Genomic DNA, 109,781 nt, shown 5'->3' with positions numbered 1-109,781 from the left:
GTTAAGAAGAAGGATGTGAGCTGATGCATCACTCTGAGGTCTGAGCTGTGTTGGCTTAGCTTTTATCCTGCCTCTCTTCCTGGGGCGAGAGCGATCTGGCAGGGCATTCAGTCTCAAGGTCCGCTGTGCTTAGTTCCTAGTCCCTGTGCCACATTTTCCCACGTTAGTACGTGTATTTCTGTCTTAATAGCTTTGTTTTCTCACTTCTTAACAATGTCTGAAGAAAATCTGAGCTCTTCTAAATCTGTTCATTCACTCACTCTCACACTGTGAGTGGAAAAAGTTCACATTAACCAATGAGAGCAGACCTGGGCAGACCCACAACATTTTTGTCATTTTATTTTGTTAACTGAATGTTGTGCAGAGTGACAGGCATCAATCACTGCTGCCCTCAGCGGTTCAGGACACACCCACTGAGCCAGGAGACAAACCAGACTGTTTTCACATCTAAAACAAACTGTGAATTAAGTGTTAATTTCCACCAAACCAGAGTTGATGATTGTACTACAGTTTTGGTGAATTTTCATTAGTTCCTGTCGGTCTAAAGAGTTTAAATGAAATGTGTTTTAGAGAGCTAATGAGCCAATTAAAGCTCATCTTAGTTCAGTAAAAGAGATAAACTTGAACTCAAAGGTGATTGTCTGTAGTTTTCTGTTTAATCGACGGGTTTCTGTGCAATGTGATCACAGAGATGCGCGCACAACTAAAGGACAGAAAGAAGCACTGTCCACATACTGCAGCACGACCACTGTTGCCAACAGATTTAGCAACTTTTCAGACCCTCTTAGCAAATTTAATTCTAAAAAGTGAGTAGCGAAGTCATCCTTTAAACCACATCGTGTCTGATTTCACTTTTCATCCCTTTAAACTCAAGAGCTGAAAGAAAATCCTTCATCAAAGGCCAATCAGACACTAAAAACACACCAAGACACATGAGTGCAGAAACAGTTTAATAAAACATTCACTCCCTGCTGAGTCATCCATATGAAACTGAATTATTTAAAAACAAAAAATAAAGCTGCAGAGGAAAGGGAGGAGGAAGCTGTTCAAGATACAGTAGAAGAAAAGTGTGTGTGTGTTTCCTGTCAGGATTATGATTAATGATACTCGTCCATCCTTCATCCTGCCAACACGCCCGACTGCAGCTCTGCAGAGGAACAGGAAGTTATGCAACAACCACTGAGTTTTCACTGGCACTACTTTCTCCAAAGAAACAAAGTAGTCGTCCATGAGTGAGGTGTTTAACTGGGGGTTATTTAACCAGTCCTTTAAAGTGATAGTTTGTATTATTTCAAGTAGGAACTGAAGCTGTTAAATTGCTCTCTCCAAAGCTACCAAAATCCATAGACAAAATCAGTAATTTTACCTCACACGACACAGGAACTGCTGGTCTCCCAGTGCCTCGCTCTGTTCATTTGTTTGTGTTATTGTGGGTCTTTGGTGAATCTGAATCAACCCTTTAAAACACAAAAGTTACACAATAAGACAACCTAACTGACAGATCATGGCAGCAGTAAACCTGTGTCCTGTGAGCTAAAATGACTGATTTTGCCAATGGAGTTTGGTTGGTTTGGAGAGAGTGATATTTAACTTATTTTACTTATTTTCATGCATCTAGAATATGTGTAGCTGGTGACCCTGACAGATTCAGGCTAGGTGTTTCCCCTTGCTTCCAGTTTTTATGCTAAACTAGGCTAACTACATCCTGACTCCAGCTGTGCTCTGAACACATAAACATGAGATTAACATCTATATGGAGATCTAAATATTATAAACAAAGAGAATGAGAGGATTTTCCAACATGTTTAAGACATGCCAGGGCTTTTGCAGGGCTTTTGCAAAGAACCCAACAATGCTGTCAAATTAGGTTTTCCCAAAATTCCTGATTCTTTCTGTCAACATCTGCACTGTTTAATACATTAAACTAAAGCAAACTGTTGTATTTTTACATTTTAATCTCAGTTTCAGTATTTTGCTCCTAAATCTCTTGAAACATAAACACAAACTAACTCTAACCACCAGAGGATGTTGAGTACAGGTATTGAATAAACTTTATTAGTCTCCACCTCTGTGAACAGGATGAGATCATCAGTTAAACATCATCAGAACAGAGTAACAGACTATTGACCAGTAACACATTCAAACAACAAGAATACAAAATACATCAAAATCACAAAAATAAAAACTTTTACATTCAGATAAATGAAGATTTAATTTGAGACTTTCATTGAATGTACATTCTGACTGAGAGAAGCATCTTTACACACACAAAACATTAAAAAGGCTCCTTAAACCACCAGACAGCTGATTTTACATCTTTATGCACTGAAATTCTTGTATTTTCTGGACCTTAAATCAAGAACAGAGAGGACTTTAATGACTTTACAGATGTTCCCTTATGAAAAGATGAAATGCAAAGGCAGTTTGACCAATTATGTTTTTGGTCAGCACAATAGAACTTGAGATTTTTTGTCTTTGTTTGCATGTTAAAGGCACTAAACAGAAGCTGCCCAGCTGCTGAATCCTCGAGGACGACAACAGTCCTGTCATAGAAACAGAGGGCATCAAAACACGTTGGACTGTTGAACTGAAAAGGCACCGCTGCTTTAAAAAAAAATCTCCTTTTTACCTTGAAAAGCTTTGAAATGAAGAGGCACTGATGGGTAAATGTGCAAATGTAGCTTTGAAATCTGAGTTGATTGAATTTGGAAGCATAATGTTAGTTTGTGAAGGTGTTTTTAGACTAAAAACCATCATCTAGAGATAATAAGTATAAGTGAAGAAACTGGAAAATAACATTTAGTCCTTAAACACACTGTTGGTGCATATATTGCTACGTTAGCTAGCTAATGGTGGGTCAAATAAGCAAAAGGTATGCCCAAAATTCAGTCTAAATACACCTTCAGAGTTCATGATGTTGTCTTGCAGCTAAGCTAACTTTAGCTAATATCTGTATGTGGTTGACGGCAGGCAGCTCCTTCACACAAAAAGGCAACTTTTCTACAAAATAAACTCCCTGTCGTACTTAAAGGCACAATCAGAACAAGATTCACTGCTGCTTTTGCTTTCATTGACTCATCGCATCGTAACTGTAACTAGGTGTGGCTCGTCTGTCAGTCTTTGGATTTCTCTTCACATTTAAAAACATACTGTGTTGTTACTTTTTTAACCTTTTTGACTACAACCAAAAAACAAGAGAAAATATGTAAGGAAGGGAATAAACACTGAGTTCATCTTCTCAAACGTTAGCTGGTAATGTTAGCATGTTCAGCTTACTAGCTTACTACTAGTTTAGGCTAACATTAGCAGTTGGTAAAAGCATAAGTAATGGATTTGACAATGTTTTTATCTGCTCAAACATTAGCTGGTAATGTTAGCATGTTATTATTAATCAATGTAGAAAGATAATCAGAAGAAACTGGAGGAAAATAACACACTGTCCTCAAACACACCACTGGTGCATATGTTGCTAGTGTAGCTGCTAACATCTGTACAGTTCAGGAACATCAGCTGTTTGGGTCAAATACATAAAGAGAAAAAAAAAACATCTCCGGCTGTTGATTTTACAAGAATAATGTAAGATGAAATTTTGCTTCAAATTCAGCCTAAATACACCTTGAGCGTTACGCATAACGTTGTTGACTATTAGCCAGCTAAGCTAAGCTAATAGCTGGATCTGTGGTTGACGCAGGAGACTCCTAAAAAAGGCAACTTTTCTACAAAATAATCTATCTGTCGTACTTAAAGGCACATTGACGGCAAGATTCACTGCTGCTTTTCTCACTTTCATTGACTCGTTTCATCATTTTCTGAGAGCAAATGGAGAATGTTTTTAGAATTAGAATGATTGTTTGCTAAACCCCTCCTTCTTACAGTGATTGTTCAATAATAGCTTAGCAAACCGTAACTCAGCTACGTAGCTAGTTACAGGTGGAGGAATCTGTCAAATGGCTAGAAATGAAAAGGTGCTTGTATACCTGTGTCTGGAATCCTTTGTTTAAAAAATGAATATGAATTTTGAAGATGAATCTGACACTTTCTTCACTGTAAACTGTCACCCTTAGCAACATTAGCTCAGGGTGGTGGAGTTTAGCTAGTTAGCCAGTTAGATGTTCATGGCTGCATTGTAGAATTGTGATATGGATATTTAGTTTTGGGTTAGTTTATACTGATTTATGTTTTAAAGATTTTTATGGTGTAACTTGATTACATTTTTAATACATCTTTAAAACATGGCAGTTTTAAAACCATGAACCTTTTTTTCATGATAACGTGCTCCACATTTGGTGAAGCTGCCATGAGAAAAGAAAACCCTACGCAAATTGATTTGATTTGCATTGAAAATGTCTGAGATGTTTTAAGAGAAAAGAGAATGTTTGTGGAACTAAATCCATTTTTCTGATGGAAAGACTAAAACCAGCATTAACACACATGATTTGTCCACATACTTTTGGCCATTTAGTTTATTTTTCAGCCTTTGTTTTTGACATATTGTGGCCAAGTTGGAAACAAGTGTTCCCCTCATTTTAACTTGTTATTCCTCTGAGTTGTGTTTTTTTCTCTTCACAATAAAACAAATGAAACAGTGTCCAGTTTCCACGAGGAGGAAAGTGTGAAGTCAGCAGGGGTCAGAGGTCACTGCCTCTCCTCCTCTCTGCTGATGTTTACAATGTGAGGAAACTGACACAAACTGCCGACTTTCAGGACGCCGTCCGTCCCGGAGGACGAGTTAACGGCGAGCTGCAGCAGCCATTTCCACTGCCATGTCCTCCCAACTGTGCGCTGTTCAAACAGGACAGACTTTGACCTTTGACCTCCGACCTCCCTGTAAAACCCTGTAAAACCCTGTAAAACCCTGTAAAACCCTGCGGCCTGGTCACGTGGAGCAGACGGTAAGTAACCGCTTCCTGCCCTAAAAAGACGACGTCTGTGACCTGAACCTCGCTGCCTGTTACATCATGTCATTTATGTCTGTACAGTTTTGAGCAATTTAAAATGTTAAAATCATAAAATATATTTACTGGGTACAACTGACTATTTTTGAAAAGTAAATAAAACCATGAGGAAAATATGATAAAATATTTAACAATTTTAAAAATATATATATACGTGTTAATGTGGACTGTTGACTTAATTTTTGACATTTTCTTGAGTAAAGGATTCAAATATTTTTCTTAAAAAGTAAAATTTTAGCTTGATGATGAAGCCTGACGTAGATTCTGTAAAAGAAAATAATCCCTCAATTTGCAGCAGAGTATTAAGGCCATTGTAGGTTAAAAAAAAAAAAAAAAAAGCAAAAACATGAAATTACAGAGCTGGGAGGGGACTAATATAGAAAAATAATTGCGATATCATGAAGTCTCATAAGTTCTTTGAGATTGAAGTCACAAATGTACAAGACTGAAAAATAGTGTTTTTGTGGAGGCAACATTAAACACACCACAAAAAACAAAAAAACAGCTAGAAAAACAAATCACTCCGTTTATCAACGATCATAAATGTATCTCAATACCATATTTATAAACTTTTAAACATATTTATACATTTGAGAGTGTGGTTTGACCCTTTTTCGTTGACTTTCTGGGATTCTGTGGTGTGTTTAACACCTAATTAGTATTTTTGTGTTTGGTTATGTATGTGTGGAGTGTGATTCGTTGCAGACTAACGGCCACTTCCTGTTTAAGATGGCTTCTCCTTGACACAAGCTGTTTGCCTGATGAAGGTCTAACACAGAAACATCACAAATAAATGTTACATATTTCAAGTCAGACAGTGTGTGGGAGTCCTTCTGCAACTTTTTTAAAAATCTTCCACAAATAATAAACAGCTTCAGCAGCCTTATGGGCACCTTAGTTTGGAAACTCAGGAACAACCAGGAGGAAGAGATGATTATGGGGATTTTCAGCTGGTGATTTTTTTCCCTTGTCCCTCTTGAACAAGTGAGTGTTGTGACACTTTTTTAAAAGTCTCTATGTTCAGCTCTCAGCACTTCTGTAGCTTCTAACTGAGTCTTTATCTTTTGAAATGTAGTTTCTCTCCTCGCGGTTAAGTTAGTGCTGATGATACTCCCAAATAAAAAACATTTCCTGGCTGTGCTGCTTCACAATAAAAGTGTTTAAATAACAAAACACCAGGGGACTTTTATTGTGAAGAATTTAAGGAAACAGCTTGTTACCTTTTGATAGCTGTAAGCTATGCTCGTCTTCACTATGGAAGCACATCGACAGCTGCAGGAGAGCAAAGGTGCTGCGCCAGCTGTGAACACAAATGACTGACTGTATGTGTTTAATCACAGGTGCGGGTTAGGTCATGGAGGTTATATTCACACTTGCAAGCAGGTGAGGATTTGACTTTGAGAAAATTGCGGGTAGTGGGTCGATTCCAGGGATGTAATCTGAAGGGAAATTAAGGCAGGAAATTGGTTAAATATCAAGATATATCTTTAAAACACTGTCCTCTTTCAAAATAAAAGTGTCCAAATTAAACAGAATTAGTAAAATATGAAGCTACATTATATCTTCTTCTTCTTTGGTGCCTTGAAAGCAGCTGAATAGCACAATATATAAAATCTTAACAAAATAAAAGTATAATATTCTTTCCTCAGTCCCTTTGTTTGTCTGCCAGCCAGTTATTTAAACATGTGATTAGCGGTGGAGTTAGCGATGGTTGAAGATCATCTTGGTGGTGAGCTACTCATGTGGAAATCCTAAACCTTGACCTTCTATAGCTGTCTGTGTGCTGACTGGTTGTCCTGTTAGTCTGAACGTCAGCAGCAGAAACTGGTTTCTTTGGCGGCTATCTCAGCGTCCTGCCTGCGCTCTAGTCCTCGCTGTGGTTATACAGGGCATCCGCGGTGGGGTTTTTGCGGTGGGACGGCGGCACCAGGTGGTCGGGCAGCTCGGTGGGCAGCTCGTAGCCCTCCAGCTTGATCTTGATGAGGTGCTGAGCGAGCGCAAACTCCTCGTCGTCCAGCATGCCATCGTGGTCGCAGTCTGCAAGCTTCCAGATCTTCCCCAGCACAGTGTTGGGCAGCCGCGAGTTCATCATCTCCCTCTTGGCGTTGACGCCGGTGATCTTGCCGTTGACGGGCATCAGCATATAGAAGATCTCGTCATAGCGATGTTTCTCACGGCTCACGATCCAGTCCTCGGTGTCAGCCCCCGCGCTGATGCCCTCACCGTAGCCCCGACCAAAGGGCCCATCCTGGGAGCCCTCGAAGGCGCCACCGGACACCATGGCTGGCGGCTGCTTGGACTCCTCCTCCCGGATCATTGCCATCAGAACGGCGATCTTAGAGGCCAACATCTTATCGACAGACTCGATCAGCTTCATCTTCAGAGACGGGAACTTACTGAAGTCGTAGTGCTGCAGCATGTCCTGCAGGGGGAGACACACAAACACACCAGACTAAGAGATTCATACATTTCTTGTTATTTTATCTTTTCAAAAGTGACATAGCACCAAAATTTAAATGCTGTTAAATGTGTTTATATATTTATCAATACGCACCCATTGTGTGTAGTAAACTGTAATAACTGCATATATTCACAGCAGGATAATAACCATCAGTGATCTGATTCAAATTTTAGATTTATCTTGAATTACTCAGAGCGAGAAACAGTGAAATGTATCTTATATCTATAGCGTATAGGAAAAGGCTGGAAATGAGTACAAAAATAAAACCAAAAAAAAGCTGGGCACATTGCTGTTTGTAATAAATAAGGGTTCTTTGTTTCAACATTAGAGAGTTATAAGTGCTGACACAAAAGTGCTACAACCCTCCCTGGTCTCCCCGACTTTATGCTTACTTATTAAGTCTAATTAATTAATTCCGGAAATTTGATATCGAGTTTTACTGACAGAGACAATGATAGTTGCTAAGCAACCAAGATGCATCAAAGTAACCGCCTGTGACTGAAACAGGAAAAAAACATTTTAGATGAAAATACTTTTTGCAGCTGTTGCATATATAAACTTAAAAAAATATCAAAATGACCTCCTTGGCTGTTCTAAGGTTCAGAAGAACAGTTTTTTTTTTTTTTTTTTCATCAATTCTTAAATGAAGAAAATACCACAGTATGTTGGACACAAACAGAAAAGTGCACATACTGTGAAAGAGTTTGTTACAGTGATGGTGGCTGCTGACAGAGGGCGCTAAAACCCAAAGACAAACCAACTCAACAAATAAAAAGAAAAACTGACCCTAAACATGAGTGAATAAAATGTTGCAGTGAAACACAAACTGCAGGTTACAATCCTGCAGGTCGTTCATCGTGGGGTCAGATCACAGCAGGATGACCTCACAGGCGAACAAAGCTGATTGGATGAAACGTTAAAGCTGTCACATGATGAGACTGAGCAGAGCTGAGAGTCAAACCTTGTGCTCTCTGCAGCTGGACACAAGAGTCCTCTGTGACCTCTGACCCCCGAACAAGAACACAGTCTGGAGGACGATCCAGATACACAACATGTGTAAGAGTGTGTGTGAGTGAGTGTGTGTCCTCAGAGTTCACCTCTCACCAGGGAACTGAAAAATGTGAAACATACTCTCCCCAATAAATACAAGCGTAGCTGGGGAACACACACACACACACACACACACACACACACACACACACACACACACACACACACACACACACCTGCAGCAGTGTAGCATCTCTACAGGCCTGACGGACCAGCTGCAGAGTGTGTGTGTGTGTGTGTGTGTTTGTGTGTGTGTGTGTGTGTGTGTGTGTGTGTGTGTGTGTGTGTGTGTGTGTGTGTGTGATAGTGATCAGTTACAAACTTCTCTGACATCAGTGAAACTAAAAAATGTGTTTACTGTCATCTGAAGATCACAGTTTGTTCTCACACAGATGGGACAAACGTGACGTAAATCTGCAGAATGAGTCACTTTAAAATTGTTAAATTAAAAATTCCAAAAAAGTTGGGATGTTAAATAAAAACAGAATGCAATGATTTGCAAAAAGTTTTCATCCTGTGATTCCAATGAATACAGAAGAGTTGAATTCAATTGATTATAGGTTGAAAAGTTTTTACAAATCTTTGCATTCTGTTTTTATTTACGTTTTTACACTGCAGCCCAACTTTCTGGAGCTGGTGTTGTACCTAAAGGTTGAGGTTTTGTGTACCTGCATCTTGGCGACGTTGGGGAAGTCTCCGGGGCTGATGTGGTGCTCCCTCTGCAGGATGGTGTAGATCTCTGGCAGCCTCATGATCAGCTCCTCCTTCTTCTTCTCGCGGCCAAACAGAGACGGCATCTCCTTCTTCAGATAGCTGATGATGTAGGCGTGCACCTGCAGGACGAGATGATGAACTTTAAATTAGACACTCACAAAAAGTCAGAATCAACATTTTTTTTAAAAAATCTACCAAAATCAGCTGCTGTGTAAAGGAACATTCCCACATTTTGAGAATGGAGACAATCAGTCCATGGACAGCAAAGTTCTTTTTTGTTGTTTTTATCTCAAGTCTAAGAAGAGAAACCTGACAGTTCCTCGAAGGACACACACACACACACACACACACACACACACACACACACACACACACACACACACACAGTCAGAGCCCCCCTGCAGCTAGACCTCAGCTGAGCTTCGTTCAACATCAACACTGTTTATCCAACAGTTTCCTCAACCACTGAGCTGAGAGGAAGACAGACGACTGACTTAACACACAGAGACAGAGGACAAAGACATTAAATCACTTTCTTTCATCAATCACCTTTAAGAATGTAAGCATGTTTTGTGATCCATGTCTCCAGAGGACACATGGTTTGGTTCAGTCTGCTTTGAGTCCATTAATGGCAGCAGCTGAGTCGTATTTGACTTGATTTTGTTTGGCGGAGTCATTTGTTGAATAAGAACAAACAGATAAATGCAGCTGTTTCACAGGAGAGCCTTCATGAATTAATATTTCACACAACTAATGTGATGCCAGAATTTCAGACTGCAACTAATGATTATTTTCATTATCAATTAATCTGTCGATTATTTTCAAAAACTGGTCACCATTCACTTCCACTGTTTGGGAGATTCTGCAGCGCTGTTTTCCTGTGAAACTCCAGCAGCGTTTTAATAAAATAAAGCCGACCCTAAATCAACGTGAGGATGAGTGGATAATGACTGAATTTTCATTTTCAACTATCCCTTTACTAAACATTACTGAAAATATGCCAGAATTAGCCAAAAGGCTAGTTTTCATCCATAGTCCCTGACCAGATGTGAAGTTGGCAATCTAAAATTAATATAAAAATTTATTAAACAACAATTCTAACAGCGTGCTAATTACAGTAAAAGCAGAACACAGACATTATTCAGCAGAGAACAGACATGGGCAGAGTAATAAAATCAGAGCAAATCAGAGTACAAAAAGACCAGAAGCAAACAACAACAACAACAACAACAACAACAACAAACAAACTTTCATTTAAAAATGCCAACACAGCCTCTGTGGTTATTGGCCGGTGAAAAGGAAGAAAAAAGGCACAAAGCTTCCAAAACAAGACTAATATTATCACATGACCGCTGTGTTTGGTGAAATATGGCCACTGATCTGCTGTGGAATTTTTACTTTACAAATTACCGGCAGGGAGGATTAAGATCACAGACACCCGTCACAAAATATTATAAATTACTAGAAGTCCTCAGGTAAGATTAGCGCCGTGTGAAAAGGGGTTTATAATGGATTTTGATTTTCATACTTCCTAACTTTTCTTTTCCTCACACAGAGAAAAGGTCACAGGGTCACGTCCTCCTCATCATTAATATCCTCCACAAGTTTCACTGAAATCTATCAAGCAGTCAATGAGATATCTCTGCAACAAACAGACTCCTCAGTGCTGAAGGACGTCAGAAGCAGAGCAAAGCTGCTCGAGGGCAAATAAAAAATGAACTTTAATTGTTTTCTCTTGTTGTCTTGACATCAGTGAAGGAGGAGAGACACAGGAGACTGACCGATGGCAGGTCAGAGGGTGAACCACCCCGCTGCAGGAGGAGGAGGAGGAGGAGGAGGAGGAGGAAGGAATGCAGTGCAGGGGGGCAGAGAGCCATCAATCCTTCATACTGGCCCAAAGCATTATGGGAGGTGGAAGGAAGGAAGGGAGGGGGTATAGAGGAGGGAGTGAGGTCATTGAATTTCTGAGAACATCAGGTCCATTAATCAATAGTTAATAGAGGGAGGAAGAACAAAAATACATTCAGACAGACGAGAGGAAGGTCAGAGAGTCGACACGTGAACACGCAGGAAAAAAAAATAAAGGTGTTGTGTCATTTTCAAGATGTTTGTTTATTTAAAGTTATTCAGCAGCAACAATTAATAAGAGTTTTTCTAGAACTCCTCCATTAGAGAACAGGTGGACTGGAGCCGCTGCACACTTCACAAAAATATCTGATTGATTACTTTGACTGATACTGGCATTGCGATATGATTTACAATATTAGAGGTAATGATCATTTTTACATTATTATTCATATTTTGATTAAAAAAACATGAATATGGTGTGTTTTTTTTTTTTTTTTTTTTTTTGCAGGAGTCTGATGTGAAGGACAGGACGTCTCTGTCTCACCACATTCATTCATTTAAAAGTTTCTTAACACATGTTGCACCTCCAGTATGTTGTGATTTTGGTAAAATTTTGATTAATTGTGCCGATTCTAGGCTGTCAGAGGTGAAACTTGAGAATCGTGACAATACTCTTCTCAAACTTAAACAGTGGCTGTGATCTTATTGTGACACTGACAGATGATTTTGGGAGCTTGATTTGATCAGGAAAGCCTCACCTCCCCTTAGTTTAGGGAGGATGGACACCAAGGTTCTCCACGCTGCCGCTGTGACACCAGAAGACCTTGATCTCTGTGCTGCGACTGATAATTAACTAAGTTTATTGATCCTCACTCACTTTTTAATGAAGAACTGATGACATAAACAACACACTGATTGAACTGTTAACCATGGTTACCATGATCATTTTTCAGCGGTTCTTTTGATCTTTTGAGTTCATATTGAAAAAAATCAAACCAGAGCTCAGATTTAGTTTCAGCACCTCGTCCACATACAGGCAGAGAACGCTGGAAACAAAAGCAGAACCAACGACAATGAAAACATCATGTTACGTAAAAGTTCCTGCGCCAGAAAAGAATAATTCTGTATGAAAAAACTGTAGGAAACCTGGACGCCTGATAAAACTCTGCCCATCAGCCTGAACGCAGAGCCGGTATCAGACTTCCCTCTGAGAACGTCAAGGTTCCACCAGAGAACATCCTCATCTGTCCGTGGACTGCAGCCAGAAAACAATAATGATAACGATAATATAACTTCTTGTTCAGATAATCAGCTGCTGTTGTTTTTATATTTGTTTGCTTTCACTTTTGTTTTTATGGCCTTGAAACTTATGAAACCTATGGAACTTGTTTTGCCAAACTTGGCCAAATAAATAAGTAAATAATAACAATAATAATAACAACTGAAATCTGCAGAATAAACAGGCTGTTTAAGTGTTTGACACGACTACGTCCGGTGTATTCACACAGGATAAATACACAACAGAATATTATCCAACTGAACCTCCTGAATCTGCAGACTAAATCCTCTCAGTGCGCTCATCAAGAGTTTCCAGCCAGCAGAGGAAGAGCAGGAAAACAAGAAATCCTTCAGAACAAAACACAACAAACAATCCTGAAGGACAAAAGCTGCAGATTCACACACGACAATTTTTATCAGACAATGCCTGCGCCGGAAGAAATGTAGTAAACTGATGTCAAAACACAGACAAAAACCGAGTTGTACTGACAGATTTATGGATTAAAGAACCACTAATAAGACAGATCACAGCAGAAAAGATCAACTGATGTAACATTTTGGGGGAAAAAAGCTAAAAGGGTTAATATCTTAAGAGGAAAAAGTCAAGATATATAGGGAATAAAATCACAGTATTTAGAGAAAAGTCTATGTTATGGTGAGATTGTGCAGATTCCATCCAAATGCAAATGACATTTAGGGCTGCATCTGTATTTCTATTTTCATTATCAATTAATCTGTTGATTATTTTCTCGATTGGTCAATTAGGTTTTTGGTCTGTAAAATGTCTAAAAACATGTCTTGTTTTGTCCAGAACTCAAAGATATTCAGTTTATTATCAGACAGGAGTAAAGAAACCAGAAAATATTCACGTATAACAAGCTGAATTTAAGAGATTTTTCTCTTTAAAAAATGACTCAAAACGATTAAACAATTATCAAAATAGTTGGCTATTACTTTAATAGATGATTATCAATCAATCAAATTAAATTAAATGTATTATTCTTCAAATCTCTGGTTTATTTTTGGCTCCACTTGTCAGTTCTTAAAATGAATCAGTCACATGTGAGAATCTCTGGAGTTCTTGTTAATCACAGGAGGAACCACAGCTTCACCATCAGTGTGAAAACAAAGTTTTAGTTCCTGAAAAGTCGATTAATTTTGGAGATTTGATCCGAAATGTTCAAACACTGAGGAACAAGTCCAAGTGTTTGTGACCGTCCAAACTTTCAGGATTATAGAGAGAAGTTGAGAGCAGCAGAGGTCACTCAGGGTCTTTTAGCTGCACTGGGAAGGCTGGGTAATTTCACATGGTCGTGTGTGTGTGTGTGTGTGTGTGTGTGTGTGTGTGTGTGTGTGTGTGTGTGTGTGTGTGTGTGTGAGCTGCCAGATTCCTGTTTGTCTGGTTGAATCGGGAAACACTTCAGTGGAGATAAGAGCACCTGAGAGAGAGAGAGAGAGAGAGAGAGATTGTGTGTGTGTGTGTGTGTGTGTGTGTGTGAGAGAGAACTGAAATGCTGCCAACGACCTCAAACTAATGAAGCCATTTAGTTTCATCTTCAACCTTCCTTCTTTTCCTTTTTTCAGAGATTTTCTAGAAATAATTTTGAGGATCTACAAACAAAAACATGATTTTTTCTTTCTGTTTGTTTTCCATCTACAGGCCCCAAAATCTCACCTCAGTGTCACACGTTTCTCTAAAACAGAAACTTAATATGGGTGAGAAGAAAAAGAGAAGTAACGTAAGTAGTAAAGGAAGTGAAATAAGTATTTTAGCAACCTAAAAATCTGTTTAAGTGTACGCTATATTTAGAATATTTTCACAGCTTTATCTTGCTTTATACAAGCCGAATATCACTCTCTGCAAACGCACCAAACTCCATTGGAAAAGTCAGTAATTTTAGCTCACAGAACACAGGAGTTGTTGTTCTACTGCTGCCTCCATCTGTTAGTTTGTTTGTGTGACTTTGGTGAATCCGAACTGACTGTTTCAAACCCTGAAGTCACACAATAACACTAACTAAGTAACAGATGGAGGCAGCAGTAGAACAACAGCTCCTGTGTTCTATGAGCTAAAATTACTGACTTTATCAGTGAAATCAGAAAATTGAAGAAAGTCTAATTGCAATTTCCATAAAATGTCAGTTAATTGTGCAGCCCACAACAGCACACTGCTTTCTTTCCTGCACGACACCGGATATGCACCTCATACAAGCCCACTTCAAAAAATCTGAACTATCCCTTTAAGGAGATGAAAGAAATGACGGAAGCAAATAAAGAAAAATGCATACAGGAGGAGGAGGAGATGAAGTAAGTGAAGGAAAATAAGGTGAGGGAGGGGAGGTCAGTGGTGGCGAGGTTGAGGAGGCTGAGACAAGTAAAGAAGGAAGTGATGTAAGCAGACGTTCAGAGTTGAAAACAACCATCACTCCTGAAGTTGGTGTGAACATGAAAGAAAGAGACGTTTTCCTGAAGGAAGTCTTCAGGAAACATTTAGCTCCGCCCCTCTCAACATCAAACACACCTCTGACACAGACTGATGGAGCGCCGACACACACTTCAAACTGACGTCTGATTTATGACGTGGAGCGTCACGGGAAGCTGCGGTCCAAACACAGCTCCACTGCGTCTTTAAATTTAGCCTCACTTCTGCTTTCTCATTCTCAGAAAACAGAAGCTTCCTCAGATTCCTCAGGTTTCCCTTCAAAATAAAAGTCTGAAGAGTTCATGTTTGCAAAGATCAGTTGATCTAGTGTTCGGTTACTTCAACAACTAACAGAAAAACAGCTTAACTACACACCTCTTTGTTGTGCTAACAGTTTCCACCTGCTTTCAGTCTTTGTGTTAAGCTACGCTAAACACACCTGAAACTGATCTCCATCTAAAAACTAAAACATCAAATTTCCTGACTTCTTCTGTCTTTGAAACACAACCAAACATCATCCAGGATTTTCCTAAAATTCCAGGATTAAATAAAACTTTGACACCCGGAGTTTAAACCAGGAGGTCTCCGTGTTAACTCCAAACACAACATGTCATTTCCTGTCTCACCTTGGCGAGCCTTGCTCTCTTGATGAGGTCATTGAGTTTACGGAGCGCCGCGTTCCTCGGAAGACTCTGGATGTCCCTGAAGAGGTCCTGAGACTCCGCCTCAAACAGACGCCTGAGAAGGAAGAGGAGGGAGTGAGGCAGCGAGTGAATGAGTGAGAGAATGAATGAATGAACCAACAGTATAGTTGTTCTCTCACCTGTTCTCTGTGTTCTGCAGGGGTTTGGCCCAAAACGAGCCCAGATAAACTCTCACCACCTCTGGAGTGTTGATCACCTTCCCCAGTGACCACATGAGGGCGCCGTACACCCTCATCAGCTGCTGCGTGTCCACCTGAGAGACACGTGAGGAAGAGGAAGTTATTATATTGTTCAACAATGATGAAGCTGCTCACACCGACTCGTCGTCGTCCCACCTGGTCGGCCTTGTTGAGGACGACTCGGATCTTGTCGTCTTGTCCTTTGAAGGCTTTGATGGCCTCCGAGAACTCATCACTGATGTCCAGCTTGTGAGCGTCGAACAGCAGAATGATCCGGTCCACCCGCTCGCCGAACCAACGCAGCACCTCCGCAAAGTCATAACCTGCAAACACACACACACAGGATCAATATTATTATTAATCATATCTATGACTGGCCCCTGAAAGTCAGAGATTCAGGTCACAGACCCCTCAGTCAACTGAAACTTTTCATGTTGTGCAGTCATTTTTTTTCTTTTATCAGTGTGCATTAAAATTACAGACTAAAACAGATAAAAGCTAAAAAAAAAATGCACAGGGAGAACATTTACACGAAGAATTAGTACAAGGCAATGTGTGAAAGCTTGTAGAGACAGAATCCTTTCACATCTAACATCTAACTGAAATAAGGGTTGTTGGAGCTGTGGAAACATGAACCAAGTTTTATTTTGTTTCTGTGTCGAGTTTGAATGAAGTGTGTCTTAGCATGTTTGAGTTTGTTTTGTTTTATTTTATTTAACATAGCAAACTCGCCTCTTGCACACATTTTGGAGATGAAATCTGGGACAGACAGACACACACACACACACACACATACACACACACGTTGAAAAAATGTGCTGTTGGAAATTTGAACATAACACCCAACCCTAGACATCATCCATAACATGACACAAACACACAGGAACAACAGAGGACACTCTTTTTCTCTGAGATCTTTTCATCAGCTGCCAAACAGAGAAACGTATCTGCACTGTCAGCTGACCACAGTGTGGCTTTGTGGGCGTGGACGTTTTTTTTTAATCTGGGTCGAGAGAATAAAAAAAGAAACATGGTTGATTCTGTTTCTGTTTTCACTCCATAGGAACCTCGACCAAATTAAAACAAACAAAAAAAATAGTGTCAGGTTCAATATTTCACCAACACATCACCTCCTCTGGGTTCAAACAAACCCTCCATCTGTGGACAAAATCAGACAATTCTGAACACTGACCAGTGAAAGCTGATAATAACCCTCCATCTACCCAAACCTCAAAACTGTACTGTGATCAGTAACTGTAATGTGATTACTGACTGTAATCCTCGTCCACTAATGATGCAGCTGTGCATGAATGTGATTATTTTCTGCATCTGGAGAACAGATTTCAGAGGAGAGTTTAATAACTGAGCTACAGAGGAACCTTCAGCTGAAGAATCAACCAACAACAGACAGTGTGTGTGTGTGTGTGTGTGTGTGTGTGTGTGTGTGTGTGTGTGTGTGTGTGTGTGTGTGTGTGTGTGTGTGTAACGTGATCTGTGGCAGTCTGGGTGTGGTTCCTCTAAACTGGGTGACACTGAGCTCTGAACTGGAAACCAAACAGAGACAACAGCAGTGTGTCTGTGCTGTGGGAGGTTAATGTCACTCCATCGGTCTGTTAGTCCACATCACACCACAGTCCAGGTCAATACTCCTCTCTGATTGGTCGGCAAGCGGGCGTTAAAACCGTTTAGTTCTGCTCAAGTTTAATCACTGCTCGAAATTCAAAATTTGCAACATGGCAACATTGAAGAGCTTAGCCATCAAAGCTCACAAAGCTTCCTATAACCGGAGGTGATGTGAAGCAGCGAACAAGTGAACAGCTGATTGGTTTTCTTAAATGAGGACGTCCTAACCTGCTCTGAGCGTCAGAACAACAGACTGAAAAATCTCTCAGACAAGTTTCACCTTGACCTCCAACCTGTTTTATCTGCTGCAAACGGACGTGACATCCTGGACGTTTGTGTTTGTCCTCATCAAAGCAGTCAAAGGGAGGACGAGAGACGAATTAATTAAGAAGCGACACCTTTTCTGTGCTCCACAACAGCCTCTTTATAAGAATATCCTCAAGAAGGACGAGGTTTGGAAGGAAAAAAAGGAAACTTTTGGGAGTTACAAGTGAAAAACTGTCAGAAACAAGGCTGATTTAATTATGTTCTGAAAAAATAACTGACTCAGCTACAGAGGGAGGAGTCTCAACATCGCTCGTACATGTGGACACCTGTTCACACCATCACCTCTAGTCAGGAAGCGATGTTACAATCAACTGCAGTGAGCAGTTGAGTTTGGTTGTGAAAGCAATCAGACAATAATCAATCACTAGACAAATAACTTTTTTTCAGATTCCAAGCCAACATTGATTAAAGCAGTGACTTCCCGGCATGATGTCGTCTGTTGTCATCAGTCAGAGTCAGAATCGGTTTTACTGCCAAATAGATTTTCACTTATAAGGAATTTACTGTGACATGTTGGTGCATAACAACAAACACAGTACTCAAAATATGAATAAAGATTAAGGAAAGTAGTGTTGGATAAGACAACATAACTAAAAAAGTAGAGAACAGACAATAACATGATAAAACTAACATATAAAAACAAAGGAAAAAGGCTCTTAATTTATTTCTGTATCTAACTGAAGTATTCAGGTAAAGTGATTTATTATGAAAGTAATGCAATAACATTTTCAAGTACTTTTCTAACCTTGAAAACACAACATTAAATTGCATTAAAATCCAAGTGTTTTCAAGGATTTGCAGCACCTGTACAAACCCTGAAGTCCTGATGTCCAATCAGCCTCAACTGTATTTTCTTTGGATGCACTTTTGTATTTGTCTTAAAAGGTCACCTTTAAAATCACAGTTTACATAACACACACACACGCACACCTGCATGAATGTACATACACCAGTATAGATCACAGTCAGTCAACCAGAACACACACACAGAAGCACCTTCAGGATCCAGGCTTTAGTCCAGTCTGTCAGTTTATTCACAAACAATCAGTTCAATCAATCAATCATCCTATCAATATCTGCTGCAGTGTGTGTGTGTGTGTGTGTGTGTGTGTGTGTGTGGTATAGGAGATAAGTTTGATGGAACCAGAGGAACACTTCACCTCCTGCATCAGATTTCAATTTCAACATTCAACATGGAGGCGCTGCTGTGCAAACACAACATCACTGTAGGGCAACACACACCTAAGTGTTTGTGGACACAACACACACACACACACACACACACACAGAAATTTTGCTGAGTGTCTCACGTCAGCAAGGTCGTACACTGATCTCAGCACAGGTCATACGTGCTACGCCCTCTAATGGGCTTTGCAATTGGTTAACATTGAAGCTCCGCCCCCACACCCTCAGACAGATCATTCACTGCAGTTAATCCAGGAGTCATAAAAGTTAACCCTCTGATTAACATCAGGTGATTGTAGGTGGGTGAAATAGGATGGAGCTGTGTGTTTTATTACACAAAGCAGCTGTGACTTCATTGGTGGTTTAAATCTGACATCGATCGATCGATCAGGATCTGATGTTCATATATTGATGTGACCAGGCAGCTGCTATGGACAATCAGCTGTGTTGTGTTTTTTTCCAGCCTGAAATAGTCTCTTCATGAATAAAAGATGTGTGATGGTGTCAGAACTGAGAGCAGGGAGAGTCTCCACAGCCTCAGGTTACACCTGCAGGTTCAGGTGTTTGGCTCGGGTGTGTCTCAGGAGACGTGATGCTGTGTGACTGACTGAGAGGTAAATACAGTCATCAGATGGGGAAACTTCCCGCACCTACGAGACTCATTACAGCTGAAAACACACCTGAGAGAGAGAGAGAGAGAGAGAGAGAGAGAGAGAGAGAGAGAGAGAGAGAGAGAGAGAGAGAGAGAGAGAGAGAGAGAGAGAGAGAGAGAGCTTCAGAGGCCCCCCTCCTGCTGGTTTTAATAAGAGGAATTCCTCTGATATGAGCTGGAACTGTTCGTTCTATTGCAGGACGACGGATTACTTCACATGTTCCACTTCCTGTTCAAAGGGAAACACCTTCAGTCTAACAATACTACTTCCTCTTTAGTGCTATTTACTGTATTTATGTCTTGGAAAAACGCGTACAGAGTTCAACAGAGGAAACGCGAGAATGAATGAATGGAGACAGACTGGTGAGGTGTTGGAGTTGCTCATTGTGAGGCTCACATGGCAGAAAATACCTATATAATAACACAGAAAAACAATTTTTAAAGGAAGAGTTGGGATTGTTTTCAAGTGGGGTTGTATGTAGTGACTTATATTCAGCTGAATACAGAAAAAGATCAGATATTTAATGTTCAAACTGATCAACTTTGCTATTTTTTGTAAATATACACTCTGAATCTGATACCTGGGTATTAAAGGGACGTCCTGGAAAGGCTCAGTGGTTCACCAGCATGGATGATGTGAGGTTCACCACTTTGTGAAAAACTGCAAACAGTCCAACAGTTTGTCAAAACAAAACTGCAGGAATTTATAGATTTCACCATCTACAATTCATAATATCATTAAAAGATTCAGAGAATCCAGAGAAACCTCTGAAAACCAACACTGAATGTCTGTGACCTTTGACCCCTCAGGCAGCACTGCATTAAAAACGGCATTAAAAACCCACATCATTGTATAAAGGATACTACATGGACTCAGGAACACTTTGGAAAACCGTTGTCAGTAAACACAGTTTGTCTCTGTCTTTGTCAAATGCAAGTTAAGACTCTACCATGCAAAGAGAAAGACATATATCAACAACATCAAGCAAGAATGAGAAAGAATTTCACTTTAAAACAATAACTAATGGAGTGTTAAAAGAAAACCTGATGTATCACAGTGGGAAACATGATCCTGAACCAACAGAATTAGGGTATATTTACAAAAAACAATAGAGTTTATCAGTTTGAACATTAAATCTGGCCTGCAGATCTTCTTCTCCAGATGAAACAAATCATGTTTGTTTGGTACAGACCCCAACAAACGTCATATCATCATGATTTTAATAGTTTTCTTCAATAAAAATGAAAACTGTAATTAAAAAATGATCATTCCCACTCATCACTCATCACATATCGCAATATTAGTTTCAGTCAAATAACTGCAATATGACGATTTTTTTTTTTACCACATTGTGTGGCTCCAGTCTCAACATTTTTGGAACTGAGGCTGTTTTTCCTGCAGCAGATGGAGGTCGGCGCTCCCAGTTTGGAGAAGCAGCAGGAGTTACTGGTGTAGGAAGCTAAACAATGAGCTGCTGTGGACAGGAGAAAAACTGCCAGTCTGTGACAGAGCACTGGTCTTTCTCCTGTAGAGCAGTGATGTAATGTTGGTCACTGAGTTCATTTACTGGATCAGGACTGCTGGTGATGAAGCAGTCCAGTGAAACCAGAACTGGTCTGGAGAAACTGGGACTGAGAAGGGCCGAGCCAGGGGGAGAAGGGAGGTATTATTGGCTGAGAGCCCAGGGAGCCATTTAAGATTCAAGAATTCAAGAACGGCTAAAATCCAGCAGTGATTCACTGAGAGAGGCGAGGAGAGACAAATTAACTGTCATCGCTAACTGACACTGTATGAAATAAATAAAGACACATAAAGTTTCCCTCCTCCTGACTGTGAAGCGTGACGCTGCAGCCAGACTCCACCCTCTGATGATGGAGGACTGGCAGCAGATCAGTCTGAAGTCCTCTGACCACAGCCAACCGGGCAAACAGCAGCTCCACCCTGCAGACAATCTGCTGCCAAACATGCAACTGTAATAAAACACACAACCTAACAGCATGTTTGAGAAAGACTTCATACGGCTCAGAGACTCTGAAACATGACGGAACAACAAAGTATCTGCCATTTAAGGTGACAAGAACCAAAGAGGCATGAAAGGTCACTCAACAAACTCTAGAAGAGTCAGTTTTATCTACAAAATACAGTAAAAAATAACTTACTTTAAATTCTTCTCCATCTGATTAATTCATCCTCTGATTACAATGATTAAATCCATATTTTCATTAATCATTTTTGCTATTTTTGCCATCTTTTCCAACTAAGCATCATTGTTAATAACAAACTTATGTGTGAGTATCACGCAAACTGTTGATCTAAGCAGCAACATTTTCTTCCAAGTTCAGATTTAATTCCTTAATCCTGCAGTCCGATGTTTTATCCAGGCCAGCGTTCCCAAATTCTTGACTAACAGCCATCACTCCGTCATTTCAGCCCGATATCGATGTCAGCAGTAGTCTGAGTACAGGACTGACTGCAGAACCGAATTACATCAAGTGCAAATCGACAACTCTCTGAAGGTTAGAGAGAATGTTGCAGAAGTTGCAAAAAGATTTTGTTGAGCATGCAGCACATGTTCATGAAGCATCCCAACCAGAAGAATGTTTTTCTGGATATATGTTTTAAAAAGAGTGGGCTGTTAGCCTTGTGTTTGATTGGGACAAGACAATTATGCTTCATTAACACCATCAGATATTCTTTTTTAATGGTAAGAATAGCTAACCATTGAATTATGGGTTGTTTGTTGATAGACTATCATGTTGGTTTGTCCAGTTGAACCTGCAAGATTCAGTTCATAATTCCTCCAGTCAGATCAGTTCTACTGATCTGTCCTGTTTTGTTCCTGGAAAGATCTGCAGCCCAACTTTAAACATGAGGCCCATGTGTCATTACAGCAACTACAAAAAGTATGAAAATGATGTGTCCTGCTCCCTGAACTTCTTTCACAGTTTGAATCCTGACATTGTCAACATGGAATATGTCCATATCATCAGGGAAGAAAAAAATCCATTGATGTAAAAACCTGATCATTCAGTATATTCAGGTAGTGAGCTGACCTCATAACGTTGCTGAACCTCGACCTGAACAACTGAAGCAACCCCAGATCATAACACCGCCTCCACAGGCTGGTACTGTAGGCACTAGGCATGATGGGAGCATCACTTCATCCAACTCTGGAACAGGGTAAATCTGTTCACATGTCTAACATAGATGTAGCTGTATAAAAACACTCTCTGCTCCTCAGTACAAACACCTTCACACTGCAGGTGGTGTTTGCTGTGAAACAGCTGCAGTTCTCACATGTTCCTCAACATGTTGACTTAGTCCAAACTGCTGAACCCTGATGAATGTGATAGAGGATCAGAGCAGTAGCTGTGATCTCACTGAACCTTCAGCGTCTGTATGAAGGAGTTTAAACTGTCAGTGATGACGTCAGCCAGCCTGCCTGCCGGCCTGTGTGTGTGTGTGTTGAGTCACAGTTGGCCTGTCCAACATCTTCAGGAGGAATTCAGCCTCAGCTGAGCAGCTCTAAACGCTTCCAGATGGAGGGAACGCCCCGCCGCCGCTTCCTGTGGCCCTCCGCCCCTCCCTCTAATCCTCCCTCCCTCCCTCCACCCGTCCAGCTGAGGCTTTTAATTGATGCTGTCATCATCCAGGCTGACTCAATACCCGAGCAACAGGGACAGAGTGCAGCAGGAGAACATATATAGATTCTATACAGTACCAGAGGAACGTACCAGAACTGAGGGCTGAAAAACCCTCCAACTCTGACAAGGCTTTAAGTAAAAGAAGATGAAAAATTCAATAACAGTGTCGTTACAACATGATTTATGGGATGGCGTATACATAGCACGTCAGTTTTAAAGGACATTTTGCTCATCATGTCATGTCTACACATTTTAAGATTTTTGCACATTATTTTACAACAGTTAATAGGGATTAGAGCTGCATGACAGGGTTAAAAAACAGTCATACTGAGATGATTTTGACTGAAACTGGTACTGTGATATGCGATATGATGCAGCTCTACAGTACGTCTTTATACAGCTGTTTATTTGATCAAAATATCTGCAGCATCTGAGATTTGAGTGTTTCATTTGTTTTTTGTAATTTCAGTAATCTTGACTAATTGTGCAGTGCTAGTTTGGTTTAAAATAAATACAATACTTATGACTTACAAAAGTTGCGTACTAAAGTTAAAATTATTCAACGCTGACTTTGCACAAATTGTGGTCTCCTGGGTCAAAGTCCTGTGTTTGCTTAGTCTCACGTAGCCAGGCCTCCCTCCACAACGCTAAGCACAGGAGAAACGTCTACACATTCTGCTACACAGCAAATAAACGCCCTGCTTTGTTTGCATTTCTTTAAACCAATCAGAAAGCATATTGGGCGGAGCTAATCCCAGGATGCAGTGTTGATGCTGCTGCAAAATAAGTGTAGAGGGGAAACTTGTTCTGGTGGAACATTTGCATGTCATGAGGCGAGTTCTGGTATTAAAATGACTACATCACTGCAGGAGAAAAGCTAACAGCTGTTAGCTTGTTTATGCTCATACTGTTAGCATCCCAGCTGCAAATTTGCTGTTTCAGCGTGCAGGTTACAGCTCAGAGGTTGACCGGATAGCCAGATGCAGCTTGAGGCAAGCGACCAGTGGCAGGACTTGTACCTGCAGTTTGCGTCCGGTGAGTCAGACGAGTGTTTGTTCCACCCATCGTCCACATAACAAGGAACATTTAGGACCTGACTGAAGGTTGTTTAATTTACAGATGTGTTCAGGGCTGGTTTCTCCTCTCAGACTGAAGTGCCTGTTTAAACTGCCTAACCTCAAACCGCCTTATTTGACTGACTTCCTGCCCGCCTGCTCAGATTCTGAAAAAATAATTATTTAATTGAAAAATGATATTTTTTGTCCTTTTGCCTTCTTTGGACACAACAGGTGAAGACAGAGAAAGGGTGCACAAAAAGAAAATGCATAAACAACTATTTATTTTATAATGCTTTTGAATTATTTCTTTTTATTTTATTCTTTTTCGTTAGAAACATCTGGTGGGCCAACTTTGGTCCGAGGGCCCTACTTTGGGCAGCCCTGATCTAAATAAAGACCAACATGCACTACAGAGGCCAGATGAGTCTGGCTTTTAGTTGTTTTTTCATCATCCTCATTGAAGTTTTTTGACAAATTCTTTTTGGTTCTGCCATTATTTTTGCCTCCAGATTCACTCCAGTCCTGGAGTTTTTCGTTCCATTCCAGGTTTTGTGCACCACTAGTTACTTACCTTACTCCAGGACTCCATAGTCTCTGAATAACTAAACCAAACATAAGACGCAGTATCACAGTTTAACTAGTCCAGATTAAGGCCTGCTGCTGGATTAATTTAAACCCTGTTTGTGAAACCAGCCCTTAATGTTACAGATACTGTGTAGGAACAAAAAATATTAAAATACATTGTAAAAACTGTCGATCAAAATTGCATTTTTCTGTTTCCACAGTTTGTCAGTGTGTCAGTAAAAACATGTATTTGAAGGTACAGCTGTCGTCTGTTTCTCTGCTGCCAAAGTTTGTAACAACTTCTCCTCTGCAGGAGACGGATCTTATTCTCCGTGTTCTCCAGGGGGACGTTCTTCAGTCTGAACTCTGACCAAAAGATTTTCTGTTTTCTCAACAGAACATCAGAACAGCCAGTGGTGGAATAAACCTGTATACATTTACTCAAGTACAAATCTGAGGTTCTTGTGCTTTTCTTAAGTCTCCTCCACTACCAGGTTTGGGGAGTAACAGATTACATGTAACGGGATTAAGTAATCTGGATGCAAAAAGAGTAACTGTATTCCATTACAGTTACACATAAAAAAAGACGTAATCAGATTAGAGAAAGATTCAGTAAAAATGGGGATTATTAGCAGGATTATAATGTTAAAATAAAGAACAATATCCTACCATGTAATATCCTTCAGCTTCTTCAATATGAATATTTCCTGGTATCTTTACTCCTCTCTGACAGTAAACTGAATGTTTTTTAAATTGTGGACAAACCGAGACATTTGAGGACGTCATCTTGCACTTTGATCAATATTTTATGGACCAAATAACTAATCAACTACTTGAGAAAATGATTGAGTGACTAATTAATGATGAAAATCATCATTAAATGCAGCCCTAAGGTAATCCAATCCTGAGGTAATCCAAAAGTAATGGAAAGTAAACAAGTTACATTACTTTAATAATGTGAAACTTGGACAGGTAATTAGTAACTGTATCTGGATACTTTTTAAAGTAACACCCCCCAACCCTGTTCACTACATCTCAGAGGGAAATATTGTACTCCACCACATTCATCAAAGTAAAGGATTTGAATATTTCCTTTTCAAAGTCAGAGTTCCTCAAAGGAACCCAGGAGGAACCTTTCATGATGGACTAGGAGGAGTTTCTCACAGAACTGCTCAGGACAGAGTTAACAGTAACAGAAAGCTCAGAATTCACTCTGGGATATTTAACTGTAACTGTTCGGCTCCAGTTGCTCACAGCTTCAGGAAAAAGTTCAACCTGAAAGAATCACAGAAAACAGAACAACAACCAGACAAACCGACAACGTGTTCAGTCAAACACTTTCCTACACAAACAATACAACAGGCAGCGGCCACAGAAACTGAGTGGAAAAGTGTTGAGGACAAAGTTAAACACTTCAAGATGCAGAAGTGAATAATGACCACGACTCTGCAGGATCAACTCCGCCTGCATCTTCAACACAAAGACACTTCTCCACTTGCACAATGCAGTGTGACGTATATCAGCTTTACACCAGGGTCTGGGTGAAAACTCTTCTCTGATTGGCCGGCAGGTGTGTTTAAATGCACACATAGTTTGGATCGAGTTTAATCAAGGTTTGAATTCATCTTGTAACCATGGCAACATTAAAGAGCCCAGCTGTCAAAGCTCACACCTCTTCCTAACTGGAGGCAATGTGAAGGAGCGAGCGAGCGAGCGAGCAAACAGCTGATTGGTTCAGTTTTCAACAGGCTGAAAAATCTCTCAGACAAGTTTCACCTTCAACTCCAACCTGTTTTATCTGCTTCAAACGGATGTGACGTCCTGGACGTTTGTGTTTCCCCTCATCAAAAGTGAGGACGAGAGACGAATTATTAACGAGGTGGAAAAAGGTCTGCAGGAGGTTTTATTCATCCTGTTACAGTTTGTTTGCAGCTTCAGCAGCTGTGTTTTCTGACAAAGAAAGTATTTTACAGTTTTACTGGATTAACTTTATCCAAACTAAATTTAAGCTTTTAATTACATCTCGTCTTCTTTTATACAGAGTTAAAATGTTTTTAAAAGGCACTGCTACATGTAAAGGTTTTTTCAGTTTGCACAGATCTGTAACCGTTATCATCTTTTAGAAAACCTCCCTGGCAGTTGGTTCCTGTGCAGATCAGTTTTTCTGGTTTCAGATCCACATTTCTAACCTCTGTGGTTACAGAAGAGCTGCAGCCGAGGTTCTTCAGAGGAAACAGACTGAGTGGTAAAACAGAAGTGAGAGAAAAGATGGATTAAGAAATTCACAACAACATTTTACTGGTTCTTAAATCCAGTCATGTTCATCCTGAGAGGAAAGGTCACGGGGTCAGCTGGGAAAGGTGCGCTCTCTGTCTGAGCAGACACACACGCACTGGTGATGATTCGACTTTAAAGTGCTTAAAAAACAGATTTCGATTTCCTCACTTGGAGAAAAAAAAGTGGTGCAGCATTGCTCCACTGTGTTCAATCAGGAAGTGATTCTGATTCTAAAATTTATTCCTGTAGTTTTCAGTCACATGGATGCAGGTTTCTATAGTTCATACAACATTATTAGTGTATAATGACCACATGATTACTGTAGTATCTGCAGTCAAAATTCATTAGCAGGTATATTTTAAAATAAATAAGTAATGTTCCTGTAATTTATTACAGTAAGTATTTAATATATTTAGAATTTAAAGGAATTTTGAGCAGGATTTTTCATTTTCTCTCGCAGAAACAATCATCTGTTTTTGCTTGTTTTGTCATCTAAAGAGTCCACCAGGAGAGAGACTCAGCATCTGTAGTCAGTCAGTCAGTTCATAAGATCATCAGTTTGCTGTCGAAGCAAACCGAGCCTTGTTTGAGCAAACACAGCTCTCATTCCCAACTTAAAGCCGTGAACTGAAGAGGCAAAAAACTTGGATAATCTCTGACACTGAAGTCAGAAATCAGAATCAGAAGAGCAAAGAACATGCATACTCTCTGGGATTAAATTCATAAATTTCCAATAAGAAAAACTTGGACATTCTCTGAGATTTAAGTCTTAAATTTATGCATTAAAAAAAAAAAAGCTTGGATAAAATGGCTCTTTTGACAGCGGAGGGTGCCGACGCCCACGCTGGGTGAGAAGTCAGAGGATCAACAAAAGGAATTAAAGAATCATCTTTTAGGTGTCAATCATTACAAAGGTTCACGACAATCCATCCAGCTGTTGTTGAGATGATTCAGTGAGGATCAAAGCGGAGGAACAGACCTGATCTGTGACCTCTGAGTTCAGTTCTACTGAAACTCTGACTGATGACTGAAGGATCCCAGCAGGTCGACGGCAGGAACACAATATGAGGAAGTGAAAGAATCTCAAGGACTATTACACAACACACACGCACACACACACACACACACACACAGTGAGCTCATACCTCTGCTGATTCGTTGTTTCTCTCCAGACAGGATACCAGGAGTGTCGATGATGCTGATGCTCTGAAGAACCTGATTGGGCATCTGAGAGCAGATGAACCTACACACACACACACACACACACACACACACACACACAGAGAGAGAGAGAGAGAGAGAGAAGAGTGAGGCAGGTTTCCATCATTTCCTTCTGATTCTTTTCTGGTTTTATTTGTCATGTTTCTTTATAGAACAAAGAGAACAAAATAACATTCCAGTTCTTCATTTATTATTTCGTGAACGCAAAATTTAGACAACAAATGGTCTCATTTATTTATTTATTCATTGTTTTGTTTTTTTTGCTGCAGGTGGTTGAAGAAGTACTCTGAGAGTACTGAGTAAAACTCCCATGTTACTGAAGTAAAAGTACAAAATCAGCATCAATATAAACTTAAACATAAAGTAAAAGTACTCTTTTCGCAGAATGGCCCATTTCAGAAATATTAATCAATATCATTTTGTTGAATTATTAATTACTGATGCATCAATATGTTTATCACTTTAATGTTGTAGCTGGTAAAGGCAGGGCTTGTTTCAAACCACACATCCTGCTGGGCAGCATTTCAGTTTCATCAGGGGATCAATGACTTTTATTATTGTTATCTTTAATAATCCATCATAATTTATTTGTTCATAATATTATATATCATTAATCTGCAAAGTATCTTGTAACTCAAGGTATCAATAAATGGAATGGACTCACTTACTGTTTAATATGTGGGAAATTTTCATGTCGGGGTCCAATAATGACTCAGACTCATATTTTTACCACCTCTCTGTACGTTAGCACTGATGTTTGCACTTCCTGATGATCAGCTTCCTCTAAAACACATTTTCCTTGAAAAGTGAATCATCAGTAACCTTATCATGTGATCAGAAATCATTTTATCATTAAAATTATGAGCTTTTTCTTTTCTTTCTTTTTAAAAAAGGCCTTCTTTTTACATATTTGCCATATTGAGTGATTTAATAAACTAAATATGAACTTGGTTTCCTCTAAATTTAGACCCAGGAGGTCAACGTTATCGATCATTATGTGATCCTGCAGAGTCTGAATCCTGTGGTTATTACATCATGTCGCCGTGGTGACAGATCAGACAAGCTCTGGCCGGTTTAACGGAGGTGAAGTTTACCTGCTTCTGTCAGACAGAGACGCTGTGGTGTAATGAACAGGGTGTGATCAGAGTGTGTCAACAGTGTGAGTTCATCTTAATCTACAGACTGTTACAGACCACAACATTCAGATACAACAGCATTTCAAAAGAAAAAACAAAAAAATTAAAAACAATTAAACGGAGGGATGTAACTTTCTGAGAAAAAGAGAACATTTCAAGATTAAAATTTTCCAAGAAAAAAAGACTAAAATATTCCCTGAGATTAAACTTTACAAACCAATTTACAAGGAAAAAAATACTTGTTTATTCTTTGAGATTAAAATCATAAATTTACAAGAAAAAAAACTGGGAGATTCTCTGAGATTAAACATGTAAATTTACAATATTCTCTGGGATTAAAGTCATAAATTTAATTGTGTAGTTGTTGAGGAATGTAATATTATCGTCCAAGATGACGTCTTCAAGTGTCTTGTTTTGTCTGAGCAATGAGGGAGGTTTTATTATCAAAACTGCTGGTGATTATTTTTTAGAATTGTTTAATCAACTAATTGTTTCAATAAAAACTAAAAACATCAGGACAACTGACACGACTATTTCTTTAAAGGACTTGATCAAGACTGCAACTAACAGTTATTTTCAGATTAATCAGTTACTAACTGATTAGCCCAAAAATGTCATCAGACGGTGAAAAATGTCGATCCTTAAATGTTTTGTCTACAAATCAAAGAAATACAGTTTACTGTCAGAGAGGAGTAAAGAAACCAGAAAATATTCACATTTAAGAAGCTGAAATCAGAGAATTTTTACCTTTTTTCCTAAAAATTACTCAACCCGCTCGATCAGTTGTTAACGATTAATCTATAATCTATAATTGATTAATAATCCATTAATTGTTGCAGCTGTAATCCAGATCTGCATCCAAAGAAGAAAATACTTGACTTCTTGACAGAGTTTTCAGACGTGTGTATGGGACCTCGCTGTCACTGTGTAATAAATATAAAGCTGAAAGTTAAATTTAGCTGACAGACTTCAGCAGCTCGAGGCGGGAAAAAACAAAACCGCCGCGCCGACACGTGGTGACGCACACACACTTCCCCTGGAAACAATAACTTATTTTAGCTCCTTAATCACATCAGGACGAGGTGGAATTCCTCGTTAAAGGAATTCCTCAGGTACACACACACACACACACACACACACACACACACACACACACGGTTGGAGGGTCCGTTTCCTCGCTGTCGCTCTTAGAAATATTTCTGGACGGAGGAAATACGTTTGGAGCACAGCGTTTTTATCTAATTTTAAACCCTCAGTACAAACTGTCAGCCTGACAGTCAGCAGTGTGTGTGTGTGTGTGTGTGTGTGTGTGTGTGTGTGTGTGCGTGCGTGCGTGCGTGCGTGCGTGTGTTTACATGTCAGTCCGGGTGAAGGGGTCACTTCCCAGGTTGAAAATGTTTTGAGGAAAGCAGTGACAGGAGTGTGAAGAGCCGCCAGGATGAGCGTGTGTGTGTGTGTGTGTGTGTGTGTGTGTGTGTGTGTGTGTGTGTGTGTGTGTGTGTGTGTGTGTGTGTGTGCAGAAATCAGTCCCAAAAAGATAGTGAGACCAGGTTTCAACTTCATTTCAACTTAATTGTTGTAATGCAAAATTTAAAGTAAAAACTTTGACATTCTCTGGGATTAAAGCCGTAAATTTATGTGAAAAAATCTCAGATCCTTTGTGACACTTAAATTGTACATTTACAAGAAAACTAACTTGGATATTCTCTGACATTTAAGTCGTGAAATTACTAGGAAAAAACCTGGATATTACACTGAAGTTGTAAATTTACGACAAAAAATGTGGATATTTCCTGGGATTAAAGTCGCACATTTACAAAGAAAAAAACTGGTTATTAACTGGGATTAAAGCTGTAAATCTGCATGAAAACTCTGGATTTCTCTGTCATTTTAGTCGATAATTTATGAGAAAAAAACTTGGATAATTTCTGGAATCCAAGTTCTAAATTTATGAGAAAAAGAGGGTGTGAAGGGGTCATTTCCCAGGTTGATGTTTTGTGGAAGAACTTAAAGAAAATTATTGTTTCCTCTCATTTTTCCCCTCTTGTCTGGCCCCGATGCTCTTCAGTTGGTTCCAGGCGACTGATTATCATAAATTGGATTTGGACCCAGCATGGAGCTTTGGTGCAGCTCTGTAATCAATCACTGTAACGGCAGAAACTAAGAAAACACAGCCGAGGTTCAAGCGAAGGGGGATTATTCTGTGAGGGTTAGATGTGGAGTCCAGGTCTTTGTGGGCTGGGTGGAGCCCTGAGGTCTTAAATGTCACATCAGTCTGCAGCTCCATATTTATCTTGAGTCTCCACTTTGTTCTGGATCGATAAATAAAACACAACCTGCAGCATTAAGAACCACCAGGATCAGAGCTGGAGGTTCAGTTCAGTTTATTTCACAACCAGCTCGACGACAGATGAGATGAGACTTATTGATCAGGGATGAAGTTGATTAATGATCCAGCAATGCTGCAACATTTTTTTGTTTGTTAAATTATTGTGGTGCTGCAGAGGCGTGCTGGCCTACGCAATCCGTCCGTCCGCTCCACCTGTTTTCACATGTTTGGACCTATTTTTCAAATAGTGATCGATCTGGCAATAATTTTTCCACTAATCAATTAGTTGTTTGGTCCATAAAATGTCAGAAAATGGTGAAAAATGTTTCCCAAAGTTCAAATGTTGTTGTTTCTTTTTTATATCTGTTTGTGATTGCGGGTCTGCACAGTCTTTTATTTTGAAAACTGGATTCTTTGTCTGACTTCCTGTTCTGCTCAATCTGCTCTGTGCAAATTGACACGGCTTCCAAAAATAAAAAAATAGACTCGGTGTGTATTCTCTGCAGCCTGAATATGCGTGAATTGTTGCAACTTCCTGGAGGGACTGATGTGTAAGATTGTAAAGAAGGAAACAGAAAATATGTTTAAACTGAGCTGATTTCAATGAAAAAAAAAAATTGGGGTGTGTGTGTTTACCTGTTGAGGAAGGAGTTTCCAAATGCGTTGAGCTTCCTGAAAGGTTTTTTGGGGTCGACCACCAGAGCGTTGCCAGGGACAACACCCTCGTTCTCGCCGTACATCACCGCAATGAAGCCGTCGGTGGTCGGCTCCGGACCGATCCGCATCCCCGGAAAATCCTGCTCCAGCAGGTACCTGAGACAACAGAGAGAGAGAGAGAGAGACAGAGATTCAGTTCCTCGGTTGAGTCACGGTGGGACGGAGTTTCTTTTCTGTCCCTCCGTCCTTTCATTTCAGCATCGACCTTGTTGACCTCTCATGCAGTTTTTGAAGAAAAGTGAGAAAGGAAGGAAGAGACGGAAGACGGCTGCAGAGAGTCTCTGTCCTCTCACTTCCTGACAGACGGGCATCAAAGAGAGGACGGACAGAGCTGGAAAACTACCACAGAGACGGTTTACTGAGACACACTGAGCGTCTGATGCAGAGGGACTGTCACTTGTTGTCATCAGTTGCGGTTTGATGAGCAGCTGGACGTCACTTCAAGGTTTCCTGTTGACCAGAAACTCTGGATGTTAATCATTAACCATTAATCGATTAGTCTCTGTTGTACCATGTCTCTGGAGTTCACAGGTTTTCTCACAGTTTGGTCTTTATTATTTTCATTTAAACTGTTTGTGCTTCATGAATTAATGTTCCACAAAACTATTGTGCTGCTAAAATCGGTCAACTGTGACTTTTGTCAATTTGCAACCGTCCCAAACAGGAAATGGCAGCTCTGACCTCGAGACAACAACAGCTCAAGTGTGAATCACCAACCAGGCAAAGTGCTGCAGGGGCCCGAGACCCTTCAGGGCTCCAGATCACCTTTGCACCAGTTACTCTGTGGCATGGACACCTGAGCAATGCAGCAAACACAGCAGCTGCATCCCAACTAGGAGATTTAAGAGAGAGCAAACCTGCCTTTACATCCCCACTTTTTGATCGCGCCGTTCATAAAAAACAGAGTTGAGTGTTGAGTCTCATTTCCGGGATGTCAAACATGAACATTTTAGGTTGGTAAAGCGTCCTGAAAACTTTAAAATTATAAGGAAAAAAAAGAAGATACAGGCAGAGGACAGGGTTTCTGCAGATGCAGGCACCACAACACACTTCAGTACCATGGGTGACGATTGAGAGGAATTATTTTATGCATTGTTTTTTTTTCTTCAGAAAATCCTGCACGGTTTGCTCTTAAACATTTCAGCTATGCCAAAAAAAAAACAGAAAACCACAAACCACAAATGTTTTACAATTAATCATCTGTAAGAGGTCATAAAATCCCAGCTGTTTTCTGTCAGTCTTTTTCAGTCTCATGTGGACGTTCTGATAAAATCAAACGTGTAACATCATCTGAAGGCTGTGATCTCTCCAACACCAAACCTGCTACATGTTTTGTTAATGGATCATTTAAAAAATCCTCAAATTCCATCATACACACAAGATAGTCAGTGAATTAACAGCAACATGAAGCTAATTATACTCAGTTTCTAACAGTAGTGTGCTGTAGATGGGTGCCTGTGACTCACTGCTGAAAGTACAGAACACAATAAAACATTTGTGCAACATAAAGTGAGCTGTGCAGTGAAAGAGCAGCTTTATTGGTCATGATTCAAGGCTCTATTTTGCAGGAATTTGCACTTTCAGAGGTTATTTAAATAAAAAATCTCCCGCCATACTAATCTTATATCTCTCTTAACTATATTGGGAACTTTATTGACAAAGATTACAGAACAAAACACATGAATAAAAGATCAAAATAAGCAAAAAGTTTAAGAATAAACAGTCACATTACAGATCCTGTTTCCAGTATAAACACGTGTCACGACTGTCTCTATGAGTGAACCAATCAGAGAGCACACTGTGACCTGTGTGTGGTCCACGGGCCGTTCGTTGGAGCACCGTTAACTCTGCTGGTTTCACTTCACCTCCGTCACAGAAGAAGAACGAAATATGTCGAGTCTGCAATTTACTGGCAACCTGTTCCCATGATTCATTGCATTCTTTGCAGTTCCCATGATTCATAGCAGCCCTCAGGGCAGGGTGGGGCCTCAGTAGTGGAACACACACACACACACACACACAAGCTGTAGCAGCAGCACCAACAATTACTCTGCAGCTCATGTTGGATGTAAACTGACTGCTGCCAAAACGTTTGACTGTTTGTATTCGATACACACACACACACACACACACACACACACACACACACACACACACACACACACAGCAGACATGAGATAAGCTCAGTGAACTGTAGCTGTGGTGACCTCAGCTCTCAGTCTATTGTTTTCCTTCCCTCCAGGCCACCGTAGAATTCACTGTTTTGTTTCTAACAGGTCGACTTGCAGAGACATGAAGCTTATTGGAAATCAATAATCTGGAGATCAATAAAGCATGCATTGTTTTACACATTTAAACTCCTAACTGTACAGTTTGCTTATTTAAAAATGTCGGTGCTGCCCTGTGTGCAGGTTAATGAGCAGAGATTTGATGTGGTTCTGACGCAGCTCGTCTTGAGCTCTGAGTTTTGAGTCAGACTGACAGAGTCTGTGCAGGTTGCAGCTCGTCTGTGCTGTCAGAGATCCAAGCGAAAACTCTTTAAACAAACATGAACTCTGACAGTTCAGACATGCAGCTCTCCCGAGTCCTAATGCACTGAACGCACCGTCTTGAGGACGACCTGTAGTTTTGGCGGTCTGTCCGACACGTGTCAGGAGTTATCAGCAGCTTCACATGGCCGAGCAAGCACGTCAAAACAAAGATATCTCCAGAAAAAGAAAAAAAAAAAACTGTGGCTTTCTAAACTACAAACCTGCTCCACTCATTTTCTGTCAGCCAAACTCACCTCAAACCTACATTCATTATTCCTCAACCACAGTCCAACAGCTGGACTGTTTGACATGTTTGCTTGTTAAAACACTTTTGTGATTATTAGAACATCAAGCCAAACTCCATTTAAAATTCAGCCTATTTAAGCTTCATTAGTGTTTCTTTGTAAAGTAGAGATAGATTCAGAACAATGACTGACTGTGTGAAGCTTCTGACCAGCTTGCTGTTGCTTCCAGAGGTGCAGCAAGCACTCAGGAACATTTAATAACCTGACGCTCTCCTTAACTACAGACCTGTTAGGTGATTTTTTTTGTCAGCCAAATTTACCAGAACACTGTATTCATTTGTTTGACATCTTATATTATGCTCTAACTCTTGTGTATGTTTGCTGCTGAGCCAGAGAGTCTTAAACAGGAAGATTTTGATATGAAGTCTGGCATTAGCTCTCTTGGAGGTGTTACCTCCCAAAACTCAAAGATATTCAGTTTATGATGAGATAAAACTCACATTAAATCTAGAAGCTGGAACCAAAGAACAGCTGCATGTTAACTCACCTCAACAATCAATCGATTATTGATTCTACTGCATATCACTTTTATTAGTTAACAAACTAATAGAACCAACAACAGGAGCGAGCACCAACAGTCAGGAGGAAACACCTCGGGCTTCCTCAGTCAGACCTCGGTCAGAGCGGCCTTCAGTCCGACTAAATCAACCTCAGCACCAAAACAGGATGTGATGTCACAGGTCTGATTAAGTAATCAGGAAATATTGAACTTTAACAGACGAGTGTAAACAGTCTGCGAGGCCGATGCAGTCTGGTCGTGAACAAAAGACGCTGAGAGACACACAATGTTACTGTTTCTATTGGAACAAACAGAAAAATCACTGGAGCTTCATGGGTAACATCGAATATTTTATCAGTTAATGGCTACAGATGACTGTTACAGTCGAGTAGGGATGATAATTAATCAATGATCAATTAATCGGTTGTTCAGAATTTAATCAGTCATGTAAAATTGTCTAAATGTCTAAACTATGAGGCAGAACCTTTCCAAACAATTTTAACTGAACAAAATAATAAAAGACAAGTTGGTCTCCTGGACGCTTCAGAAGGAAATATCATCACAGACTTCATGTCAGGATGGACACGCTGTCAACAAACAAAGGTCCTGTTAGCAACAGTTACAGTTCTGAGTTACAGCTCTGCTTTAATGCAAAGTTTTGATGAGAATCACGCTTTCATTCAGATGTCAGACTGCAGCAAAGAGACACTTATTTATTTATTCTCCTTAAACCAAAGGGAGGATACACTCACTGGATCAAACCCCCTGAACAGAGTGTGAAACGATCCACTGGTCTCTCTTTTGAGTGGACGGGAGGTCATGTTCTCTCCTCCAGCAGATCAATAAACATTAAGGCACCGATCGCTCTCTTCCTGCTCTTCCAGGACAGCCTTTGTGAAACAGAGCAGTCAGCCAGCGCCAGAGGAAAAAGAGATACGACAGCCAGAAAACAACCCGAAATAAGACACAGAGATGGTACAAAACAAATGACCAAACTAAGCACCTGATTTTAGGGCAATTAACTGTTAAATCCTGTTGTATGAGAATGATTTGTGTAACTGTCAAGTTGCATTTAAATTAAGTTTCATGCAAATATGCTACATGCAACTAGTTGCATTAAAATTTCACCATGTAAAGCTGGTGAAGTCTCCTGGAAATGAATGAAAGTCTACGTAATGTCTCCCAAAATGACAGTGTGTGTGTGTGTGTGTGTGTGTGTGTGTGTGTGTGTGTGTGTGTGTGTGTGTGTGTGTGTGTGTGTGTGTTCCCCCTGAGCAGCTTCCACAGTGACGGGGTGGGGGTGGGAGTGCAGTCAGTGCGTTGATCAGCTATTTAACTCGTGACCACGTGCAGCCTCCAGGATTTAAAACACTGAGGTCATGAGTCCTACAGGAGACTCTCATGGATTCATTCATTCATTCACTACTTGATCATTTTCAGACATTTCTGAAATAAGAGACTGAAGATTTTTCATTTAAATATGAGCAAAAACATGCATGTAGTACAGTAAAAAAAACACAGGCCCCTTTAAACAAAGTATTTTACAAGCTGTTAATCTTACTGTATTAGTTAAAGTAGAAGAGTGCAGCAGGTGTGTGTGTGGCTGAACAACCAGAGTCATATTAAAGATATTTTTCAATCAAAATCAGAATAATTATTATTTTAACACAGAGTCTCTCTGTTCTGCATCAGTCCTCTCATCTTCAGATCAGACTCAAAAATAACAACAACAAAAAAATGTGGGAAATATCACAGCTGCCTGTCGGAGCAACAGAATAAAGGGACAGGCCGTATAAATACACAGAACAATGGCAGATCAGTTACACAGAACTAACAATCCAACAAACACAAAAGAAAATCCCATGAAGCTGTCATCCCATACATCTGACAGGCTGCCATGTTTAAGGGAACTACAGTACCCATGAGCCTCAGCCAGTGTTAACAACATCAGAGCAGGAGATGCCAACTCCTGCATTCAGGCTGTACAAACTCTGAACACATCAGGACAAACAGCTGCCAGATCAAATACGATTGAGTCACTGCAGAGTGAAGCTGCAGGTCTGTGACCAGAGTGTTGAAACCTCTGAGGACCAGGGAATAAAAACCAGTAACTCCTCATGTCCCACTTCAGATCTGCACTGGATTTATTTGCGCACGTGTGTCAAAAGCACACAAACATTTACAGTTAATTCAGTAGTGGACACTGTAATCTGAAACTGGCTGTCACAATAAACTATAGCTCATATGTGTTGGTTTTGTCTATAAACAACAATAAACTGCATCACTGGCTTCCAAAATAAACACGAAACTCAATGTTTCTTTCAGCTTTCCAGGGTGAAATAATGTCAACACTCTGAAGCAAAGCCCGTGCCGAACTCCACTGAAAAAGCATCCTATTTAAGAACTTTTTGCTATTTTGCGATTCTTTGCATATCATCATGACAAACTCAAGACATTCTGTATTTACTAAAGGTACATTCTCCACTTTAGCATTAACCCAAACCACCGAACAGTTACTTTACATACATAATATGGATTTTATGTGAGCTGAATTTACCTTGAAACATGACACATTTATTTGACATCTTAAATGATGTGCTGCCACCTTGGTATCCTTACCTATAATGAAGAGAGCATTAAATAGGAAGATTTCCATATGAGGTCTGGCATTGAGAAAGTGCTGATTCAAATCTTCCAACAACCAGGGATGTGAAACCCAGTAACTCCCAATGTCCCAGTTTAGATTTGCAGAAAGCACACAGAGTTGGTGTGGATTTGTTTAAGCATGTGTGTAAACACACTTGAACATGTAGAGTTCAATCAGTAATGGCCACTGTTAACTGAAAAAGACCATTATACTACAGACTGTCTAGTCATGCCAAACTCCATTGAAAAAGTCTCAGATTTAAGCCCTTTTTGCTATTTGGCCACGCTTTGCACATTATAAAGAAAGATTCAAGACATTTTGTATTTACTAAAGGTATATTCTCAACTTCAGCATAAATTCGACCCACCAAACAGTTAATGTTTTAATGATATTTCAGGTTTTTTGTTTTGTCCCCATTGCCACTTCCGACTGGAAAGCACTGAGCAGATTCGTAACAGCCACATCACAAACTGATACTTAACATTCATATGATAAAGTACAGATCGATTCTGGCTGATTTGAAGTTAGCCGAATTTACCATAAAACACCACAGGTTTATTTGACATCTTTTATTATGCGCTGCTACTTCTGTATCCTTTTCCGTAATCTAGAGAGCCTTTAAAGGGACGATTTTCGTATGAATTCTGGTATTCAGACAGTTAAGTGGATCTTGAATGATTCACCACCTGATACTGAGAAAAACTAACGCCAAACTCCATTGAAGAAGAATCTAATTTAAGACATTTTAGGTATTTTGTCACATTGTGAATATTTCAAAGACAGACTAGAGACATTTTGTATTTACAAAGGGTACATTCTCGACTTCGGCATACCCCTGAGCCACCAAACAGCTTATGTTTTAATAATATTTCAAGTTTTTGTGTTGTTTCCATTGCTGCCTCCTACTAGAAAGCGCCGAGGAGAGTCGCAACAAGCAGCCCTGGCAGCCAAAGCACACACTGATAATTTGCATACATATCATAACATTCAATGGATTTTGTTTAGCCGAATTTACCATAAAGCACGACACATTTATTTGACATCTTCGATGACGCCATGCCACGTCTGTACCTTTATCTGTAACCTAGAGTCTTAAATAGGAGGATTTCCAGATGAGGTCTGGCATTCAGAAAGTTAAGTAGGCGTAAACTGATTTAACACCTGATAAAGGTGGCTTTGCCACATGCGTCAGTCCCCCCATCGCACTTTATAACTAATAATGATGATTATAGGAGCAGGTCCTCACTGGCCCCGCGGGTGGTGGTTGTTACCTGATGAAGGTGGTTTTCCCGGTGGAGTACTGGCCGACCAGCAGCACCATGGGTTTGCTCTGGAAGTCGGCGGCCTCCAGGGCCGGGGAGTGGAAGTCATGGAAGAGGTAAGTCTCCTCCAGCGGCAGCAGCTTCTTGGTGTAGAGGGTCTGCAGTCCCTCGGTTACCGTCTGGTACATCTCTCCCTCCTTGTTGCGTCCACCTTGCTCCTGTTTGACCCAGCTGAACATCCCGCTGCTGCTGCTGCTGCTGCTGATCCGCTGCAACTTCCCTGTTTCGATATTTCCAAATGTTCCGGCCGCTGTTTCAGCTCCTTCTCGCTCAGTTTCGTCCTTCAGGCTGACCGGAGGGCTGTGAGTGTGTGTGCCTCTCTGTGTGTGTGTGTGTGTGTCAGTGTGTGTGTGTGTGTGTGTGAGTTTGGCACCTGGGAGCTCAGCTCTGAACACACACTACCTCCTCTGTGTGAGTGTGTGCTGATGTGACCGCTGCTGGTGAGTCTACCTGCGGGCACCGCCCTTCCCTCTGTGACGCAACATGAAACACACACACACACACACACACACACACACACACACACACACACGCAGACACGCGCACACACACTCATTTGTTTATTATTAGAAGCAGATACAGTCGCTGAACTGAGTCTCACTTTCCGAATTTTGAATGAAGTTCTGTTAATCTATCAACCTACACTGTAAAAAATGTTTCAAGTTAATTAAACTTAATATTTCGAGTAGGCTATTTATTTTTCATAATACGTCAGAACTTATAAACATGAGTTCTTCTGAGTTTATTTGACTAGAAAGTTTATTTGCTTTGAGTAGACAAACAGACAGATAGATAGATAGATAGATAGATAGATAGATAGATAGATAGATAGATAGATAGATAGATAGATAGATGGATGGATGGATGGATGGATGGATGGATGGATAGATAGATAGATAGATAGATAGATAGATAGATAGATAGATAGATAGATAGTAGATTACTTCATTAATCCCTAGAGAGAAAGGACATTTTCATAGCAGCAAAAGTACATGCAATAAATACAAACTGTCATTATGAAATATGTATTTTGTCAAGTACATCTGAATTAATAACAAGTTTGTTTGACTAGAAAAAAGTTAATTTGTTTCAAATCATTCCAAAATTACCTTAACTTGTCTTTTCAAATTCAGCCAACTGAAATTTTTAAGTTAGCAAGGACTTTAACTGTTTGAAGTTAAAAGGAAGGAAGGAAGCAAAGAAACATGATGTCTTAAGTTTATTCAATATGTTTTCTGAAGCACAACTGATTAAATGTTAAGTTTATTTGACTAGAATACCTTATTTGATAAGAATCAACACAAAATTACCTCTACTTGTCTTTTCATATTCAGCAAACATTAACATTAATTAACATTTGTACGCAGCCTGGACACTAAGTGTTTTAAGTTAAAACAAAAGGTTGTGTTTTTGTTTGTTTGTTTGTTTGTTTGTTTGTTTTTCAGTGGATCTCTGAATATGTAACAGTTCTGAATGAGCATATAATATCTCTTAATCTTTAAATCATTTGTGATTTTTTTCTGAGGAAAATTAATCAGCATATTAGCAGCAGACCTCTCAGACTTGTATTATATCACGTGATGACACCTGATGCAGATCAACTGGCTGATGAAGACCATGAGATATGAGTGAAAGATTAGATTAGATTAGATTTTTTTTTTGTAATAAATAAATAAAAAATAAAAACTTGCTTTACTTTTTAAAATTTCGTTGCATATGCTTTTATTCTGATAACTTCATTCAGATGCAGTTAAAAGCTACACAGATAAAACTAGTAAGTGAACTTAAAGTTAAACTTAAGTCAAAAAAAATATCTGAATGTATATTAATTTATCTTGTCATGTGAGGACACCTGAGTCAGCTACATTTGCCGATGAAGACTGTGAGATGTGATGAACAAATCCCCAAAATCTTGTAAGGAGACCTTGAGTTGTGGAGATTTTATGACACAAATTATTTTAATGGCACTTTCTAATAAGTCACCCTTTATAAAATGTTAATAAAATTTAACTAAGAGTTACAACTGAAATCTCTGTTTCTCTTTAAGGTTCTTTGCTTTCTTGAATAAATACACCTGGTGTGTTTAGCTGCAGGTTATGCAGAGCTTCCTCTCTCTGTGTCCTGTAGCGCCCCCTGCTGGGTGAAGCCTGTCAACTCACCATGCACACCGGTTCAATACTGACTTCACTGCGGTGTTTATTTTACTGTAGGTTAAACTAATAAAGACCCTCAAGAGAACCTCATGTCAAACTCCACTGAAAAATTATTGTATTTAAGACATCCTTGTTTTTTCCCTAACCATTAACACTAACTATCAATACTTGTGGCTTTCCTAAAATTCAGACCTGCCTGTTTCATTTGATGTCAGCCGAATTCATTGTAAGGCTACATTAATTTGTTTGGTGTGTTTTATTGCGCTCTACCACTTGTGTACCCATGATGCTCCAGAAGAGGGTTAAAAAAAAAGGAGGATTTTCAAATGAAGTCTGGTGTGAGGTCTTCTCCAAAGAATCTGTTCAGGCAAGTGTTCTCAGACCTGATAGATGGTGATTTTCCCTGCATGTAGTGAAACTCACAGTCATCCCAGCCAATATTAAAGGTAATAAAAGTTGCAATGACAAAGATATAGATGATGTCATCGTGATGTCATCAGGGAGGCAAGAGGGATTGTGGGTATTGAAACTTGAGATGAAATTGGGATGAAACTCATCCCAATATGGAAGCCCCTCTGACAGAAAAAAAACAAACAACAAAAAAAAAGGTCAAAATTAATTTGACTTATCTTAAGTATTTTTTATTATTGTCATCCATATGGCATTTTATTCAATATAAAATGCCACAGGTTTTTAGCTAAAAGGGGGCGCTGTTACACCTGTAATTTTGGTCTGGATGGAACTGAAAAGTCCAGACCAAAGGAGGTAGATGTGAAAACAGCCTTAGTTTGGTCTGTGTGTAATCTGTTAACACTGGGAGGTGGCATTTATGACTTATACTGCAGCCTTCCTGAGATGCTTTGGCTTCACTTTCTGTCCACTGCTAGTGTATGTTCTTGATGACCACATGAACAAACATTATGTCAGTGGTTGTCAAACTTTTTCTGTCGTGCCCCCCTTGAACAATAATCATCATGATAAAAACGTATTCATGTTGAATTTTAGTTAATGAAAGGTCTCCTATATATTATATGTTTTACATATTTTATATAATAATAATAATACACTGCCTGGCCAAAAAAATGTCACCACCTTATCTAATCAAATAGGTAAGAGCCTTCCATTGGATTATTACTGCAGTGATCAATATGTTTCAGCTTAAACCACCATATCAGAAGACATATCCTGTGATCGTGGAAAAGATGTTCCTCTCTTTCAGAAGGATCAAATTATTGTCCTGCATCAATCAAAGAAAACAACTGAGGAGATTGATGAAACTACTAAAACTGGGTTTAGAACTGTCCAACACATTATTAAAACCTGGAAGGATCGTGGTGAAACATCATCTTCAAGGAAGAAATGTGGTCGGAAAAAAATCTTGAATGATCATGATCAGAGGTCAGTTAAACATTTGGTGAAATCAAATCATAAAAAATCAACAGTAGAGCTCACAGCTATGCTTAATAGTGAAAGTAAGAACATTTCCACACAGTGTGAAGAAAACTGAAGGGATTGGGACTAAATAGCTGTGTAGCCTTAAGAAAACCACTTATCAGTGAGGATAATCAGAAAGAAAGGTTTCAGTTTGTTAGTGAACATAAAGATTGGACTGTGGATCAATGGAAAAAGGTCATGTGGTCTGATGAGTCCAGATTTACCCTGTTCCAGAGTGATGGGGGCATCAGGGTAAGAAGAGAGGCAGATGAAGTGATGCTCCCATCATGCTTAGCGTCTCCAGTACCAGCCTGTGGTGGCAGTGTTATGATCTGGAGCTGCTTCAGTTGCTCAGGTCGAGGTTCAGCATCGTTATGATGTCAGCTCACTACCTGAATATACTGAATGATAAGGTTTTTACATCAATGGATTTTTTTCTTCCCTGATGACACGGACATATTCCAAGATGATAATGTCAGGATTCATCAGGCTCAAACTGTGAAACAGGTTCAGGGAGCAGGAGACACAATGGACTGTCCACCACAGAGTCCAGACCTGAACCCCACTGAGAATCTTTAGGATGAGCTGGAGGAGATTTTACACAGCGGTCCGACTCTCCATCATCAATACAAGATCTGAGTGAAAAATTAATGCAACTCTGTGAATATTTCTCCCCCTTGTTTGTGGTCAAAGTGTGTTTTACAAATAAGTAGCAACACACTGTTTGAAATATTTTCACCATTTGCACTGTTTTAAATAAAGAATGACAATTTTAATGACTTCAAAATGACACAGTCTGCCAGTGTTAAAGGGCCATTATGTAGAATTTATGTTGTTTGTGAAGATTCTCAGTCATCCAGGTCATGGTTTTCATAGAAAAGGTTGTCATGGGCAAATGACCATCCCTCAACAGGGGAGGAGATCTAAGACACAGTCCATCTGTCTCATACAGTACAGTCTTAACATCACTCCTCAGGCAGTTGAACATCCACTGGACCTTTAAGAACCTATATTTGTCCAGTTTTGCAAAAACAGTGATTTTCAGATGAGAAAGTCCCCAGACTCTCTTAATAAATCAAGGAGTATTGTGAGTTGTGGAGTTAGTTGGAACTCTACCAACTTTGTCAAAGACCATCTACAACAAATTCTTCATTATTTGTTCCCTCTTGTGAATTTGGGAAAATACCTAAATCCTGATTTCTACTGTCTACCTCTGTTTGCTTGATTTTTCTTTGGTCAGTGCCGGATGAACAGCCTTCATGTGTTCATGTCCGAGTGTGTTTTTGTAACCATCATATCGTCATTTAGCAGCACAATGTTGTTTAAACATTTCCTGCAGGACCTGTCAATCAAATCCATCCACTGATATGATCCACTGACATGCAGGCCTGAGGAGAGGAATGTGACCTGTCTGACCTTACTGAGCATCAAACTGCAGTTAACGTCTGTTACAGTGAACATGAAGGTGACAGCAGCTCTGACAGAAGCAGCAGTAATTAATTCAACCTGTAGTATCAGCAGCCAGTCTGTTAACAGAATATTTACTTTTGTATGATTACCATTAACATGTTCTAGGACTAATAGAACCATGTTTTGGAACATTTCAAGTGCTGCTGGGGCCCCCTGGTGGACACATTCTGTCCTCCTGTCTGTCTGCCAAAATCACCTCAAAAATCTACAAGAAAAACAACAGATACTGTAATTTTTTGACAATGTCTGGTACATTTTCTCAGTACTGTACTGAGGCAACATCCTGCTGCACACGGTCAGTTTCTAACAATGAATCAGAACCTTGGAATGAAACACACCCCTGTGTTACATGTGAACCAACAGCATTCAACAAAGTAAAAAAGTTCCACCCTTCACCTGATTCACCTGTGATAAACCAGGATACAGTTTGTTTTTTGTCACTTCATGAAAAACAGATGATCAGATTCACCTTCAGACCAAACCAACAACTTCCTCTGAGTGAGTTCAGCTGCAGGAGAGAAAAGAGGAAAACTACAACCTGCTGACACTCCACACACTGAAGGTGAGTTTGACTAAAAACTGAACTCAAAGTCAAAGTAAATTTGATTGAAGTCAGTGGAGGAGGGAGGGGAGACATGACTGACTGTACTGTCTGTCTGCTGTGTTTTCAGCTTCACTCTGAGACAAAATGTCTTCCAGATCAGAGGAGGATCTCTGCTGTCCGGTCTGTCATGACGTCTTCAGAGATCCTGTTGTTCTGTCATGTAGCCACAGCTTCTGTAAAGACTGTCTGCAGATCTGGTGGAAAGAGAAACCAACACATGAGTGTCCAGTTTGTAAGAGAAGATCTTCAAGGGAACATCCACCTGTTAGTCTGGTGATAAAGAAGCTGTGTGAGACCTTCTTACAGCAGAGAGATCAGAGATCTTCAGAGTCTCTCTGCAGTCTGCACTCTGAGAAACTCAAACTCTTCTGTCTGGACCATCAGCAGCCAGTGTGTGTCGTCTGCAGAGATTCAGAAAAACACACCAACCACAGATTCAAACCCATCAATGAAGCTGCACGACAACACAAGAAGGAACTTCAGGAAACTCTGGAGACCTTAAAGGAGAAGTTAAAGGATTTTAAAGAAGTTAAAGATGAGTTTGATCAAACAGCAGAACACATGAAGGTCCAGGCCCGACACACAGAGAGGAAGATTAAGGAGCAGTTTAAGAAGCTTCACCAGTTTCTAGAAGAGGAAGAGGAGGCCAGGCTGGCTGCACTGAGGGAGGAAGAGGAGCAGAAGAGTCAGATGATGAAGGAGAAGATGGAGGCTCTGAGCAGAGAGATAGCAGCTCTTTCACACACAGTCAGAGACACAGAGGAGCAGCTGAGAGCTGAAGACGTCTCATTCCTGCACAACTACAAGGCTGCAGTGGAAAGAGTCCAGCAGCGCCCCCTGCTGGAGGATCCACAGCTGCTCTCAGGAGCTCTGATAGACCAGGCCAAACACCTGGGCAACCTGACCTTCAACATCTGGAACAAGATGAAGGACATGGTCTCCTACACTCCTGTCATTCTGGACACAAACACTGCTTGTCCAGAACTCGTCCTGTCTGAAGATCTGACCAGTGTGAGACGAGGAGAGAAACAGCAGCTTCCTGATAATCCAGAGAGGTTTGATAAATACTGGTCTGTCCTTGGCTCTGAGGGCTTTAACTCAGGGACTCACAGCTGGGATGTTGAGGTTGGAGACAGTCCAGACTGGGATCTGGGTGTGTGTTCAGAGTCTGTCCAGAGGAAGGGACTCATACAGTCTGGATTATGGAGAATAGGGTTCTCTGGAGGTAAATACTCAGCATGGTCTCTACCAGATCCATCCACTGTTCTCAGAGTGCAGAAGAAGCTCCAGAGGATCAGAGTGAATCTGGACTTGAACAGAGGAAAGCTGTGGTTCTCTGATCCTGATACTAACACACACATACACACCTTCACACACACTTTCACTGACAGGATGTTTCCATACATTAACACTGGTGATAAAGTGAAGATATTACCACTGAAGGTCTGTGTGACAGTGGAACAGAGCAGTTAGAGATAAACAGGATGATTATATTCATGATGTACCTTTAGTTTCATTTCATTTATTGTTTTTATTTTAGTTTTATTTAGTTTGACTTTTAGCTTCTTGTTTCATGTGTAAAATGATTTCACTTAGTTTCTGATCTTCATGTTTAGTGTTAATGGCTCATAGCTAAGGATCTAGAGCAGGTGTCCCTAACAGGCGGACCACAGTCCGAGTCCGGACCCACACGCCGTCCTATACATTAAACCGTAATAAATTATTAAGAAATTTTAAATTTTGACGGGACGCTGGTTTATCTGATCAGGAAACACACAGACCAACTGCAGAGAAGCTGCGTGTGGAGGAGACTGTTGTTAATGACGGAGTTTATTACAACAGAAACTAATGTGATGGTTCATGACATCGACACCAACCAGATGCACTGTCTGTCTGTTTTTATAACTGTCTGCAGACCATATTCATCTTGTGTAATTAAAATAAATATCATGTTCCTCTGTACCCCGTTCCAGATCAGCTGTTCGATCCTGTTTGTCACCATCATTTGTTCCCTCCCATCATTAAATATCTGCTTCATTAAAAATCATTCTCTAAAATGCTGTGAAATGTAGGAAGCAAAATACATGGACTGGATCATTGGTTCCCAACCTGGGGTCTGGGCCCCCCTTAGAGGGGCGCCAGAAGTCACAGGGGGTCCCCAAGACTTTGTCTGCTCTGACGTCCTCAAAATCAGATTTGGACATGTCGACTAAAATCACAGTTTCAGGGTTCATGCACCTTTTCCAGAGTCAAATTCAAGCACTTTTCAAGCACTTCATGCAGAACATTTTTCAACATTTTGCAGTAATGTTACTTGAAATTTGCTGCAGAGAACTAATCCATCACAGTAAACATGTAGTCACCTCATGTACTTTATTGTTAATCAATAATTATCATCATGTGATTATCTGATACAGCTGAGAGCAGAGACAGGGTTGAGCTCCCGATGGTGGATTCAAGGACCCTCAGATTCTTGAGTTTCCAGTTTTAGTTGAGTGGCTGAAGCACCAATCAGGTGTAAGAAAGCATATACACCAAAGAAAATACTTTTTCATGTGATCATTACCAAATGTTTCATGATTAAAATAAAGTTTGTAGGACTGAAAACGAAGCTCAGACTTCAGGTTTGTTTTCAGGACAGACCGCAGAAACTCTCGCTGAGTTCCCACACCTTCTTGGCCGTGGCATCGTCTCTCGCCTTTGACTCGATGCTCATCAGAGGCGTGCACTCAGTGAAAAATCGTCCACTCAGGTGCTCGATGCCTTCCTGCAGGGCACAGTGGAGGGTGGTCTGAGCTCCAGACTCAGCGTCCACGAAGAAGAGGAAGACGAAGGGCGTCACCAGGAGCTTCCACCAGAAGCCGCTGTAACGACCGATCTCTGTTTTTATGCCTCCTGGACAGAGAAGAGAAAAAATAACAGAGTTTAACTGACATTACATTTTATTTATAGGCGTGGAAAAATATTTCTGTCAGGCCTTCACTCTCAAAAGACACATTGTAATTGACCAAATATTAAAACATTGCTTTAAATTCAGTGTATAACCTACACATTTGTGGAAAGATTTAAGAGTCACTTTAGACTGGGGCCCTGGAACCTGCGGCTCCGGAGCCACATGTGGCTCTCAGACATTTTTTTTTTATATATATATTTTACCTTTCATTTATCATTGTTGTAAGTCTACACGGTAAAAACAGAAAAGCTGCGAAAACTCAAATTTAAAGGCAACATATTCATTAGATTCTTTAGTTTTTAACTTTTTAACTACAAATCTTTTGTTGAGATAATTAACTTTTCTTCTTTGGATAAACTTAAATCTTTAGTTTTAGAAACCTAAAAAAACTCAAACACAAAACTCAAAAATCTATTGCAGTACTTTGCCTTGAGATACTGGGTCAGCTATTTTTTTTACAGTGTAAATTGATTCTTGCCTTTTTTTTAACTGTAAAAATTTGTAGCCTATACACAAAAAATAAGGATGACTTCCTCAAATGTCTTGTTTTGTCCACAACTCAACAATATTCAGTTTACTATCAGAGAGGAGGAAAGAAAGCCGAAAATATTCACATTTAAGAAGCTGAAATCAGAGATTTGGACTTTGTTTCATTTCAAAAAATGATGCGAAATGATGAATCAGTTTAAAATGATTAATTTAACAGTTGATTAGTGATAGATTAATCGTTGCAGCTTTAAGTATTTTGTCCATCTGTTCAATTTATTGACTGATTGATTGATTGATTTAAAGAAAAAATTGGTACAGTTTCCAGCCAGTCAAGCATTTTTTCACTCGAGGTCATGATAATCATCTGGCAGCAGTGTGTGTGTGTGCTGTGTGGCAGGATGTCATTCTTTATTTTAAAACTATAATCCTAATAATAACCCACATTTTTACTATAGGTAATTACCTGTTTTTTGTAACCAGATTACATAATGTAACATGTAATCCATTACTCCTCAAGCTTCATGTTTTGTTTCAGAAGTCTAAGAAACATTTTTTTTCCTGGATTCTGTGAGTCCAGATTTTCCTTTCTTCGCTGCTCCCCTCGTCTTTTTTCATTCACCTGAAAATAAGAACCGTGTTTTCCCCCTCCTCCATGTTTCATGTTCATGTTCCTACAGTAGCCCAGAACAGACAAACTAAAACACTGGCTCTAGATTTGGCCTTTTGCATTTTGCACGAGTTTTGCAGCCAATGCAGGTTCTGGTGGAAGGGGAGGGTGAGACAAGGTGTTTGGAATCTCACCACTAGATGCCACTAAATCCTAAAAACCGATTCTTTAAAAACTGACAGTGAAGCAGGCTGCAGGCCACTGACCGGGGTGGAGGCTGTAGCAGGTGACATCGGTGCCCTGCAGCCTCTTGGCGAGCTCGTGGGTGAACAGGATGTTGCACAGTTTGCTGTGGCAGTACTTCTTGAAGTTCTGGTAGTCACTGCCGCCCAAACACAAATCTCTGTGAGTCGTCAGGCAGTTGAAGTCCACCTTCCCCATCGTGTACGCCTTCGAGGCCACGTTCACCACGCGGCTTGGCCCACTCGCCTTCAGCCGGTCCAACAGCAACACCGTCAACAGGAAGTGACCGAGGTGATTGACGCCAAAGATCATCCCGAAGCCGTCCTCCGTCTTTCCGCCGTTCATCAGACCTGCAGCCAGAAACAGCAGGAAGAACGTGCACTTTAAAACAATCAGAAACATGTGGCTTTGAAATGAGCTTTAAAGGAACACTCCCCTATTTTAACCAACCAACCGCAGCCTCAATCAACCCAAAGCATTTTCCAGCAATGGATCAACCACAGGCTGCACCCTTCTACAACTGTGCAAAACTTCTGGCTGCACCTATTTCCAAACATACCAACATGGCAGCTTGTTTGGAAAGTCTCTCTTATACCACAAAAATAGTTCACCGAAATGTGTTTCTGAAAAACTTTGAGGAAAGAATTTAGCTCTGCAGTCGCCAAATCTGTCTTTATCTTAGATCAACAACTGTTTGTTTGTTTTCTGGGAGGTTTTCCAGAGGCTGTGAGTTGCACCAAATACATCCGATTTGCCCAAAACAGCCTCGATCTCAACTTGATGGAAATGAGGAGCAACATTTCTACATCGTGGCACAACCAGAATGCATTGCACAGCTTCTTATAGACACAATGAATGAAAAGCATGGAAATCACATGTAACTTTAAGGAACCAAAGCGGCTGTCTGGACTGAGATTTTTTTTTTTAGTCTAATCAGAATCAATCATTTGATACAAATATTCAATGATTGCTTCCTGTTTTCAGTTCAGCTCCACCCTAAACTCCTCTATCAGCCTGTGTGAGTGTGTTTTACCAGCAAGACTCAGGTTTTAATGTCTTTCATCAAACGTCATGATTTGAATTTATTTTGTCCAAACCAGAGTCAGTGATTGTTGGAACAGTGAAAAGATAAACCAAGATGTTTTCGGTGAGTTTTGAAACTGGCGAGTATTGTCTCTCACTGCAGCGATCTTTTCCATAATGTTGTCAGACATGAACAATAAGTATCTCCATATAATTTTGCAGGCTGCAGACCTTCGGGCTAAGAGAACTAAAAGGAAAGAATCAGTTGATTGCAGTTTGCTAAAAGTACAACATCCTGCTTCTGTCATTCAAAGTAGAAGGCAAACTTTACCCACTTTTACATAATCAATCAAGACATTTAAAACATGCCAGTAGGCGAGGATCAGTAGAAGCACTGATCTGCTGTGAACAAGCTCATGAGGACGAGGTGCTGACCAGCGTTGTTGATGAGCAGATCCAGCCTGGACTCGGACCGGAGGAAGTTTTCGGCGAAGGAGCGAACGGACCGCAGACTGGCCAGGTCGAGCTGCATGAAGATCACCTGGCTGTTACCTGTCTCCTGATCACAAGGAAAAATAAACACAGGTTAGAAAACACAGTTTGCTGCATTCTGAGAATTTATTCACTCAGATTTTGCTGCTCTGTAAAAAGACACATGCTTTGATTCTTACTGCTGAATTCTAGGAAAGGATCCATTTATATGTTAAGTGAAGCCAGATGTTGATGGTTGTATAACAAGGTTTCACAATGAGGTTTTATAAAAGACTATGTGCTTAAGTTCCATCAGTGTATGAACCTTTCACATATGTAAACATGGACGACATGAAGCCATTTTTACAGATGTTTTACAGATGTTGCCTCCCTGTTCTTTCCTTCTTTTTCACACCCACATAATATAATTCCCACCCATTCCTCACCAAAGTTTGAACAATTAAATGCATCATGACATCCCGGTTCAGTTTACAGAAGAATCTGAAATGGGAGGAGAAAACAAAACTCAAAGAAAGGGGGGGGGGGGCTTTCTGTCTTCACCTGGATGATTTCCTGGACGGCGGTCTCAGCTCTCCGTTGGTCCCTGCAGGCCAGGATCACCCTCGCCCCCCTCCTGGCCAGGTCCAGTGCTGTGGTCTTACCGATGCCGGTGTTCGCTCCTGGAGAGGAAGGACAGAACCATGGAGAGCACAGTGTCATCAGCCATGTCAGTCGCTCGCATCGATTTACAGATGGAAAGTTTGGTCCTTCACTTGGTTTATCACTTTGGTTCAGACTGAAATATTTAAACAATGACTGTGTGGACCGCCGTGACGTTTTCTATGGATGTTCGCGGTGCACAGACGATGAATCCTAGATCCTGTGACGTTCCATCTAGCACCACCAGCAAGTCCAAGTTGCTTCATATTTCCTCTCAGATATTTTGGACAGACATTCATTCGTTTCCAGAGAATGAGGTCACAGTAAGTTCAGATAAACTGCACACCAGCATGTTTTCCTTTATGCAGTTAAGTATTATATTAATTTATTTTGTTGAAGTAATTTTGATTTATATATATATGTGTGGAGGTTTTCTGCTTCTTTCTCACAGAGTGGCACAGAGAAGTTAAATTTCAGGTTCTTTAGAGAACAGGTCTGAGCGTGTGTGCTTCACATGTTTGGACCTATTTTTCAAGTCTTAATTATCAATTCACCATTTTCTCCAGTGACTGATCAGTTGTTTGGTCCATAAAATGTCAGAAAATGTTGATCAAAGTCCAAGATGACGTCCTGAAATGTCTTGTTTTGTCCACAACTCAAACATATTCAGTTTACTGTCAGAGAGGAGTAAAGAAACCAGAAAATATTCACATTAAAGAAGCTGAAATCAGAGAATTTAGACTTTCTTTTTTAATTAAAAAATGACTCAAATGATTAATCTATCTGTTTGTGTTGGCCTTTGAGTTGAGGTTCTTTTTCACACAGTAACTATAATGTTAAGAGCTGCAGTTGTTGGAACTTTTCCATCTGAAATGATCTTACTGTGTCTAATCCAGTTAGTGACATCACACAGTGACTCCTTTGAGCTGCAGGAACAGACTCAGGAGTCTTCAGAACCACAAGAAACATTTTCTACACGTGAAATACTCCCTGGCTGGAATTTTATACACGCCTCCACATGTTTCCTGTGTCGGACTGAGCAGCATCAGGTTTCACTTGTTTTCAGTTTTGCACATTTGCAGTAGTTTCTCGGTGTCAGCACACTTGTTTAAAACTCTTAAATAATCATGTGCAGCAGTTTAGGCCTGCAGACTGTCGACTCACCGGTGACGACGACCGTCTTCCCATGTAACTTTGCAGCACTTTTGCATCTGGGCAACTTGAGAAAAGTCAGATGAAGAAGGAAATAAGCTCCAAGCAGCAGGACCCCGAGCAGCAGCAGCTCCAACATCCTCCCGACTGCAAACACACCAAACTGCAGACACAGAATGAACAAGACGTGCAGCTGCTTACATGTGAGCAGCTGCCTCAGTGAGTGAGTGTGTGTGTGTGTGAGCGTGGACTCTGTCTTTATGTAACAGCTTATCGACTGTATCAGCAGCTCCACACCCTTTTCCCCCACTCGCTGCCAAACTTTCCCCTGACTGTTAATCCAACTCTGAGTTACAGCTGCTGCTGGTTCCTCTCACTTCCTGCACCTAAACTCAGTTTTAAAGATCTGATTCAGAGTTTACAGGCTGATATCCCATCATGAACTCAAACCAGACACACAGAGTCAGAATATGACAGGAGGAAGGTGATTTTACCTTCATATGGAAATGTTTAAAAAAAACAGTAGTTAAACGGTAGTTAAAAAAATCACACATCATTCTGGTTTCAGGTGTTTTTGTCAAATATTTTGGTGACGTTCTGCCAAATATTGAAAGAAATTTCAGATATATTACTGGGTAATTACCATCTATTTACCAAAAACTTATGGGAGCAGAGTAACTAATACTCTGAGTAGTTTCTGAAATATGCACTTTGTACATTTACTTAAGCAGTATACCATTACCTTCACTTGTAACTGAGTAATATTTTAGTAATGTAACTTTTTCAGGACTCTTTCCACCACTGCCTGTATGTCTCAATGAACAGCTCAATATTTTTATTTACTATTTTGTTGTATTTTTATTTATTTTTTTTATTTTGTCTGAAGAGGTTTATCATTGTTACTAACATTCAACAGCACTCTGTGAGCTTTTATGTTTTTTTTTTTTTTAATTTTTGTTTTGAAGTCAAGTTACCAAGCTGTTGATTTTTAATGAATAACACGAAGAGTAAAAGAATTTTAAAAATGCTACCTTTTACAATTTCAAAAAAAACATAAAAACATGACAACATGCATCACAATTTTTTTTTAGAAAAGCTGCAGGGATTTTAGGACGCAACAATCCCCCTGAAACAGCGTGTAATATCCTGGAGGGACTGATTATAGCAGTGGCCTTTTTTATATTGTACATACCTGAAACAGGTCATGAATTCTTTAACCACTGTGGTATAAACACATTAAAATCACATATATTTATGTTGAGTATCCAGGTATATTTTGCACATGTACATCGTATAAATACATGTATGACGAGTGTATAAAGTTTCAACATTTTGCAATAAATTTACTCAAATCAACATGAAATTCTCTGCAGAGAACTAATCCATCACAGTAAACATGTAGTCACCTCATGTACTTTATTATACATCAATAATTATCATGTGATTATCTGATACAGCTGAGAGCAGAGACAGATTTGAGCTCTTGATGGTAGATTCAAGGACCCTCAGATTCTTGAGATTCAAATTCTTAATGAGTGAATTCTTAAAAAATTGCAACATGTTCCTGAAATTTCTTTGCAAAAATCGCAACATGCATCGCAGTTGTTTTTAGAAAAGCTGTCGTGAAATCATCATCATCATCGTCATCATCCCCTCCATGAAATCCTGATTATTGCTCTGCATGCTTATAAGTAAATGATGAAGAACTTTGGACTTTTAATCTTATATTCTGTTTTTTAGGCATGTCTTTGAAACATCTGTCCACAAACTACAGATGAAAAATAGCCTCTCGACCAACTCTGACACATTTACAGTGGTGTTTATTGATGGACAATGTCCCTCTTAAATTAAACCAATCAATAAATCTATCAAAATGTCTCCTATCAGACGAGGTGTTCTGTGCAGACAGTGAAGGTGACAGATGAAGGACACTGTGAGCTGGATGAAAACATTTTATTAGGACCTTCAGGCACTCTGTGGAAACTGTCCTCTGCAGCTTCACTCTTTGGTCAGTCTTTGCTCTAATGTCCTCCTGTCCTCCTGTCTTCCTGTCTCTGCTCCGGTCAGTTCTTCCAGAAGGTGGGGTTCTGTGCCATCCTCCTCTGGAAGTTTTCGTACCACTTGAGGATGCAGCTGGACGGGACGAAGGTCTCTGTGGGGTTTGGTGTCATCTGCGCCTGCGTCACGGCGAAGGAGGAGGCGAAGTTGTACAGGCTGTCCAGCATCTTCTGGGTGAACTGCAGGAACGAGTCCACGGTGGACACGGCGGCGCTGGACACTGGGATCTGCTGGGCCAGCTGGTCCAGAGCCTCCACCGACACGCCCACCTGAGCCACAGAGGGCGACGACGCCATCGCGCCGAAGGGGTGCGCCCCGCCCACCCCAGCCTTCAGCCCAGAGATCTTGAAGATGGCGCTGGGCTTGTCATTGGTGATGAAGCCGAGCAGCTGCCACACCGCGCCGCCGCTCGCCGGGTCTGGGAACGAGAAGTAGACGGCGCCACCCATCCCGGCAGGAAACGGCACTGTGCCCAGCATGAACACCACCACGTGGTTCACGTTCTCGTAGTCCGGAAGGTTGAAGACAAACTTATCTGACGAGACCTGGACCGCGTCCGTCTGCACCAACCGGCCCGCCACCAGACAGCCAAACATCCTGCAGAGACAGATGGACAGAGAGACGGAGAGACAAAGAGACAGAGAGATGGAGAGAGACGTAGAGAGAGAGAGAGGAGAGACAGAGAGACGAAGAGACAGAAACAAAGAGACAGAGAGATGGAGACAGAGAGAGATGGACAGAGAGACAAAGAGACAGAGAGATGGACAGAGACGGAGAGACAGAGAGAGAGTTGGACAGAGAGACGAAGAGATAGAGAGAGAGATGGACAGAGAGACAGAGAGAGAGATGGACAGAGAGACAAAGAGACAGAGAGAGAGATGGACAGAGAGACAGAGACAGACAGAGAGAAGGACACACGGACAGAGAGATGGGCAGAGAAATGGCCAGAGACAGACAGATGGACAGAGAGAGAAATGGACAGAGAGTCAGACGGAAGGACAGAGAGAGAGACCGAGACAGATGGTGAGACAGAAAGACAGTGATATGGACAGAGAGAGACGAAGAGAGGGACAGACAGACGGAAAGACAGAATGAGAGACAGAGACAGACAGAGAGACTTTACTGTATCTGGAATGACAGGGACATTTTGTAGAAATAAACATCAGAGAACATGCTGTAGTTTTTGATGCAGCTCCCACAGGTTCTCCGGTTCTCTACTGAGAGGAACATGATCAGTAGAACCTGAACAATGATATCAGCCTGTCACAGCTGTATCGTTTTATATTGGTATCAACACATTGTCTGATATGAACCTGTATGAAAATTTATCTTGCAGGTTTTTTACTGGCTGGTTTACAGACAGCATTTATGTTTAATTGATCCATAAATATATATATATATATATATTTTCTATTTGTTTTTAATTTAAAGTTAATTCAAACTATTGAAAACACGAGTGACAGTTGTGCCTCCTTTATATATCTTTGTTACACGTGTTTGACATGTGAGAGATCACTGTATAAAAATGTGTGTTATTATTATTGTTATCTGATATGAAACAGGATATTAGAGGATCAATTTTACATCATTATTCTTAATTTTACTGAAAAAGGATCCTGGTGTGATTTTTTGCAGTGATCTGAACCAAACAAAGATATTTTCTTCAGCCTGTAGAATATGAGGAGCAGGTCAGGACATACTGATAAATATTTCCCCTTTTAATAAATATCACATCTCTTATGATTTGAAACTTGTTCAGGGTCGTCATGTGATTTCAATAAATTTGTTCAGCCCCATTCTGTGTATTATATTGTGTGAAAAAAAAGTTCAATCTATTAATATTGGAGCTTTTTCGTTCCCTAATATCGGTATTAGAGACTCCCGAACATCTGGTATTGATCGGTCCTAATTAATACTCTACGTGCTGTATTATTAATAATAATACAGTGAAAGGTCTTTGTAAAGACTGAATTTGTCCTGTTAGACTGAAGCTAAATTTAAACTGTACCTGTGTGTGTGTATGTGAAGTCCAGACAGAGGAACAGTTAGCCGTTAGCCTGCTATTAGTTCAGCCTGCCGCTGTAGACAGCTGTTTTCTCCAGCTGTTTTCAGGCCTCCGAGCCGCTCACAGTCCGGATCAGAACAGAACCCGGCAGAACCTGTCTGTCCGGTTAAACACGGAGGAGTGTGTTCAAGGGGAACTGAACCGGAGCGCTAGAAACTTCTAGTCCAGTCTGTCATGATGGTCCTGCCCTCTGAGGATCCGCTGCTCTGTTATCTACCTCACGGCCTGGAAATGTACTCAGGGATATTACGCCCTTTACTCGGTCTGACAGGCACATCGCCCTAAAACGCCAGTGGTGGAAACTAACTGAATACATTTACTCAAGTACTACACTTCAGAGTAATTTCAGTAGTATCTATGTTGAGGTATGTTGAAATTACTAATTAGAAATAAATATAAATTACAAATAAAAATACTATTAAAATACTACAGTTACAAGTACAAGTCCTGCATTGTTGCTTAAATAAATACAAATAAATGTACGTTATATTTCATTTACTTTTCATAGGTTTCGTGTGCGAAAGTCATAATAGTTAACAACAGTACCCGCCTGCAGGGAAGATGGCGGACAAGGGCGCCGCCATAGCTGTACTCTATACCGGAAGTCCAAACCGGAAGTTGGTCTTTTTTAAATGTGCACCTCTGATTTTGGGGTGAACTGTCCCCTTAGGAACCTGCGATGGAATCTTACAGTCTTTAAGATTATTTTTCCAACAGAAAATCCCAAAAATCTAAGAGTTTTTATTGTATAATAATAAGTGATAATATATATATATATATATAAAAATTATACTTTTAAAATATATATCTTTATTTAACGTATATAAACTAAGACAAGGATTGTTCACACAACATAAAAATCAAGCGTCAGTTGCGGAAATATTACAGTCTTTATACAGTATGTAAAACTGAGATCTTAGCAAATAGAAGCCTAAAATAATTACTAGAACGCTAGAACTGAACAATAATCACCTTCACATTAGCATGGTTAATGTAATTGTTATTTATGTTGAGTGTTAAAAAGGAGGCCAGCACTGTAAATCATTAGTGGTAATACAGTGTAAAGACTATTGCCCAGATATTATGCAGGATCTTGTTTGCAGGAAGCTGGCATGCTCTCCCTGCCTTTCCTGTATATGGCCCAGCCTGCCCACCAGAAGATTCCTTTCAATCCTGCTGGTCGTTTCCTCACCCACTGCAACAGAACAGGGAGTTCCTGGGTCTGGGGATGTGTTCATTTCCAGGTTTAACTATTAAATGAATGCAATAATTAGATTTTCCTATTGTCAGATTGTCAGTATTCTATAAATTCTATTTTATTTCTGGAATACAGTTAAACACATTACATTATGCTGACAATATTAAGAATTTGACTTGGACTTCTTTTTTGTGATAAAAGTTTTATTGCGTTCCATCTCCAAATCTTCCAAAATAGAAAAACAAACATGCAAAGAAATAAAATCAAAAACAGGGGAAAAGTATGAACAACACTGGAGATGAGCAAATGAAACAGAACATGAAACAATGAAAAAACAAAACAAAACAATGAACAATAAAACAAAAGTTAAATCAGGCTCCCACTGGCCATCATGATTTCTGCCTGCAGTTGGGTCATGCCTTCTTCTTCCAGGATTTTGATCAGCTTCTGAAAAACAGTTTATCCAGTCATACCTTGCGGTGCTCTAGAGAGTGCACTGTTTTGTTTTTATGTTTTCCAAAGGAATAAAATATTGACCACAATAACCCCAAAATTTCCTTTCATTTCCCAAGCAAGCTAGATTGTCCATCTTGACCTCCTCAATGACCCGCAGTAGCTCAAAGATCTATTCAATCGATCTATCAATAAATTCATCTTTTATATGTTACATCTATGAGAAAACACACCCACACAACTGATGACATTTTCATTTACCCGCTGGTCACTAAAGTTCAGGGTCCTCAGTTTTAAGTGCTGTTTCAGATTAGATGGGTTCTGCCATAGGAACATCCTATTGGAACGGATCGTTCCATTCATCAGATCATCGTGTAAGCTCTGAAACCAAAGGGTAAAGTGTGAACATGTAATCACTGATAGAGAATGTAATTACCAACAACACAGTCTATTTGAAAGTTAACTTGATCTCCCCCTCCTCCCCTCCATTATCCTGCAAAGATGAAAAACAATGAGGACTGCCAGCAGCTACTGCAAAATCATTTATCAGTAAGTATCTCCAGATTATAGACAGGAAGTTACCTCCACCTGAAGTTCACCTGACATTTTGTGATAAAAATATGATTGTAATGCTTGTGGGTCAAAACTGTTATCTTCTTTACAAAACTTTAAATTCTTTTGGGAACATTATGTTGTCTTTACAGGACATAGTTTTAGAGAGCAGACTTTTTTTTAACACTGCCTGTGAAAACAGCTAATATTTGGGGTTAATAATTCTCCCCAAGCTGGCATTTTCTCATAGGGTTTAAATAAAGGTTCATTAAGCCTTTCTTTGAAAAGTGCAAGCTTAGTATGTCAGTGTTTATCTTTATTTTTGTGTGACACTACATACAGATATTTAAGTAGTAGTACCTTGGTCTGTCATTCATATCTGTGCATCCACAGTTGATTGAGATGTTTATGCACAATCTTTGTGCAGCCAGACCTTGCACATTTGGCACTGCACCCATTCCAGAGACGCAGCATCTGGGTATAACAGTCTAACCGCATAAAAGACGTTAACATTTTATGTTTGAAATTAAACACATACACTATCCAATTGTTATCCTTGTACACAGTGCATGTGAAAGCATTTTCACAAATACAAAAGATAGTCACTTTCTTAAAAACAGTGAATAGGCCTTGAAGTGTTCAGTTCTTAAATTAACATTTAAACCCACCTCTGTCCTGTGTTTTGTGATGTCTGGAAAACACAGAACTTCTTTGGATCAGCCATGCACAGTCGTTCGTTATCAGAGGCCGTCTCTGCCGTGGTTGCCTGAGCAAGTCAATTTGTAGAATTAGATCCATGCCTATCTGGCAAATATGTCATAAAAATTGTAATCCAGATAATCTAGCATCAAGGACTCTGCACTTTAAACTTTAAACTGCACTTTAAAGCAGTGCAACTCAATATAACACTGATTAAATTATGGAAAGCTTATACATGCAAAAACACATTATCATTCAACAAATAAAAATTATATGATCTCAGACAGATACTTATCATCATACCCTGGAAATGCACTGCATTTGCTGAGTGGTTTTCAAGGTTCCTCTGGATCACAGTCAGTTTTAGTAATGAATTTGGGACAGAGAGGACACCCAAACTCAGAGGACGACAAGACTGTGCGCTCCACACTGGATTCTTTGGTTGAATAGAGGGGTGCATCTGAAAAAGAAGTCAAACAACATTGATATCTACAAAACTTTACAGATCATAGAGGTTAACACCACATGTGCTTGTTTTCGCTCATAATGTCCTCTCCTTCAGCGCTCACACTCTCACTACACGCTGTCCTGCTATCAATAAATGCAGGTGGCGATGTTGCACACTTCCTTTAGCTAAGCTAACGTTAGCCCGGACCATCGAGTCGAGCAGAGAAACAGCCTTCCCAACTCATGTCACTCTAATTCTTCGATACATTACATTTGTAGATAGCATAGAATTGTATCTTAGATAACACGCTGTACTTTTTAGATAGAGGATAATTAACACTCTTTCGCTTACTGTAACTACACCGGTCCAAGGAATAATGGCCACGCATCATACAGATGTCTTTTAAAGGTTTTAATCTCCATCCTCCGCAAACACTGTGAAAACTATAAAATAAAATACATAAAACAGCATTGAAAAAACAAATCATTATAACTGAAAGTCTCTGAAAGTCTCAAAAATCACATTATAAACAGGTCCCCACAAGCTAGCACAACAACATAAAGGTTGTTCATTAAAGGTCACACACGTTAAAAAACATACAAAAACAAATAAATGTAACAATAAATACTGTGTGCGTCTCTTGGACCATGCAGAATGTAATTTTTTGGGCCGCGTGTACTCTCCCTCAGCCATGTGGCATTCCCCAACCCATAATGCCATGGCCGTGACCTCTCACCTCTGTTACGCGACCATTACTCTTAACAAAATAAACTTACATAATAATAATAATACATAAAGAACAATACATTTTAAATCCATTTTAACGACTATGAATAGAAATATTAATGAAATTGTGTTCTTAAAAAATGTAAAATAAACATCAACTCAATTTTTTTTTGGTAACATGTCTCTCAGACAGTTACACTTACCTTTCTGTCTCTTTGTATCTTCGTATCGACCGTCTGGACGCTCCGTGATGACGGACCGCCTTATAAGCGACAAGATACACGAAGAAGACCGACTTCCGGTTTGGACTTCCGGTATGGAGTAGAGCTATGGCAGCGCCCTTGTCCGCCATCTTCCTGCAGCCAGGTCCCTCTCGCTTTTTTCAACATTCAGTCATGTGCAGATCACCCCGCCTCTTGGTGCTTTACCTTACTGTGACAGATGGCTGGACACGCCCAAGTGCACGTGGATGTCGTTTCAATGGCAGTGGCCATTCTAGTTGTCATTACCGCGATTCTTGTGTTTGCTACACTGATTTGATGAATAAATAATTTCACGGTGCCTTGCTGTCTTGAAATTCAACGGCAGGTTTATGTGCTTGCTGGTTAGGGATGACTTATATGTCGTTATATCGCCGACAACATGTGGTCATACTGTTGTAACGTGGCTAAAAAGGATAAAAATGTACAACCTAGGATTTTGAATATTTTATGTCAATTCCTCACCTTTTGGCAAATCTCGCCATTCTAAGTTCGAAACAAGAAAAAAGGTTAGCAGCTACATTGGTGTGGATCTGATGGGTGGGCGGTTGGGGATGAAGGGTGTTCAGTTCACAGTATTATCTTATGTAGCTAGTTATGTGGCCAGCACTGTCAAGAGTACAGTGTGTTTATAGATACATAAAGTGTTGATATTAGTTTTACACACTCAAGTAAGAAAGTTAGTCTAACTATTGTGCACTCACAATAAACAAGTTAATCTAAGTGTTTTGGACTCAACATAAACAAGTTATTTTTACTTTCAAATCTCAGGTTTGCTTAACTTTTTGAGGCAATGCATTTGCATAATTTTTTGAGTACACCCAACTTACTAGATTTTACAGCGTGGTATCACATTCTGGGAGTTCTGTTGTTTGACTTGCCTCACAAGTAACTTGTTTGTGTTCTCTCCCTCTTCATAAAAGGTTGTCCTGAGCCTGAATAGGGCATATTCAGCTTTTTTATTGGAAATTTCCTGCAATTGAAACTTAAGTTTGCATATATCCTGATATAGTAGATATTTATATGATATATGATATAGTTTATTATCTGATGATTTAGTCATCTATTTAAGTACTATCAAAACTTCCATCTTATGTGTAATATAAGTTATGACAGATTTGTCGAATTGTTTATAAAATAAATAGAAAAAATCAGAAGTAATAGTAATGGACAAATATATTGCTAACATTTTAATGTGCAATGTAAATGCAATACTAAATAAAATACGGTCAAAGCATGAAATTCTATTTATTTATTTATTTTTTTAAGATTGATTGTTGGGCTCTTGTCTTTATTTTGACAGGGGCAGCTGAAGAGATGACAGGAAATGGGGTAGAGAGAGAGGGGATGACATGCAGCGAATGGGCCGCAGCCAGGAGTCGAGCCAGCGGCCGCTGCAGAGGACTGACAGGCTCAGTACATGGGGCACACGCTCTACCAACTGAGCTACAGGGGCGCCCCTATTTATTGATTATTGAAGAAATGAGGACATGATAAAATATTGGTATAGAGTATATGTATAGAGTTTACATTTAAACTGCTGCTGGTTCAACTACATTCTCTTTAGAACTGAATGTAGAACTGAGGAATTATTGCTTTGATCATGATGAGTTCTAGAAGTGATGTCACAGAGAACAGTTCTGGGTGATGTCACGAGTCTGTGAGCAGATGGACAGTGCATCCCTGAAATTAAAACATATCAAGAGAACAAGCACATGAAGTGGACGGACAACCAACCACCTCAGAAACGGATAAGTTACTCCTTCTCTCTGCTTTCATTTATAACCACAGTTGGAAAGAAGAGTTATATTCATTTTATTAAGATTGAATAATATTAAGATCTATTTAGAAGTTTACAGATACTTTTTTGTACTATTTCTTCTGTACTTAGCTTAGTGAGACAAGAGAACCAAACTAACATGTTTCCTAGTTTTATCTCCTGTCTTTTCAGGCCTCTGAGGAAAACAGCAAAGATGTGGACTACCCTCTCATGCTGCCACAAAAACCGTGTCCGGCGCCACAAAAACTATGTGTTCCAGAGTATTGTGGGACAGGGGACCTTTGGAGTCGTCTTCAGATGTTGGAATAAGAAAACCCATCGTATGGAGGCAATAAAGATTTCTAAAGCCTCAGAGAGCCAGCAGGAGGTAGGATACCTTTTTGATGTTCAAAGCTGTAAAAGAGATTGTATAGTCAGAAGTACATGAAGTGCCTACTGCTTAGTTACTTAGACTTTGTAATAACACATGCAAAAAGGTCATTCCCTTTAGTTAGTGCTGTTAAATAATACATGAATACAGTGCTTCCCAAACCTTTTCTTCTGGGGACCCACTTTTTAAAAATGAATAAACTATTGTGTCTTAATTCACAACAGGGAAATCTTGGGAGAGTTCATTTGTGCATAAATATATATTACATAATGTTATATTATCTTAATTATCTTAAATGCGTTCAGGCTGAGTTAACAACTTATCTCTGATTATATTTCCTCTCATCACGAAAACGAACCTTAAAAAAAGCTGAGACAAAATTTCAAGGCAACTCACTGTCATAGATTTTTGAGTTTTAGATCAAACTCAAACTCATAGGTTTTGAAAATAAATTAAAAACCATTTTGCCGATCTAGTTGGATAATTTGCTTTTCTTCTTAACGTAAAATTGAATCTTTGAAGTTTAGAAACTCAATAAAATGTATTTCAAAAATTATGGACAGTGAGCTGTGACCTGATTTGTTAGTTGGGTGATTAAAAATGAAATGGTTTTAATTGTAAATATTAGAATATTGTGAGTTTACACAGTTCAACAGGTTTACACAGTCATTTCTGAAATACAATTTTTTTGAGTTTCCAAAACTCAAAGATTCAAGTTTATTTGAAGAAGAAAAGTCAATTATCTCAACAAAACATTTTTAAAACTTAAGAGAGAGACTTAAAACTCAAAATTCTAATTAGTTATCTTGAATCTTTTTTTATTTATTTTACAGCATAGGACATTTTAGCCTACTTCATAAATGAGAGAAAATAAGTACATTTAGGTGAAATTAACTAGTCGCTTTTCCCTCTCATCAGTAAAACAATATACACATTTATACACATTATAGATGTACTGAAGATAGAAATCTTATTTTTTGCAGAATTTCTTCCCAGGTCTTTTTTTTATGTGGAAACCTGAATAAAGTCTTGTGTTTGGGGATGACTGCATTAATAGATACAGCTGCTGAAATGTTTACTATGTAAAGACATTGTGATTATTTGTGTAATTATGTGATTACCTGCAGGGAGTTTGAAGTCCAACATCAAAAATATTTCAAACATGTGAGCATATTAACTATCTGCAAACATTTAACTATTTTTCACTTGTCATGTGTCTCCAGCTCAAAATGTTGGAAGAGTGCAGGCGCCACAACTTACACGAGCACAACATAGTCAGGTTGTTGAATTCGTTCCCGACGACATGTGGACCTGCGCTTGTGATGGAGAACTTGGACATCACCTTAGCAGAATACTTTCATGACATGAAGGGTGATGAACTTATGACTCTAAGTGACATCAGATGCATCATCAAGCAGGTATGGATACAGTACAATCAGATAGAAAGCAAAGTAACGAAAACAGTCAGTTTTAAAGCCTCTGGAGCCCAAATCCACAACAGCCTTCAAACTATGTCCTTCACAGTCTTATGTACATATTAGTGAGCATCTGAAAACTGGATACAAGTTTCAAAATCAAAATCAAAATAGTATCATTTAACTTTTTGTACACTTTCCTGATATTGGGTTTGAATTGGACATGCTCACGCTCTGACAAATTCCCCATCGCTGTCGGATGAGTGACGTCCCATTTCTTGGCTGGATGTGAGGTCAAAGGTTGTGTTGTAGGCAAATTTAGTTACCTGTTGATGTATATTATTACCTCTGATGCTTAAATTAAAATTCTGATTCTTACTAATTTTGGAGAGTCAAAAATGCCATAGTTGAAGAAACCCCCATATATATATAATTTTTCAGGACTGTGCTTCAAACTGTGGTACATTCTCTGAACTGTATTACTGACCTTGTATTTGCAGATGGCTGTAGCTTTGGATGCAGTGAAGAACATCGGGGTGATTCATACCGATATAAAAACAGATAATATAATGATAGCGAATCGCCATGAACGACCCTTCAGAGTCAAGCTGATAGACTTTGGCTTGGCCATCCACAGAAATGAAACCAGACTAGGCATGCATTTGCAAAATCATTTGTATAGGTAAGGTCTATAGACACCCTGATTATTATTATACTGGAATATTTATTCACTTATTTATTCATTTATTTAGCCTTTATTTATTCAAGCAAGTCAGTAAGAGCAAACAATAATACACATACAACAAGCATTACAGAAAAGAGTGTAAGTTATTAGTTATGATGTTTCCTCAGTGTTGTCAATGCCATTCTTTGTCTTTCTGTCATGTACACATTCTGTAATATGCTTTTCTTTCACATCCAGGGCCCCGGAAACTATATTGGGCCTACCGATAACAGAGGCCATTGATATGTGGTCATTGGGCTGTGTGATGGCTTATATGATCACCCGCGTTCCAATTTTCCATGGAGAAGATGCACATGAAATAGTAAGTCATCTAAGAGATTGCTGCACTTACTTGAGACCAGCACATACAAATACTTCATCAAAATATCAGGCTGCGCTCCCTTTCTGAGATTAGTCAGAAGTGACTGTCTGACGTTGCTGTATGATCAGCACTATCACTGACTAGACACAAGGACTTTAGCTAGCAGCTTCAGTTAGAGCAGACATGCATGCTAATTTGTCAATTTCCTGCATTTTTTCACTCGCACTTTGGGTTTTTTGCTCTTATTGGTGCTCCCCAGATTAAAATCCTTTAAATTTACTTTTAGGATGACAGAAAGATTTCATGAGATGCTTAGCAGTGTAAAGAACTTTGCATGTTGGCATGATGGGAGTTATTAGCGTCAGCATCTTGATAGAAAGAGAAAAACATTTCTGTTACATATATTAAACATTTGGTGCTGTGTTTTATCTCCAGATGCAGTGCATTGTTCTCCACTGTGGTCAGCCGGAGGACCATCTCCTTGATGAAGGATTAAATACAGAAAGGCATTTCAGCAGGACTGAGTCCAACAGGTGGATGATCAAGGTACCACAATGAACCTGAAAGTTATTTCATCCTTGTCAGACTCTTCTCCGGTTAATAGGGATGTAACAGTACCAAAAACTTGTTTTGATTCAATATTTGATGCAATATTAAATGAACAACGAAAACTGAAAAACAACTTGAAAAAAACATTCCTATTAAATCAAGGTTTGCATGAAATTAGCTTATTCTTTCTTAGAGTGCTTCTGTTTTTCTTCTTTAATGAAGTAAAAGTAGTCAGCTATGACCTAAGCATGTGCAAAAAATGGGCATGAATTGTCTGGGAATGAACCTGACTGATACTGGGTTTTTTAGTACGATGCCAATACTGATATTAGGTCATTTTATTCTGATATCGATATATCAGCCAATGTTCTTTTTGTACATCCAAAATGACATCAGGGCACTGAACCAATGAACTAGATCAATATAGCTGTGCTAGGCCTATATCAGGGAAATAATATTGGCCAACTGATTTATCTGTCTGACTCTAGAATACTTGAAATATTTATGTACAACTGCAAAAACAAAAAGAATTCTGCAGGAAGTAGCATTTATTTTATCAAATCAAATCAAAATAATACAAAAAAATAATTAACTTTGTTACTATATGTATATATATGTGTGTGTGTGTGTGTGTGTGTGTGTGTACATATACATATATATATCACAGCATACCAGATTTATTCAAACAAATATAACGTGCTTCCTTTTTAGGGATGTTTGAGCCAAAACAATTTAAGCACTGGATATCCAGATGTTTTCACAAAAGTAAGTGAAGCAACGTTCACTAGGATTGATTGTCTTCTCATGAATCATGAAGATGACTTGGCTGATGGTGGATCTGACCGTTTGTTTCCTTTACTAGACACGTTTCGACAACAAGACCAAAGCTGAGACTTTGGAGGCTCAGCAATGTTTAGATCTCCTGATGGCCATGCTCACAGTAGATGCATCAGAGAGGATCACACCCGCTGAAGTCCTCATGCATCCATTTATGTGAGTGTTTTTGTTTTCAGTCAACTTTCTGCACAGTTGATTTTATTTCCTAATTTGACCAATCTCCTGTCCTGTTTCCTGGACATCAGGACTAGTGAGACTTTGTCTTCTGGTGGTGACGAAGCTTCAGTGTCTGCACCAGGTGATTGCACCAACATAGAAAGAGACCACCATAGCCCGTCAACCACAATCACACTACCACGGTTGATCCATGTTCGGCCTGCCAAAGCTGAGAAAACACAGCGGTCGGAAGATACAGAGAGTTCAGACAGGTGAGGTGACTTCCTCTGGTCATGACACATGGCCCTGGTTGGTTGTAGGTCATGTTTCGTTGCTCTGGTTGGTTGTAGGTCGATGTGTCCAGTGATATTTTAGCCTGCACATGTTGATAACGCTTCTTGGTAATTGAAAATGAACTGAGAGATTCCAGACTAATTAACATTTGTGCAGCAATGTCAGGCTTGCCATTAACAGGAATCAGTTTCTAACACTGTGTGTGTATGTGTGTTTAGTTTGCATATTCAAGCAGTAAAGACATCAAGACCGGTATCCAGCACTTCTTCAAGTGACTGTGAGGATCCTGCCACTCGTCCGAAGACCACCAACATCCAACCCGCCCACCATAGTCCATCAACCACAGTCACACTACCACGTGTGATCCATGTTCAGCCTGCCAAAGCTGAGAACACATGGCGGTTAGAAGATCATGACAGTTCAGACAGGTGAGGTGACTTCATCTGGTCATGACACATGGCCCTGGTTGGTTGTAGGTCATGTTTCGTTGCTCTGGTTGGTTGTAGGTCGATGTGTCCAGAGATATTTTAGCCTGCACATGTTGATAACGCTTCTTGGTAATTGAAAATGAACTGAGAGATTCCAGACTAATTAACATTTGTGCAGCAATGTCAGGCTTGCCATTAACAGGAATCAATTTCTAACACTGTGTGTGTGTGTGTGTGTGTGTGTGTGTTTAGTTTGCATATTCAAGCAGTAAAGACATCAAGACCGGTATCCAGCACTTCTTCAAGTGACTGTGAGGACCCTGCCACTCATCCGAAGACCACCGACATTCAACCCGCCCACCATAGTCCATCAACCACAATCACACTACCACGTGTGATCCATGTTCAGCCTGCCAGAGCTGAGAACACATGGCGGTTAGAAGATCATGGCAGTTCAGACAGGTGAGGTGACTTCATCTGGTCATGACACATGGCCCTGGTTGGTTGTAGGTCATGTTTCGTTGCTCTGGTTGGTTGTAGGTCGATGTGTCCAGAGATATTTTAGCCTGCACATGTTGATAACGCTTCTTGGTAATTGAAAATGAACTGAGAGATTCCAGACTAATTAACATTTGTGCAGCAATGTCAGGCTTGCCATTAACAGGAATCAATTTCTAACACTGTGTGTGTGTGTGTGTGTGTGTGTGTGTTTAGTTTGCATATTCAAGCAGTAAAGACATCAAGACCGGTATCCAGCACTTCTTCAAGTGACTGTGAGGATCCTGCCACTCATCCGAAGACCACCGACATTCAACCTGCCCACCATAGTCTATCAACCACAATCACACTACCACGTGTGATCCATGTTCAGCCTGCCAGAGCTGAGAACACGCTGCGGTTAGAAGATCATGACAGTTCAGACAGGTGAGGTGACTTCATCTGGTCATGACACTGATTTCCCAGACAGGAGATGAAATGGTTCAGTTCATGTGTGATGGAGCAGATTTGAGAATGTGTTTACCTCTGATTGAAGTTTACATGATTCTTTTAAGATGTCATGACATCAGGAAAAATAATCTAACTCTTTGTGTGTGTGTGTGTGTGTGTTCAGTTTGCAGGCAGGGTTGGTAACAACGACTGTAAATGGCTCGATACTCACTGAAGACACAAGCACTTCGACATCTGAAGACTTCCCCACTTGTGTGAAGAAACAGTTGCCACCTCCACCTGTGACTGAATTGTCATCCAAGAAGGAAAAGAAAAAGAAAAACTGCTTCCGGCGCTTCTTCTCCTGGATGAAGAAGACTTTCTGCCCCTGTATGACCTGCGTTGACGACGAGAAAGAGTGAATTGTATTAATATAATGGTTGTTTTTAGCATGAGACTCTCAGGCAAACATATTTTAGCTTCCAAAAAAATTCGTTTAAATGAGCAATATGTAGACATTGCGTGTGCAAAAATGAGTACAGCAGTCCAAACAGCGAATTGGAGCCATAGACTGAATATTAAATAGTTTGTAATCCTGTTTAATATGCAGTCTATGTTAAAAAAAAAAAAAACAACAACTCTGAAATAACTTTATATAAACCGTATATCTCTCTCCCTCACTCAACCACACTAACGTTCTCCCCATGTGTGCGGGGTTTTCCTCCGGGTGCTCCGGTTTCCCGTACACATTTCAAAAAAGTACATGTAGCTCAGGTTAATTGGACATTACAAATTGTTACAAAACCTGTTTGACCCTAAAGGGGTAGTTTGGATTTGGAGTTGGAGTTTGAAGTCAGGTTGTATGAGGGACAGTTTATTACTGAGAGTAGGCTTCACCGTGCATTTCAGACAGAAAACAACCATTATATAATCCACATTTCACTCCCCCCTCACCCCACCCCCCTCTCTCCCTCTTCCTCTCTCTCTCTCTCCCTCTCCTTCTCTCTCTCTGTCTCTCTCTCTCCTCTCCTTCTCTCTCTCTCTCTCTCTTTCCCTTGTCTGTCTGCGGTGGTTTCCTCCGGGTGCTCCGGTTTCCCCCACATTTCAAAAAAGTACATGTAGCTCAGGTTAATTGGACATTACTCTCTCCCTCTCTCTCTCTCTCTCTCTCTCTCTCTCTGTCTCTCTTCCTCTCTCCCTCTCTCCCTCTCTCTCTCTCTCTCTCTCTCTCTCACCAGACTCCTTGTGTAAAAGCAATGAGGATGGTGAAAAGTGAAGCACTGATAAGTTTTTTTCCAGCGTGAGCCTCTCAGGAGTCGTGTTGTAAAAACACTCATCGAGCTTCACTCGGGCGGCACGGTGGCTCAGTGGTTAGCACTGCGGCCGCACAGCAGGAGGTCTCCTCCTGTCTGTGTCGAGTTGACATGTCCTCCCGTGTCTGCGTGGGTTTTCTCCGGGTGCTCCGGTTTCCTCCCACACACTAGGCTAATTCGTCTGTTCTGAAATTAATTAATAAACATTGAAATTGAATTTTAGAAAAGTGTCTCATGACTTTTATTAAATAATACCACTATTATTCAGTGTTTTCCTCAGAGTTGGTCTCAGGTTCAGGACATAAAACTGGACTGATCACTAATATGTATTAATGATGGATCAAATGATGATGTAAATGTGTCACCCACAGAGTACTGGACTTTCATTCGTCAGGTCTCCAAATAAACACTAATGTTGCTCTGTGTCAGCTGGATCTGTCAGTAAACCACTGTTTGCTAACACTTCGACATATCAGCTTTATAAGGTGTGGACAGCTTGTTGCACTGCCCTCACTGGTCAAAAATATATCAGTTAATGCTGCTTTGAGTAACAGTACAGTAAATGAACTGCTGGACATAAGTAACTTTGAACACTGACATAATCAATGTATATATTAATCATTTTATTTCAATACCTGCATTTTTTAAAATATATTTATAGATTTTGCCCTCACAGCACATTATAAAAATGGACAAATAGACACAACAACACAACAAAATAAAATGCCAGTTCCAAAAAAATAGTGTGCACATTAGTCCTTACACTGACTGAAATGTCCACAAGTGGATTGTGGGTCAGAGAAGGAGTCCATTCTGCCAAGACAGATCAGATCTTAAGAAGCTTGGGGTGAGTGTTTGACAGAGGATACTGAATTTCCTCAAGATATAAACAAGAAGCCATTTTTAAAGCAAGGAGGAGAGACAGATTTCCACTCTCTCAGTATCACACTTTTGGCAATGACCGTACCAAACATGAGGGCTTGTTTGTAATGCAGGAGGGAGCGTGATGGAAAAATCAGAGCAACCCAGAATCACAAAAATGGATTGAACGCTGTAAATATTGCCAGGTGGCAAAGCCTGCTCTGAACAGAGAGCCGCTCATGCCAACCCCCTTGCCAGAGAGGCCCTGGGAGAGAGTGGCTGCTGATATCTGTGAAGTGGATAAAAGAAATTACCTGGTGGTAATAGATTACTTCTCCAGATACATTGAGCTTGCCTACCTCCCAGACATGACTGGCGCCACAGTGAGGTCTCGCCTCAGTACCTTCTTTGCAAGGTGGGGATGCCCTACTATCCTTGTAACTGATAATGGACCACAATTCTGCGGGCATCAGTTTCAGCTCTTCGCGAAGGCTTATGACTTCAAACATATCACAACAAGCCCACATTTCCCCCAGGCCAATGGTGCTGCTGAAAGAGCTGTAAGAACTGCTAAACATATTTTGAAACAGAAAGACCCTTCACTCGCCCTTCTCAGCTACAGAGCTACCCCCATCCAAGCGACAGGCTGTAGTCCAGCCCAGTTGATGCTAGGCCGTCAGATACGGACCCCCATCGCCACACTGGAAGAGAAGCTCATTCCCCAGTGGCCAGATATCACCTTGGTGAAAGCAGCTGATTCCAGAGCTAAGGCTGGCTATAAACGCAACTTTGACAGACGCCACTCCAGCCGCCCGCTGCCACTGCTCAACCCTGGTGATTCTGTTGCTGTCAAACTTGACAACCAAAAAGGATGGACTACAACTGCCACTGTCATGCAGAAACACAACACCCCTAGATCCTACCTCATACGCACCGAAGGTGGTGTTCTTCGCAGAAACAGACGACACCTACGTTTACTGACCCCACTGGTTCCTCAGCCCGGGTTTGAGGAGGGGCAGGACACAGACAGTGCTAAACAGCAAGAGCAAAGCGGACACACAACAACACAGACACCAGCTGATGAACCAGCTACTGTCACAACATCAAGTGGCAGAATGGTTAGAAAACCATCTCACCTGAAAGACTTTGTCACTTAAAGACTCAGTTAGTGCACAGGTCATCAGTTGCTAATGGCTGCAAGTTCAGGTTCAGGTTATTGTTCTGAGCGAAACAAGAGCTCATTCCCTTAGCAGCTAAACAATCTAAAATGTTTATGATAAGATCCAGTATGATTGCTCAGTCCTGTTCAATGGTTTGTTACGGAAGAGTTTATTAGTATAACACCTACTTTGCTTCCAGTTTCTAAATTTGATTTATCTGGCTAAATGCATCTTTAATTACTCAAAGGAGGGAAGGTGTAATGTTAGGGAGTTTAAAGGAACTAGTTAATGTTGCACAGGATCACACATCCCAGGCAGTGGGTGTGCAGGCAGCGGAGTGGGGCTCGGGCGCGTAGGGCGTTTTAAGGCAGCTGCGCAGCATGTATGGTCTCCTGTATGTCTCTCATTAAAGTTCAACTTCTGAGATACACCAACAGACTTATTATTGAACATTACAAATTTGACCCCATTCAATGTTTATCATTCAAAAAATAATAGTTGACTTTTGTTGTTTTGCTTCATATTTCATGACTTTTCCTGATTTGATGGGTACAATTGATTAAGCATAAAATTATCATGATGATATTTTTTCAATGTGCTGAACACATATTACACGCATCAGTGTTCCTCTGGGGTCAATTTGACCCCAAGCTGTTTTAGCTGTGTAAAACTTGTCTGTCTGTGTGTGACCCATGTGTGACCTAACATCCCCACACCTGCAGGTGCAGAGTTGATACTTTTGAGTTGATACATGACATGTGGGAGGGGGGACAATAAGACCAGCATGACCTGTTCGCTCTGCACGAAATATGTCTGCAAGGAGCATGAACACACTCTCTGCACATCCTGTGTAAAGAAGTGCAGACTAGAAGCTTGACTGTGGGCATAAAGAACTGTTCCATGTTCTGACTATCTGACTGATGTTCTTATTATGATTTTCTGTTTCATAAATGGGTGAATTTTCAAACATGTAAACACCCTCACACACCAAAAAAACAAAAAAAACAACCAAAAAAGACAAAAAAAAAAACAACAACAAAAAACAAACAAACAAACAAAAAAAATCATAAACAAAAACAAGGATAACAAAAGAGCAGGGGTGAGTGTGACTTTATAGTGACTAACCACAAATATGTTATGAAAAAAGGAGATAAAAATAAATAAATAAATATGTTTATGAGAGGATAGGGGTGTCACCAACATCAATAAATATGGTTCATTCTGTGAGAGTCATGAATGTGCACCCCAAATTAGAAAAGATTTGGATGAAAGATTTTCAAGATACACTAAGTCTAAAACTGAAAATTCGACCTAATGGTGGCGCCGCAGGAAACGTTACATCATCACCAAAATCAATAGGGTTCGTACTCTTGTGGTCATTAATGTTGTCAGTAAATTTAAGAAGATTTGGATGAAAACTTTTCAAGATAAATTAATTCTAATTAATTTCCTCTAATCCCTTTAGTGCCTGATGGTGGCGCTAGAGGACAGGTCAAGGTTTCATTATCAAGGGGTTATTTATGTATTCAACAAATAAACAAAGTGCCTGACACAAAAACTTGGTCAACAATTTTCTGTAAATCATTTTCTGGAGGCAAATATCCCTATTGACCCCAAGGGTAAAATGTGTTAGTGATATTTGAGGATAATAGGAGGGTTAAGTTGTTTTTGTCTTTTTATGTCTCTTACACCTTTTTTTTATCTTGTTTAAGTCTTTTTTGTCTTATGTTGGGTTTTTTTTGTGCATCATTTTGTCACATGCATTTAAACATTGCATATTGATATTGGTGTTAAAATATATATGTTGTAAAAGTAAAAACTTGTCAGAACTAATTAATTCCTAATGCTCATGTAATGTCATGCGCTAGAGCTTACCTCTCGGGGGCCACATGGCGTCCTGTGAAGAATAAACTCCTTTATGTGGTTTTTATTTTACTCCCAAAAAGGAAATCCAGAAACCAAATATCCTCAAGTTTGCACTTTCTTTTTATTCACTCAGTGTTGCACTTACAATGTCATTAATCCACTATGGCAAAAGTAAAGCAGAAAAAGATGAACTGGTTTGGTTTGGTTTTACATGCTGTTATTCCAGACTTATTCCAGTCTAATTGTTGTAATCCATTGAACAGTCACAAATTTGAATTTATATCCCACAAAAAACTCAATATAATCCTTGAGATATTGTAATCCTCGGGCAAATATAAAACTCCAGTTTCCAAAAGAAAGACAGAAAATTATAGCTCCAATTGCCCTATCCGTGCGCGAGGTCCAAGGAAAGCCCAGTTTGTACCTTTGTAGGTGTGAAGTTTTTGAAAAAGCCCCAGAAAAGAACCCCAATAATTACCAGGCACTTCCTTTCCCGTCACGTCATCACAGCAGATATTCAGTGGCAGCGCATCTACCAGACAAAACCAGTTCAAAAGTTCAAATAAGTTCATGACACTAATCGGACCCCACGTGTCAGTACACCTGTTCTGCTCTTGCAGGAAGTTCTAACCACAAGTTTCTGTCTGTGGCAGATAATACCTTGCCCGTATCCTAGCAACATTAAAATTTAACATTTTACAAAAAGTTTCTCAAATCTAACACCGTACTTGTTGTCTACTATGATGCAAGCAAACAAGTACATAATAAATTTCCAAAACAATCAAACCAAATTCAGACCATAAACAAACATGTTTTTCCACACACACACAGCTCTGATGGAACACTTCTAATCTTGATAGTTTCAAAAAAATGTGAAAATGTCAATAAATCCTTATAAAAAGTTAAGTCCTATTGTCTGCACAATCTCAAGAAGTTATATTCATAAAAATAGTCAACTGTAGTTTGAGTATTAAGAATAAATGGGATGGTGTATATGTAGGTCAATAGGTCATGACCTTAAGTCTGTGTGTGTGAGTGTGAGCATGTGTGTGTGTGTGTTGTGTATGTGTGTGCATATGCTTAGGTGTTTATGTGACTAAGAATTTTCGATGTTTTGTTAGATATCTGATGAATGTATATCTGTAATAGGGTGCTGCATAGAATATAGGTCAGAAGCAGATCTCTAAAAGTGTAAAATATAAGCTTTATGTCTAAAATTTGAGACCAAACTAACACCATCTTTTACAGGCACTTTGCCTAACTAACAACCTTGATGGAATCCATTTCCAAAACACTCAAGTAGGTAACAGTTATGATCAACCATTTCCAAAAACATTTCAACATTTCAAGCATTTCAAAAGCTGAGTGTTCTGACGTGTAAAAGCTTCCTAAAATTATTGCCTATGAGTAAATAAATGAGTATATAATAAAATGATTGAATAAATATTTAAAATTTTAACACAGAACACAGATAAAGATTTCAGTGGACACAGTTGTTAAATGTGTGCCTTAGTAAGTGTGCCTGTGCATGAAACAGGATGCTATTCTGGTTCTGACATCTCGTATCGACTCTGCACACATGGAGAAATCCTCATGAAGTTACTTTTTTTTTTTTTTTGTCTTTTCTGAATCTTTTTTTTTCATTCCTTTCCCTCTCCAGCAGGAGAGATCCAGGAATTCAACAAAATCAGGGCCCTATCAGCCCATGACCCGATTTTAGGCTGGCCACCTGCTAAAGTCAGTGAGGCAGATCATCAATATCAATTGCACAAATTTCAACTCTCCCAACACCCTTGCAATTATATTGATACTCTGCCCTTTCATCATAAACTCCTAACTCCGCTTCACAAAATAGCACAATATCTGCACCAGTGCAGTCTCCCGACAATATGTTTTAACAGACATAAAGCGCCTGTAGGAAGCTTTGACTCCTCTACATGTAAAAGTGTGTAGGGGTGTATTAAGGTAATAGGTCTCTCTGCGGATGCACAATACTACAGACATGACTATTACATGACACAGCCTCGAAACAGTCATAGTTTGGTTACGTTTTGCCACCAAAATGACCTTGATAGGTTTACACACAAGAACCATGTGTTTGGGTTGCAAGACCATAGACAGACCCTTCTTGTAGTTAGAAAGATACTTGTTATCTAAAAACTGTAGGGGTTGGTCTTCTTTGATTATCTTTCTAAAACCAAAGTAAGTGGAGCCTGTGTGGGTTTCCTGTAGGTGCTCTGATTTCCTCTGCCATCAGAAAATGGTTAATTTCTCCAGTCAGTACCCTGCAGCCAACCTTGTTAACCAAGATAGCATTGATCTTTACGTACTCATCAGTCAGTCCTCACCCACATAGTACTAAATAGTATTCATGGTGCTAAATGCTAAATTTGTTACTCAAATTGTTCATTATGGTGTGACGATCTGTGGTCCCTGTCAAGACAATGTATAATAATCATGGATTACTGCCCAGTTCTACTTTGAATGGATCAGTGATGTGCAACATACCAACTTGTTTCATCATGACTTTTGCTGATACTGTATTACTGTCCATTAGTTCATGTTTTTATTTGACATTTTCACTTTTGTTCTTAGACATGGCTGCAGCCAGCAGTCTCCTCTCTGAAGATCAGTTTCTGTGCTCCTGCTGTCCAAGAGAATAACTAAAGCTGTCAGGTAAATGTAGTGAAACAGAAAGTACAATATTTCCCTCTGAGATGTGGAGGAGATGAAGTAGAAGGTAGCTGAAAATGGAAACACTCAAGAAAAATACAAGCACCTCAAAAATTTACTGAGGTACAATGCTATACTTGAGTAAATGTAGTTACATTCCACTACAGCCCACCTACAAAGTGCAGCATGTAATTGGTTCGATAAGGTAGTACGTGCCTCCCACCTGGAAGACTAAAAGTAGGGAAAAATTGCCCTTTACGCTTTTGTTATTGGCAGTGTGGACGTTCGAAGATTCGATAATCGACTTTAGTACCAGCAGAGTAGTTAAGCTTGAAGGAATAAGCACGAATCAGACCGGAAGTGAGAATTCTTCGCTGAAAATAAAATAAAATAAAATAAAATTAAATTAAATTAAATTAAATTAAATTAAAGTCCATCTAATTGAAAATAAACTCCTGTAAATCTGTCCAAAACTTTTACTTGAGCTACTGGGTTGTTTTCTAAAGGTCTAAATTTTAAAGATGCATGATACATATTTTTTCATGAGTGACACGAAAAAAGTAAACTGACAATTTTATATTTTATGTTCTTAAAAAAGACGTTCATATAACCTGCAGTTTATGCACCACTGATTGTAAGAAAGGCTCAGATAGCGAGAGTAGCGAATAAAGCGAATAAATATTCCAAAACTAACTGATATCACTATGTCACAAAAACGAAGAACAGTTCTGATTCTTCAGATATTCATTTAGTTTTTATAGTTAAGTTCTTTAAAAAAACAAAACAAAAAAACTTCACAATCAGAATAATTAAAATTAATTAATTTGACAAAATGGTCTTTATCTGCTTTTACTGTATTATTGGAATAATGAACAATAATAGAAATGTTCACATATTAATCAAGCAAGAGAACTTTATGTGCAGGATCAAATTGTAAAATAGACTATCTATTATTTGTGTGTTTTATTTTGAAAAACAATAACCGGATGTATATTGTCTTACTTCCCGCTGACTTGACGGGCAGAGACTGTGTCAGCGGGTCGCTTCAGTTGCAGCTCAGCTGTATATTCGTTCACATTCAGAGCCTTTAAAATAAACTTTGTGCGGTGTGTTTGTGGACTGACTCCTCTCTGCTCGGATTCACGGCTTCACACCGACACTGACAGGTAAACAGACCCGGTTTAAACCGACACGGGCAGGTAAACGGTCCCGGTTTAATCTCCGTTTGTCTCCGAACTTTTGCTCGTTAGCTAACCCGGTTAGCCACCCGATGCTAGCAGCGGAGCCTGTTAGCTGCAGTTAAAATGAAGTAGAAGAAGAAGCAGCAGGTTTTCAGTTTACTGATGTGTTTATAAAGCAGCCGTTACAGTACAGTACAGTGATGCGTTCACAGGTCTGTGTATGTGTCTGTGAATCAGGAAACTGCTGAGTGTTACTGTGGTTTTGGTGAGAGTGAATGTGTGAAGTTAAACTGAAGCATCAGATTCTGGCTGGTGGAGCTTCTGCAGGTTTTTATCCAGCTGGGAGGAAGATGCTAAAGCTCAAGCTCCTTTTTACAAAGTAAATAATTACACAGTGGTGGAAAGAATTCTGAAAATCTGTGCTCAAGTACTGTGACCGTGCTAAAATATTACTCAATTACAAGTAAAAGTACTAGTATTCTTAACTGTTGATGTCACCATCACCATCAACCAGGGTTGCAAATCTTGCGTTTTCCTGAATCAGTAGTTGAAAACATTTTTTCCTCATTTAAAGTCCAAGTTTAATTTTCCTTCCTCAACAAACTCCTCAAAATATTATATAAATATCCATAAATACATTTTGAATTGGTTAAACTCTGAGCAGAAATTAATTGATTAATGATTATTGATGGTTATTCATCTGTAATCCAGATGTGTGCTGCTGCTGCTGCAGCAATTTGTTTTGTTTGTCACTTGTTTTCATTGGCCTGATTGTGGTCAGATCATCTCATTGGCTACTAAAATGCACATGAAAGGTTTGGATGTTAATTTAAATTGTACCCTGTAGATTATATCTTGTAATGCATTCTTAAGTTCGAGTAAAAGTACAGATTTGTAAGTACAAGTACCCCAGAAAATGGTGAAAAATCAATCCTGTCACAATCTTGTCAATTGAAAAATAGATCCAAACATGTGTTTTTGTCAATTGACAAGATGTTGACAGGATTAATTTTTCACCATTTTCTGACTACATAACTAATCAGTTAATGGAGAAAATGACTAAAAGATCAATCAATGATGAAAATAATCATTAGTTGCATTTATCTTAAACACACACACACACACACACACACACACACACACACCCTGCAGTGGGATGTTGATCAGGATGTTTTCTCCTTCATGAAATCTTAACACTCTCTGCAGTGAAGTGTTTTAAGTGCAGTGTGTTTTTCTGTGGGACAGAAGGTTATTTTTAGAGTCTTCCTGCGTCTTTGTGAACTGTGTGTGTGTGTGTGTGTGTGTGTGTTAACGGAGGAGACAGAGTTGAGCTGTTGAATCATTTATGAGCTGCTCCCTGCGTCTCTCTCAGATATTCTCTCCGTGTCCTCGAGCTGCCAGCGTCTCTTCTCCGCCTGGCGTCCTGTTCCGGTCCGATCCGCTCTGTTAGCTCTCAATGGGACACAAAGACTCAACAGTTCTGTCCTGGAGTCTCTCAGAGGAGACCCTCGGGTCCTTCAGAAGCAGCTCCAACAGGTTGTTTTGTTCACAGTTTGGTCATGTCGGGTTTTTCCCACAGAACACGTGAACACTGAGCTGGACGCTGGATGTTACAGACATCTTGGTCCTCATTCATTCCTGATCCGTTTGTCAGTCTGGCACCTTATTTTAAGGCAGAAAGCCCCTAAAATAACAGGAATATCTCCTCAACCATAAGGCTTACATGCATACATCTGGTCACTTTTGAAAGAGAAGATGCTCAGGAATAAGAATCCACTGTATTAAAACCTTTTTCTATAACCATTCCACACTCAAATGAAGATGCAATAAAGGAAAAAGCTAATTTTTTTTATCCTCGCCCAGTAAAAAAATCTGAAATTCAAAGCAATATCACCATTATTGCAAAGTACCAAGAGTCAATTGTGCACCTGAATGTCTTCCCCTGCTCATAGACTACAACTGTAACTGCAAATCTGAAGAAAATACACTAAAATACAACATTTATGACGTAGTTTGTGAAGATATTCTCAGGTGCTCGCTAGGTTTTATTTTGTATTTCCATACAGCCAAGTTGTAAGTGACATAAACCTCTCCAAATATTAACTGAAATATCGACAAAAATGTAATAATGAAGCGCTTCATGTTATGCAGTAGTCAACCAAAATATCCTCTTTTCAGCTTCATTTACATTTAAAGCACATTTTGTTAGAATTTTTGTCATCTCAATCCTTGTTCATGAGGTTAGATAGAGCGCTAAGAACAAGTTACTGAGTTGCAATTTTCATTTGCCAAAAAACACCTAAAACATTGCAACATGCATCACAATTTTTTAGAAAAGCTGCCATGAAATCAGGCATTTTGCACAACAATTGCCCAAAAAAGCCCACGAAATCCTGGAGGGACTGGTAGGTCCAACCACTGGTTTCTTAACTTGTCTCTTTGGGGCTTTCTAAGCTCAAAAGAAGTGATATAAAGAGCTTTTTTGTCTTTGCTGAACATGTTTTCTCTGTGTTTCTTCCTCCTTTCTGTCCCTCTCTTTGTGTTTAACAGGATTTAGAAAAATGACAGAGGAGGACAGAAGAGTTCACCCTCACTGAGAGGAGGAGGAGGAGGAAGAGGAGGAGAGCTGGTGGAGATTCGTGATGGAGCGCGCTCACAGCCTCCTGCTGAACGAGGAGGCCTGCAGTCAGCTGGGTGAACATCAGAGGGCCGAGTTCATCTTCGAATGGCTGAACCACCTGAAGAAGCTGCTTCCTGCCACTGACAGGGTGAGAGCTGCGCCTTCAGGACAGCCGTCACAGAGCAGGGACTCATTATTATTATTAATCATTGAAGCCTAAAATGCCTGTTTTTTTTTTTTTTTAATTAAATTGCAATTTGCCCTTGTCTAGTCCCGCCCTCCTTAGTTACTGTTGCTATGTCTGTCAAGCTTTCCATTCTCGCGCTGCATTTATGCAGTTTACGGTGATAATGGTGGCAGATTTAACATGTAAATTGTGAGTAATTGTTGAAACATGAGGTTTGTGATTTTTTTTTAGAGACGTAAACAAAAGCAGATTCTCATCTCTAGCTGATGAAGATGGATTTTGTCGCTAAAATAGTGACTCTCAAGCAGATTTCAGAAGTGTAGCTGGTTTGTGTTCTTTTCAGTACACATTAAATAAATAAGTTAGCGTCTCAGGGGCTAATTTGCTGTTTTCAGTGTGCAGGTGTGCAGCTCAGTGATTGTTCTTGTTTCCCAGGGAGTTTGAAAATTGTGAGGCAGACTCCATGCATCTAAACATGTTCTGAGAGTTCTAAACCTCAAACTCTGTCTTCCCTCCAGGCTGACATCAAACAGAACCAGCGGCATCTGATCGACCAGCTGTCGGGCATTCTGATTGGCTCCCCCGGCCCGCCGACCCGCTGGCTGCTGGCCCACTGCTTGGCCTTACTCTACCGCCTGGGAGACCCCATTTCCTCCAGCTTATTGGTGGATAGGTGCAATGACATCATCCGCAGCAAAGACGATTCTCCATCAGGCCTCCCGACCCGCCTGTAAGTCCTGCTGCATTCAGGGCACACAGAAAAGATGGGAAAAAATACTTAAATACAGTTTTCAAAGAGTTTAAACTATAATGAAACTTTAGTGTTTAGTTTTAGGAATTATATTTTTTCTGTAAAATAAAATCAATTAAAGGAAAAAGGTTTAGTTTAGATTTAATTTCCATGAAATTATATGATGATGTTTATATGTTTGTGTGTTTCAGGGCAGCCATGGCGTGTCTTGGCGCTCTGTTCGAACAGCTCGGTCGGATGCTCGTCGGCTCCTTCAAAGACACGCTGGTCAACCTGCTGAAGGCCATGAAGAGTGCTGAGGTCGGTCTGCAGAAGCACAAGTTTCAGAAAGTTAACGTCAGGTTTAACCCCAAAATGAGACAGAAACAGCTGCATGAACGTCACATTTATTTAAATTCACACTGTCCTCCCCAGACCCACAATGCACCACAGAGAGGAAACAAAACACACATTCCAGGTCCACTTTTTCAATCTATTTGTACTTTTAATTGAGGACTTCGTTTTATATTCATTTGCAAAATCAAAAATTCATTTTTTTATGGGAACTGCAGCAGGAAGTGTGCATCTACTCGTGGTTGAGAGGTGACAGCTCAGCTGAGGAGGACGTCACTAATGCTTACATCCTCTGCAGCAGGGCTGTACAGTGCAACAATTTTCGTCGCATTTGCTACTAAAAATCATTCTGTGTGAAGAGAAATACGTGTCCACTCGCACAAGTGCGAAGGAGTTGCGCTGGTATCATGTCTAAAAAAGAATAGTAGGGAAAACAAGGCTATAGGCTGTCTCTTATCCTATATGTCAGTTGTTGTAGCAATGCTTCACGGGAGTTGTAGTTCTAAGTGTGTACCGTCCTCCTCAATCCGAATACAAAAGAACTACATTTCCGGGTAAACGTTCCCGCCCTTGCTGATCTCCGCTGAAACCGCAACATTTGTATAGTTTTGTGACAAACAAACTGCAACAGCTAAGGACAACACTCAAGCAAAATGAAAAGGTATTTTTCTGTAGTTTCAACCTCAGTCGGTCATGACGACGAGGATAAAAAAACGCCGTTTGGAGGAATCTTCATCGGACCAGGCAGTCTCTGATACAAAAATGTATCGATTCAACCCCTTTAGTGGTTGAAAGACTTCGCCTGGCTTTTTTACGATCAAACCAAAAAAGCACTGTTTTGTAAATATTGTGTGGCAGCAGGTGAACGGATGGCAGGGAATACGCCATACATCACAGGGAGTACAATCTTTAAACGTGACAACGCCTGTGGAGATGTTCACCTCGCCTCAAGTCAGCCGGGCCGCACAGGGACAGTCACTGCTGCTGTCAATAAACAACTCTAAGATGAACGAAGACATGCTGAGGGAGATTAAAATAAAGATGAACATTGCCTACTGCATCGCAAAAGAGGAGCTGCCTTTCACCAAATTTGGACCATTTATACTAATGATATCTAAATTTCTTTGCTTTTTTTCATAAATAATAACAGTGATATCGAGTAATCAAACAGGCATTTAAAGGGTTAAACTTCTCAAAATGATTGAATGTTTAGTTTTGGGGGCAGGACTTAAGTTGTTTGAGAGATTTATGCAGAAAAAAGTAGAAAAAATATGAATCTGTACTTTTTTAATGTAGTTTTTATGGAGGTGGACATTTTTGTCCTTAACAACCAATTAGGATGGAAATTAAGACAAAGCCAGGGGGTTAACATTGTTACAATTTCTGATCAGTATCGAATGTAGCCAATAAACACGTTAACTAACTGTCCAACTGTGTGTGCTACTAAATTTTTCTTTGTGCTACTAAAATTTTTAACTTGCTAGCACCAGTGCTACCACCTAAAAAAGTAAGCGTACAGCCCTGCTCTGCAGTCACATGCATGAGCCTCTTTTACATGAGTGGATGCACACTTCCTTTTGTGCAGTGATACGGTTGTTGGGTGTTGTTTGGCAGAAAGAAAATAGTTTCTATGAGATAACTTCTTCCACTTCTTAATCCCAAAAGTTTCAAAAACAAACTCTGAGCTCCCCTCTCTCTGGTAAACGGATCTGTGACTCCTCTGTGAGGTTTAGAAACTGGAAATTAATTACACTTTCTAATCCTGAAAGTTTGAAACATAAACACTGAACTCTCAGCTGTTTACTTGCTGCTACACTCCTGTATAACAGAGATTAATTTTTCTGGGTAGAATCATTGGTGGTGCAGCGAGCTCACCCTCCTCTTCCTCTCTCAGTCTCAGGGTCGCTATGAGATCATGCTGAGCTTGGAGAAGATCCTGAGAGGTTTGGGTGTGAGCGCCATGCAGTGTCACCGCGACGTCTACAAGGCAGCGAGAACCTGTCTGACGGACCGATCCATGGCTGTACGCTGTGCCGCCGCCAAGGTAACTATGACGACATCATCCATCAGCTGTTTGTGTCAGTGAAAATCAGCCTGACAGTTGCAGTCCACAGTTCATGTTTAAAGTCTCCGCATCATCCCGTCAGTGTCTGCTGGAGCTGCAGAGGGAGGCGGTGTTCCTGTGGACCAGCGAGTTGGAGAACGTGGCCACGCTGTGCTTCAGAGCCTTTGAAGGATCCAACTACAATGTCAGAGTGTCTGTCGCCAAACTGCTGGGAACTCTGCTGGCCGCTGCTGTGGAGCCCCGACAGCCCACAGGTATGACCGGAGAGTTAGCTAAAAGCTGTGTACATGATATAACATTAATGCTAACAGACTGAGACTAAAGCTAGCTTACATCTCAGCAAACACTGGTCAGATAGTGAAACACAGCTGGTATATCTACATGATAGATGACAGAAATACACTCATTAACGTGGGAAAAGGAAGTGCAGGGACTTGATTAGTGCAGCGGACCTTGAGACGGTGTGTTGTATTTTCACAAAGTCCTCCTACAGTTTTAATCAGACTGACTTCAAACTTGATGTGTGTCATCGAGAGACCTTTGTGATCAGAAGTTATGAGACGTGCCGTGTGCAGTGGAATCAAGTCCTGGAACATCCTGGAATTTCAGGCAGGGAAAATGAGGAAAGATGAAGAGATGTGTTGATGGATGGATGTGGTTGAGCTCTTCTCTTTGTCGCTCTCTTGTTTTTTTTGTTCCCAGCAGCTCCCAGACAGGGTGGGCGGGGTCGCAGCTCCCTGGAGGAGGTGATGGATTTGTTGTCAGGGGGGTTCCTGCGGGGCGGTGCGGGTTTCCTCCGAGCCAGTGGAGACATGCTGAAGGGGACGAGCTCCGTCAGCAAAGACGTCCGAATAGGAGTCACACAGGTGGGTCCCCGTGGCAGTTTAGGGGAACTTGATTCACTGAACTGAAGAGCAGACTGAATGATTTGTCCTCTTCCTCTTCTTCAGGCCTGTGTGGTCTTCGTCTCCACCCTGGGCGGCTCCTGGCTGGAAGCGAACTTCCCGGCCTTCCTGTCCCTCCTCATGGAGCTGGCGTCCCACGGCAGGGCCACGCAGACGCCGGGCGATGCTGTGGTGACCCGCCGCTGTGTCTCCTTCATCCTGAGGAGCACCCTGGGGTCTCTGCTGGGAGAGAAGGCTCAGACCAATGCCGCCAAACAGCTCTGCCTCGCTGTGGCGACACAGAAACGAGCCATCGGTGAGCAGAAAGCGAGGGTTGAAATCTTTAGACAATTATTTAATGATTCAGCGATAAAAGTTTTGGTTGTAGTTCAGTTCTGGATCCATAAAAGGGAAGTTAAAGCAGGGAAGTACAGTGAAATAAGAAAGCATGTGATTTAAGGTTCTATTTACAAAAATTAATGATAATATCAGACATCAAACGACTGAGATGATTAACCAGTTTGCATCTAAATCAGGGCTGCACCCAAAAAAGGATTTTCCAGAGGTTGGGACAGAGGTTGTTCAGTCTAGGACAGTTGCAGGACACTGGAGAAAAAGTTAATTTCCCTGCTTGTGTGCGTTTGTGTGTCTTTAGATGCAGCTCTGAGTGACGGGAACATGGAGACCAGAGTTTCAGCTGCAGACGTCTCAGCCAGTCAGCACGTGTTGGTCTGCTGCCTCCTGGAACTGGGAGGACTCATACAGGGACTGGGATCCACGGCCGCCCCCCTCCTCACCGACAGCAGCACAGGTCTCACACACACACACACACACACACACACACACACACACACACACACACACACACACACACACACACACACACACAGATCTGTTACATAGAGGAGGGGAGGAGAGCTGACGTCTCCAAAAACAGACGCAGTGGATCAATAGGAGGTGATCATGTGTTTATCAGCAGAATAAAAACTCCACATTCAGCAGATATAAAATCTCTGATTTGTCCGTTTTTGACCTTTAAAGTGTAGCCAGAAACGACAGATTGTCTTCCTGTTTGTCCTTAAACCAGAGGGAAAGATGCAGATTTTATATTTCTGCAGGAGAGACGAGACCGAAGAAACTGAATCTGATTTGGACAAAAGTTGATAAAGAGATTCAGCTGATTACATGTTTCTGACGCTGAATTAGATAAAGAATATTTTTATCTTCTGCCGTCCGCTGATGTTTTCCTGTCTCCAGCCCTCCTGGACACGGTGATCTCCGTCCTCCTCCACCCCGTCGCCTCGGCCTCGCTGGCTGCCGCCTGGTGCCTGCGCTGCGTTGCCATGGCAATGCCATCCCAGGGTTCCCTGCTGCTGGATCGCTGTGCCGAGCGGCTGGTGGCGCTGAAGTCTTCCCCCGAAGCCGTGGCCGGGTACGGAGCCGCCGTCGCCGCCCTGGTGGCCTCAGTGCAGCACTGCCCCCTGGGAATACCGCACACCAAGGGCATGGTGGGTAAACAACACCAAATATTCAGTGTTTCAAAGCTTAATATAGCACATAGCATGCTAATGTTAGCATCAATTATAATAATGTGTGTGTGTGTGTGTGTGTGTGTGTGTGTGTGTGTGTGTGTGTGTGTGCAGGTGGTGCTGGGTCTGGCTGAAGATCTGCTGCGTTCAGCCTCTCAGAACAGTCGGATCTCTCTGCAGAGGACTCAGGCCGGCTGGCTGCTCGTCTCCTCTCTCATCACATTAGGTAAAACTCTCTGTGAAGCAGAGGCAAAGACTCCAGTCACAAATTTAATGCCTTTTGACTCAGCTGGAAAACATCTGTAACTCAGACTGAGGGCTGGGCAATATATTGATATTATATCGTGATGTGAGACAGGACGTCATGATAGATTTTGGATATTGTTGTGTGTGTGTGTCTCCAGGCCCAGCTGTAGTGGAACACCACCTGTCACGCCTCCTTCTCCTCTGGCGGTGTGTGTTTCCTGCTTCACTCAGGGAGCAGGAGATGGAGCTGCGACGAGGGGACTACTTTACGTGGCAGGTTACGCTAGAGGGACGAGCCGGGGCGCTCTGCGGTCAGTCCACACAGTGCACCTGTCTGTGTGTGTGTGTGTGTGTGTGTGTGTATACTTCCACCTGAGGGTCACATGACACTTCTTCGCTCTGTCACTTTACCATTTGCAAACACAAATACACACAGTCAGTGATTTTACACTCAAAAATAAAAACAATCTAAAAATACAAATCTGATGAAAGAGTTCAGTAGTAGAAGTAAAAATGATGAACTGTGATCAGATCATTTATTTTAATCACTTCTCCTCCTCCTGACTAATAAATGAAAAGAAAGTAACCGTCTTCTTGTGTCTGAACAGCGATGAAGAACCTGCTGCTGCACTGCAGGGAGCTCGTCACTGATGACATAATCAGCCGTCTGCTCACGCCATTGGCCTGTGCTGTGGCTCTGCTCACCAAGTCAGTACCTGATTGGCTGCCTTTAAATGATAAAGTCTGGTGTGTTGCATGTGCAGACTCAAACCAACGCTGACAGTGTGTATCATACATGGACACACACACTGTTGTTTATTCTGTTGGTGGAAATTACTGAACCTTTTAAACATAAATAAACATATTTGTGAAGTTTTTGAGTAGATGAACAATTCTGTAAATAATGTGATTCTTCATTAAGATGCTCATCAGGCCCTTTGCTTTACATTTCTCTGCTTGTTCCTGCCACTGAAACCTTCTTATCTGTGTGTTACTTGTGTTGTGTGTTCTGCATGTCTGTTCTCTGTGTGTGTGTGTGTGTGTGTGTGTGTGTGTGTGTGTGTGTGTGTGTGTGTGTCTGTGTGTGTGTGTCCAGGCTGCCTGCTCTCCTCAGGTCTTACAGCAGTTCAGTTCGTAACTTCTCGGTCATCTACAGACTAAGAGTCTATGAGCTGCTCGCTCTGCTGCCTCCATACAACTACCAAGGTAACAACACACACCTCCTTCACTCCTTCCTGCCTCTTTTCTCTGTTTGTTTCATCTCTTTCTTCCTGTCTTCTTTTTTCTCCTCCTTTATTCCATTGTGGTTACTTCAATGTTTTATCCATTTAATTTGTTGATTACTTTCTCAATTAATAGATCATTTTTTTTGGTCCAGAAAATATTGCAAGATGTTGATCAGCGTCCAAGGTGACGTCCTCAAATGTCTTGTTTTGTCCACTACTCACAGATATTCAGTTCACTGTCAGAGAGGAGGAAAGAAACCGGGAAATATTCAAAAAATAAAATGGCTCTTCTTCAGATTTTCCATCTAACAGAGTTGACATAACTCTTAAGTTCTCTTTAATATCTGAATCACGTGTTTGAAACTAGTACTTTTTTCAATGTAATAAAAAAAAAGAATTGAATAAAAATAAAAAATAAGTCAGTGCCCCAGTTGGGCCACCCAGTCCAGGATAGTCTGGACACGCCCCTGTATGTGACTGTGTTTGTAATATATTCATAATGATTTAGAAAATTAGTTATAAGAAATGCTGCTTGTAAAGCTAACAAATAGAAATAATCTGCATTATGTTCTGTTAAAAAAAACCCATCATATATACTGATACTGATGTGGACTTTTTTTTCCCCAGTTGAAATAACGAGTTCTTCACGTCTGTCCTCTTCCTATAGAGAGTTATGGTTTGGTGATGAACCAGCTGGTGACCGATCTGTCCAGTCAGGAGAACCTGAACCAGCCGTGTTCAGAGCTCACACTGCTGCCTCCTCTCTGTCACCGTGACGATCTGCCGCTGGTCGGCCCCGCCCTCCACGACACCGACCACAGATACATTGAGGAACAGGTGACTTTTGTGGGATGTTCGCTGGACCTTACACTGATAACACAGACACAGGTACCACAGGACTGATGAGAGTCGTAATGGTTGGGTGTGTGTGTGGTTTTCAGCTCCATGGCAGCAGTGTGGGAGGAGGCTCTTTGGACAACGACGCCTTCAGTCTGTGTGAGAGGGGTGATGAAGCGCCCACTCCTCTTCCTCCTCCTGTCGCTCTGACCGCTGCCGCCGTCCGCCTCTTCGGAGTGCTCTTCCCTCACATCATCTCCGCTCAGAGGTAACTCACCTGCTGTCACCTGCACTGCACAGGTCGACCAGGACCAGGTAACAACTCAGGATGGGTCAACTAGTACAGGTCAGCCAGGACCAGGTAATAACCAGGACAGGTCAACTAGTACACGTCAGCCAGGACCAGGTAATAACCAGGACAGGTCAACTAGTACACGTCAGCCAGGACCAGGTAATAACCAGGACAGGTCATCCAGGACAGGTCAGCTAGTACAGGTCAGCCAGGACCAGGTAATAACCAGGACAGGTCAACTAGTACAGGTCAGCCAGAAGCCGGGTAATAACTCAGGACAGGTCAATTAGTACAGGTCAGCCAGGACCGGGTAATAACCAGGACAGGTCATCCAGGACAGGTCAGCTAGTACAGGTCAGCCAGGACCAGGTAATAACCAGGACAGGTCAGCTAGTTAAGGTCGACCAGGACCAGGTAATAACCAGGACAGGTCGACTAGTAAAGGTCAGCCAGGACCGGGTAATAACCAGGACAGGTCAACTAGTACAGGTCGACCAGGACCAGGTAATAACCAGGACAGGTCGACTAGTAAAGGTCAGCCAGGACCGGGTAATAACCAGGACAGGTCAACTGGTACAGGTCAGCCAGGACCAGGTAATAACCAGGACAGGTCAACTAGTACAGGTCAGCCAGGATCAGATAATGACTCAGGACAGGCTGACTAGTACAGGGACGAACAGTAAACACACTTCACTAAAATAATCACCTGCTTTTTAGGTTTAACACGCCGGTGTTTAAGTGTTTCTGATCCTGAGACGGCCTACTGTCTCTCAACCTGTCTGTGTCTGCACATGGTCCTTCAGAGTCATGTTCTTATTCGGGCATTGGTGCTGCATTCACTCCTGCTAATTAATTAACTATTGCGGCTCGCCAACTTGAAGGCTTTCTAACTGGACGTGTGGACAACAAATTGTCTCTGTCATCCTCAGAGTGAAGATACTGGAGCAGTTTGTAGAAACGGTGAACCAGCTGAAGGGTCAACGCCAGCAGACCATCCATACACACATCTGCGCCGCCCTCTGCAGTCTGCTCAAGGTACTGCATCTGTCAGCATCAACACTTACACACATCTTCACTGTCTGGGTGTCTGCGTGGTGTGGTTGTCTGGCAGAACAAGTTCAGGACAAATGTTTAGAATATAATTTGAGTTTTTTTCATGTAGCCCTTGTTTGTCCACTTGGGGGCAGCAGAACTGCACTATGAGCTAAATAAAACTGCATATTAACACCTTATAAAGTTGTTATGGCCCAGTAAAACTGAACTGTCCTCCTCCTCAGCACCAGGGAGGTGTTCGGGGGTCTCTGGGGCCAGAGGAGATGCGTTCCCCAGCGCTGTCCCTTTTGACGATGGCTCTGGAAAACAGCAGTCCTCTGCTTCGCTGTCTGGCTGCTGAAGGTTTGGCCCGGCTGGTTCAGGTGGTCGGAGACCCGGGCTTCACGGTCTCAGTCTCCCTGCTCTGCTTTGACAGGTAAGAGGACGTTAACACGCAACTTTTAGGTGACGATGCCACAGTCACTGTTGGAGTGGAGGGAGGATCTTTGGGAATTTATTATTACTAATATAATCGTCAGCAGGACAGAAGTTATGCATCATTGGAAAGATATTTCTTCCTGTATTCATGCATGTTTTACATCTTTATATGTGCCATTACTTATTTGTGTGAAGCAGAATTTCTGCTGCTGAATACAGATGAATTGAAAAGTCTGCAAGTTCATTTTAATTTATTTCCAGCCCCTAATCTTAAAGCAGCAACAGCAGAAACAAATCAGGTCATGATCCAAAAATATTCATCACAAGGACAGGCAGTCACGTAATAAATCAGAAATAGTCCAGAAACGCTTTGAATAACCGAGTGGAAGAATCCAAATGTATCACAGTGTGTTTTGACTGATGACTCACTGATGCTGTGATGAAGTGTTTTTGCACATCCTGTGTTTTATTTAGAAAGAAAATGGAGAGCGTCTGTACAGAGCCTTTAAAATGTGGAGGTATTTTTCCTCCATTCCTCCAAGATTTTTGATGAGTGAGGTGTATATTGTGTAGTGTTGTCGTGTTATGCTGGACACACCTTTTTAAATGATACACATATATATATATATAGTAATTTTGAGTTAATTATTTTTGTGATATCTTTGACCTTTTAGATGTTTCGTATTCCGGCTCAAGGGTCACATTGTGTCTCAATGTCAGGAGGATATAATCAGCTGTGTATCATATAACTTGTTTTTCCTCCTTTAATCTTAAATCCTGTGTGTGATTACTCTTAATTTCTTCTTTAATGCATTTTTTGGATTATGTGAAGCACAAATACTAATAATGTTCCTTATTTCCTTATTTGCATGTCAGTTAAACAGAAATGTCAATTTATACAAGTCAACTTGTCTTAAAGTAAGAAAACAGTTAAAATTGCTCATCTTTTCAGACTGAGCAGGATCACAGTGTTAAATGATTTTTTATTGGCTTCTATAATAGTATTATGGACTCCCTTACACCTGCCTTGCCTTATTAAAACCACTGCATCTACAAAAACTACTGTTGCTGCTGCTGCTGTGGCCACTGACAGTATTGATCCTGACTGTTCAGGCTGAAGACGGCTCGGGACGCCGCGTCTCGCAGTGGCTATGCCCTGGCTCTGGGGGCGCTGTACCGCTACGCTGGAGGAATCAGCTCACCTCAACACCTGTCCACCTGTCTGGGAGTCCTGTTCACCCTGAGCCAGGACAGCACCTCACCTGAGGTCCAGGTACACACAAACATCTGTTCCATATCCATATATATGTTGTTATGTTTGCTGATTGTAACTAAAATTAACCCCAAAGATAAACACGTGTTGATTCTGACCCTGACTTTGTTTTTGGGAAATTATAGATGTTGCGAATTGACATAAATTATTCCCCTTGTCTACTTTATCTCAAACCTTCCTCTGACTTTAACCCTAAAACCAAGTCATAACCTGCAAACAGTATTTTAAAAAAGTGATGACCCAACAGAATGTCCTCGCTTTGACTGAAATGTCCCTGTGTTTGTGTTTGGTCCAGACCTGGTCTCTCCACAGTCTCTCTCTGGTAATCGACCTGTCCGGCGGTTTGTACCGCGCCCACGCCGAGCCGTCCTTCACCCTGGTGCTCCGGCTGCTGCTGTCAGCTCCGCCTACCCATCCTGAGGTGCACTATAGCCTGGGACGCTGTCTGCACACGCTCATCACCTGCCTGGGCCCCGACCTGCAAGGTATGACCTGGGTGCTGGGCTGTGTGTGTGTGTGTGTGTGTGTGTGTTTGTGTGTTTGTGTGTTTGTGTGTGTGTGTTTGTGTTTGCACAACCAGGACAGACGTCTGTCTGTGTAAAAACTCTAAAGTTTATATATTTTTGAGTTTAAAAAAAGCATAATTTTCTGTGTAAAATGTGTAAAAATTCTGTGTAAAATATTTTCTGTGCAATTTACATATTGTTATGTTAAACAAAAACAATTAACATGTTCTCATGTTAAAAAGTGTAAAGTTTAAGTTTTATAGTTTAAAAACAAAGATTACATGCTTTTACGAAAAAAAGCATTAAGTTTAAATTTTTCTATGTAAAAACTTGTCAAGTTTACATATTTGTGTATAAAGTTTATGTATACAAATGTTCAGTTTACATTTTAAAAAGTAAATTTTACATTTTTATGTATAAAAACATTAAGTTAACATAATTTTGTGCTTAAAAATGTAAAGTTTACATGTTTTTTGAAAGAATATGTTAAGTTTACGTTTGACTATGTACATTTTTTGTATGAAGATGCGTAAAGTTTACATACATCTGTATAAAAAGTGAGGTTTACATTTTTCTGTATAATAAAAGAAAGTTTATGTTTGTCAGGTGAGCATGTTAAAAAAAGTTAAAGGGTAAAGTTTTTGTATTTTGCATGAAGGAATAAGCTAAACATTGACATTTTTGTGTTTTTGTGTAAAAAAAAAAAAAAATTTAACATGTATTGCTTTGTTTAAAAAAGCATCAAGTCTACATATTGTGTCAAAAGCAAACAAACAAAAGTTTACAATGTTCTGTGTAGCAGTGATGTGTGTGTGTGTTGTGTTTGTCAGGTGATGGTGCAGCAGTATCTGGTCTGCGCTCAAGCTGTCTGGTTGGATGTGGGGTGATGCAGGTCGGTCCTGACTGTCTCGTTCAGGCCAGAGCAATTTCCTGTCTGCAGCAGCTGCACATGTTCTCACCACCACATGTCAACCTGGCCAACCTCGTACCTGCACTCTGTGTGAGTACACCTGACTACACCTGACTACACCTGACCACACCTGACTGTGTGATGATCTGATGTTTTCTGAATGAGTTTGTGTTTGTTAAGGAGATATAATAAATCATTAATAGAAGGAGTAGATGTTTATAACTGTTAAATCAATCAAAATATTAATGGAGTTTGGCAGCAGTGAGACAGACAGTCACTGAACTCCACCTCCAGAATGTGTATTTTCAGAGCAGTGGGTTTTTGTTTTCAGGATAACAGACTGAACTATACATCAGCAGACAGCTGACAGAGTTATAAACAGCTGATCAGCTGACAGTGGAGGACTCGTCCTCACTTGTCACTGTCAAAGTATAACGTTGAGCCCGTCCTGCAGTGTCTCTGCAGCCTGCAGAGCATCAGTGTGAGAAGGAGGGGGTACAGGGAGAAACAACTCGCTTCAACTGTCGATCGTATTTTATTAAATACAGATTCAACCTATTTGATATACAGGCTGTGGACCCAACTCAGTATTTGGACTGCAGGACTCTTTTTTTTTAAACACTAGAATCAGTCATTGTATCTCACAGAACACAGGGGTTGCTGGTCTGTTGCTGCCTCGATCTTATTATTTTGTGATTCAGGTGTTTTAACGGGTTAGTTCTGATGTACTGTGTGTGTGTTTTGACCCTGTCTTGTATCTTGCAGGAGATCTTGTTGGATTATTCCATGTTGGTAGGTCCTCTGTCAGGCCTGAGGCTGCTGTTTTGTCTCACTTTCTTTTCAGCTTCTTTCTCCCTCGACACGTTTTCTGTTGCTGTGGAGCTTTTTAACACAGTTTTTGCTGTTTTTAATGCATCGTAATAAACTGTGCATTATGAAACAGCTTTCTGTTTCTGAGCTTTTTAACATTTTCTTGTTTGTTTTGATACTGTATTAACTCACTATTGTTGGTTAATGTTTGACTGGCTGCTAACTCAGTAACACCTACACTCAGCCACAGTATTGCCTTAACATGTAACACATCCCTGCTGGCTGTTTTTACCTCCTACAGTGAAACTACTCAGTGTTTCCTCTAGAAAGGACTCATAAAAACTCATCTTAAGTAATCACTCAGTTCATCATCGTGTAAAATGATGTGGAGGAATTTTTATTTAATAGAGCTGCTCAGACAAACAGTAACATCACAGTCACAACGGCGCTCGTCACAGCTACACACACTCAGACTTCAGATTCCAAGATCAGATAACAAGGAGACAGAACAGCTGAGCAGCTGCATCTCTAATGGAAATTAAATGTTGGAGTCTCAGGAAGAGGATATTGTGGTTGATGGTGTTGAATGCTGCACTGAGATCAAATAGGACAAGCGCAGAAACAAGTCTTTTGTCAGATAATTTTGTCAAATTATCTATTATCTTGCAGAAATTCACACAACCAGGGAACTTTTCCGACATTGTATAGATTATTTGAGAAAATTCTTATTAGATCAATCAGTTCTTCAAATATTAAGAACTTGAAATAAAGAGTATTTAGTTTCTTAGTCTGGAGGAAACACTGTATGTAGCTGCATGCTTCCTCTGAAAAAACCCTGTCAACAGAGGACAACATGTGTTAACTCTTCTGTGTGTGTTTGTGTATTTCAGGCTAACCTGTGCAGCTCCTATCTGTGTCTGCGTCGCGCTGTGGTGGCGTGCCTGCGGCAGCTCGTCCAGCGGGAAGCTCTGGGGGTGTCTGAACACGCCGTGACTCTGGTCAAAGAGCTGCCGAGACGGGACAACACACAGCTGGGTGAGATGGACGATGTCATTGCTGCTCGGCTCTCGTCAGGAAAAATGTACTTATTATTGATCCTCGTTGAAGAGCCTCTCAGTTCATGTGCAAAGACGTAAAGACGCTGTACTTTGAACGCAGGGTACCTGAAGGATCTTAAAAGTGTTAAAAAGAATTTAAAAATCTAAAATGAAGGCCTTGAAAGTATCCTAACCTCCATCTCGTCCACCCTGTGCAGACATCACCATAAAGGAGGTCGGCTTGGAAGGAGCTCTGTTCACTCTGTTGGACCGGGAGTCAGACCCAGGTCTGAGGAGGGACATCCAGGAGACGCTGGTCCACATGATGACATCCAGCGCCACCAGCGGGAAACTGGGACACTGGCTCAAACTCTGCAAGGACGTCCTGTCTGCAACCACTGGTGGGTCCAACCTGTCCAAGATTTCAGGCTTCATGGTTAAAGTTTGTTGTCCTCTGCAGCTCGTCGTGCTTCAGTCAGAGTGTCTGAGTCTGTTTCAGGGGAATTCATTTATCTCCTAGTGATGGTAACACATTGATTTTATGTCAATTTAAATTAGCAAATTATTTGTATTATTTATTTTTGTTTATTATAATGCTTTGTTGGCAGGAAAAAAAGTTGTCTGAACCATCACTACTCCCCAAGTAGATAATTATTTATTGTGCTATAATTTTTATCAAAGTAGTTCTGTAAAATCTTCTGCACTTGTCAGCACAAAATCGGCAAAATAACAGTGCTTAATAGAACAATAATAGCAGTAACATAAGTAAAAAAAAATGTACCTAAAATAAAGGAAAATAGAAAAGTGGTGACATTGAGTATAATATTGGCAGTAATAATAAATCATATTGCACCTAATAATGAAAATAATGTTTTACATGAAAGGTAGAAACTACTTTCTTTCTACTGGGAAGAAAAAATTCTTACACACCCATTTAAAAATTATTGGTGTTTATCTGTAAAAATGTAACCATATAAAATTTAAAAAGTTTTACTTTGCTTTTCCCTGACATTCATTCAGACTGTCTGGCTCCGGTTGAGGCGAGTCAGGAGGACGAGGAGGCGGACCCCAGCAGAGATGACGACTCCTCTGCTTTCAGAGCTCGCTCGGAGGCCAGCGGCCCGTTCACGGCCCTGCGCTGGGCCACGCGACGATTCGCCATGGAGTGTGTGTGTCGCATCATAGCTCAGTGTGAGACAGCAGACCTGGCTCATTTCGACATGGCTCTGGCTCAGGAGCGACGCCTCCACGAGTCCACCGGTAAGGACCCCTCCTCCCGCTGTGGCCTCGTTCAGGTTGTGTTTGTGGATGCTGCAGACCTCCATGACCCCCTCACCTGTCTGTCTACAGACTTCCTGGTCCTCCATCTTGGTGACCTGGTCCGCATGGCGTTCATGGCAGCGACGGACCACAGCGACCAGCTGCGCCTGGCGGGACTTCAGACCCTGCTGGTGATCATCAGACGCTTCTCAGCCATCCCCGAACCGGAGTTCCCAGGTCATGTGATCTTGGAGCAGTACCAGGCCAACGTAAGGAACATTCACTGAGCTCCATACAGAGTAAAACGTGACATTTATAACATGAGAATACTGTGTTCTGATTGGCTGGAGACGTTTATTATTTTCAGATAATTTCTCACCTGTAACACAAAAATTGTTCTGAATTAATGGGTGACTATTTTCAATATTAATTCATTTTTTGATTACTTTTCTTCAAATAATCAATTATTTGTTTATTAAAGCTTGTTTTTACTGAAAAATGCAATTTTATATTTGGATATAATAAATATTTGTTTACTTATGCAAAAAAGAAGACTTTCTTTTTAATATTAGGAGCTACTGTGTTTGTGTTTTCAGGTGGGAGCTGCTCTCAGACCAGCCTTCACTGCTGATGCTCCTCCTGACGTCACTGCCAAGGCCTGTCAGGTGATCAATCATTAGTAATCATCTCAATAATCCTGACTTGCAGGTTGCTGTTATAATCCAGTTGATCTCGGATAAATGTCATTTGATTGGCTGCTGAAAGTGAATTTGATGATGTAATTTCCTCTCCAGGTCTGCAGTGCCTGGATCGCCAGCGGTGTGGTCAGTGACCTCCGCGACCTGCGGCGTGTCCATCAGCTCCTGGCCTCCTCATTGGCTAAAGTCCAGGCCGGGAGGGACACTTCCTGCCAGCTGTACAACGAGGCCACCGCTACCATGGAGACGCTGGCTGTCCTGAAGGCCTGGGCCGAGGTGTGAAGGACCTTTGATTCACAATGATTGAAAAAAATATATATTTTCACGTCCAGAGTCATTTTCAGGTCCTCTGTCCCTCTGCCCCGTGTCCCCATGGAGAACTTCTTTTGGTTCCGTGGTAAAACCTTTTAGAAGAGTTTAACTTGGGACACGTTCAGAGAGTTCTACCTTGAAACCAGCATAAATCATTATATCTAGAACCACCTGTGAAAGGTTTCACACAGAATCCTCTATTAAGAATTTTTTATGCACCAGCAATTTTATCTAGAACACACTGAGAATTTTGTTCTACTGAGAACCTTTTCATACATTTCTTTTTATTTTACCTAGAGCACACCAAGTTGTTAAATCGAGAAATATTTTATATTCCAAGGGTTTTATTTAGAATACACTCTGGGTTCTATCGAGAACCTTTATATATTATTGTACAAAGAAAAGTTTAAACAATCCTTGAAGAGCTCTCTCTTCTAAATTGGGTTATTTGGATGAAAATGGTTCTTAATGCAACCCTTAGTCTTAAAAAGAACCCTTGACAAACCCTTTTTTCAAAGCATGGTTCTTGAGAAGCAGAACCGCAGCCACAGATAAAGAAATAAGGATCTGAAATGATTGTTTCTGTGTGAGTTCTAGATTAAAGTCTCGTCATGTTTGTGTTTGATCAGGTTTATATCGTAGCCGTTCAGAGGAGCCGACAGAAGGAGACGACCGACCTGTCAGTCTCCTCTCTGACCAATGACAGCTCAGCCTCTGAGTCAGCAGGTACGGGACTCCTGAAGCTGGTCCAATCGGATCTGTCGACACTGAGCCGTCTGTGGTTGGCGGCGCTGCAGGACTACGCTCTGCTGACCCTCCCGCAGGAGTACGCATCGCAACTACCTGCAACAGGTAGGAAACAAGGGGGGCGGAGTCTCAGTGTGACTGTAGTTTGGGACGTTACCAATCCATTTAATTAAAGATTTCTGTTCTGGAATTTAGAGCTGCAATGATTAGTGGATCAAACTAACTTGAGCAGAAATATCAAACAGCTTCAGTTGCAGCTTCTTAAATGTGGAGATTTGCTGATTTTCTTTAATATTTATGACAGTAAATGAAGTGAAGAGTCTTTTGGTTTTGGACTGTTGGTTGGACAAAAGAAGACATTTTAAAATGTCACTTTAAGCTTTTTTATGATGAGCATTTTTCATGATTTGTTTTCACATATTAAAGACTAAATTAAATTGAATTGGGAAAATAAATGTCAGATTAATCGATGATGAAAAGAATCATTAGTTGCAGACTGTTTGCATGTTTTGAAATGTTTGCACGTATCTTTCCATTCTTTCCTGTAACAATTATTTCCATTCATCTTTGATTAATCTGGTGATCCTTTTCTCCATTAATCAATTAGTTGTATGGTCTGTAAAATGTCAGAAAATGGTTGAAAAATATTGATCTGTGTTTCCATAAATCCCAAGATGACGTCCACCAGTGTCTTGTTTTGTCCACAACCCAAAGACATTCAGTTTACCAGAAAATATTCACATTTAAGTAACTGAAAACAAAGAATTTTGATATTTTTATAGGTTTTATAGTTTTGAATGGTTGGTGGTTAATTTAATAATCAATGATTGTTGCAGCTCTAATTTAAAATGTACTCCAGGATCGTGGCTGCATTTAGAGAGGTTCAATAACACAAAGTGTTTTATTTTGAAAGGTTATTTTTAAAGTTCGTTTGATGAAGTTTGTCCTCCTCATCCTCCTGCAGGAGGTTCTTTCTACACAGCGGAGACGGTGAACCAGGCCAGAGCTCATTACTCCTCCTCCTGGGCTCCCATCCTCCACGCCACCTCCCTCTGGCTCCACAGCACCGGTCAGTTCTCCTTCTCCTCCTCACTGTCCAGATGTCGACGGATGTTAAACAGTGAGATGTGTCTGTGTGTCGCAGGTTTTGTGATGTCAGACGACTCACCTGGCAACCTGTCCAGGCCGGCCACGCCCACCTCCATGGGACACACCGGCTCTGTGGGCAGAGCCAAGAGTCCAGAGGACATCAACACCGACAGACTGCATCTCATTCTTGGTAGGGAACTGGTTTTATAATATAAAACCCAGCAGACGTTTAAAGACATTTTTTATTTTTCAGTAGTGGTAGTTTGGTTGAGTTGCTCTCGTGTTCCTCTGTCAGGGATCAGCGTGGAGTTCCTGTGTTCTCCGCACTCCGAGGACCAGATGGAGAACATCACTTCCTGTCTGCGAGCCCTACAGGCGCTGCTGGACGTCTCGTGGCCCAGAGCAAAGATTGGAAACGATCAGGTGAGATTCAGCTGGACCTGATGAATCAAAACAACTAAATCTGTTTTATTTACTAGTTTAATATGCAGTCTGGCAACGATGCTGCAGGAATAAAACTGAGAAAACCTGTCTGACAGGTGATAAATGCTCTCTAGAAGTATGTGATTCAACTTTATGTGCAGCCATCAAATTTAGAAAACATTAAATATCTCGTCTTTGTGCCGTTTTCAACCAAATACAAGTCGAAACGTTTTAGAAAATAATTGCATTCTGTTTTTATTTATGTTAAAGACCAAAAAGTGCTTGGAATTTGGGTTGTATTTTGAGTTACACACAGGCCCTGCTGTCTGTCTGTCTGCCTGTCTGTTCACCTGTCTGTCCGCCTGTCTGTCTGCCTGTCTGTCTGTCTGTCCATCCGTCTGTCTGTCTGTCTGTCCGCCCGTTTGTCTGTCTGTCTGTCCGCCTGTCTGTCTGTCTGACTGTCCATCTGTCCGTCTGCAGGCTCTGAGCGTGGAGCTGCTCAGCGTCCTCCACAGGCTGATGGTGACCAGAGAGTCGGTGTCCGTTCAGCTCGCCGTGTTGGAGCTGCTGCGACAGATTGTGACGGCCGCTCAGGAACATGTCAGAGAAAAACGCCACAGTGCTGAAGGTGAACACACACACACACACACACACACACACACACACACACACACACACACACACACACACACACACACACAAACTCCAGCTGTATTCACTCTGTATGGATGCCCATCAGGACCAATATTCATATTTGAATATTGAATATATTTCATATTTATTCATACAGACCATACAGGGTTCTTCAACTTGTCCCCACAGGAGACCAGCTCTTGATGAAAGAGTTCTTCAAGGATTCTCAACAATCCTTCGTTTTAAAAAGAAACAGAATAGATGCATTAATCTCTCAGTCATCATGAGAGATAATAGGGTTTGAAGGTCAAAGGTCAAAATGATTTTTATGGACATTCTAATAGTTCTGGAGTTCTGATACTTCTTGTGTTTACTGATGAACAATTAGCAACATAACAGTTACCACATGAGGAATAGAACCACTGACTGCCCGCTCTCCGTGAGTCTGAATGTGTCAGACTTTATTGTTCCTCAGTGGATGATGGCGCGGCGGAGAAGGAGACGCTGCCAGAGTTCGGTGAGGGACGGGACACCGGCGGTTTGATTCCTGGACGCTCCCTGGTGTTTGGAGCGCTGGAGCTCTGCCTCTGTGTGCTGGTCCGGAAACTTCCACAGCTCAGCCCTAAACTGGCTGGAACTAGCCCGACAGGTATGAGGAGGAGGAGGAAGGGGGGGGTTGTCTTTGACTTTCATCATCACTTTTCTCAACGTTATTTCCTACAATTTAGTCATGAAAGAAAAGGACGTCAATGAATATTTATTGTCGACATTTTCATCGACCTTCAGGTCCTGGAGGTTCAGTCTGGAGTTTGACTGACAGCGACTGTTGGCTGGTGTCCTCAGCTCTGTGTGTCCTCTCTGAGCTGCCGTCCATCTGCTCCCCAGAAGGTGAGAGATTAAAAAGAAAGGACCTACACAAACGTTTACATGCTAATGTTAGCATGATAAAGGTAACATTAGTGTTAGCAGAGTTTAGTGATGAAGTTGATGTTTTTTCTCTGTGTTTGACTCCCTGATGTCTGTCCTGCAGGCAGCGTGTCCATCCTCCCCACTGTCCTCTACCTGCTGCTGGGAGTCCTCCGAGAGCTGGTCCACCAGCCCACGACACACACAGGTAACACACTCACACAGGCTTGGGGAGTATCGGATTACATATAACAAGATTACACAATAGAATACAAAAACAAACCTGTCCTCCATTACAGTTACAAAAAAATATTAGATTAGATTAGATTAGATTACAGATACATTTTGTAGAAATGGGGATTATTATTTATTATTACAATTTTAAAATACAGTTTAAATTAAAGAATGATACACTAATATGTGTCACTAATGTTGGCTTCACATAACAAATGCTAACGCTGCTAATGCAGATAAGAAGTTTATAAACCCACTGAAGAATGGAAAATAAAAATGCTACCTTATCTACAGTATTGTGCCAAGTGGGGGAGGAAGTATTCATATCTTTTAAGTCTAAAAACATTAATACTTTGTTACAAGTAAAGGTTTGTATTCAGAGTAAAAGTACTCTGTACTCCGTGACTGTTGTTCTGTTCTGTCTGATCTCATTAGATGATTGGGACTCAGTCTGTAAAAGTGTGTGTTTGTGTGTGTGTTTTTTTTTCCCAGGTTCCTCGGGGGCAGGCTCAGTGGGCGGTGCCGGTTTGGGTTCTGTGGTGCAGGCGGTTCTACAGGCTCTGAAGTCTGTGGTGACGTCTCCGATGAGCCGACAGGAGAAGAGCCGTGGAGCGTGGAACGTTCTGCTGAGATCAGCTCTGAACACGCTGCTGGGACTGTGGGATGCAACTGGTACCCAACACACTGACACATCTGTCCACACACTCTGAAAGAAGGGTTCCGAAGAGGTTCTACACAGAACCATTTGTTTCTGAAGGACCCTGTTTTAAAGAAGGGTTTGTCTGTAAGACTGAAGGTTCCATTAAGAACCCTTTTTGGGAGAAAGATTTCTTTTTTGTCAAGGTTTCTTTTCGCCATGATATAAAAGGGTTCTCAGTAGAACACTCCAGGTGCATTCTAGATAAATGTTTGGAATATAAAAGGGTTCTTGGTACAACGTTCTGTGGGCGTTCTAGATAGAACTTTTGGAATATTAAAAGGTTTTTGGTAGAACCCCATTGGAGGGTTTTGGGTAAACCCTTTGGAATAGAAGAGGTTCTCAGTAGAATCTGGATCTCGAGGCTACACAGAACAGTACAAGTTAGAACACAGAACTAAAGATCAGTTGTAGTCAGAATGTGTCTGATTGATTGATTGATTGATTGATTGTGTTTTCAGGAGACTGTGTCGTGGATCAGGTCAGCCTGCTCACCGCTCTGACCGTCTTCCTGCTGTCTGCTGGTCCTGATGTCTGCACCGTCGAGCCACTGCACGCGCTCTGTCTGCAGCGCTTCACCGCCAGCATGGACGCCAAAGACCCGCTGGTCAGTACCTGAGAGACACTTCCTGTTTCCTGAATTAATGATGTCATTTAATATAGAAAAAAGAAGCTCATAGGGAGCGCTCACTGAGAGGAGAACCACACAAATACAAACTAGATCAGTTTAGTAAAACAGCAGCAGATTCAGAATCTCTGCTGGGTTTTTACTGCAGTTTGTTTGTTTACAGATGTTCTGTGCTGTAATCAACCCAGTGGGTTCTACTGAGAACCTTTTTATATTGTGGTGCAAAAAAAACCTTGAAAGAGTTCTTCAAGGACTTCAACAAACTCTTTCTTCTAAAATAGGTTCTTTGGATGAAAGGAGTTCTTAATGGAACCCTTAGTCTTACGGAGAACCTTTAACAAACCCTTTCTTCCAAAAAGGGTTCCTTAGAAGCAAATAGTTCTGGGTAGAACCACAGCCCTTCAGGAAGAACCCCTTTGGAACCCTTATTTCTAAGAGTGTAGCCTGTGGAACATGTAAAGAGCTTCATGTTTCAGATGTTTATTTGATAGTAGATTGATGAAATTTTACATGATCGATCAAATTCTTAATGACTGATTAATCGATTATTGATTTATTGATCATTGATTAATTGTTATCATCCCAAGTGTAAACTGAATATTTTTATAATAAACTGTAACTATAGCAGCAACTATAAACTGTTTAGTCATTATATAAACTCAATATCTCACTCAAATCATCATATTGATTGTAGATTTTAATGATATATTTTTAAAGATCAAGCCCCGCCCAAGAGTGAAACTGTAAACCAGCAGCCTGCTGACCTGCTGTACTGGTCAAACTGGGACACGGTGACTGTGATTTACCTGCAGAGTCTATTCTGGGATGGACGGACCACAGATAGACAGAACGAGGTCACAGACGGGAGAAACATGATGACCTCACAGCTGATCACCTTAAATACCTCGTCATTTCATAGAAACTGACTGGATTAACTGGTGCTAATTAAATAAACATAATAGAAATATATAAATAGAGACTGTGTTTAATTGGTATTCTGCTAATTAATTCCAAATACTGTGAGCATAATATTCAGCCCCTCCATGAAGTTGCAGTGTTGTGATCATGACAGTTCACACAAATTCACTCAGTCCCTCCTGAATTCTGCCACTCTTGCAATTTTGTCCAAACTCAGTGACTTTTGAACGCCGTGAATTTAGGATTTATTTGGACCAAACCAGAGTTAATGATTGTTGGACAGTGGAAACACAAACTAAGATGTTTTTGTTGAGTTTTTTTTTAGTTTCTGTAAAGTCTGAATGAAGCTGACGATGATGCAAAATGATTCTGGTGAGTTTGTTGAGATCAATAAATCAGATGCTTCTGTAGTAAAAGTAAAAGTACTGATGTTAGAAAAATACTTCAGTAAAAGTATAAATTATTCATGTCAGAAACTACTCAGAGTATTTATTGCTTTACTACAGTCACATCTCCAACGTAGGGATGCAAATTTTTCCAGAACTGAACTGGTGAAAATTATAACAATCGGTTAATTATTAATAATTTATAAGATACACAACACTTTTGTTTTCTTGTTTTCATTTTTTTTTGTCATGTGTTTTCTCATTTCAAGTTCAATTTTCCTTAATCAGCAAATGATTAATGATTAATCATTAACATCTCTGTTCCAAACCTGTGCAGTGACCTGGCAGTGTTTAGTTTGTCATCCGTGATTGATTTTTCTCATTGGTCCGTTTGTGATCAGATCACCTGATTGGTTACAAAAATGCAGCTGAAAGTTTTGGATATTAATTCAAACTGTACTCAACTATGATTTTAAAAGTAACTAAGTAGATTGTATAGTGTAATGTACACTGAAGTACAAGTACACAAGTACAGACTAAAAATCTACTCATGAAAGTACAAGTATTAAAAAAAGAAAAAAGTAATTTTAGTATTACCCCTGATATTGATGAAAATGGAGTGTTTCTAAAAAAATATATTCAGTTTTTATGGTGATAAATTATGTTGTTATATCCAGAAAACTTCTTAAAGAGAAACTGTCAGAAAAAGAATTTAAGGCTGTAAAATAAACCAGAAGACATGTTCCCACCGTGGGGTTAAATAGATAAATACAGGGATTATCTCTTCTTTAATTCATTAATTCTAATAAAACTTGTCTCTGTTGCAGGTTGTCAGTCGGTGTTATCAGCTGTTAACGTCAGTGTTTCAGGCTCCGCCCACCGTGGCCATCCCATACATCCAGACGCTCGGACCGCCGCTGGTTCGATTCCTCCAGGTACTGAACTCGGACATCAAGAGAGTCTGGTGTCATCTGAGCAGATGTGTCCGTGTGTGTGTGTGTCGTCCTCTGTTTGATCAGACAGATGACAGTATTGATCAGTATTGATCAGATGATAACGTAATGATTATATGATGTGTATGTCTCTCAGAGGGTGGAGAGGAGTCGTCCTCAGAGTCCAGAGGAGCTGACAGGAGTCCTGGAGGGAGTCCAAGCGCTCGAGGCTCTGGTCCAGGCTGCGGACGAGTCACAGCGTAAGTCGAGTCAGAGACAAATACTCAGTCTGGACGGTGATCTTTATTTGTCGTCTCTCAAAAACATGAAACAGGAGCACAAGTGTTGTGAATGGATTAAACTCTGTCTTCATCTACTCTAACATAAACTGCAAACATTAGCATGTTCGGCTAACTAACACTAGCTTACTAGCTGCAGTAACTTTACCTCCAGTCAAACTTGTTAGATCCCACTGCATCTGCATTTGTTCTGTGGGGGTTTGAGGAGGAGGATGTGGGCTGATGAAGAATCAAAATGGGTTGAGGACGATGCATCTCTCTTTGACTGTCTCAGGTCTAAGCCAGGTTAGCTTAGCTCTTATCCCGGCTCTCTTCCTGTGGTGATCGTGGTCCGGCTGGTCTGGCTGGGTGACCCGTCTCAAGGTCCGCTGCACTAATCGAGTCCCTGCTCTTCCTTTTCCTATGTTAATGAGTGTATTTCTATCATCTGTCATGTAGATATACCTGCTGTATTTCACCATCTGACCAACGTTTGCTGAGATGTAAGCTAGCTTTAGCCTCAGTCTGTTAGCATTAATGTTATATCATGTACGCAGCTGTTAGCTAACTTTACATAAACACTTTCACAGGGTTCTTGTTTTAAAACATGTCAGATGGAAACATTAAAACATCAGCTGGAGACTCTCAGCTGACTCATGGCGAGTTAGCATTAGCTTACATCAGCCAGTTACACTTCTGAAATCTGCTTGTGAGTCATTATTTTAGCAACAAAATCCACTGTCATCAGCTGGAAATGAGAATCTGCTTTTATTTATGTCTCTAAGGAATTAATATAAAACTCACCATCCACAATTAATGATCATCAATTAATCATTTTGGGTCATTTTTTAATAAAAATGTTAAAATACTCAGTAAACTTGTGAACCCCCTGTTAATTAATGAACCCTTATTTTACAGTGAGGATCCATTAATTAACATTAGTTAGGTGGACACTGGACTGGACACACTTCAGGAACTGTTGTCCACATCCGTCCTTCCTTCAAAAACGTGAAAATACACTCCAGAATTTAAAAGAACACCAAAGTCACCCTTCAAGTAATATTTTCGGTGCAGGACTCTTTACTTGTACCACAGTATTTTAACAGTGTTGTATCATTACTTTTCCTTGAGTAATAGAATACTTGTGAACACTCCTCTGTATGAATGTCAGGTCCTCAGCTGGTGTCCATCTTGTTGCCCCTCCTCATCTCCTTCCTCCTGGATGAAAACGCCCTTGGCTCCGCCCCCGCGGCGTCCCGCTCTCTCCACGAGGCAGCGCTTAAAGACCTGATGCGTCTCGGCCCACAGCACTCTGCCGTCTTCAGGTAACACACATTACGCACTAATAAATGGTTTATAACAGCCTGTGGTGTAGTTATAAATAGATTAAAGAGTTTTATTAATGAATTCATTATAAAACAGCTGTAAAGATTATGTCTTCAGATGAGAAGTCATAATTGTTGACAAATACTTAAATAAAAGCCTGTTCTTATATTTGCTATATTATAGTGTGTTTTTATTATTATCATTATTATTATTATTATTTCATATTTCATTTAATTTTATGTTTATTCTTTTTATTTATTAATTAATTTTTTGCCTCATTGCCTCCTGAAATGTTCTGTAAAAATATTGATACACTAATAACAATCTCATTTCAACTTTTTGGTGAAAATGTATTTTTTAAGGATTTATTTGTATGAATATATGTAATTTCTGAAATGTTTCAGTTTGCTTTAATATTTTGTAAAGAAGTAAAAATCATAAATTGAAATGCCGGTTTTGTTCCAGTCCTCAAGAATGAATATGAATGGAATAAAACAAATCAATATTTCGGTGTATAAACAGCTGATCAGGACTGACAGATGTCTTCATGCATCCCTCAGGTCTCTCATCACCTCGTCTCCTCACCTCAAGTCTCGTCTGGAAGCCGCCGTCAAAGGAAACCAGGAGAGTCTGAACGCTAAAGCTAGCAGCGCTAACGCCGCCGCCGCCCGCAGTGCCACCAAGTCCTCCCCCAGCATCACACTCAAAACCAACTTCCTGTGAGACATGCTGCTGCGTTCACTGTGTGACAAATCCGATCGGTAACTTTAAGAACGCAAGTGGTGAGTCAGACACGTTGCCATGTTGGAAGATCGGGGGGGGGGGGGCGAGGAAAGCCATATTATGACATCACTTCCTCTTTGACAAATACTGGCCGCATGTTTGAATGTTCAGGATGACAATCTGTGATGACAACATGGCGGCGTGTTCCTCTAATAGAGACGTCTTTATGCACGCTGCATGTCACTGAATCACACGTCATCACTGTTACCGTTTTTATTAAAGGAGCAGTTCTGCTTTTTTCATCTCATCAACAACAAACTTTCTGTTCCCACTTAGTATTTTACAAACTGTCCATCAGGTTTAGATTTCCTCCTACTGTGAGCTCACCTCCATCACAGAGAACACTTTAAAATAAGTCCAAACGTGGAGCGCATGGACGTACGCTCGACGTGCGCTCCGCCTGTTTTCATGTTTCGACCTATTTTTCAACTAGAGATCAAACTGGCGTTAATTTTTCCACTAATCAGTTATTTTTTCGAGTTCATAAAATGTTAGAAAACAGTGAAAAATTACTTTTTATCATAAAAACTGATTCAAACAATTATCAAAATATTTGTCGATTAATTGAATAATAGTTCAGTCGTTGCAGCTGCAGTATTATCACTCAATAAATCAATGAAACTTTATTTTTGTAGCATCAGTCATATATCAAATACAGCTTCAAATGCTTCACATAAAAAGAGCTTAAAAAAAAGAGCATGAAATATTTTAACAAATAAAACATTTTAGAAAAAACTGAGATAAAATATGGCTGCAACTAATGATTATGATTATTATCATTGATTATTTCTCGATGTTGTAAATTGAAGTAACAGCAGTGGCAGAAAACCTGATGGATCATTTATTAAACTGTCAGCAGTGATGTTGAAATATTGACGATTTATTTATGAGATAAAATAAAAGCAGGATGCTCCCTCTTTTTTTTTTTTTTTTTTTTTTAATTAGATCTTTTTCTCATGTTTAACTTTGAGGTTCTACAGATGTTAATTCAGCTGGAAAAGCAGCTGGTTTAATGTTTTATAGATGATTGTTTTATTCTCAAATCAGTCACCAACAGGGGCGGAGCTAGAAAAATATTCTTATACATACATACATCATACGTGTGTGCATGTGTGTGTAGGGACAGTGAAGGAGCTGGGTTAAATTAAAACCTACAACTCCTGCTACATTCACTTGCACTGGGAACTTTGACTTTTACTCTTCTGAATATCTGAGCAGCCCTGAACTTATCATGTAGAGATTTGTTGTTTTTTTTTTAAATTAGATCGTCCAAAACTGATGTGGTAGCAAAAAGCATCTTGTACGGTTTGAGCTGCTGCCGCTGCCCCTTCTAGCTCCGCCCCCGCTCATCAGCTGCTTTCACCTGAACCTTCACTTCAGATATGATGAAGATGAAACACATGAAGAGACTTTATCAGTTCAGAATCAGACGTGCTGAAACGTCCGCTGGTACGAAAACATGAAGACAATTAAAGCAGTTTGTTTTTTGGTTAATATGATGAAAAACATTATTATTATTTTACTGTAATTATACTTTAAGTATTGTAAAAAAAAATAGTAAAGTTTTTTTTTTATTATCTTTAATTCTTCCTTTTTTGGGGGCTACAACATGATAAAAGCTTCATTTCATCAGTGAGTCAGAGCAGACAGGCCTGAGTCAAACAGCACACAACAGAAGGACCTCTGACTGGAACGTGTATAGGACACATAAAGAACATTTGAATGAAAAGTTGTGGAGAACCGCAGTGATCTGACTGGCGTGTCCGTGCTGTTTGATCAGGTCTGTCTCTGAAGGCTTTTATTTTGAAATAATCATCATATCCATGTAGTTTTTGATGAAAGTAGGAAAAGAACCTGAAGCTGGCAGCAGAGTGAGCTGCATCACTGACAGTGAGAGGAGGTCAAAGGTCAGAGGCCTTCGAGTGAACGTCAGAATCAGTGAAGAGCTCCGAAAAATGAATGAGATGATTTTATTTTTTTAGCTAAATGGGTTTGATGTCACATAAAAACACAACCTGAAGACTCTGTGATTGTTTATAGTCATATGGTGGCCTGTAAGGGACAATTCAGACTACAGCACTTTAGTCTAACAACACTACATCATATCAGCCACGTCGTGTTTGTTTCCGTCAGTCTGCAGACCGACAGAACGTACATTTGGTTGGTTCTAAAGGACGTTTATTGTCTTAATGTGAATGTTCATTAAAAACATTTCTAACACCACGATTTCATTTAAAATCTCACTCACACTAAAGATTTACCTGCAATAAGTTGCTATATCTCACACACACACACACACACACACACACACACACACACACACACACACACA

At 40.5% G+C, this 109,781-nt stretch overlaps 6 protein-coding genes and 1 long non-coding RNA gene across 9 annotated transcripts; 3 read left to right on the top strand and 4 right to left on the bottom strand.

The window, feature by feature from the left end:
* Positions 1-5,358: 5,358 nt before the first annotated feature.
* On the bottom strand, positions 5,359-39,839 carry ehd4 (EH-domain containing 4). Its single transcript, XM_084741773.1, has 8 exons — positions 39,599-39,839; positions 32,265-32,441; positions 28,088-28,185; positions 15,768-15,934; positions 15,552-15,685; positions 15,355-15,466; positions 9,135-9,299; positions 5,359-7,377 (listed from the first exon to the last, which is right to left on the bottom strand). Exons 1-8 carry the CDS (start codon positions 39,826-39,828, stop codon positions 6,820-6,822), a joined length of 1,641 nt encoding a protein of 546 aa, XP_084597899.1. The 5' UTR covers positions 39,829-39,839; the 3' UTR covers positions 5,359-6,819.
* A 5,230-nt stretch (positions 39,840-45,069) lies between these two features.
* LOC146311288 (nuclear factor 7, ovary-like) lies at positions 45,070-46,848 on the top strand. The gene is made up of 2 exons (XM_084741926.1): positions 45,070-45,268; positions 45,378-46,848. Exon 2 carries the CDS (start codon positions 45,395-45,397, stop codon positions 46,781-46,783), a length of 1,389 nt encoding a protein of 462 aa, XP_084598052.1. The 5' UTR covers positions 45,070-45,268; positions 45,378-45,394; the 3' UTR covers positions 46,784-46,848.
* An 816-nt stretch (positions 46,849-47,664) lies between these two features.
* Positions 47,665-53,158, bottom strand: LOC146311287 (dehydrogenase/reductase SDR family member 13-like). The gene is made up of 5 exons (XM_084742171.1): positions 52,921-53,158; positions 51,658-51,776; positions 51,061-51,184; positions 49,626-49,952; positions 47,665-48,205 (listed from the first exon to the last, which is right to left on the bottom strand). Exons 1-5 carry the CDS (start codon positions 53,045-53,047, stop codon positions 47,943-47,945), a joined length of 960 nt encoding a protein of 319 aa, XP_084598297.1. The 5' UTR covers positions 53,048-53,158; the 3' UTR covers positions 47,665-47,942.
* Positions 53,159-54,305: 1,147 nt separating this feature from the next.
* On the bottom strand, positions 54,306-57,064 carry hikeshi (heat shock protein nuclear import factor hikeshi). Of its 2 annotated transcripts, none has more exons than XM_084742355.1 (2): positions 56,975-57,064; positions 54,306-55,563 (listed from the first exon to the last, which is right to left on the bottom strand). In XM_084742355.1, the coding sequence occupies exon 2, from the start codon at positions 55,560-55,562 to the stop codon at positions 54,972-54,974; it is 591 nt and encodes a 196-aa protein (XP_084598481.1). In that variant the 5' UTR covers position 55,563; positions 56,975-57,064; the 3' UTR covers positions 54,306-54,971. The 2 variants fall into 2 exon arrangements, with proteins under 2 accessions (XP_084598481.1, XP_084598482.1); XM_084742356.1 differs by having other exon boundaries at positions 54,306-55,566; positions 56,976-57,063.
* Positions 57,065-59,644: 2,580 nt separating this feature from the next.
* LOC146311285 (uncharacterized) lies at positions 59,645-60,389 on the bottom strand. The gene is made up of 3 exons (XR_014772276.1): positions 60,237-60,389; positions 59,903-60,000; positions 59,645-59,722 (listed from the first exon to the last, which is right to left on the bottom strand). It is a non-coding gene; the product is annotated as an uncharacterized LOC146311285 (long non-coding RNA).
* Positions 60,390-63,340: 2,951 nt separating this feature from the next.
* On the top strand, positions 63,341-70,155 carry LOC146311284 (homeodomain-interacting protein kinase 1-like). The gene is made up of 10 exons (XM_084742995.1): positions 63,341-63,514; positions 64,741-64,935; positions 65,433-65,586; positions 65,785-65,978; positions 66,414-66,524; positions 67,239-67,292; positions 67,390-67,520; positions 67,610-67,792; positions 68,033-68,242; positions 69,354-70,155. Exons 1-10 carry the CDS (start codon positions 63,341-63,343, stop codon positions 69,589-69,591), a joined length of 1,644 nt encoding a protein of 547 aa, XP_084599121.1. The 3' UTR covers positions 69,592-70,155.
* Positions 70,156-78,068: 7,913 nt separating this feature from the next.
* Positions 78,069-108,231, top strand: heatr5a (HEAT repeat containing 5a). 2 transcript variants are annotated; one of them, XM_084742015.1, is made up of 42 exons: positions 78,069-78,208; positions 80,774-80,991; positions 81,549-81,760; positions 81,973-82,081; positions 84,009-84,158; positions 84,262-84,433; positions 84,885-85,045; positions 85,130-85,379; positions 85,719-85,874; positions 86,321-86,571; positions 86,707-86,818; positions 86,997-87,149; positions 87,447-87,546; positions 87,935-88,044; positions 88,732-88,901; positions 89,006-89,169; positions 90,123-90,228; positions 90,471-90,661; positions 91,777-91,936; positions 92,232-92,421; positions 93,273-93,442; positions 94,118-94,144; positions 95,053-95,197; positions 95,418-95,600; positions 96,220-96,459; positions 96,550-96,728; positions 97,056-97,124; positions 97,254-97,433; positions 98,099-98,321; positions 99,181-99,285; positions 99,361-99,495; positions 99,601-99,728; positions 100,209-100,356; positions 100,837-101,010; positions 101,148-101,249; positions 101,392-101,475; positions 101,994-102,173; positions 102,660-102,805; positions 104,958-105,065; positions 105,220-105,322; positions 106,512-106,665; positions 107,227-108,231. In XM_084742015.1, exons 2-42 carry the CDS (start codon positions 80,866-80,868, stop codon positions 107,387-107,389), a joined length of 6,189 nt encoding a protein of 2,062 aa, XP_084598141.1. In that variant the 5' UTR covers positions 78,069-78,208; positions 80,774-80,865; the 3' UTR covers positions 107,390-108,231. The 2 variants fall into 2 exon arrangements, with proteins under 2 accessions (XP_084598141.1, XP_084598142.1); XM_084742016.1 differs by lacking the exon at positions 94,118-94,144.
* The last annotated feature ends 1,550 nt before the right edge of the window (positions 108,232-109,781 follow it).

This window comes from Lutjanus erythropterus, chromosome 18, assembly GCF_056507025.1.
Source record: "Lutjanus erythropterus isolate fLutEry1 chromosome 18, fLutEry1.hap2, whole genome shotgun sequence".
Classification (NCBI taxonomy): Eukaryota; Metazoa; Chordata; class Actinopteri; order Lutjaniformes; family Lutjanidae; genus Lutjanus; species Lutjanus erythropterus.
The sequence above is the reverse complement of the archived record's forward strand: the minus strand, read 5'-3'. Positions and strand labels throughout refer to the sequence as shown.

Bases quoted from the DNA above. Each gene is read 5' to 3' on its own strand.
- LOC146311284 (XM_084742995.1), top strand. From the start codon at position 63,341: ATGTGGACTACCCTCTCATGCTGCCACAAAAACCGTGTCCGGCGCCAC. The intron at 66,525-67,238 runs GTACCACAATGA...CTTCCTTTTTAG, and splicing joins CCAACAGGTGGATGATCAAG to GGATGTTTGAGCCAAAACAA. The intron at 67,793-68,032 runs GTGAGGTGACTT...ATGTGTGTTTAG, and splicing joins GATACAGAGAGTTCAGACAG to TTTGCATATTCAAGCAGTAA.
- LOC146311288 (XM_084741926.1), top strand. From the start codon at position 45,395: ATGTCTTCCAGATCAGAGGAGGATCTCTGCTGTCCGGTCTGTCATGAC.
- heatr5a (XM_084742015.1), top strand. From the start codon at position 80,866: ATGGAGCGCGCTCACAGCCTCCTGCTGAACGAGGAGGCCTGCAGTCAG. The intron at 88,045-88,731 runs GTAACAACACAC...CTCTTCCTATAG, and splicing joins GCCTCCATACAACTACCAAG to AGAGTTATGGTTTGGTGATG. The intron at 96,729-97,055 runs GTAAGGAACATT...TTGTGTTTTCAG, and splicing joins TGGAGCAGTACCAGGCCAAC to GTGGGAGCTGCTCTCAGACC.
- hikeshi (XM_084742355.1), bottom strand. From the start codon at position 55,562: ATGTTTGGCTGTCTGGTGGCGGGCCGGTTGGTGCAGACGGACGCGGTC.
- LOC146311287 (XM_084742171.1), bottom strand. From the start codon at position 53,047: ATGTTGGAGCTGCTGCTGCTCGGGGTCCTGCTGCTTGGAGCTTATTTC. The intron at 51,185-51,657 runs GTGAAGACAGAA...CCTTGTGATCAG, and splicing joins CCGTCCAGGAAATCATCCAG to GAGACAGGTAACAGCCAGGT. The intron at 49,953-51,060 runs GTCAGCACCTCG...TTCTGGCTGCAG, and splicing joins TCTGCTCATCAACAACGCTG to GTCTGATGAACGGCGGAAAG.
- ehd4 (XM_084741773.1), bottom strand. From the start codon at position 39,828: ATGTTCAGCTGGGTCAAACAGGAGCAAGGTGGACGCAACAAGGAGGGA. The intron at 28,186-32,264 runs GTAAACACACAC...GTGTGTGTGTAG, and splicing joins GGAAACTCCTTCCTCAACAG to GTTCATCTGCTCTCAGATGC. The intron at 15,935-28,087 runs GTATGAGCTCAC...GTGTGTTTGCAG, and splicing joins GAAACAACGAATCAGCAGAG to GTTATGACTTTGCGGAGGTG.